The sequence below is a fragment of the Martes martes genome, assembly GCF_963455335.1.
Source record: "Martes martes genome assembly, chromosome: 6".
NCBI classification, from domain to species: Eukaryota; Metazoa; Chordata; class Mammalia; order Carnivora; family Mustelidae; genus Martes; species Martes martes.
Window position 1 is genome coordinate 46,896,551 of NC_137893.1, and position 144,179 is coordinate 47,040,729.

At 35.6% G+C, this 144,179-nt stretch overlaps 1 protein-coding gene across 2 annotated transcripts; it reads left to right on the forward strand.

The window, feature by feature from the left end:
• The first annotated feature begins 11,001 nt into the window (after positions 1–11,001).
• Positions 11,002–107,137, forward strand: IBTK (inhibitor of Bruton tyrosine kinase). 2 transcript variants are annotated; one of them, XM_080806284.1, is made up of 29 exons: positions 11,002–11,173; positions 26,352–27,057; positions 32,450–32,546; positions 33,732–33,856; positions 37,900–38,010; positions 40,132–40,302; positions 43,347–43,464; positions 43,545–43,725; positions 45,927–46,050; positions 48,264–48,441; positions 51,597–51,774; positions 52,984–53,583; positions 54,700–54,786; positions 55,269–55,351; positions 55,431–55,468; positions 55,910–56,006; positions 63,938–64,039; positions 66,277–66,394; positions 69,728–69,788; positions 70,339–70,460; positions 72,128–72,240; positions 76,469–76,617; positions 78,163–78,326; positions 79,847–79,939; positions 80,404–80,547; positions 93,105–93,251; positions 104,039–104,110; positions 104,517–104,649; positions 105,650–107,137. In XM_080806284.1, the coding sequence occupies exons 2-29, from the start codon at positions 26,737–26,739 to the stop codon at positions 105,779–105,781; spliced, it is 4,059 nt and encodes a 1,352-aa protein (XP_080662410.1). In that variant the 5' UTR covers positions 11,002–11,173; positions 26,352–26,736; the 3' UTR covers positions 105,782–107,137. The 2 variants fall into 2 exon arrangements, with proteins under 2 accessions (XP_080662410.1, XP_080662411.1); XM_080806285.1 differs by having other exon boundaries at positions 51,600–51,774.
• The last annotated feature ends 37,042 nt before the right edge of the window (positions 107,138–144,179 follow it).

Here is a 144,179-nt window from a genome sequence, read left to right on the forward strand (position 1 = left end):
TTTCCTTTTAGTTTTGTTGGTTGTTTCCTTCACTGTGCAGAAGTGTGTTATTTTGATGTAGTGGCAATTGTATATTTTTGCTTTTATTTCCCTTGCCCCAAGAGACATATCTAAAAGAAGCTGCTATAGCCGATGTAAAAAATTACTGCCTGTGTCCTCTTCTAAGATTTGTATGGTTTCAGGTCTCACATTTTGTTCGTTAATCCACTTTGAATTTATTTTTGTGTATGGTAAGAGAAGATAGTCCAGTTTCATTCTTTTGTGTGTTGCTGTCCAGTTTGCCAACAACTTTCATTGAAGAGACTTCTTCCCATTTTATATTCATTTCTCTTTTGCTGAAGATTAATTGACTGTATAATTGTGGGTTTATTTTGTGGATTTTCTATTCTGTTCCACTGATCTATATGTCTATTTTTGTGCCAATACCATACTGTTTTGCCATATACCATATGCCATATGCCATATATTTGCCATATACCATTACTATAGCTTTGTAATATAACTTGAATTCTGGAATTGTGATGCCTCCAGCTTTGCTTTTCTTTTTCAATGTGATCACTTTTTTTTTTTTTTTAATTCCTGATACTAGTAATTGAAGTTCTTTTTGAGAGACAACTACCTATGGGTCTCTTCACATTTCTGCACATTTTGTGAGCTCAATCACTGACAACTTTGTCCTCAACTGTCTCTTTAAGGACACTGTCCCAGCAGAGAGCCTTGGTGTATCGTGATAGTGCCTCCCTTCAGAGCAGAGGATAGGTTTATTCATTGTCCAGTGTAATAAAGATAATTTTTACCTCAGGGGTAAAGACAGGCAGGATTGTTTGCAGTCTATTTTAAAATGTTAAGTTTCCATGTTTGGAGTTCCTTTGTTGGTGTGCCAACCCACTACATTTGCAACATCTACCCAGGCCACTGTGTGTCATTCTTGAGGGCCTTTGGGGCCAAAAGGAAGTGATGAAAATATAAGCTTATGCTGCTTGCTGCACCATGAGTAATAAAGTCCTATCTCTGATCCAGGAATCTCTTGGTTGACCAGCATCCATGAAACTGGCAGGCTAACTTGTTAGCTTTGCAAATAGGGTACAATCTCAAACCCTCAAAATTCTTGACAGTTCCCAATTTTCATTTTTTTCTTGACAACTAACTCTAGCAAGGAGTTTATGAATCTTGTTGATCTTTCCAAAGAACAACTTTCAGCTTTGTTGATCTTTCCAAAGAACAACTTTCAGCTTTGTTGATCTTTCCAAAGAACAACTTCAGCTTTCTTTCCAAAGAACAACTAAGCTGATTTTCTCTATTGTTTTTTTATATTCAATTGGATTCATTTTTGCTCTTTATTTATTTCCTCCTTCTGCTTACTTTGAATTTACTTTGCTCTTTTTCTAGATGCTCAGTGGAAGCTTAGGTCATTGAGGTTTTTTTTTCTCTCTCCTTCTTTACTAATGTAAGTATTTAAAGCCATAAATTTCTGTATATAAGTGCTGCTTTAGCTTCATCATAAAGATGTTGATATCTTAAATTTTATTTTCACTCAGCATGAAATGCTATCTAACTCCCTTTGTGACTCCAGTCCTTTTAAATTTACCAAGGCTTGTTTTAAGATCTACTATATAGTCTATCTTGTTAAATGGACCATGTACACTTGGAAAGAATGTGTATTCTCCAGTCATTGGATATAGGGACCTATAAACATCAGTGAGGTATTTGTCAGTGTTCTGTAGAGAAACGGAGCCTACATATATATGTGTATATATATACACATATATATATATATACACACACACACATATACACACACACGTATATGTATATATATATATAATACACACACATATGTGTGTATATATATTGTAAGGACCTATTTAACCAGAGGCTTCCATTAAAGTTAAACAACAACCTTGTTGTTGCTTAACCCTTAAACTGTCCCTGCTCCCCTTCCCCCATGGGACTGACTTAAATACAAGTCCCAGAAACCAGGCCCAGGTAACAAAGTCCAGATACAAGAGTGGGTCAGGCCAGGTGGAGACATCTGATCAGTGGGGGTTTGCATACTGTCTCCCTGGCTACCGAGTAGTATGGGCCCCACCCTTCGGGAATCTTTTGGGCACAAATTATAACCAAGGTGTAATAGGCTAGGTCAAATGTCTACTATAGGGTAAATTGTAATTGAATTGGCCACCTAGCATCACTGTGCAGCTTTCTCTGTGTGTTACAATCTCATTGGCCACCTGTGCATGGCCAGGCCCCACTGCATGGCCTTTGCCCTTAAAAGCTAGTCTGTGAAACAGAGAAGGGTCGCCCTCTCTTGTAAGAGGTGCGTCCCCGAACGTTCGGTTTGATTCTTGATGCTTGGCGTGAAATAAAGCTTTGCTTGACCTTTGCTTTATATCAGTCTCGTTCCTTTAATCACAGACCCATTATTGGGGGACCTAACATACATAATTTATATATATTATTTATTACATTTTATTTTTATTATATATGTAAATATATATTATATACATAATACAATATATATTATTTCTATATTATTATTGTATATATGTCCTTATTATTATAAGAAATTGGCCAGCATGATTACTGAGGATGATAACTCCCAGCATCTGCAACTGGCAAGATAGAGACCCAGGAAAGTGAACGGTGATCAATACAAAACTTGTTTTATGTGTGTTTCTGTTTGAAGACACTTTCTTTAAGTATACTGTTGATTCATTAACATTGAACTTGTGGCTAATAACACCACTCATGTTTGAACAAAGGTTATGTAACAGATGCATTGTCTCCATAAAGTATATTACAGCAATGGGCTTAGGAACACTAGACTAAGTTTGAGGGCCATTTCCAAGAGTGAAATCATCAAGAAAACCATACAAATGCAAAAAACATGACACTAAATAGTCCAGGAAAAGGTACCTTTTTGCATGACAGCTGAAACAAGGAGGCAGAGCATTGTCTTATATGAACTCAGCTGGAAACATACTGGGAGTGTGTGCACTAGGCAACTTAAGTTTTTTATTGTTCTGCATATGTCCCTGAATGACTGTGAAAGCACCATGATTACTGATTTTGGAGTTACAAATGAATTTTAGGAAGGGGGAAAATTCACAAATATGGAATCTGTGAATATATGCATATATTATTTTATTGAACTTTTATTGCATTTTGCACACACTGTTTTTTACAAAATGAAGGTTTGTGGCAACCATGCTGGTCTATCGGCACCATTTTTTCCCCCAATAGCATTTGCTCACTTTGTGTCTCAGTGTCACATTTTGGTAATTCTTGTAATATTGCAAACTTTATTATTATTGTTGTTGTTATTATTATTACGCTTGTTATGGTGATATGTAATCAGTGATCTTTAATGTTATTCTGGTAGTTGTTTTGGGACACCATGAACTATACCCATAAATGGTGAAGTTAATTGGTAAATGTTGTATGCTCTGACTGTTCCACCACCTGGTTATTCCCTATAACCCCCTACTTCTCAGGCCTCCCTACTCCTGGAGACACAAATTATTGAAATGAAGCCTGTTAAGAACTTGGAAATGGCCTCTAAGTGTTTAAGTGAAAGGAAGAGTTGAATGTCTTCTCACTTTAAATCAAAAGTTAAAAATGATTAAGCTTAGTGAAGAAGGCAGAGATAGACCAAACACTAGGCTTTTTGAACCAACAAGTTAACCAAGTTGTGCATTCAAAGTAAAATTTCTTGAAGGAAATGAAAAGTGCTACTTCAGTGAACATACAAATGGTAAGAAGGTGAAACAGCCTTATTATTGGTATGGAGAAAGTTTTAGTGGTCTGGATAGAAGATCAAACCAGCCCTAACATTCCTTTCAGCCAAAACCTAATCCAGAGGAAGGTCCTAACTCTCTTCAATTCCATGAAGGCTGAGAGGTGAGGACGTTGAGAAGAAAAGTTTGAAACTAGCAGAGGCTGGTTGGTTCATGAAGTTTGAGGGAGGATGCTTTCTCTGTAACATCAGCGTGCAAGTGCTGATGTAGAAGCTGCAGCAAGTTATCCCAAAGATCTAGGTAAGATCATTAATGCAAATGGCTACACTAAACAAGATTTTCAATGTAGGCAATGAGCTTTCTTTTGGGAGAAGTCAGTGAGTGGCTTCAAAGTTCCAAAGGACAGGCTGACTGTCTTATTAGGGTCTAATGCAATTGGTAACTTGAAGCTGAAGCCAGGGTTCATTCTCTTAAGCATACTAAAAATCCTAGGGTTCTTAAGAATAATGCTAAATCTCTGCCTGTGCTCTAAAACTGGAACAAAACCTAGAAGACAGCACATCTGTTTACTGCATGGTTACTGAATATATGTTTTAAGCCCACTGTTGAGACCTAGTGCTCAGAAAAATAGATTCTTTCAAAATATTACTGCTCATTGATAATGCACCTGGTCAGCCAAGAGCTTTGATGGACATGTACAATGAGATTCATGTTTTCATGCCTGCTAAGACAGCATTCATTTTGTGGCCCATGGATCAAGGAGTCATTTTGACTTTCAAGTCTTATTATTTAAGAAATACATATCAAATGGTTATAGTTGCCATAGATAGTGATTCCACCTGTGGATCTGGGCAAAATAAATTGAAAATCTTCTGGAAAAGATTCACCATTTCATATGCCATGGACATTTATGATTCATGGAAAGAGGTTAAAATAGCAACACTAACAGGAATTTAGAAGTTAATCCAATCCCTCACGGATGACTATGAGGGGTTCAAGAGTTCATTGGGGAAAGCACATGCAGATGTGGTGGAAATAGACGTCAACTAGAATTAGAAGTGGAGCCTGAAGATGGGACTGATTTGCTACCATCTCATGGTCAGACTTGATGGGCTGAGGAGCTGCTTTTCATGGATGAGCAAAGAGTGGTGTCTTGAGATGGAATATACTCCTGGTGAAGATGCTATGGAGACTGTTCAAATGACAACAGAAGATTTAGAATATTTTATAAACTTAGTTGCTAAAGCAGTGGCTGGGTTTGAGAGGATTGACTTCAGTTTCTAAAGAGGTTCTACTGTGGTAAAATGCTTTCAAATAGCACTGCCTGCTACAAAGAAATCATTCAAGAAAGGATGAGTAAGTAGATTTGGCGAACTTCACTGTTGACTTGGTTTAAGAAATTGCCATAGATATCCTCACTTTCAGTAACCACCACCCTGATCAGTCAGCAGCCATCAAGACTGAGGCAAGACCATTAACCAGCAAAAAGATTGTGACTTGTTGAAAGATCAGATGAAGCTTAGCATTTTTTAGCAATAACATATTTAAATTTTCTATTTCATTTTATTTATTTTTATTTTTATTTTTTAAAGAACTACTTATTTATTTATTTGAGAGAAAGAGCAAGCACAAGCAGGCAGAGTAGCAGGAAGAAGGAGAGGGAGAAGCAGGTTCCCCTCTGAGCAAGGAGCCAGATGTGGGGCTTGATCCCAGGACCCTGGGATCATGACCTGAGCTGAAGGCAGTCACCCAACCTACTGAGCCACCCAGGCATCATTTTTATTTATTTATTTATTTATTTATTTAATCTTTTAAAGGAATTTCTATGCCCAACAAAGGGCTTCAACTCATGACCTTGAGATCAAGAATTGTATGCTTTGGGCGCCTGGGTGGCTCAGTGGGTTAAAGCCTCTGCCTTTGTCTCAGGTCATGATCTCAGGGTTCTGGGATCCAGCCCCATATTGGGCTCTCTGCTCAGCCGGGAGCCTGCTTACCCCCTCTCTCTGTCTGCCTCTCTGCCTACTTGTGATCTCTCCCTCTGTAAAAAAAAAAAAAAAAAAAAAAAAAAAAAGAATTGTATGCTTTACCACCCAAGCTACCCAGGTGCTCTAATAAAGTATTTTTTAAATTAAGGTATGTACATAATTTGGGGTTTTTTGGGTATAATTTCATACTTAATAGACTGCCATATAGTGTAAAAATAACTTTTATATGGTCTTGGAAACCAAAAAAATTTTTCGACTCACTGTATTGTGATATTTGCTTTACTACAATAACCAGGAAGTGCAGTATCTCTGAGGTATGCATGTAATGGAGATTGACTTTATTTCATCAAGTGTTGTTCATTTCTCATGTTCTTTCTGCCTTGAAATTGTGAGTTTCTGTCTGCAACATGCCCCTCAGGCTAAAGAACTTTCTTTAGAATTTCTGATGGGGGCAATTCTGATGGTTACTATTTCTTTTAATATTTGTTTCTCTGAAAATATCTTCATTTGCCTTCAATATTGTGGAAGATTTTCTGGGTTGACAGTTTATTTCTTTTGCTCTTTAAAGGTATTGATCTACGGTCATCTTCACAGTTCCTGTGTGAACTCCATAGTGTTTTAAATCATTCTTGTTTTATGTAGTATTCCATTTTTCTCTAAATACTTTCAGATTTCTCTTTATCTTTGGTTTTCAACAATTTGATTATGATGTTTCTAGGCAGTTATTTTTGTATTTATTCTTCCTGGGGTTTGCTCAGTTTCTTGGATTTGTAAATTCATGTCTCTCAGGATGTTGGTCTTCCTCAAATGTTTGTTGATTCTTGCTTTTGTGCTCATCTGTGTATTTGAGATTAATTTCTTTTTTTTCTTCTTTCTTTCTTTCTTTCCTTTGTCCTTTTTTTTTTTTTCTTCTTCTTATATTTGGGAGGAGACATGTTGCACACAATCTCTGGGGGAAGGATTAAGACACATGACCACTACCTGAATACCTGTCTTTTCTTTAGATGTATGAGTAAGGAGTGGGGCATGCAGCTGAACGGGAAGCACTAGAAGCTGGTGTTCTGGGTTTAAGAGCTTCCTGATTCTTCCAGGTTTCACCAGCTACCTGGATGCTGGCCTATTAAACTGAAGGTCCTGTATATTCTACTTATGGATAGATACCCCTGTTGCCATCATGGGATGGGGCATGGGGAACTTCATTGGCTCACCTGCTTCTGCTGTGAGACTCTAATTACTTTGTGGTTTAGTGTGGACTCCTTCCTGCTTCCCATGGTCACCTCTAGATGTGCAACACTTTTGGTACTGTTATTACCTTTTGTAATATTTCTCTCTTTTTTGGGGGGCTATTACTCCTTTTTTTAGTCCCATCCAGCTTCCTATCTCTTTTTCAGTGAATTCTCATAAGTTCTGTCCCATCCACAGTTAACCTTCTTGTTTTGCAATGCATTTATGAATTTGATTTTTAAAAATATGTGTTTTTTGCCAGGTTGAGGGGTTTGTGGCATCAAGAGAAGGTTGTATTATGCGCCCACTCTGCCATTTTAAATCAAACTTGTTTTTCTTCTCCTTTTTTAAAAAGGAAACAGTAGTGTTAACAGCTTGATTTAATTTTCTAGTTAGGTAAAGAAGGAACACAAGCAATTCCAACAAAGGAACACTACAAATTCTTAGTCATTGTAGAGGGGAGAGAGAGTTTAGGGAGTTCACATTGTCCTGGTTATGAAATGATGCTAAGCTTGCCAAATTCATAGGTTTACTTTCTCACGGATTTGCTTGTTACATGTAGGTTTTGAATTTGCCTTGAATTGCCTTAAAGTTTTAGATTCTTCAGTGGATCCTTTCAAGCCTATACAGTTCTAAAGTTATATTCAAACACTGCCATCTTGTGGGTCATTCCTTTTGTCTCCCCATCCCACACCTCAAATGCTCCCTCACACAAATACCACCAGAATGGTTGAGGTATGTCAACTTTTGTTAGTGCTACGAGCTCTCCTGGGAGCTTGAGAGCTATCTCATTTAAACTTCATAAGAACTTTATGCATCAACTATTAATAATTACATGGTAGAGCTGAGAAAACTGAGGTCTATGTGGGTTATGTAACTTGCCTAAGGTCTCACATAAGAAGAGGAGTAAAATTTTATATTCAGGTGGTATGCCTCTGGAGTCCCTGCTTTTACTGCATCCACATGTAAAATAATAAATGTAAGAATAATACAGTGTAACATAATAATATTAGTAAGTTACAGAAGTTAAAGATGAGGGGATAACTGTTAGGAAGGGGCATCAGGGAAGTCTTCACAGATTTTTAAGGAAGTAGCCTCCTTTATATGAGGAGTTGAAAGATAATCACTGCACAGGAAGAATGTAGCTAGGACCATATCCCCTGGATCTAATAGTAAAGAAATACCCAATTATCCATTATTTTGCCCGCCTTGGACCCTGCCTTCTTGGGGGAGCTACTCATTACTCTGCTTCAAGCATGACTCTCCTAGAAGCTGTCAAGCATTATACCCTTGACTCCCCACCTAATCTGAGCCAGTATGAACCCATCAGGGGCTCTGGAATTTTTGTGGTTAAGGCAAAGGGCATAGCGCCGTGTTTCCTAATGGAAAAGCTGAGGTGTGTGTCAGAAAGCTGCAGCCAGCCGAGAGTCCTCACATGGAAAATGGTCTGGAGCAGGAGAGAATAGGGCCAAACCATGAGGTTCCAGTCATCTCTAGGTCAGCTGCACTGCTGACCTTCTTATAGTAAAAACCATTCTTGCAGAACATCATTGGGCTTGGGTTTTGATCCATTGCAACCATACAAGTTCTAACATTCTTATTTTAGCAGCTGAAGTAGGGGCAGCACAGCCTATATACAACTTGAATGACAGCACAATATATCTTGATTATGAAGGATAGCACTGTTAATTTATTTCAGTAAAATGGCATGTAGGGTGTATTACAAATGCTGTGTTGCTTTAAAACATTTCTGCAGTGCTGTACTCTGGCTTCATCTCAAACTCCATTCCTGATGCCTGGACTATTCTCCTACTTCTCCACATTTCCAGCACTGCAGTCTTCTAAAGCCATCTCTGGATCTATTTCTTGCTTTAAGTCTACTTCAGAAATTCTAGTCAATTTTGGGGGTAAATTTTGATTTTTTAAATCAACATTTAATTATAATTATTGCAAAGAAAAATAAATCATAAAATCCAAAGAGATTGAAATTTAGAAACACCCCTAATTCTACCACACCAAGATGATCATTGCTATATGGCTATCTCTTCTTCTATGTGTAAACACAAAAATGTTTAAAAAGTCTCACAAAATGGTTAATTTTGGACTCTTCCTCCCTTAATAACACCTGCAATGCATTTTTCATTTAATTGTATTTCACTTGCATTAATCAATAATCATTTCAATAATTTTTACAAATAACCGATATATTTGCAGGCATTCTGTTTTCTAGGGAAATGAGGAGCAATTCCATTATCACTTGACTGGAATGTTCTTTCTTCCGTGCTTCATCTAGTTATCGCCTACTCATTCCTAGGATCATAGTTCAAGTGTCACTTCTTTGGGAAGTCAGATTACATTGATATTCTTTGTAGTACTTGTAAAGGTTGCAATTTATTCTTACGTTTGGGATTATCTGGGTTTGGCAATTGTTAAAATGAATGAGTGACTGCTTGGAATAATTCCGCTGCTATGGAAATACTTTTTTTTTTTCTTTTAAGATTTATTTTTAAGTAATCTCCATGCCCAGCATGGGGCTTGAACTCCTAACCCGTGGATCAAGAGTCACACACTTTTCTGACTCAGCCAGCCAGGTGCCCCTGGAAATACATTTTTATTTATAAAAGTAAGATTTATTATTTATGAAGTGCTAGGCACTCTATGAGCTGTATATCTGTACCTACGTAATTACATTTTTCACAAATACAAATGCATTTTCGCTTCTAAGATACATTATTGTTCCTATTTTACAAACGAGGAAAGTAAGTTTTCAGAAAAGCTACTTAACTTGCCAAATGAAAGCGATCAATAAAAGATTTGAACTTAGGCTATGCATTTATTTACATTATTTTCTTTACTTGCCATTATTGGTTTCTTTATTCCTTATTATAAAAGTCATCATATATGGTTTATTTTCAAAATCACTTAATTTTTACAGTACAAACTGGTTTTTGTTACATCAAAGTAGGAAATAGGGCACCTTGAATAAAGGGCAAAGAAACAGACCACTGTATTGGGAAGGGCAGCAGAGGGGCTATTCTCACCTTTCCCTTTCACCAACCAGCTGTCTGGTTTTGCGCTTCCACGAGGAAGGCTGCGAAAAGACGGTAAAGCTGAACTGGTGAACCTCAAGAAGACACGTAGTCCAACGCCTTCGTGTTATACGTGAGAGAGACTAAGAGGCTCGAGCTGTACTGCCAACTCCTAACTGCTAGTGTTGTTTGTTGTGAATCAAACTATCCCTCCTTGAACAAACATTTACTGAATGCCTACGGTATGAGGCATTTGGTTGCAGTGTTTCCCATTCGGTAAACTAGTACTAATTTCCTCTTCCTCCTCTTAATACTGCTACTTTCTTTCCTAGTCGTCTCCACCCCCCCAACGCCCCGGCTTTTTTTTTTTTTTTTTTCTTCACATCAGCACGTTTAAAACCGGCCTTGGATGTGGAGTTAAATGGGGGGGGAAAGCGGTAGTGCAAGTCTGGTGTCAGGCACTGACCCTGGTGCGCAGCAGGTCCCAGTAACAATCTAGGAAGGCAGTGACGCCTTCGGACCAAGGGAGTGACTCTCAGACAATCTGGGTGCTTGAGCGGGAAGGCAAGTGTGATGCTGCGTATCTGCGCTTTGGCTTTCCAGTGACCCCACTGGTAGGGCAACGCGAGAACTCTTCTGAGCAAGATGCCTACGCATTTGGCTTCTACTGCACGGTGACTGGCTGCACAAGGCATTTGGTCAGGTCTCCAGGACTCTCTCTCCACCCGGGTTTATCCGGAACTCCAAGTCCGCAGCTGACGTTTCAACCTAGGCCGCGGCTGACCCCAAAAGGCACATTTCCACCACCGTTTCCCCGCCCCTGGCTTGCGCCGGTAGTCCGAAGGCCGGCAGGGTCAAGTTCTCTCAGGGCTCCTGGGAAAGGCCACAGTTTAGGTGCTGCCACGCGAGGCCTTCTGGGCAGACTTCAGCCAGTCCTCATGAGGCATACACGAGCCTTGGCCAATCAACGCCTGTCTTATTCCTGGGTTCCGCCCGCACCGGCCTTTTCTCCCAACCCCCCTCCCCAGTGCCTGTAGTCGCGGCTGAAGCTGCAGCCACCTCCACAGCTGCGGGGCCTGGGGACCAGCCTCCCCCTGGCACTGTTCGGTTTCTCCAGTTGTCTTCACTGAGGATGAGTCCCCGCGCAGCTGTGTGCCCGTCTCGCGGAGTACACCGGCGCACTTTCATCTAGCGACTGGTGAGGGAGTGCTCTGCGCGGCCTCACCGTGCGGAGTAGGCTGAGGCGACCGCGTCTCTTAAGCGGGGGGGCGGGGGGGGGGTTTGAGGCGGGGGGGCGGGCAGTGGGACAGTATTCAGGTTCCGGAGGGTGCGGGTGACCGGGGACGCCGGTGGCACGGATGCCCCGCGGAGAGGGAGCCCAGTGGTTCCGAGGCTGCCGTGCTTCGAGCGAAACGGCGGGGAGCGGGCCCAGTGGTCGGGGTCCCGGCGTCCGCCTTCTTGCAACCTCGCTCAGCTTATGAATGGGCTGTTCTGCGACGCGCTACGTTGCTGTCCTGCCTGACACGCCCTCCAGCGTTGTTGCTTTGCTACTTTCAGTAGTTGTGTCACTTCCCTTCGAGCCTTAAATTTGAAGCCGTTCCTTGAAGCGTTATCCCTTCGTGGGGTCATATAGTTTTACTCCACTATGGGGATACTGACTCTGGAATTCTGTGTGAATTGACCATTGTGTGAGAAGGGATCGGTTCTTGGGATTGAGGAAGACAGGATAGAGGCTTTTTATTGTAACATGTTGCGTGGTTTTAAAAAGTTTTAGGTCAATAGCGAAATTGGTAAGCCCGGACATCCTTTACTACTGTTCTCCAACATAGTTAATAAAACTTAGGTTATTTTTTTCAGGAAGCAGAAATTGATGTAGCACTCCCCCTGCTCCCCTTCTCTCCATGCTTCGAAGTAGGGCGTTTGAAATTCGAAATCTATCAGAATTACTGAAAGAATGGAACTTTTATGAGTGATAGTGTTTCTCCACCCACAGTGTACCAATTCACATCCTTGCATAGATACTTCTTGATCTTTTTTTGTTTTGAATTCCTTGATTTTTACTGGTTTTAGAAACAGACATAGATGAGGGCAAAAAGGTGTTTTCTAAAAAGAATTTTTTTTACAGGTATTTGCAGAAGCTTTAGTTAGAGCAGAGTTTATCTCAAGAAAATTTTTAAAATGGTTGTTTCATTATTTAAATTAAAAAAAAACTTGAATTGAGGGTTCTTAGGATGCTAAATTCTGTGAAGGAACTTACTACATTCTTTTACTCTCATTATATTTTAGGACCGTATGTAGTTCAATAGACCATAAATGAATTTACCTATTACATAAAGGAGCTCATTATTACTTGGTTTATTATTATAAATGATATCAAAATCAGTTTACCGTTATTAATAGATCAGTAATTTTTTGCTACATGTAGAGATGTGCTTGACCCCTAAAATTTGTGGAATTTTTCTGTTGTGAAACTGGATATTGCACCGGTAAGGTATTGAAGTCTATCTTTAGTACCAAGAGAGTATTTGAGATAATGTTTGACTAAAATACAATATTGATGAAGGGAAATTACTAATCTCTTAAAGAAGCAAGTGCTTGTGTTTTAAAATTGTTATGTGAACTATTTTCAGGACTTACAGAAGGAATTAAAAAATTTTTAAATTCAATTTTGAGTTATAATTTGTAGCTTTGTAACAATTTAATATAGATGCAAGTTTAAAAGGAAGATATTTTGGTATTAGTGCTTTATAAATAAATCTGTTTATTAAATATATATATATATATATTTTTTTTTATGAGAAATAGGAAGAAATAATGACAACCCTGTCCCCAGTTCCCCCTTCCCCGAGAACTTAAAATCTTTGTGTAGTCAAGGTCCATCCTAACAGGACAAGTTATTATCACCAACTTTGCAGGTACTGAAATAGGATTAGGGAGATTAAGTTATTTGTCCAAGGTTTTAGGTAGTAGGAGCCCAATTCTTCTGACTACAAATAAGGGTAATTTTTTTGTAGTAGTGTTCTACTTCTCATTAAAAAAGATTTCCTAACTGCATTTTGAGAGAGTAATTTGGGTAGAGTAGAATAGATAGTATCTAGAGTATACTTTTCTATATTTGTAACTTAAACTTTTCTATATTTGTAATTTAAACTTTCATGTAAATTTCCTCATTGTAAAATGAAGGTGCTTGTATATAAAAAGGCAATATGAGGTTGAAATTTGTGTTGGTTATCCATATCAAAATTTAAAAGATAATAAATGCTCTGTAACTAACTCATAGACACATTGGCAGTCTTGTAAGGGTTTGGGTGAAAAGCATTCCAAGCAGAAAGGACTCTAATAAAGTTATGCCATTTTCTGACCTGTATATCAATATACCCCTTTCTCTCTCTCTCTCTCTTTTTTTTTTAAAAACATTTGTTGGGTGCTTACATATGAATTAACTGTTTCATTTGTTTTTCAGAACAACTCAAGTTATAAATATTTGTTGCCACTTTTTCTAAGTGAGAGAAATGAAACTTAGGAAATAGTGATGTGCCTAGGATCATTTAGTTAGTGGTCTACCTGGGTTCCTACCTCTGGTGTTCTGAATTTAGAGTCTAAATTTTATGGGCTATGTGGTCTCCAGGCTTAATTGATGTCCTCTTCCTGAAGTCCCAAGGCTAAACGTAACACGTGGAATGTAGATGTTAGGCTTGGGCTTGTCAGAATGGAATGATCAGATTTGTGTTTCAGGAAGATACCTAAACTCCTAACCAAGGATAAGTGGAACAGTTATGAGTCACTGTTGAGGGCTCAACCTCTACTGGCTAATGCCTTTGTGGTGGGCCAGTTCTCAAGGTTGAACAACTGCCTGTAGCTAGCTGTACTGTTACAACTCAGTTTCCCATCAACATTTTGTATTCGTCACATATAAACAACTTTTCCCCTTTAATTTTTATTTGTTGCATTTTCAAAAGTTTTTTCTTTTTCTAATTTCCAAAGTATTTACCCCCTACTCTACTTCTTGGCTGCCATTATATATAATCTGGCTAGAAATTTGGGAGACAACATCTTGTATATTCAAAATCTTAAATATCTAAATGTGTCTCTGAATTGCTCGCTTTCTTTATCCCTAAAGAAAGGCACAGAAAGCTGTCCATAATCTGTCCCATCCTGGTGTATATATTACGCCTTGCTGTTTTCTGTCTTCTGAATTACTTGGAATTTTCAAAATAGACTAAAATGATTCCAGTGCTTTTATTTATATTTATTCTCCCTGCCTTGAATGCCACTCACCCTGAATTTATCAGGCAAACATGTACTCATCCTAATGTGGGAAATCTTCCCTATCTTTCTCTTCTCAACTCCCTATTCCTATGAGTCACTTGTTTTATCTTTACCATAGGTTTATAATCATATGTTTTTATTATTTGCTTAAATACAAACAGTCTTCTCTATCAAACTGTGACCCTTTGATGGTAGAGACTATAATTGGTAATACATTTTGTTCATTGAATACAGATGTTAAATGAGCTCTACTTTCACTTAAGTATTATCCATGAACCTGTATTTTTATTATGTTATCTAAAATATTTGTACCATATTTATTTTGTATTCCCAGTACCTGTGACCTACTGTGGATGCACTGGAGAGGCAGTGTAGTATAGAAGAAATAGCTTGTACTTTGCTGTTAAACAGATCTGTGCTTGAATTCTAACTTCTCTTTTATTAGTGCTATGATTTGGGTGGCTTACTTAACCTCTCCGTGATGTAAAATATCCAAGATGTAGTAGGTGCTTAGTAAATATTTATTTCCTTTGCTTTCTTTGCCTTCAGTAAACATTTGTAGAATGCATAAATAACATTTACAGTGGTAATTGGAAATATGCGCCTGGAATTTAGGAAAGATGTGAGGATAGAAGACATATTTGGGGGTTATGAGCATATAGGTTATAGTTAAAAGGTAGAAAGAGATTGAAATTATTCAGGGAGAATATGAAGTAGAGAGGAAGATAAGGCTGACTATGGAACATTGAGAGAACTCCAAAATTTGAAGGTAAGGGGAAGAAATAATGTCTTTGGAAGAAGGGGTGAGAGAGAGCCCATGCTTAAATGCTTTAGTAGTTCCCTATGCTTTCAGTATCCCTTCCTAGATACTTAGGAGAATGTGGTGTTAATGACTAAAAGCAGCGAAGTAAATTAAGATAAGAACTGAAAGTATCTAAAAGTATTTGTAGGTTTGGAGGTCATTTTGGTAGCCTTAGTGTATATGGTTTAATTGGAGAAATATGCATGGAAACCAGGTAGCAGAGGCAATGAAACTCAAACATGAATTTTGAGATTAAATTTGTTACCCTTTTGTTACTGAAGAAATAATAGTAATAAAAGCTACCGTTTGTTGCATACCTATTTTGTGCCAGGTACCAGTCTAAGCAACTTCATTTGTCGTTACAGTAATGCTGTGAGGTTGGTGACATTGTTTCTGTTTTCAGATGAAGAAATAAGGGATTTATGTAATTTTTAGAGTTACATAACTAGTAACAGCTGGCATTGCTGTATTTGAATCCAAATATGTAAGGCTCTAAGAAACACTAGCTCTTAGTCACTTCCATATTTATGTTCATAGTATTCTGTATGTTTCTCTATATATTATAACATACTACCATTTTTACATTTAATATTCTCTTTTTTGTTCATTGTAATTGCTTATGTATAGTAACAACTAGAGAATTTTCTTTGGTTGTACTTTGATTCTTTCATGTAGTGTTGAGTTATTTGCCAGTAAGTAGTTCTTTTCAGGTATTATGAATACACTGAAAATACAAAGATGGAAATATTTTAGAGCCTCGAAAGAATGAAATTAACTATAATTGACTATTTTGCTATGTATATTTTTTTCCAGTTTTCACTTTTTAAACTACTTAAGGCTTTGTTACCTTTTTCTTCATGTCAACTAAGAAACACTTTGTTTTTTATACCAATCACCAGTTTAAGGTGGGGATAATGTTATAAGCCTTATATCAAATTATAAAACATACAGACTTGTAGAAACAACTGGAGCTAGAAAAGATTGGGAATCCTAATTCTATGCTGTCACCTCTGGGTGGGGAAGTCAGAATAGCAAAGAACTAGATAGATTTAGGACTTCTGACTCTGAGTGTGGTTTGAAATAGGAGTTGAAAGTGCACATTTGCAATGTTTCATATCTATCTATGGTGCACAGAAGTTTCCCCTACACTTCTAGTAAACTCATATATGTCCCTCCAAATAGCCGCCTCATAACTGTTTTTTTCTTTTGTCATTCAAAATATATATTTAAAAACTGAAATGAGAAAAGTGTTTTGGGGAATTTAAGTTTTATTTTTACAATTTATTCAGTTTATTTAGAACAAAAACAAACCAGTTCATCCAGTTCTGCCCTCCCATCCCCAATCTGATACAAGAGAGTCATATGCTATTTGCTTCCCTCTTACTTATTTCACTTAGCATAATGCCGTTGAGTTCCATCCAAGTTGTTGCAAATGGCAAGAGCTCATCCTTTTTAGTGGCTCGGTAATATTCCATTGTATGTGTGTATGTGTGTGTGTATGTGTGTATGTGTGTGTGTGTATATATATATATATATATATATATATATATATAAAACTCTTAAAAAAGTCATATATATATATATATATAAAACTTTTTTTAAAAATTATTTTTATTAACATACAGCGTATTATTTGCCCCAGGGGTACAAGTCTGTGAATCGTCAGGCTTACATACTTCACAGGACTCACCATAGCACATACCCTCCCCAGTGTCCATCCCTCCACTCCCCCCAGCAACCCTCAGTTTGTTTTGTGAGATTAAGAGTCTCTTATGGTTTGTCTCCCTCCCGATCCCATCTTGTTTTATTTTTTCCTTCCCTACCCCCCCCCCCCAAACCCCACTCTGCCTCTCAAGTTCCTCATATGAGGGAGATCATAGGATAATTGTCTTTCTCTGATTCACTTATTTCGCTCAGCGTAATACCCTCTGGTTCCATCCACGTCATCGCAAATGGCACGATTTCATTTCTTTTGTTGGCTGCATAGTATTCCATTGTATATAGCTACGACATCTTCTTTATCCATTCATCTGTTGATGGACATCTAGGTTCTTTCCATAGCTTGGCTATTGTGGACATTGCTGCTATAACATTTGGGTGCATGTGCCCCTTTGGGTCACCATGCTTGTATCTTTAGGGTAAATACCCAGTAGTGTGATTGCTGGGTCGTAGGGTAGCTCTATTATCAACTTTTTGAGGAACCTCCATACTGTTTTTCGGGGTGGCTGCACCAGCTTGCATTCCCACCAACAGTATAGGAGGGTTCCCCTTTCTCCGCATCCCCTCCGACATCTGTCGTTCCCTGACTTGTTAATTTTAGCCATTCTGACTGGTGTGAAGTGTTATCTCATTGTGGTTTTGATTTGTATTTCCCTGATGCCAAGTGATGTGGAGCACTTTTTCCTGTGTCTGTTTGCGATCTGGATGTCTTCTTTGCAGAAATGTCTGTTCATGTCCTCCACCCATTTCTTGATTGGATTATTTGTTCTTTGGGTATTGAGTTTTATATTCTTTATAGATTTTGGATACTAGCCCTTTATCTGATATTTGCAAATATCTTCTCTCATTCTGTTAGTTGTCTTTGGTTTTGTTGACTTTCTTTTGCTGTGCAAAAACTTTTGATCTTGATGAAGTCCCGATAGTTCATTTTTGCCCTTGCTTCCCTTGCCTTTGGCGATGTTCCTAGGAAGACGTTGCTGCGGCTGAGGTTGAAGAGGTTGCTGCGTGTGTTCTCCTCAAGGATTTTGATGGATTCCTGTCTCACATTGAGGTCTTTCATCCATTTTGAGTCTATTTTTGGGTGTGGTATAAGGAAATGGTCCAGTTTCATTCTGCACGTGGGCTGTCCAATTTTCCCAACACCATTTGTTGAAGAGACTGTCTTTTTTCCATTGGACAGTCTTTCCTGTTTGTCGAAGGTTAGTTGACCATAGAGTTGAGGGTCCATTTCTGAGCTCTCTATTCTTTTCCATTGATCTATGTGTCTGTTTTTGTGCCAGTACCATATTGTCTTGATGATGACAGCTTTGTAATAGAGCGTGAAGTCTGGAATTGTGATGCCACCAACTTTGGTTTCTTTTTAACATTCCTCTGGCTATTTGGGGTCTTTTCTGGTTCCATATATATTTTAGGATTTTTTTGTTCCATTTCTTTGAAAAAAGTTAATCGTATTTTGATAGGGATTGTGTGAAATGTGTAGATTACTTTAGGTAGCAAAGGCATTTTCACAGTATTTGTTCTTCCAATCCATGAGCATGGAATCTTTTTCCATTTCTTTGTGTCTTCCTCAATTTCTTTCATGAGTACTTTATAGTTTTCTGAGTACCGATTCTTTGCCTCTTTGGTTAGGTTTTTTCCTAGGTATCTTATAATTTTGGGTGCAATTGTAAATGGAATGACTCCTTAATTTCTCTTTCTTCCGTCTTGCTGTTGGTGTATAGAAATGCAACTGATTTCTGTGCATTGATTTTATATCCTGACACTTCACTGAATTCCTGCATGAGTTCTAGCAGTTTTGGAGTGGAGCCTTTTGGATTTTCCACATAAAGTATCATATCATCTGCGAAAAGTGAGAGTTTGACTTCTTTGCTGATTTGGATGCCTTTTGTTTCTTTGTGTTGTCTGATTGCTGAGGCTAGGACTTCTAGTAGGATGTTGAATGGCAGTGGTGATAGCGGACATCCCTGTCGTGTTCCTGACCTTAGCGGAAAAGCTCTTAGTTTTTCCCCATTGAGAATGATATTTGCTGTTGGTTTTTCAGAGATGGGTTTGATGATATTGAGGTATGTACTCTCTATCCCCACACTTTGAAGAGTTTTGATCAAGAAAGGATGCTGTACTTTGTCAAATGCTTTTTCAGCATCTATTGAGAGTATCATATGGTTCTTGTTCTTTCTTTTATTAATGTATTACATCACATTATTGATTTGCAGATGTTGAACCAACCTTGCAGCCCAGGAATAAATCCCACCTGGTCGTGGTGAATAATCCTTTTAATGTACTGTTGGATCCTGTTGGCTAGTATTTTCGTGAGAATTTTTGTATCTGTGTTCATCAAGAATATTGGTCTGTAATTCTCCTTTTTGGTGGGGTCTTTGGTTTTGGGATCAAGGTAATAAAATGAGTTTGGAAGTTTTCCTTCCATTTCTATTTTTGGAACAATTTCAGGAGAATAGGTATTCTTCTTTAACTGTTTGGTAGAATTTCCCTAGGAAGGGAAATTCTGGCCCTGGGCTCTTGTTTGTTGGGGTGATTTTTGATGACTGCTTCAATCTCTTTACTGGTCATGGGTCTGTTCAGGTTCTCTGTTTCTTCCTGGTTCAGTTTTGGTGGTTTATATATCTCTAGGAATACATCCATTTCTTCTAGATTGTCAGATTTGCTGGCATATAGTTGCTCATAATATGTTCTTATAATTGTTTGTATTTCTTTGGTGTTGGTTGTGATCTCTCCTCTTTCATTCATGATTTTATTTATTTGGGTCCTTTCTCTTTTTTTTCCCATAAGTTTGGCCAGGTGTTTATCAATCTTACTAATTCTTTTAAAGAACCAGCTCCTAGTTTCATTGATTTGTTCTGTTGTTTTTTTGGTTTCTATTTCATTATTTCTGCTCTGATCTTTATGATTTCTCTTCTCCTGTTGGGTTTCGGCTTTCTTTGTTATTCTTTCTCCAGCTCCTTTAGTGTAGGGTTAGATTGTGTGTTTGAGACCTTTCTTGTTTTTTGAGAAAGGCTCGTATCACTATATATTTTTCTCTCAGGACTGCCTTTGCTGTGTCCCACAGATTTTGAACCATTGTGTTTCCATTGTCATTTGTTTCCATGAATTTTTTCAATTCTTCTTTAATTTCCTGGTTGACCCATTCATTCTTTAGAAGGATGCTGTTTAGTCTCCATGTATTTGGATTCTTTCCAAATTTCCTCTTGTGATTGAGTTCTAGCTTCAGAGCATTGTGGTCTGAAAATGTGCAGGGAATGATCCCAATCTTTTGATACCGGTAGAGACCTGATTTGTGACCCAGGATGTGATCTATTCTGGAGAATGTTCCATGTGCACTAGAGAAGAATGTGTATTCTGTTGCTTTGGGATGGAATGTTCTGAATAGATCTGTGATATCCGTCTGGTCCAGTGTGTCATTTAAGGCCTTTCTTTCATTGTTGATCTTTTGCTTGGATGATCTGTCCATTTCAGTGAGGGGAGTGTTAAAGTCCCCTACTATTACTGTATTATTGTCGATGTGTTTCTTTGATTTTGTTATTAATTGGTTTATATAGTTGGCTGTTCCCATGTTAAGGGCATAGATATTTAAAATTGTTAGATCTTCTTGTTGGACAGACCCTTTGAGTATGATATAGTGTCCTTCCTCATGTCCTATATAGTCTTTGGCCTAAAATCTAATTTATCTGATAAAAGGATTGCCACCCCAGCTTTCTTTTGATGTCCATTAGCATAGTAAATTGTTTTCCATCCCCTCACTTTAAATCTGGAGTTGTCTTTGGGTCTAAAATGAGTTTCTTGTAGACAGCATATTGATGGATTTTGTTTTTTTATCCATTCTGATACCCTGTGTCTTTTGATTGGGGCATTTAGCCCATTTACATTCAGGGTAACTTTTTTTTTTTAAGATTTTATTTATTTATTTGACACAGAGAGAGAGATCACAAGTAGGCAGAGAGGCAGGCAGAGAGGGACGGGGAAGCAGGCTCCCTGCTGAGCAGAGAGCCTGATGCAGGGCTCGATCCCGGGACCCTGAGATCATGACCTGAGCTGAAGGCAGAGGGTTAACCCACTGAGCCACCCAGGTGCCCCATATATTCAGGGTAAATATTGAGAGATCTGAATTTAGTGCCATTGTATTTGCCTGTAAGGTGACTGTTACTGTATATTGTCTCTGTTCCTTTCTGGTCTACTACTTTTAGGCTTTCTCTTTGCTTAGAGGACCCCTTTCAATATTTCCTGTAGGACTGGCTTGGTGTTTGCAAATTCTTTTAATTTTTGTTTGTCCTGGAAACTTTTTATCTCTCCTATTTTCAATGGTAGCCTAGCTGGATATAGTATTCTTAGCTGCATATTTTTTTCATTTAGTGCTCTGGATATATCATGCCAGTTCTTTCTGGCCTGACAGGTCTCTGTCGATAAGTCTGCTGCCAGTCTAATATTTCCGCCATTGTATGTTACAGACTTCCTGTCCTGAGCTGCTTTCAGGATTTTTCTCTTTGTCACTGAGAATTGTAAGTTTTACTCTGAGATGACGGGGTGTGGACCTGTTTTTATTGATTCTGAGGGGGTTCTCTGTGCTTCCTGGATTTTGATGCTTGTTTCCTTTGCCATATTAGGGAAATTCTCTAGTATAATTCGCTCTGATATACCTTCTGCCACTTTTTGTTTTTCTTCTTCTGGAATCCCAATTATTCTAATATTATTTCGTCTTATGATATCACTTATCTCTGGAATTCTCCCCTTGTGGTCCAGTAGTTCTTGTCTCTCTTTTGCTCAGCTTCTTTATTCTCTGTCATTTGGTCTTCTCTATCACTGATTCTCTCTTCTGCCTCATTAATCCTAGCAGTAAGAGCCTCCATTTTTTGATTGCACCTCGTTAATAGCTTCTTTTATTCCAACTTGATTAGATTTTAGTTCTCTTATTTCTCCAGAAAGGGATTTTATTTCTCCAGGAAGTGTTTCTCTAATATCTTCCATGCCTTTTTCAAGCCCAGCTAGCACCTTGATAATCATCATTCTGAACTGTAGTTCTGACATATTACCATTGTCTGTATTGATGAGGTCCCTAGCTATTGGTACTGCCTCTTGTTTTTTTGTGTGGTTTTTTGGCCTTGTCATTTTATCCAGATAAGAATATGTGAAGGAGAGAATAAAATGCTAAAAGGGTGGCAAAGAGCTCAGAAAAATGTACGCTAACCAAATCAGAAGAGACTCAAAACTGGGGAGAGAAGCAAGGGGGAAAAAAGCAAAAAGCAAAATAAATAAATATGAATATGAATATGAATATAAATATATATATATATATATATGTGTGTGTGTGTATGAACGGTGGATAGAACAGAGCCACCCATTTGATTTTGGGTGTATTTTGGTCTCTTAGAAGAAACTACCTCCCAAAATTTTAAAGAAGAACATATATATATATATATATACACAAAGATGAAGGTAAATACAAGGAAGGGATGGAATATGACTGTAAAGATGAAAATTTTTAAAAAATTCTAAAAAAAGGAATTGATAAGATAAACTGAACTCCTGGGACCTGATGTCATACCAATCTGCTACTCCTCCACCATCTTGCCTCTCTCTCCTTGTATATAACTTTTTTATCCATTTATCCATTGATGGACACTTAGGTTGTTTCCATATTTTGGCTATTGTAAATAATGCTGCAGTGAACATGGAGTTAGTGTTTTGTTTTCTTTGGATAAATACCTGGAAGTGGACTTGCTGGATCATAGGTTAGTTCTATTTTTTTTTTTTTTTTTTTTTTAAAGATTTTATTTATTTATTTGACAGACAGAGATCGCAAGTAGGCAGAGAGGCAGGCAGAGAGAGAGAGAGAGAGGAGGAAGCAGGCTCTCTGCTGAGCAGAGAGCCCGATGTGGGGCTCGATCCCAGGACCCTGGGATCATGACCTGAGCTGAAGGCAGAGGCTTTAACCCACTGAGCCACCCAGGCGCCCCAGGTTAGTTCTATTTTTAATTTTTGGGGAAACCTCCACACTATTTTCCATAGTGGTTATATCAGTTTGCATTCCCACCAGTAGTGTATAGGGTTCCTTTTTCTTTATGTCCTTGGCAACACTAATTATTTCTTATTTTTTTGATAATAGGCATTCTAAAGGAGAAAGGTGATATCTCCTTTTGGTTTTAATTTACATTTCCCTGATGATTAGTGATGTTCATCATTTTTTATGTACCTGTGGGGTGTTTGTATGTCTTCTTTGGAAAATCTATGTAAATCTTTTGGCCATTTTAAAAATTAGATGGTTTAGTTTTTTGCTCTTAATTGTATAAATTCTTTGGGTACTTTATATAGATTAGCCCTTTATCAGAGGTATGATTTGCAAAAATTTTTCTCCCATTCAGTAGGTTACTTTTTCATTTTGTTGATGGTTTCCTTTGCTGTGCAGAAACTTTAATTTGGTGTGGTGCTACTTGTTTATTTTTGCTTTTGTTGCTTTTGCTATTGCTGTCAGATTAAAAAAATCATCTTCAAGACTTATGTTAAGGAGGTTACTGCCTGTGTTTTCTTCTAAGAGTTTTATGGTTTCAGGTCTTAAATTTAAGTCTTTAAACCATTTGAGTTAATTTTTGGGTATGGTGGAAGATAGGGGTCCAGTTTCATGCTTTTGCATGTGGCTGTCCAATTTTCCCAACACCCTTTATTAAGGAGATTGTCCCCTTGCTATTGTATATTCTTGGTCCCTTTGTTGTAAATCATATATACATGGGTTTATGTCTGGGCTCTCTATTCTGTCCCATTGATCTATGTGTTTCTTTGTATGCCAATATCATACTGTTTTAATTACTACAGTTTTGTAACATAGTTTGAAATTGGGGTGTGATGCTTTCACCTTCTACTTTCTCAAGATTGCTTTGGCTGTTTGGGTTTTTTTGGTGGTTTTAGGATGGTTGGTTCTATTAAGTATTTATGATCAGTAACTTGGAGAAGAGAATTAACATAGAATTTCTATTGTATCTAACCATTATGAAATGGATTCACTAATTTAAAATCCAGAGGACTAAAATAAAAGAGAATGAACTCGAGAGTACAAAAATATTGAAAGAAAAATATTTAGAAGATGATAAATAAAAAGATGAAGAAATGTTGAATGTCAAGTCATCCACTCTAGTTATAAAATTTCTGGTATATGGGTGGTTAGTTTTCTTTCAGGTAGTTAAAAACCTGAGGCATAGTAGTTTATCAAATAGTTGACAAATTGTATTTCATTTCTCCAGATCCGAACAGGGCAAAGCAGACAGGGTAGCATATTGGAAAAAAACTAGAGGCTCTTTATTTGGTGGCTGAGTTTTCTGTATTTTCCTACAGCCTCTCTAATCAATATATTAGCATTTCTTTATATTTTTTAGGTATTTATTTCTGAATAGGTATCATGCTTATGGTGAAGCATTCAGAAGTGGTTTGTAGTAAAATACAAGTAAGATTACCTTCCATTTCTGTCTCCAGCTATTGGTGTTCTTCTCCAGAGGAACCACTCTTAACCATTTTGTTGTGTCTTCTTTTAGACATCTTTCATGCATGTTCAAGCATAAACATGTAAATGCATATACAATTTTTCCATAAATGGTGTTGATATACATCTCATTTTCAAGGACATTGTACAATGTATCTTGCAGATTATTTCATATCTGAAAATATATAGTGGCTTCATTTGATACATGAGTAATATTCTGTTTTATGGACATAATTACTTCTAACTATTTAGGTTTTTTCCATGCTTTACTATTTCAAACAATGACTCAGTGGATATTCTTATACTAATGCCATTTCACACATAGATATAGCTTTCCAAGATAAATTCCTGGAAGTAAAATTGCTTGGGTCAGAAAAAAGGTGTATTTTACATTTTCATAACTATATTAAATTGCCCTCCAGACTGTATGAGTTTATATGCTTACTGGCAATGGAGTAGAGTACGTATTTTCTTACAGTCTTATCAGTACATAGTAATATCAGACTTTTTGATCTTTTCCTATTTTGATGGATAAAAAATAGTATCTCATTATAGTTTTTTAAAAGTTTTTAATTCCAGGGGCACCTGGGTGGCTCAGTGGGTTAAAGCCTCTGCCTCTGGCTCAGGTCATGATCTCAGGGTCCTAGGATCAAGCCCCGTATCAGGCTCTCTGCTCAGCAGGGAGCCTGCTCCCCCCTCTCTCTCTGCCTGCTTCTCTGCCTACTTGTGATCTCTCTGTCAAATAAAAAAATAAAATAAAATCTTTAAAAAAAAAGTTTTTAATTCCAATTAGTTAACATACAGTGTTATATTAATTTCTCATGTACAGTGTAGTGATTCAGTAATTTCATGAATCACCCTTTGTTCATCACTGACAAGTATACTCCTTAATCCCCATCACCTATTTAACCCATCCCCCCCACCTCCTCTCTGGTAACTGGCAGTTTTTTCTCTATAATTAGAGTCTGTTTCTTGATTTGTTTTTCTCTCTCTTTTTTCCCTTTGCTCATTTGTTTTTTTCTTAAATTCCACATATGAGTGAAATCATATAGAATGTCTTTCTCTGACTGACTGGCTTCACTTAGCATTATACTCTCTTGCTCCATTCATGTTGTTGCATGGTATCTCATTATAGTTTTAATTTATATTTCTTTTGAGTGAGGTGAGTCTCTTTTTAAAAATTTGTTTAAATTTCCTCTTTTTTTTTAAGAAATGTCATATTCTTTGAGTTTTATTTATTTGGTCTCTTATTTGTAGAGACTATATGTTAAAGAAGCTTTTTCTCTTTCTTTGTCTTAAAATTTTTTAATGTAGGCTTTAAACTGATTAAATGTATTAATCAAGAGTTATTCATAACTCTTGAATTTCAGATCATACTTATTAGAAAGGCCTTTTGTACTTGGAAATTATAAAAAAGAGTCTTCCATGCTCTCTTCTGGTGCTTTTATGGTATTATTTTTATGTTTGTCATTGATCCATCTGGAATTTATATTGGTGTAAGGTATAAAGTGAATATCTAAAGTTCTTTTTTTTTCAGGTTGATACCTAGTTGTTTTGCTACCTGATATTTAATTATCATCTCCTCCTATGGTCCTATGGTGAAGGACTTTCCAGGCACAGAGAACATTATCATAGTGCCTGGCCCTTAGTAAAAAGTGAATGATGAGAGGGTTGGTTATTGTGATGGTGATGGGTGGTGGCTGCAATGAGACAATTTTAGGGGGTAAATTACAGTTTGAGATGCGATTGTTATAAAGATGGTGGATTTAAGTGTGCTTATATCTTGTGGGGACGTAGCTAGTAGTATGTAAAAATAGAAGGGAGAAGAAACGAAGCTTTTGAAAAGAAAGAGGTGAACTCCAGAGATACAGAGGTTAACCTTAAGCAGAATGGGAAAAAAGGAGGTGAAGATGATTAATGTAGTTCTAGAAAACTATGGATGTGAAGGTGAAAAGTTGGTATACTTTTATTTTTTTGAAATAGGAATTAGGGACACTTATTTATTTATTTTTAGGGGCACTTATATATAGAGGTGGTTGTAAAGTATCTGAGAGCAAGAGGCTGATTTTGTACTTTTTTTTACTTTCTCTCTCTTTCTTTTTATAGGTCACTCTTGCAATTATGGATATTTAAAAGGATCAGACAGTGTGGAGGGGGAGTTCCCCTCCTCACTCCCCCTTGGTGCTTGACTCCAGGAGTAATTTATAAACTGTGGAAAGTGTTTTTTTTTTTTTAAATAAAGGACTTGTATTTGATATAAACTTTATAGAACTGTTTATAATTTTTTGATTTAAGTGCCAAAGTAAATTGTACAAAGATATCTAGTTTTATACTGTTGCCATTGAGGATTTAAATTATAATCCTAAACAGGTCATTTATTCTCTATAAATCTTTCTGAATAGTACCTTTTGTCCTAGCTTTTTAATTTTTAAAAATTAGTCTTAACTGACTACTCTAAAGAACTAAACGAAGCAGTATAAAAACAATTAGGATGAATTCTTCCATCCCTGACTGCACATCAAAGTGTCGATCCCTGAAACATGCTTTGGATGTCCTTTCTGTGGTAACAAAGGGGAATGAAAATCAGATTAAGGCCTTTCTCTCCAGTTATTGTTACAATGCTGCAACTATCAAAGATGCTTTTGGCAGAAATGCCCTCCACCTTGTTTCCTCTTGTGGAAAGAAAGGAGTGTTAGATTGGCTTATTGAGAAAGGAGTGGATCTTTCGGTGAAAGACAAGGAATCAGGATGGACAGCTTTGCACAGAAGCATTTTTTATGGACATATTGATTGTGTTTGGTCTCTATTGAAGGTAAGTGTCATTGTTTATTTAAAACTATTTGGTCTCGCATGTGTTTTTCTTAGTGTTTTTCAAACACCTCATTTATTTTCCAGAGATTTGAGTTTGTTCTTTTTAGTCGTTTGATGTCTTTTACTGTTGTAACTGACTAATCTTTAGAATTCAAATCCCATATATATATATTTTTTTTTTTTTTAAAGATTTTATTTATTTATTTGACAGACAGAGATCACAAGTAGGCAGCGAGGCAGGCAGAGAGAGGAGGAAGCAGGCTCCCTGCTGAGCAGAGAGCCCGACGCGGGGCTCGATCCCAGGAACCTGAGATCATGACCTGAGCCGAAAGCAGAGGCTTTAACCCACTGAGCCACCCAGGCGCCCCTCAAATCCCATATATATTTTTATTTAGACTTTTTATGATGTAGAATTTTAAACATATACCAAAGTTTATAATACATAATGCACTGTTGGCTAATTGTGTCTTATATATGTCTCCACCACCTTTGTTTATCTCACATTATTTTGAAGTGAATCCCATACCTTTTATCATTTAACTCATATTATGTATCTTTTAGCATTCTTAAGAAAAATGGTTTACTTTTCTGTAACTTTCATTAGCTACTTTAAAAGGGCACTAGTTATTGAAATACAACATTTGGGACTGTTTTTTTGGATAGTATGCTTATTTCTTGTTTGGCTAGAATAAAGTTTATCGTTGTAAAAAACCAATAATTAGAATCAGTTTAATTTATTTGAAATTTCCCATCAAGTAGATTCAATCTAGGTTTGTTGTACTGTATAGTCAAATAATGAAGTGTTTTGAGATGTACCCCAACGTCATTTCACTAATGAGCGCACATTAAAAAGTCAGAAGTCATGAGTTTTAAATTGACTGTTTTTTTTGGGGGGGGGGGAGGTAACAGGCATTTTATCATGCTTGTAGAGGACACAGAGAAAAACAAAACACTTCCTGTCCTCAAGGAACTTTTGGTCACTTTAGGGAGCTTATCTTCAGTGTCTTCATCTATTTTTGATTTTAAAAAAGTTTACCAGTAGTTATGTTAATTCCTCTTACATCTAAAACATTTGATTTAGATGGTTTAATTCTTTTACTTTATTTTATATAGAAAGCTAGGTTGGGGAAAAAAAAAAAGAAAGCTAGGTTGGTAAGAGTTAAAACATCTTATCAGCCCTACTCTTACCCTTTCCCACTTCTACAGTCTCAGCTTTTTTCCAGTTTCTGCTAGAAATTTGGATGATTGCCAGTCCTGTAAAGCTTGAGAGTATCCTTGGATTTTCTGTTGTCACAGGAGTTGCCAATTCAGGTGTCAGGGTTTGGGGCTTCATTTTGAAATAGGGTCTGGTCTGAATTTTGGACCTTCCTTCTCTTTGGGATTTCATATCCCTTTAGAAATCCTCAGTCATTCTTTCCTCCTTGGCTAAGAGAACCCAGGAAATTTTTGCCTTCGGCCACCTTGTGCTTATCTTGACTGTCTTTTATTATCATCAGAGGCCTACTGCTCAGTGATAGATACCTAATAGTGGATACATTACACTGATAAAATTTTCCCACACAGAAACCTTTTCCTATCCATTTAGTAGTCAAATCTCAACATAGCATATCATTTTTCCCTTTGACCTTTCAACGTCATTAAATTGGAAGAGCTGCAATGATTGGAGTGTGCATGTCAGTTCCACTTCTGGACACCTGTAGCATATAAGGTATTATGACAACTATAGCCCTTATTATGACAACTAAGCCCTTACTATGGTTGGCAGAGAGAGACCATACACAAATACATTTTAAATATATTGAATTTGATAATAACTTTATAGCTATAAGACTTTTTAATCGCCAAAACAAATTGTACAATAAATATACTCCCATACTGTCAGTTTCTGATTGCCAAAGTTAAAAAAAAAAACAAAAAACAAAAACCTCAGCAGAAACTATTTGTCTACCAAAAGCTGGAGGAAAGACAGCCTATCTTATGCATATCTTCTTTGACTCTTTGATTCCATGACAAGATGAGTGGCTGGCAAAGACTGTTAATGCTTGTAGGGTCCTGCTGTATCTGTTTGCTATACTATTGTTTTTTCATACTGGTGGTTTACTTACTATTCTGGAAAAACTTGCTTTAATTTTCTTCATTTGGAAATAGAACCATCTTATTCATAAGGTTGTGTGGGTTAAATGCTATACTATTTGTACAGTGTTTGGAACAATTTTTTTTTTTGGGGGGGTACCTGATGTGTGCCAGGCAATAATCTAGGTCCTAGGGATATGTAATGAACATGACAGACGGAATTCTTTTTTTTTTTTTTTTTGTTTGAGTTTTTATTTTCGTAGCAGGAGATAGACCAAAACCAAGTAATTAAATAAATAAATAGAGTTCTTATTTTATAGAAACACAAGCTAACTAAGGTTCCCTAAGCAAAAGCTATTTTATTAGAGGGATATCAGATACCTCACAAAATAGAACAGGTCATGAGCCAGAGCAATACAATTGTCATATTATAAACAAGATAAATCTCCTCAAACTAAAATAGAATAGTTACTAAGTAGAACTGATCTGAAGGGCCCTCCCACCTCCCTGCCCTAGGATAATTAGACAACAAGGGCCAGTTTATTAAAACTATTCCTAATTTATGATTTTAAAGCTGTCATTTGAATATAAGAGAATGCTTATTTTTCTGTTTTCTTTAGTATGAGGGCATCTAGCCAGTGTATCCAAAAGTACTATCAAAGCTTTAAAGAATAGGCTTGAAAGGGGGAGAGTAGAATACATCCCACCTTTCCCCACTGGAAATTATAGTCTCAAGGTAGTCTTTTGATTCTGACTTTTTTGGCAGTGTATGGGCAGCAATAATGAGAGAGCCATATTAAACTCATTCAGTTTAGCTCATAACCAATTTGGAAAAATTAGTGTGTATCAAATACTTCTCCTGAACACTTCATCTAGTTTTGGCTTCATCTCTTTCTCTAGCCAGTTGTGCACAGGCATCTAGCATTTTGTATAGGTATAAATCTGTACCTTGTTTCTAGCATCTACTGCTTGCCTCTTATTTTATGTGCCAGAGCTTGGCATTCATGCATGACCAACCAAAAGTACAGGAGAGTTAAATCCCTTTTAGAGCAACTCTTTGCTAATGAAGAATGGAAACTGGAGGTAAATCCTTACCCCTTTTATTCCTCGACTGGGGAATTATTCTGTGATATATCGTATAAGGTTCCCATAATTTCCTGGCAGGATCATGCACAAACAAGCCTTAGCAGTGGCCTACTTGATAACACATCCTTGTACTGATTTTTCCACCTTTTATTTACTCTTCTGGTCCTCATTTTCTAGGATCTCTTCCCAAGAAAATTACCTGCATGCTGTCTTTATCTTATGCTTTGCTTTTGAGGAAGACAGTCAAAGTAAACAAAAACAGTTCTCTGTATTTGCAGAAAGACCTATCCAGTAATGTTACTTGTGGTTCGTAGTGGAATAGCTGTGTCTAAAGTGCATCTCCTCCTTGTAGAGCGTTCCCATGAAATGCTCAGGCTTATAAGCCTGGTATATACTTGATGCTATTTAACAAGGTAATGAATTTACATACTGTTTTGGGGATATGTAAAGAGTTGATCTTTAAATAAATAGGATAGATTACACACTAGTCCTTCAACCTTTGAAGTTTAAGATGAGTATATTAGAAAATGTCAAAATCTACCATATCTAAGGAGCTCTAATGGTCAAACAAATGTAGTCTTATGCAGCTGGGGCTCCTTAGGATGATGCAAATATACGTAGTCTTACTAGTGTCCAGTTGATTGTATGAAGTTTAGGAAAATTTATAAAACTGGCAAAATAAACTCTCTAGGGATCTAAGTTTCTGGGATCCCATGTGTTACCTTCATAGCTTGGAGCACTTTGTCTTGGAATCTACCTTCTTTTCTCTTAAAAGATTAAAGAAACTCATGGCTTCTCACGTGATTTATTATATCTAATTTTTTTAAAATAGTAGGTAACATATGATTTTAAATTCATTAAAATCTTAGATCACTTCTTTTTTTTTTTTAACTGGTTAGCTCATTTTAGTATTTTTTGCTCGTTGACAATCCTTGTGAAATCAAGTATTATAACTGTCTAGAACATAATGGATTTTGAATTGGTTTTAGTTTATTAGGAATCCATTGTTACAAGATAAGAGGAGATTCTTCTTTCCTAAGTAACCTAAAACAAAGGATTCCAACGCGTCACAGAGTTTAATAACTTTATAGTTCTCTGTCTGTAACTACCCAAATGAACTGTGTACAGACAGGGAGTGATGCCTTGCACAGGTTAAAATAGAGATAAGTCTAATTATTGGGTGTCTTATTAAAGTATCAACAAATACCAAAAATTATTCTTGAAAAGAACATTTTATGTTTAAAAACTAGTCAGATAATAACAATAGGGAATTGAACATTGCTCTCTGTCCCTCCTGCCCCCCCCCATCATATTTTAAAAGATAGAAAAGTATGGTGATAGGGATAGGGTGTGCTAACTGCCTTAAATAAGTGGGATAGAAAATGTTCTATTTCATGTTTGATTCTGAACTGTGAAGATACAAAGATTACTTTAAATTCATCCTTAAAACACATACACACAGTCTCTGATTTTTTAAGGATACTGTTATATATGATTTATAAGAAGTCACAATTAAACAATGCTATAAAAAATTTAAATACAAAGATGAAAACCTGTATCACACAAATAGAAATAAAGGAATATAGTTGTCTTAAATGTAAATACTGGATATAACAAAGTTTAAGGCAAGAAGAGAGGTGGCCTGGGGGCACCTGGGTGGCTCAGTGGGTTAAGCCTCTGCCTTCGGCTCAGGTCATGATCTCAGGGTCCTGGGATCAAGTCCCGCATCGGGCTTTCTGCTCAGCAGGGAGCCTGCTTCCTCCTCTCTCTCTCTCTCTGCCTGCCTCTCTGCCTACTTGTGATCTCTCTCTGTCAAATAAATAAATAAATAAAATCTTTAAAAAAAAAAAAAAGAGAGAGGTGGCCTGTGTGATCACATTATATTTATAAACAGCAAATTCCAATATTAGTGTTGTGTTTACCTTGATGTCTTTATAGCCCTTAACTGAACTAGACATGGAGCATGGCTCTTAAAATACATAAAATGTAGTACATGCACAAGCACAGAGAAACCCAGAGCTAAGGCCTTCTAGGCAGCCAGACTTGCCTTACCGTAGAAAATTTTCATATCTAGTTCATTTTGATTTTGCATGTTACTTATTTTATTTCTTCAGGTTTTCTGGTTCTTGAGAATTAGATACTTGATTTTTCTTAGTTCTCTTCTGTGTGTGAATAAATGTGGGCGAGCATTGGAGGTAACATATTTTTTTTCCTCTTTTTTTCTTAAATTTTAGCATGGTGTTAGTTTGTATATTCAAGACAAAGAAGGCTTATCAGCTTTGGATCTTGTAATGAAGGATAGACCAACTCATGTAGTATTCAAACCTACCGGTAAGAAAATTCCACAGATATATTCCATTATGGTACAACTTAGAAAATTTTAATGAAACTTTGTTCCTATTAAAATACCTGAGAAAATTTATTTGTGTGTGGATATCTGCAAAGAACTTTTACCTTGGTGTATGTTAGCTGATAATTTTGGGCTTTTATTCAGAACATTGATTTATTTTGCATTTTCAGTTTCAATCTATATAATGTCAGTTTCAACCTATATTATGTCTGTAAGAGTAAAAACACACCCTAAGTGGGAAGACAGAATTGTAACTACTGTTACATCCAGAAAGTGCATCCATCCAGAAAGTAACATTAGTACTTGCGGTAGAGGGAAAAAGGAAGTGATTCTTCTGTCTTCACATCCTTCTGATTTTACTTATTTCTCAAATTTGTTTGCCTTTGAATTTTGGAAATGGAAATTGGTGGAGAAGAAGAGTTTTAAATGGGGCCACTCTATACAGTTTGCATTTAAGTAGTAAGCAAGCTAAGTAAGGACACATTTTTCATTTTTATTTCTACCTTGGGTACTATATTGCAAGTTATAGTTATAATTCCATTCAAGAAATTTATATGCCTTCCAAAGTAAAAATGGAAACTTGGATCATAAACTTAGCTGTGACTAAGTTTTATCCCACTTTAAAATAGTCATTACCCTGATTACAAGTGTGATTTTTGCATCTATCAAGAGCATACTATTAAAGTTAATGTTCCTGTAGGAACAGTAACTGATACCACATTTGCTTCATCTAGAACCCTTACATGTATGTATATAATACATGAATAATATTACTGTATATTCTGTATCTGTTGGTAACATTCTGTATTAAAATAACTATAATTATTATTTTCATAGAAACTAAGTGGCTATAGCAGGTGGTATTTTACTCCTTTGGCAGTTAAATTAGCTGCTAATGAAACAAGGAACAAATCTTAGATTTCTAACATTGAGATAGCCCTGTGCTGATTTGGATTTTCTTATTTCTATTCCTAGAATTAGGTAATATGTTAATAGTTTCATAATGTAAAAAATAATGTTGGCAGTGTCTTTCTAAATATGCTGGTTGAATTAGTTCTTATAGAGTCTCTGTTTGAGGTAAACTGATTAGTAGAGTGTATATATAATTGAACTCAACTGATACTTGTTTTATAATATAAAAGTATAAAAATTAATTTACATTTTAGATCCTACAGATGTCTACACTTGGGGAGATAATACAAATTTCACCCTGGGGCATGGAAGCCAGAATAGCAAACATCATCCAGAGTTGGTGGATCTGTTCTCCAGGAGTGGGGTTTATATCAAGCAGGTATTTTGAAGTACGGTCTGAGTACTTTCAGAGGTTAAAGAGAACTTTTGTGTTTGATAGTTTATCTTTTCATTTGGATTATGTTAACTTGGTTGAAGGGATGATAACATTTTAATGAAGAAATCCAACGAACTTCACAAATTCTATTTTAGATTTTGTGTTAGCTTTAATCATATTTAGATTGTGTTAAATACCATAAAACTATGAGATGTTTGTGCAAGCAGTGTTAGAAATTAGAAGGCACTATAGAGATACTACTTTTAAAGGTTGAGCTTCTACTGATTCTCTAGCATTTGTTTTCATTTCACAAAAATTAGAGTTCTTCATATTGTTTCTCAAGTGAATTTGTTGTTGAAACTCAGTGTTACTAGTTTTAGGTGAATGAACTTGAGTTCTTAAATATAAGTAATTATAAAATTTGAGTTGATATATTGGAAAGTTTTGGTCTTTGGTCTTAGTTCATTTTGCTGGATGATGTCTTCCACTTCCATGGATTTTGCTACTGTTGACATACTCATCTTTTTCCATAATGCAGCATCTGTGTGTGTATGTGTGTTCATCTGAGCTTAACTAGGTCATCAGAATCCTTAAAATGCTCTTCCACCCATTAGCAGCCACTAACAATTGATCACAGTTGGGGCACTTAAAAAATTTCCTGTTTTCCTTTTCTGACTTAATACATGATCTAGTCACCTTTCATGAGCTGAGCTTTTTCAGGAGCAAGGATTTTTAAATAAGAGTGAAGGAATAAATGATAGCATTAGGAAGCCAGAAACTGATTATATCTTCTGGTCCTAGGATATATGTGCTATGGAGGAAATGAGCATATTCAGGAGAAAGCTACACTTAAGGCAAGATTGAGGATATAAGGAATTTTATATCCTTATATGAGGATTGAATGAGAGTTGAAGCAAGCACTATGGATAGGTTAGGAAGGAAAACAGTATAAATAACAAAAGAGAAGGCAAGTTTTATGGAAATATTTATTGAGCACCAGTTATGTAGAGAGCCCCCATTGGTCACTGAAATGAGCTAATGCTATACTACCATGGAGCAGAGATTATTAATCTCAGCATAATATATTCCAGAGAATTAAGCTAATCCCTTATCTCCTTAAAAAATTCAGAGGTTTTAAGGTTGGAACACTTAAACTCTGGTATTGGTTGCTGAATGTAAGTCAGAAATTATAGAATGGCATTCTAATATTAACTATAAAATTGAACAAAATGTATTATTTCTGGCTTCAAAAAATGATTTTTTCTTTTACACATTCTAAGTTTATACTACAAATACAAATATAATTTTGGGTTTTATTTTAAAAGTATTTGTGTTATAGTTAAATGAGATAATGACTTTTTACATTACTTATGATAAGTATATGTATTCACAGAACTTACCAAGTAGTTAAAGGATATGTGTAAGTAGAGCTTGTTATTCAGCTTCTAATTTTCTTGTTTTCCATAAGAACTGGACTTTCTGGAAAATAATTTTAAGATTTATTTCATAATCACTTTGTGTGTCCAAAGTTAGAAATATTTATAGATGACATAAGAAATGTGTATGTACGTACTTTTTAAAAGTAAGAAAAAAGGATTTTTAAATAATATTAAAGTAAAATTTAATATACTCAATATTAGATGCTTTGAAAAATAGCAGTGTGGTGTAGAGGTTATATGTGTATGTACATGCAAACAGGCATACTTTGTTTTATTGCACTTCACTTTATTGGACTTTAAAGACACTGGATTTTTTACAAATTGAAGGTCTATGTGAGTCCTACATTGAGTAAGTCTTTCATTGCCATTTTTCTAATAGCATTTTCTTACTTCGTATCTCTATAATTCTCTGAATTTTTCAAACTTTTTCATTAGTATTATACAGTTGACCCTTGAAGAAATTGGGGGTTGGGACACTTGACCTCCCCATGCAGTCAAAAATCCATGCATGACTTCTTACTCTCCAAAAACTTAACTTCTCTGACTGGAAGTCTTACTGAGAACATAGTCAATTAGCACATACTTCTATGCATTATATACTGTATTCTTAGAATAAGGTAAGCTGGAGAAAAGAAAATGTTATTAAAGTCATAGGGAGAAGAGAATACACTTAAAGTACTGTACTGTATTTCCTGGAAAAAAATCTGCATATAAGTGGATGCATACTGAAGTTCAAACACATGTTGTTTAGGAGTTAACTGTATTTCTTCTGGTGGTCTGTTATCAGTGATCTTTGATATTACTATTGTAATAGTTTTTGGGTACCACAAACTGCATCCATATAAGATGGTGAACTTAATAATTGTGTGTGTTCTCACTGCTCCAGTGGCCATTGTTCCCCTATCTCTCTACCTCTTCTTGGGCTTCCTTAATTCCCTGAGATACAAATTATTGAAATTAAGCCTGTTAAGAACTTGGCAATGGCCTCTAAGTGTTTAAGTGAAAGGAAGAGTTGAATGTCTTCTCACCTTAAATCAAAAGCTAAAAATGATTAAGCTTAGTGAGAAAAGTGTCAAAAGCTGATAGACTGAAAGGTGGGTCTTTTGAACCAACAAGTTAGCCAAGTTGTGAATTCAAAGGAAAATTTCTTGAAGGAAATGAAAAGTGCTACTCAATGAACACACAAGTGGTAAGAAGGTGAAACAGCCTTATTACTGGTATGGAGAAAGTTTTAGTGGTCTGGATAGAAGATCAAACCAGCCCTAACATTCCTTTCAGCCAAAACCTAATCCAGAGGAAGGTCCTAACTCTTCAATTCCGTGAAGGCTGAGAGAGGTGAGGAAGTTGAGAAGAAAAGTTTGAAACTAGCAGAGGCTGGTTGGTTCATGAAGTTTGAGGGAGGATGCTTTCTCTGTAACATTAGCGTGCAAGGTGAAGTAACAGGTGCTGATGTAGAAGCTGCAGCAAGTTATCCCAAAGATCTAGGTAAGATCATTAATGCAAACGGCTACACTAAACAAGATACACAAAGTAGGCAATGAGCTTTCTTTTGGGAGAAGTCAAGTGAGTGGCTTCAAAGTTTCAAAGGACAGGCTCACTGTCTTGTTAGGGCCTAATGCAGTTGGTGACTTGAAGCTGAAGCCAGGGTTCATTCTCTTAAGCATACTAAAAATCCTAGGGTTCTTAAGAATAATGCTAAATCTCTGCCTGTGCTCTAAAACTGGAACAAAACCTAGAAGACAGCACATCTGTTTACTGCATGGTTTACTGAATATGTGTTTTAAGCCCACTGTTGAGACCTAGTGCTCAGAAAAATAGATTCTTTCAAAATATTACTGCTCATTGATAATGCACCTGGTCAGCCAAGAGCTTTGATGGACATGTACAATGAGATTCATGTTTTCATGCCTGCTAAGACAGCATTCATTTTGTGGCCCATGGATCAAGGAGTCATTTTGACTTTCAAGTCTTATTATTTAAGAAATACATATCAAATGGTTATAGTTACCATAGATAGTGATTCCACCTGTGGATCTGGGCAAAATAAATTGAAAATCTTCTGGAAAGGATTCACTATAATGATATTAAAGATGTATTCGACAAAATCAGAAATATTAAAAGGATAAACTGTCTAACTACCAATACCTATATAGGTGATGTTGTTTTTTAAAAAATGTGCTTAAGCCATTGCCATTATTTTATTTAATAACATATATCCATATTTGTTGATCTTCATGCTTCCTGTTGCACTGCCCAGTTCTCATTGTTTGCGATTCCATAAAGTTGGGAAACAGCTGGCTACTGCTTTTTGTAGTTGAGCATTTGAGATTTGCCTTTCCTTTGTTTAGTCTCTTTTGTAGGTAACATATGCTAATTTATTTTTTGTTCTTTTTCCCATTTGTCAGTGTTTGTAGACATGGTTTTAAAATAGAGTGTATACATTTTTAATTTTTATTATAGAACATATTCAAAGTAGAGAGAACATACAATCCCCATGTACCCATCATTCTGCTTCAACAGTTAGCTGTATTCTGTAATTTATTTTTTTATAAAATAAAGGATATTTTATTCAGAGAAATTTAATAATAGTCTTTTGTTTTCTCTTAGGTGGTGCTTTGTAAATTTCATTCAGTGTTTCTGTCTCAGAAAGGGCAGGTTTATACCTGTGGTCATGGTCCTGGAGGACGTTTAGGCCATGGAGATGAACAGACATGCTTGGTAATTGAAATGTCATTACACATTTTAGGTAACTTCAGTAAAATTTCCATAAAATGGAGACTTCAGTTAACTTAAAAAAATTTCTAATTACTATAAGCAGAGAGTAATACAGCAACTGATAGTAGAATTTTAAAAAAATCAGTTATTTGGGTCACTTTGGTGGTGCAGTCAGTTAAACCTCTCTTTCTTTTAGCTCAGGTCCTGCTTTCCAGGTCAGGGAACAGACCCCTGATACGGGCTCACTGCTCAGCAGAGAGTCTGCTTCTCGCACCCCACCCCCCCAACTTGTGCACTCTCTCTCTCTCTGAAATAAATAAAATCTCTTAAAAAAATCAATTAGTTTCTTGTTCTATCATGTTCAAATTAAAGGATTTAGATATGCCAAATTCTAAAGCTTCAAAGGAAAATTATATTTTGCCTTTGGCAAATACTGGGACAGGAGAGCATATAAATAAGCTTTAAAATGTTTCCATAGTTGAAATTTTAAAAGTCAGACTAATTTTTTTTAAAGATTTATTTATGGGGCACCTGGGTGGCTCAGTGGGTTAAGCCTCTGCCTTGGGCTCAGGTCATGATCTCAGGGTCCTGGGATCGAGCCCCACATTGGGCTCTCTGCTCAGCAGGGAGCCTGCTTCCCCCTCTCTCTGCCTGCCTCTCTGCCTACTTGTGATCTCTCTCTGTCAAGTAAATAAATAAAATAAAAATAAAAAGATTTGTTTATTTGACAGAGAGTGCGAAAGAACACACTCATGTGCACGAGCAAGGGGACTGGCAGAGGGAGAGGCAGCTTCCCTATGTAGGGACCTTAGCACAGCTCTATCCCAGGACCCCAAGATCATGACCTGAGCTGAAGGCAGACAGATAACTGACTGAGCCACCCAGGTGCCCCATAAGTCAGACTAATTGCAAAACCTTGGTGTTTTAAATTTTTTTAACTTCTCATCAAAGTATTGTGGTCTAAAAGTTGAGTCGGGGGTACCTGGATGGCTCAGTTGGTTAAGCCTCTGAATCTTGGTTTCAGCCCAGGTCATGAGCTCATGGATTATGAGATTTATCCCTGCCTAAGGCTCTGCATTCAGGGGAGAGTCTACTTGAAGATTCTTTCCCTCTGCACCCCCCCGCAACTTGCATGCAGACACACGCATGTTCTCTAAATAAATAAATCTTAAAAATGTAAAAGTTGAGCCCATATTTTCTTTGTATAATCACAAAATTGAGTCTTAAGGTACAGAAACTTAGTGTTAATTGGAAGCCTAATAATTATTGCATTCAATAATGTTGCCTCAGTAGGTTATTTATTTTTTTAAGATTTTATTTATTTATTTGGCAGACAGAGATCACAAATAGGCAGAGAAGCAGGCAGAGAGAGAGAGGGGGAGGCAGGCTCCCTGCTGAGCAGAAAGCCCGATGCAGGGCTCGATCCCAGGACCCTGGGATCATGACCTGAGCTGAAGGTAGAGGCTTTAACCCACTGAGCCACCCAGGTGCCCCTCAGTAGGTTACTTTTAAGGTAAATTTTTTTGACGGGATTACTGGTATATTTATCTATTAAAGGGTACTTTAAAAAGAAGAGAGCTATGATAACAGCTTTCATTTTTCATGGGTTTATTATGTTCTAAATATCAGCGATGCTTTTCATGCAGTATCATTACCTTGACTTAAGCCTCACAGCAACACTATGAGATTATAGGCATTATTATCTTCATTCTGTGCAGTGTCAGAGACTGTTGTTTTTTATACTTACCAACTCATTTACTCCTCACACCTGTATTTTCCTGTTTTTTTATTTATTTTTTTTTCAATACATCAGTGAGTACTTCAGCTGAAGAGCTCTCTTTATTTATACCAACCAAATTTGCACTTGGTGTATGATAAGGGCTCAAAAATCATTTGTTGGACTGAATTATTTTACTGAAATGTCATACTGGGGTTTTGTATTTTACTCATAAATCAATGTCCATATCCTATTAAACTCACCTATCTTTACTAAATTGTAGAGTTTACCTATGATAGATCAGCCATTTATTAGTCATATCATTTTGGATATAGAATCACTAAATTTTCTTTGTATTTTTGTATAAATGGTTAATATATTATACTAAAGTTAATTTTATTTTGTAGATCCCTAGGCTTGTGGAAGGACTGAGTGGTCATAATTGTTCCCAAGTGGCAGCTGCTAAGGATCATACTGTGGTACTGACTGAAGATGGATGTGTTTATACATTTGGTCTGAATATTTTTCATCAGTTAGGAATTATTCCTCCACCCTCCAGTTGTAACGTACCGAGACAGGTAAGCTTCCTTTTTTAAAACAAGGTGAATTTTTGCTATAAAACCTGTATGACAAAAGGTGGAAGGTATTGATAGGCAATTTATTTTACTTGTATTTGTGGTATATACTTTATTTTTCACAGGAGACATTAAGCATAGTACAAATTAGCATTTGTTTGGAGTAAGGGAGAAGGCAATTGGGAAATTAGGCCCCTAAGTGCTTTGGTTTCAGCTTTTAAAGTATTTATAAGCAGAGGGGGATCCACATTTTTGGGTTTTGAAACAAATAATTTTCAGGCCCTCCTTAAGAAAAAATACGAAGTTTTAAAATGCAAAATGGCCATATAAGTGAGTTACCCAGAGGACTAAGCTTATTGGCCTCATGGAAAATGTGCCTCTGCACCGAAAACATACATGGCAAGTTTATGTGAGGTGTGGACAGTGTCCAAAAGCCACTCTTCTTTGTTCTGATTTCCCCCTCCCATTTGCACAACCACTACCAGAAGGTACCCTTTACTCAGCTTCACAGACTTAGTTCAAAAAACTAGGACTGGTAGTCTAATAATATGTTGCTAGAATCCTCACTCAATAACAAGGGAGATTTCAGATAATAAAATTTTGTATTTTCAGAGGTGAAGTTTCTTTATTGATTTAATCCTCTGTATTTACAGTTATTATTAGGTATATATTTTTAATTAATAAGCTTTTAAATCTAATGCTTTTCCATCCTGGATGACTAATGAATCAATAGGAATTACTGAGAAGTTGTTAGAGGTAGTCTCCAATCTGTGGTACTTTCTGGTTGGAAAATCCATTTTCTGTAGTCGTGGACTTTATGGATATTTAACCATTTTGTAGATTTCTTTATAAATAGTAGATTTCTTTCCTGTTTTTATTCTTATTGTGTGGCTGTCTTGGAGCTTTAGGTTGGTATGGACATATGCAGTATTCTCAGTTACTTTTGCAACCCCAGGAGCCATTTGACAATGTGCAGAGACCTTTTTAGTTGTAAAAACTGGAGTGGGGGTGCTACTGACATCCAGTAGGTAGAGTCCAGGGATATTGCTAAACCTACAGTTTAAAAGGTAGTCCCTTACAACAAAGATTCATCTGGCTGAAAATGTTAGTAGTGCCACTGTTGGGAGACTCTGAATATGTCCAGCATTTTTTCTCTTATTTTTTTTTTTTTCATTTTCTTTTTTATTTCCCTGACGTAGTAAGTGTACTCTTTAATCCTACTACTCACTTGTTTCATTCATTCCCCAATCTACCTCCCATGTGATGACCATTAGTTTGGTCTCTGTAGTTAAGGGTCTCTTTCTTGATTTGTCTTTGTCTCTCACCTTTTTTCCTTTGCTTATTTTTTTTTCTTAAATTCCACATATGAGTGAGATCATATGGTATTTGTCTTTCTCTAACTGACTTATTTCCCTCAGCATTGTATTCTCTAGCTGTATCCATGTTGTTGCAAATAACAAGATTTAATTCTTTTTTATGACTGAATATTCCTTTGTGTGCACGCGCGTGTGTGTGTATGTGTGTGTACCTCTTTATCCATTCATTTTTTGATGAGTACTTGGCTGTTTCCATAGTTTGGTTATTGTAAATAATACTGCAGTAAACATAGGGGTGCATGTATCCCTTTAAACTAGTGTTTTTGTATTTTCTCGGTAAATACCCAATAGTATGATTCCTAGATCATAGGGTAGTTCTATTTTTAATTTTTTGAGGAACCTCCATACAGTTTTCCACAATGGCTGTAATAGTTTGCATTCCCACCAACAGTGCAAGACAGTTTCCCTTTCTCCACATCTTTGTTACCACATATTATTTGTGTTTTTTATTTTAGCCATTCTGACAGGTGTGAGGTGGTATCTCACTGTAGTTTTGAATTCTGTTTCCCTGTTCTTGAGCATCTTTTTATGGATCTTTTGGTTGTCTGTATTTCTTCTTTGGAGAAATGTCTGTTCATGTCTTATGCCTATTTTTTAATTGGATTATTTGTTTTTTGGGTATTGAGTTGTATGAATTCTTTATATATTTTGGATACTACACCTTTATTAAATATGCCATTTGCAGATATCTTCTCCCATTCCACAGGTTGCCTTTTAGTTTTGTTGGTCGTTTCCCTTGCTGTGTACAAACTTTTTGTTTTGATGTGGTCTCAGTAGTTTATTTCTGCTTTTGTTTCCCTTGCCTCAGGAGACATGCCAAGAAAAAAGTTTCTATGGTCAGTGTCAGAGACCTTACTGCCTGTGTTCTCTTCAAGAATCTTTGTGGTTTCAGGTCTCACATTTAGATCTTTCATCCAATTTGAGTTTATTTTTGTGTATGGTGAGAGAAAGCGGTCCAGTTTATTTTTTGCATGTTGCTGTTCAGTTTTCCCAATACCAAGAGACTTTTTCCCATTGTAAACATTCATTCCTCTGTTGTAGATTAATTGACCATATAATTGTTTTATTTCTGGGTTTTCAGTTCTATTCCATTGATCTATGTATCTTTTTTTGTGCTAATACCATACTGTTCTCATTACTGCTGTTTTGTAATGTAACTTGTAATCTGGAATTATGATATCTCCAGTTTTGGTTTTCTCTTTTGAGATTGCTTTGGCTATTCTTGGGATGTAGGGGTGGTTCAATATTCATACAAGAATCAGTGTAATACATTGCATCAATAAGAGTCATCTGGCTGAAAATGTCATTAGTGCCACTGTTGAGAGACCCTGAATATGTCAAATTTAAAAGTACTTTATTTTCTGATAGAATGCCTGTTTTACATATTGCTTGGTGACAGGTTGGATGATTTGGCTTTTCTACTGTGTTAATTTTTTATATGTTAAAACTGCTGACTTGAAGTGGCTACATCAGAATATCTTGTGTTCTGAGAAGAAGAGTTGGAGTCTCAGTGTTAGTGCTAAGATCTGTTAATGAATTCTGCCCTTAGAACTTAAGGGAGCACTGGTAGTTAGTGTGCCATATATTTGCTACTCTCGTCTACTGGATCTTTGAAATATTGTATTCGTTCTTAATAATATAATCTGTTGTCTTAATTGTCTTTTTGAGTAGATGCAGGCAAAATATCTAAAAGGAAGGACAATCATTGGAGTAGCAGCAGGCAGGTTTCATACAGTGCTGTGGACTAGAGAAGCTGTTTACACTATGGGGCTAAATGGTGGACAACTGGGTAAGAAATCCTGATGACATTATCTGAAAAATAAATTGAATTTTTTGGATATTTTGTGACTTATTTGTGTAATTTTTTAGGTTATTTGCCAGATCCCAATGGAGAAAAGTATGTAACTGCTCCTCGTCAAGTCTCTGCCCTTCATCATAAGGATATCACTTTGTCTTTGGTTGCTGCAAGTGATGGGGCCACAGTCTGTGTTACTACAAGAGGAGATATTTACTTACTTGCAGACTATCAGTGCAAGAAGATGGCGTCTAAGTATGTGTATTTTTATTAAGAAATGTAACTTTAATAATAATTCAGTTCTTCCAGCAAAACTCTGAGGATTCACTTTATGCTATGCTCTGGAGTATGAGATGAAGAAAACTGAACAAAGAGAATTTAAAGCTGAAAGGAAAAGTTAAGAGTTTTTGCCTTTGATGAGCTTAGTCTTTGACATGCATCCAGGAAATATATGTAGAAGTTCTCTGCAAATCATAAAAAAGTATTTCTGAATTATATTTACCGTGTGGTTAAATGTGACCTATAAATTTTCCTTCTTTTTTTTTATGCTTCAGGTACATAGAACTAGATTAATCATAGTTCTTGGTTTGTGACACAATCATCATTGGTTCATATGTAGCCTTTTTTTGTTATGTACCTATTTATTTTGAAAAAAATAGTTACATATCATGGGTTCTCAATCCCTGTGTTTGTAACTGACTGGTATATTTTTTATCTTTAAGTTTGTGTAGCCTTTTGTTACCTGAAAGTAGGTTATAGTAGCATGCAGTAGATTAGCAGTGATTGGCTCATTGAAAAGTTCAGGTAATGCTGGGAACCGTAAAACCTAAGTTTAAGTATGGATGGGTCTGCCAATTGGAGTTCCCTAGCTTTTGTGCATAAACCATACCTGTAATGTGTCATCTGTGATTTCATTTGAACAGTTTAAGGAGCAAGCTCTTAAAATCAATTGTGAGGAATTAATATGGTAAGAGTCCTTTACTTCTCATGTATTTCAGCCTTATATAGTTGATTAATTTATTTCTGGTTTGACAGCAGTTTTTTGCTATGCATTTTTTAAAAAAAGATTTTATTTATTTATTTAACAGAGAGAGCACAAGTAGACAGAGAGGCAGGCACAGAGAGAGGGGGAAGCAGACTCCCTGCTGAGCAGAGAGCCCAATGGGGCTCGTTCCCTGAGATCATGACCTGAGTGGAAGGCAGAGACTTAACCCACCAAGCCACCCAGGCACCCCTTGCTATGCATTTTTATTGTGTCATTCCAAAGTATTCAACTTAAAAAAAAATAGGCCTTTAAGACTAATATTTTATTAGTTTATTTAATATTTCATTCTGTGGTTACAGTAATAAATACAAGTAGAGAAATAGATCTTGGAACAAATAAGATGAAATTCAAATACCTGGAAGAGTATAGCTCAATTAGTGGAAGCAGTAGTGTGCAGGAATTCTAGAGATTACTCATGTGAATTTTTAAATAAGCAGTCAGGTTTTTAAATTGATACTGAAATGCAACAGAATCTGCTTTTGCTATTATAAATGAGATAGTACTTCATAGACATATAACATCCATGAAATAAGCTCACGAACAGAGAATGTCAGCCATCAGTTTGTCACAATTCAGCTTCTATGTGTAATAATTGGAAGGGTATCAGTTGTAGGTCATAGTTTAGTTTTAGAAACATGAAAATGTGAACATAAGTGTTTCTTAGAACTGACTGACTAGGTTTTTCTTTTGAGCATGAGGTGATTTGTGGGATGTTAGGTTTTGTTACTGATTAACATTTATAAAACTTGCCCTGATAGCATTAAATTACATAAACATAAGTTATATCCAGGTTTTAAATAAGAAAATTTTTTGTTGTAGATTGTTATTTTGGAAAGTAAAAATCTTTTAATGCAGGCAAAATATCTGAAAGGGAGGACAATGATTAGAGTAGTAATGGGCAAGTTTCACACAGTGGTATAGGAATATCACATGTATAGGTGTAATGAAATGGCTAGTGGATGAGTTATTAAATTAGCAACATTACTGATGATTTTCCTGGTAGCTGTAGCTATTTAGGCTTGTCCATATTTGAAGTTAAGGATTTCTATTTCATTTTCAGGTTTAAAGTTTTTCTTGTCTGTTAAAATGCAAATACTCTTAGGAGCTTTTAATTTTAGCAGTTATATCTAGTAGAGTAAATGTGTGTGTTCTAAAGTGGGGTTTTAGGTGTCAAAAGTGTGTATATGTATGGGTAGAGGCATTTGGGAGGGAAGTACTTGCTATGAAAAGAAACGGCCATTACATAGGGGACACATACAGAATGGAGAGACTTAGGTTACCAAAGGCCAAATCATCTTACTTCACCTTTCATAGTAATCACCCTAGATTATTGTTTGATTAGTAATTTATTTAAAATTGAGTGTGTCTATTTTAAAGAACATATTAATGAAGAACTTTCTTTTTCACCTAGACAACTAAACTTGAAAAAAGTTCTTGTTTCTGGGGGGCGTATGGAATACAAGGTTGATCCTGAAAATTTGAAAGAAAATGGAGGTCAAAAAATTTGCATTCTTGCAATGGATGGAGCTGGAAGGGTGAGTGTATATTTATGCAAAAGTATTTTAAAGTAATTTTATTCTGAGTTTATAGCTATAAGGGACCTGATAATGTGAACATGTATTACTAGATAATGATGATTCCTGTTGACTTTGTTTCTCTACCCATTTTTTATGTCCAGCACTAATTAGTATGGACCTGGTATTTTAAAGAAAGTTTGATGACATTTAACTAATGTTGCACAGTATAGCTTTGTTAAACTGTAGCTTAAAATTTCATTTACTGTGCTTGAAATGGAAATCAGTAGGGGATTTTGATGGATTATTTGATATGCATATTGAGTACTGATGAAGATAGCAAATTACATATATAGGAGATATTTTATGTAACTGCTTAAATTAAAAGCTAAACAGGTGATATTAAAAATTTGTTTCATAATTTGAAAATTTTTCCCAGATTTAGTTTTTTTTTTTTTTAAGATTTTTAAAACATTTTTTTTATTTATTTGACAGAGAGCGAGAGATCACAAGTAGGCATAGCAGGCAGAGAGAGAGAGAAGCAGGCTCCCCGCTGAGCAGAGAGCTTGATGCGGGGCTCGATCCCAGGGCTCAATCCCAGGACTCTGAGATCATTACCTGAGCTGAAGGCAGAGGCTTAACCCACTGAGCCACCCAGGCGCCCCCCCAGATTTAGTTTTAAGTAAATATACACATAATGTATATTTTTAGAGATTATAGCTGTCATATATAAGATAATGCCTTCCTAGATCACTATAGAAAGAATCGCTAACCTCTTTCTGTTTAAGTACAGTTCAATTTTAATTCCCTATGCAAATATATCACATTTTTCTAATGAAATTGTTAAATTAAAATTATATTATACATTAATAACAAAGAGTTTTACACTGTAGCTAGAAAAACACAGACTGCCTTCTGCTTTTTGCTTATCAAATAGAAAAACAATGTTTTCTGAGGTTTATAAAGTGCTATAAAATATATTTTGGAAATTGAAGAATTTATCGTAAAGCTCCATCTACTGGTATAAATCTGTGGTCTATCATTTTAACATAGGGAACTATATTAGAATTAGAACTCTGATTTTATACTAATAGGAGGAAGCGGTGGCATGGGATTACGTAAAATAGTGAGTGTAAAAAACATTTGACTCTAGCATGTGTTTCATTTATATTAATAGGGATCTAGTCTATACCTTTCGTTGTTACTTTCCAGAAAATTAGAATCTTACTATGAAAACCAATCTCTGAAGGAATCAATCAGTATAGTCTTTTTTTAAAAAAACTTTTAACGTAACTTTTGAGTGACCTTGGCAGGTACCATTTTGTGTTTTACTTTTCTTAAATATGAGGGGAATTGAACTTTTAAAAATCAGCAGTATTAATTTTTCAAATAAAATCTTTCTTGGAATGCAAATATATGAAGCAGATAAGAGTTACTGTTCTGGATAAAGCTGAATTGGGAAACTCAAGACCATACCTCTCATTGTTCTCTCCATCCCTGTGCAGCAGATTCTAAGTCATTTTTCAGGAATGCTAAGGTTTGTAGAACTATTTGGAAGCCATTGAACTCTGTTTTAATTTTTCTATCTCTAAAATTTTGTTTTAGTTATAAAATAGGGTTATTCATACCACTGCTTTTTTTCTTGAGAGCTAAAGTTTGGATTTTTAGTAGGCTGATTTTTATTCTTGCAAACAGATGGTACTACAACAAGTGTGATATCTAAATTTTAGCTTTCATATTTTTGTTTTCCTTTATCATTGTAGTAGATTGATTTGTGAAAAATAAGTGATACTGAATGATACTTCTTAAGAGGACTGTCTTTTAAATATTTTTAATGTTTCATATTTGCTTAATGTACTTTTTCTGAAAGATCCAGTTCTTTAAAAATAAATTGATTTTTTTTTTTTTTGACAGAGAGAGAGAGAGAGATCACAAGCAGGCAGAGAGGCAGGCAGAGAGAGGGGGAAGCAGGCTCCCCGCTGAGCAGAGAGCCCGATGCAGGGCTCGATCCCAGGACCCTGAGATCATGACCTGAGCCGAAGGCAGAGGCTTAACCCACTGAGCCACCCAGGCGCCCCTAAATTGATTTTTATAGTATCTTTTTCTGTGAAAGAATGAACATGAAACATTAATCAGAGCTTTTGTTTTAGAGATATTGTTTCTAGATTTCAGTTTTTGGTTGTTCAGGTGATGTACGGGAATATATATTCCAATGTAATTTGGGTTTATTTTAGGTATTTTGCTGGAGATCAGTCAGCAGTTCTCTGAAGCAGTGTCGATGGGCCTATCCACGCCAGGTCTTCATTTCTGACATTGCTTTAAATAGAAAAGACATTTTATTTGTCACACAGGATGGAGAAGGATTTAGAGGAAAATGGTTTGAAGAAAAAAAAAAGAATTCTGAAAAGAAAGGTCAGTTCATATATGTGAATAGTGAGTAAATTATCTTTCAGTTAACCTTTAATTTCAGAAGTGTTTTTTATTAGGTTTGACAAATGTCACTAGGTTTTACCTTTAAGTCTCCTCTTTTGATTTTTGATGCGTGTGTGTGTGTGTGTGTGTGTGCAGATAAGCTGAATTCAGTTCACTTAAATCTGGTTTTCAACTGTTTATCTGTCTCAGTATATCCTGAGGTCTTGGTTATAGGGCCAGGGAAGCGTAAAGTTTAAAGCAAAAACTTCCCAGATGCTTTTTTTTTTAAAGATTTTATTTATTTATTTAACAGAGAGAGGGAGAGAGATCACAAGTAGGCAGAGAGATAGGCAGAGAGAGGGCGAAGCAGGCTCCCTGCTGAGCAGAGAGCCCGATGCGGGGCTCGATCCCAGGACTACTGGGATCATGACCTGAGCTGAAGGCAGAGGCTTAACCCACTGAGCCACCCAGGCGCCCCCCCAGATGCTTTTTAATCATCTTCCAAGCTCCATTTTTTCTCTTCTTCTCTAAATTGGGAATTGAGTGGCTTATACATATATATGTGTGTGTGTGTATATATGTGTGTGTGTGTGTGTGTGTGTGTGTGTGTATATTTATATATATATATTTTATACCCACTTGTGTATATAAAATTAAAGTTTTTAAAATGTACATTTCATGGCTTAAAGGGAAATTATGGGAAGAACGAAGTCTGTATTAATGAGAATTAAATAAAAGTAGTTGTATGAAACAGTTGCTGAATAGAGAATAGTTTTATTTCATTACTTAGTGAATATAAAGGATAGGTTTAATTAAGATGCCACCACTGAAAATAGAAGTTATTCATTATGTAGTTCATTCTTTCTTTCTTTCTTTCTTTCTTTTTAAGATTCTATTCATTCATGAGAGAGAGAGAGAGCACAAGCAGGGGGAGAGGCAGAGGGAGAAGCAGGCTCCCCAAGGAGCAGGCAGCCCAATGTGGGACTCGATCCCAGGAGCCGGGATCATGACCTGAGCTGAAGGCAGACGCTTAACCTTCTGAGCCACTCAGGCGCCCTCCTCTGTAGTTCATTCTTAATTTTATCTGATTATGAATTTATAAATTGTTGGATTACTTGCATTGTTCTTTTAACTTAGGTTACCAACTTTTTTCTTTCATCCATAATTACTAATCTGTTGATTTTTCTGCTGGAAAAACTAGAATTCATTTACCACTTCACAGTTCGTTGGTCCCACCCTGTCCTTTCTCACATGGACTACTGTAAAAAATAGGTTTTCCTTAATCATACTCTTATTTCTTCTTATTTCTTCTTAATTGATTATCAGAATCAATTAAGATCTGATTCTAATATTCCTGTGTTCAGAACTCTTTAATGGTTTCCCCACTTCCTAAACATTATTCTGAAAGCTCCTGCTCTGACTGTTGTTTTTGTCTCTGAACTCCCTTTCATTTACCACTCTCCGGTTAGATTGACCTTCAGGTTTTCAATTTTTTTCAGTAGTCCCAGGGCTTTTTCTAATTTTTCACATCTCAGCTTTATTTATACTTCATCAGAGATATTTTCACAGATCTCTCAATCTAAATTGAAGTACCCTGTTTCACTTTTCATATTCCTTTTGTATTTTCAGGATACAGGTCATTTTTCCTTGCTATGTATTTATCTTTGTGATTAATTTTTCTAATGCTTGCCTCCTATGAGACTGCAAGATGGCAAGGACCTTGACTATTTCACTGTATCCTTAGCATTCAGCATATTTCCTGACACATAGTAGTCACTTATTAAGTCATCTGTTAAATGAATAAATTCGTTATTGTATGGTAAAACATATATAAGGAACATTTAAAATTATTCAGAAAATTATAAACCTATTCTTTAAAATCGTAAAGCCACAGTGAAGTGATTACTGATTTGTTGTATTTCTTTTTTTTCTTACAGATTATATAAGTGTATAAACTTTTAAAGTAGATTTACTATATGTCAGATATAGGGCTATGCTTTATTGATAACAAAATATATGTAAGATAGGCCCCTGTTTTCAGACATTCATAAGTTTGTAGTGACAATAGACATATACATAACTATTTACAGTTTACAAATACTAATATGTATATGTTAGGTTTGAGAGTATAGAAATTGCAATAACTGAGTGTTTGGGAAAGATTAGTGAAGCCCCATAAAACTGAAGTAGAGTTAATTTGATGGAGTAAATGCAGGTTTGACTTGTAAATGTTGAAAGTCTTGGGATTGTATCTTAGTCATATTTAGTTATCTAGAACTGAATTCATGATCTCATGCTCCCACATTTGCTTTTCAACGTTTTCTAAGTAAATGGTTATCTTTGACACCTCACATCCCCCCACCCCAGTATCTGATCAGTCATCCAGTTTTTGTCACTTCTGTCTCAAATATTTCTGAAATCTTTCCACTTTTCTCTGCTTTTATTGCTACAACTTCAGTGTATGTTATTTATTCTTTTTTGGACTCTTATAGTTTCCTAGGTGATCTCTTTGTCTTTATTTTTAATTTCTTTCAGCATTCTTCCTATTGCAGCCAGAATCATTTTTTGCATGCAAATTTCATACTTTTTTTCATAGTCTTAATCTGACTTGTAATGAAACAATCATTCGTTTAAATGTCTGTCTTCTCTGCTGGATCGTGTATTCTGAGATGGTAGGGATGTCTGTCTTGTTCACTACTGTATCATTAGGGACAGACTGATGATTGCTGTATCACAGTAGCACAGTATGGTCACTCAGATATTTGGAAACAAATAAACATGCAAACAAATTATGAAAAGGCTAAGTTTACTTATTTTTAATGCAAGCTGAGGAATTTTAGAAGCCAGTATAATACTAGATTTGCTTTTTAGAAAGACAACTTTGGTTGCAGTATGGAAAATGTTTTTGTTGAAAGAGATAAAGTCATGGATAATTGAGAATTGACTAACCAAAATTTCCTGTGTAATACCTGTACATAGGTATAAGAAAGAGAGGATAATTGTGTTTAAGAGAGAGAGGATATAATTCTTCAAAAAGACATATATGAAAGATATTTCTATATTTTAATTGTTTTTCTATTTTCTTTACTCCTAAACCATTTTAAGAGTTTCAGTAAAGCCTCCATTAATGGAAGTTTGTTTGTTTTTCTTTTTAGCAGAGATTTTATCAAATCTCCATAATTCCTCATCAGATGTGTCTTGTGTCTCTGATATAAATAGTGTGTATGAAAGAATTCGGCTTGAGAAACTTACTTTTGCCCATAGAGCTGTTAGTGTCAGCACAGACCCAAGTGGATGCAACTTTGCAGTCTTGCAGTCAGATCCTAAAACAAGGTACACTTGTATATATTAAATTTCATTTTTAGAAGGAATAATCACTGGGTTTTGTTTTGATTTTAGTAGCTCCTGGAGTAAATTTAATTGAAATGTTTTTGCCAAGACTTGTAGAGGCTTTAGACATAAAATCATGTTACCTGGATATCTCAAAGGTAGAATTTGTTAGAGTGGGAATGATAAGTGTTTCTCTTAGTTTGTAAACTATTATTTATCGAAAGTATTAAAGGTATATATGTATATACACAAAGTTTATATCTTAGTACTTTATGATGTACTCTAGGTTCTCAGATTCTGAGAAATGTATAAAAACATTAAATAGTTTGCAAAAATTTCTAACACTTGAATATGATAATTAACAAAAGAAGAGGTAGTATAGAGTGGTTTGTAGGGGAGTGTGAATCTCAGTGCAAATCTTCTCTAAGTCACATTAGTAGGGAGATGACAGGTTAAAATAAATATCAAGGGTACTCTTGGAAAGAAGTCCTAGAAGTAGGGTAACCATCCATACTGGTTTGCCCAGGTCTATCCCATATTTAGCACCAAAACTCTCATCTCCTGAGAAAGCTCTCAATCCAGGGCAAACCAGAAGGTTTGTTTCCCCTACCTGGAAGGGTGAAATGTGGATTGGGAAGGTGTGATAATCATCTTACAATACTGAAAGAATATACTGTATGTCTGTATGTGTATTTATCTTTATATTTAGTTTCTGAGTTTCTATCCTATTCTGGGATTTGATTGAAGTATTTGCTCAGTTCTTTGTAGATTTAGTTTTCTTCACTTAAAATAAAAGGATAAAGGATAAAATAAGAGGATATAAAAGGTTGAGGACTGTATTCTTTTTTGGATGTTTTTAGTTTTAAAGTCATTTGTGTTTAGTTACAGTCATTTAAAAAATTTCTGTGAAATGGTCATTTGAATTTATATCCTGGTAATTTCCTTGTAGAAATAGAAAACACTGCTTTAGAAGGAAAACTTAAATCTTGTCATTTTAGTGTAGCAGAAAAATATAAAAAGGAATAAAAACATTTTAAAGTGTGATATGGTGTATAAGACTTTGCAATATTCTTATATTTTAAGAAATGCCAGATTTAAAATCTTGTAAGTTTAATAACGAAAAAAGAAATTGTACTTTAAAACGAGAATTGATTAGGGATGCTTTTTTTTTTCATTTCTTGAAAGTAAAAATGATTTTCGTTTCATTTCTAGCCTTTATGAAATTCCAGCTGTATCCTCATCATCCTTTTTTGAAGAGTTTGGCAAACTCTTAAGGGAAACTGATGAAACGGACAACATACATGATGTGACATTTCAAGTTGGCAATAGAATCTTCCCTGCACATAAATATATTTTGGCAGCGCATTCTGACTTTTTTCAGAAATTGTTTCTTTCAGATGGGACCTCTTTAGACTTTACAGATATTTACCGGAAAGATGAAGATTCTGCAGGATGCCATCTCTTTGTGGTAGAGAAGGTTCATCCTGACTTGTTTGAGTACCTTTTACAATTTATATACACAGATACTTGTGACTTTTTAATTCATGGCTTCACACCAAGAATAAACTTAAACAAAAAGCCAGAAGAATATCAGGGCACTATGAATTCTCTTTCAAATAAAATGAATTGCCATGAAGATAATCAGAAGTCGGCATTTGAAGTTTACAGAAGTAATCAAGCTCATATGGTTAATGAAAAGCAGAAAAGCAAACCAAAATCTTCCAATAAAGGGAAAAGTGTTGGGGAAGATGATCCTGTAAGAATGTTGCAAAATGTTGCAAGGAAATTTGGTTTCAGTAATTTGAGTAGTAGGTATGGCTCCTCCTTAATATCTATTCTTGAACCTCATTATGTCCTTTTAAAAATTCTTCTCTTTTTCTTTACTACCCCTCTTCCCTCCCTCAACTCCTTCCCTTTTGGATGTGTTTTTTCTCCCATTTTTTGCTAAAACTATCTCTGTAGGACTCTCTGGATTAAAACTGTGGAGGCTGTTAGTGGGTTTGAACTCTCCATGGTGTATGTGTAACAGGGATCTGGAATGGTAGGCAGTGTGGTATACTGGAAAAAGTACTATCTTTGGAGTTAGACCTATATATGCCTCTTAGCTCCTCTATGGCTGGGGTAGATTTCTTAGTTTCTTTGAACTTCAGTTTCTCAATATATAAAAGGGAGGGATAATAGTGATCTCAAATTGTTGGTATAGTTCTGTCATGTAGCATGTGTAAAGTACCTAAGACAGATTTGTCATTTAAGCCAGATTCTTTGGAATTTTCTTTTTTTAAGGTTATGTATGTTGCTTGTGGCAGTATAACCTAATGTGTGGGGTAGAGGAGAGAATCATATATCAGGTTTCCTGTTTAAAAACACTGAAGGACTTTGTGCTATGGCTTTGATATGTTTTATTGTCAGTAACTATATTTAATATGCATTTGACCTTTGAAAATCATGGGTTTGAACTGTGCAGATCCACTTGTATTAAGATTTTTTATGATAAATTCAGTATGGTACTGTAAATATATACTCTCTATGATTTTCTTAACATTTTCTTCAGCTTCTTTTATTGTAAAAACACAATATGTAATGCGTGTAACATACAAAGTATAAACATACAAATCTGTTTATGTTATTGGGAAGGCTTCCAGTCAACAGTGGGGTATTAGTATTTAAGTTATGGGGGAGTCAAAATTATATGCAGATTTCAACTCTATAAGAGGGGGGTACATAGTGGTGACTAACTGCTGCATTGTTCAACAATCAACTGTACTTTGAAGTAAAATTGAAGAATATATGGTACTCTTATCACAGAGTAGAGTTTGTTGAGATCCTTTTCTGGGTGATATAAATTATATGATTATATATAAGGTAATTTGTTGGATTTCTTTTCTTTGTTTTGGTCCATCAACTGTTAATTTTATCTATTCCTGATAGGTTAGATGGAGTCAAATTTGAAAATGGAAAAATTAATGTTATTGAGAAGAAACCTGGTAATAAATTGAAGCTAAATCAGAAAAAGTGGTAAGTTAGGAAATGGAGATAAACTTTTCATCCTAGATTTTTAAACCTAATTGTGAAAACAGAGCTCTTCTAACTGACATATGAAGCAAAATATATGAGTAGATACCATTTTATCTTTACTAGTCTTCATTTCTAGGAATGTTGGAGAGATGTTGAGGTAAATGGATAAAATATTAACTATTAACACCTGGTCTGTAATGCAAAAGGAAAATTAGAAGGAATTAGAAGGAAGACTTTTTTTTGAATATTTATCTGTATCTGGTTCCCTTTAAATATTATCTTTATTGTAAGGCCATTATTATCTTTCCTCAAATGGAAGGAGATGAAATACTTTATTTGTATGTATATCCTCAAGTTGTTCGTTCTCTGCTGTCTTTAATTAAAAGAAAATCAACTTAAGCCAAATCCTATAATAAATTTCCTATTTGCTAAAGGTGAAAAGAAATCATTCTCATTTCAATTTAAAAAAATTTATTTTTCAGCTCATTTCTGTGTGATGTGACCATGAAATCAGTGGATGGAAAGGAATTTACTTGCCATAAGTGTGTTCTTTGTGCTAGACTTGGTAGGTATACTTTTTAATTAGTTGCTGATTTATTAGTATTGTTTAACTGTTCTAATGAATTGTACCTTTTCTTTCCCAGAATATTTTCATAGTATGCTGAGTAGCTCATGGATTGAGGTAAGTTTTAAGTTGAAGCCACATGGCTGGTAATCACACTTCTTTTTGTTTTTGGGAAATTATGTACTAAAGAAATGCAGAATGGGAACCTCATATTTTAAGTCAGTTTCACTTTTGTTTTAAACTTCATTTATGCTCTGACCTGCTGGAAAATAGAAACATTTAGAATTAAATATTGTTACAGAAAAACTTCTTAGGTCAGAATTTCCCCTTTATTATTTGGACATGTGTTTGGAATACCGGTGTGATTGGTTTTTGTTTCAATTTTTCTTGATTCCCCATGTTACAAGGCATTTTAAAATTAAATGTGTGTCATTTTAGATTTGTGTTCTATAAATGTTCTTTTGCATTTGATGTTATTCCTATTCAGATTTTCTCTTCTAGTCAGAATGAGGTAGTTTTTTTAGTTTAAAATTAATTATTTTACTTTATTTTATTTAGGCTTCCACTTGTACAGCTTTGGAAATGCCAATACATTCTGACATACTAAAAGTTATTTTGGACTACCTCTATACTGATGAAGCTGTGGTGATAAAAGGTACTAATAAGAGGATGTTTGAGATATTTAAGATATAATTGAATAATGGCAAAATCAACATGAATCTTAATTTCTACTCTAATTGAAATAAGCCATCAACAGGGGCTAAATTTAGAATCAGCAATAGGGATACTTAACTAATATTAAAGGAGTGGAAAAAGAAAATTTTCAGTACTTACGTGAAAATGAACTCTATAAGGATTATATATAATGGTTGAGGTTAGGTTTAACAGTTTCATACCCAGCTACTTCTGTGATTGAGATCAGGAACAGACAATAGGGAATAGTTTTTGACAAATACTTTACAAGTTTGTCTTGTTTGTTTTCCTCCTTGTGATAATATCTCTGAAGTAAAAGAAACAGACTAAGAATTGAAGCAAAATTTATGGAGAGATTGCATTTATATACTTTTTCAAATAATACACCAATCTTTTAGTTAAAGAGGGTTTTCAGTCACCCTTGGTGTACTACTGTGTTTAATTATATGTGTATACCACATTTTTTTAATCCTTTCTTTTTTCAGTGGACATTTAGGCTGTTCTATATCCTCACTGTTGTTAATTGTGCTTCAGTGAACATGGGAGTGCAGATATATCTTCAAGATCCTGATTTCAATTCCTTTGGCTAAAAATCTAGAAGTGGGATTGCTATATCATAAGGTAGTTCTATTTTAATTTTTGGAGGAGCCTCCATGCTGTTTTCCATAAGGGCTATATCATTTTACACTCCCACCAATAGCGCACACAAGTGTTCCCTTTTCTGCACATCCTTGCCAACACTTGTTATCTTCTGTTTTATTAGTAATAGCCATTCTGACAGGTGTAAGGTGACATCGCTTGTGGTATTGATTTGCATTTTCCAGATAATTAGTGACATCGAACACCCTTTTCATGTACCTGTTGGCCAATTGTATGTTTTTCTGTAGAAATGTCTATTTACCTCTTTTCCCATTTTTTAGTTATTTGTTTTGTTACTGAGTTGTATGAATTCCTTATATATTTTGGATATTAATCCCTTATCAAATGTAGTTTGCAAATATTTTCTTCCATTCCAAAGGTTGCCCTTTTTTTTAATTTAATTTTTTTATTTTATTGTTTCTCTTTGCTTTGCAGAAACTTTATAGTTTCATGTAATTCCACTTGCTTATTTTTGCTTTTGTTGCATGTGATTTTTGATGTCATATTCAAAAGATCACTGGCAAGACTAGAATCTTTTACCCTGTTTTCTTCTAAGGGTTTTACAGTTTCAGGTCTTTTGTTTAAGTCTTTAATCCATTCTGAGTTGACTATAGTGTATAGTGTAGGTCCAGTTTCATTTTTTTGCATGTGAATGTTCAGTTTTCCTAGCACTCTTTATTGCAAAGGTCATCCTTTCCCTATTTTGTATTCTTTATACCCTTGTTGAAGATTAATTGACTGTAAAGTGAGGGTTTATTTCTGACTCTTTTCTGTTCCATTGGTATATATGTCTGCTTTTTATGGCAGTACCTTAAGATTTGATTACTGCAGCTTTGTTACATATTTTGAAGTCAGGAAGTGTGATGTTTCCAGCCTTGTTCTTTCTCAAGATTACTGAGGCTATTCAGGGTTTTTGTGGTTCCGTATAAATTTTAGGATTACTTTTTCTGTTTCTGTGTAAAATACCATTGGAATTTTGATAGGATTTTATTGAATCTATAGATTGTTTTGGGTAGAGTGGATGTTTTAATAGTATTCCTTCAGTCCCTGTACATGGAATATCGTTCTGTTTATTTTTGTCTTCAATTTCTTTCATCAGTATTTTATAGTTTTAGAGTACAGATCTTTTATCTCTTTGGTTAAATTTATTCCTGAGTGTTTTATTCTTGATATAATTGTGAAAGAAATTGTTTTCTTACTTTTTTGGATAGTTCATTATGCATAGAAAAGCAACTGATTTTTGTGTTGATTTTTGTATCCTGCAATTTTACTGTATTTGTTTATTACTTCTGATAGATTTTTGATGGTGCATTTAGGGGTTTCTAGATACAAGATCTGTCACCTGCAGAGACTGTTTTATTTCTTCCTTTTCTGTTTGGATGACATTTATTTTATTTATTTATTTATTTATTTTCCTCATTACTCTTGCTAGGACTTCCAGTACTATATTGAATAGGAATGGCATGAGTGAATATCCTTATGTTGTTCCTGGTCTTAGACAATCAGCTTTTAGGTATTTACTGTTGAATATGGTGTTAGTTTTGGAGTTGTTGTAGATGGCCTTTATTCTCTTGAGGAACATTCCTTCTCTACCTAATTTGTTGAAAGTTTTTATCATGAATGGATGTTGAGTTTTGTCTTATGCATTTTCTGCCTGTACCGAAATGATCATATGATATTTGTTCTTTATTTTGTTAAGATAGTATTAACATTCATTGATTTGTATGTACTGAGCCATCCTTGCATCCAGGCATAAATCCCACTTGATCATGGTGTATGATCTTTTTAACATGCTACTGAATTTGTTTTCTTACTATTTTATTAAGGATTTTTGCAGGTATGTTCATCAGGCATATGGTACTGTGATTTTCATTTCGGGTCGTGTCCTTGACTCCTTTTGGTAACAGGATGATCTGGCCTCATAAAATAAGTTTGGAAGTTTTCCCTCTTCTTCAGGGTTTTTTTTTTTCTGTTTTTTTTTTGTTTTTTTTTTGGACAAATTAGAGAAGGATTAGTTTTAATTCTTATTTAAATGTTTGGTAGAATTCATCCATGAAGCCATCTGGTCTAGGGTTTTTCTTTTTTGGGAGATTTTTGATTAATAGATTCAGTCTCCTTACTCTGTTATTGGTCTATTCAGATTTTCTGTTTCCTCATTCAGTCTTGTTAGATCATGTTTCTAGGAATTCATCTGTTTCTTCTAGGTTATCCGATTTGTCTGCTTATGATTGTTGAGAGTAGTCTCTCATAATTTACATTTCTGTTATATCACTTGTAATGTCTCCTCTTTCATTTAGAATTTTATTTTTGAGGGGAATCTTTTTTTAGTCTACTTAAGGGTTTGTTAATTATATCTTTTCAAACAACCAACTCTTAGTTTTGTTGATCTTTTTTGTTCTTGTAGTGTCTAGCTCATACATTTCTGCTCAATTTTTTTTTTTAAGATTTTATTTATTTGAGAGAAAGAGAGCATGAGTGGGGAGAGGAGGAGCGGAGGGAGAGGGACAAGCAGACTCCCTGCTGAGCACAGAGCCCAGTGCGGACTTCAGTCCCAGGACCCTGAGATCATTACCTGAGCCTATGTCAGATGCTTAACCTACTGAGCCACACAGGCACCCCTCTGCTCAATCTTTGTTATTTTCTTCCCCCTGCTGACTTTGGGCTTTGTTTTTTCTTTTTGTAGTTCCTTTGTTGCATAAAATCCCTCAGTTCTTTCTTTCTTTCTTTTTTTTTTTTTTAAGATTTTATTTATTTATTTGATAGAGAGAGACACAGCGAAAAGAGGGAAAAGCAAGGGGAGTGGGAGAGGGAGAAGCAGGCTTCCTGCTGAGCAGGGAGCCCGATGGAGATCTCAATCCCAGGACCAGGGATCATGACCTGAGCGGAAGGTAGACGCTTAATGACTGAGCCACCCAGGCGCCCCTTATTTCTTTCAAGATCTTCCTTTTTTGTTATGGTATTTATCAGTATGAACTTCCTTATTAGACGTTCTTTTGCTGTATCCCGTAAGTTTTGGTCTGTTTTATTTCCATTTGCATTTGTCTCAAGGTATTTTTTGCTTTCTCTTTGATTTCTTCTTTGAATTACCGTGTTAATTTACACATATTTACTCATTTCTCTATTTTCGTCCTGTTATTCTGGTTTTATGCCACTGTAGTTGGAGAATATACTTGGTATCATTCAGTCTTCTTAAATTGTTAAGACTTGCTCTGTGGCCTCATATATGATCTATCCTGAAGAATGTTTTATGTGTGCTGAGAATATATATTTTGCTGTTGTGAATGGAATGTTCTGTGTATATGTGTTAGGTTCTTTTGGTCTCTAGTGTTGTTCAAGTCTGATGTTTCCTGGTTGATTTTCTGTCTCCATGGTCTGTCCATATTAGAACTTGAATATTGATATTCAAGTTCTCTTATTACTGTACTGATGACTATTTTGCCTTCAGCTTATATATTTTATGTATTTAGGTGCTTCACTGTTATATGTTTGTTGCATGTATCTGTATAGCTGTTAATATCCTATTGATGTATTGACCCCTTTATTATAATGACCTCTTTGTCTTTTGTTTCTTACTTGAAGCCTATTTGTCTCATAGAAGTATAGCCACTCCAGCTCTCCTTCAGTTACCATTTGCATGGAATATTTTTTTCCATCCTTTCACTTTCAGACTATGTGTGTTCTTAAAGGTAAAATGAGTCTCTTGTAGGCAGTATACAGTTGAATCTTGTTTTTCATTCAGCCACTTTGTCTTCTGATTAATGAATTTAATCCTTTTAAAGTAATTCTTGAAAGGGATTTAATAATGCCATTTTGTCAGTTTTCTGACTTCTACAGTTCCTTCTTTCTTATTGTCTTCCTTTGTGATTGAATGATGTTTTGGTAGTGATGTGCTTTGATTCCTTTCTGTGTATCTTTTGTGTATCTACTGTAGGTTTTTCCTTTGTGGTTACCATTAGGCTTACATATAACAGTCTATTTTAAATGAATCATGACTGAATTTCCATTGCATACAAAACCTCTACATTGTACTTCTCCCCACTCTGCCATTCTTTCTTTTTTTTTTTTTTTAAGATTTTATTTATTTATTTGACAGAGATCACAAGTAGGCAGAGAGGCAGGCAGAGAGAGAGAGGGGAAGCAGGCTCCCCGCTGAGCAGAGCCTGATGTGGGATGCAGGGCTTGATCCCAGGACCCTGGGATCATGACCTGAGCTGAAGGCAGAGTCTTTAACCCACTGAGCCACCCAGGCACCCCTGCCATTATTTCTTAAAAGATTCTTTATGCCTTTTTTTTTTTCTTTTCTCTTGCAACTTCCATATGTATCTTGATATGCTAGATAGTGTTCTATAGGTCTCTTATGCCATGTTAATTTGTATTCATTGTTTTTTCTTTCTGTTCTGTTCTTCAGATTGGATAGTTTCAATTGACCTATAATTTCTACCTTTTCATTGATGTTCTTAATTTGAAGAGACATTGCTCTCATACTTTAATTTTTTAGACATGATTTCCTTTAATTCTTTAATTCCTTTAATTTTTAAAGGAATTAAAATAATTTTTTCTTTTAATTATAATTAAATAATTAAAATAGCTGATTTTTAAATTTTATTTATTTATTTTTTTAAGATTTTATTTATTTGACAGAGATCACAAGTAGGCAGAAAGGCAGGCAGAGAGAGAGGAAGGGAAGCAGGCTCCCTGCTGAGCAGAGCCTGATGTGGGATGCAGGGCTTGATCCCAGGACCCTGGGATCATGACCTGAGCCGAAGGCAGAGGCTTTAACCCACTAAGCCACCCAGGCACCCCTAAAATAGCTGATTTAAACCCTAATAGTTCAGCATCTTGGCTTCCTCAGGGACAGTTTCTCTTTACTTTTTTTCCTATATATGAGCCATACTTATATGTTTTTTGCATCTTTCATAATTTTTAATGTATTTTAAATAATATAACGTGGTAACTCTTGAAATCAGATTCTCTTCCCTCCCCAAGGTGTATTGTTTGTGCTATTTGTTTATTTTTCTGAACTGATTAATTCTGTAAAATTTCTATTCTTTGTCTTGTGTGACCACTGAAGTTTCTGCTGGGTTAGCTTAGTGGTCAGCTAATAATTAGAAATTTTCTTAAATGCCTAAAACAAATAAATTCCCAATCTTTACCATGGATTCTTTGTGTATTTTGGGGCATGCTTTCATTTCTCAGGCAGGCAATTTATGACTCTACTTTAGCTCTTACTTCCTGCTTTAGCAGAGCCTCATGTCCAGCCAAAGGTAAAAATTTAGGGCCTAAGTTTTTCCTTGGCCTGTATATAATAGTCTATATGTGTGTGGCCTTCTAGATTCACAGCAGTGTTGAAACTTTTCAAAACCCCCTATGGACATCTGCATTAGTCAGCTGGAACTGCTATAACAAAATACCATAGGTTATATTAGGTGGCTTAAAGAATAGAAATTAATTTTTTCATAGTTCTGGAGGTTAGAAGTCCCAGATTAGGGTTTGGCAAGGTTGGTTTCTGTTGAGGACTTTCTTCTTGGCTTGTACACGGATCCCCATATGGCCTTTCCTCTGTGTGTGTGTGTGTGTGTGTGTTTGGGGGTGGGGGGAACAGAGAGGGAAATAGACACCTCTTTGATACCTCTTCTCTTAGAAGGACCCTAATACTATTGGACCAGAGCTCTACCCTTATATCTTCATTTTTCCTTAATTACTTCCTGAGAGGCTCCATCTCCAAATACAGCCACACTGGAAATTAGGGCTTCAACTGTGAATTTTCAGGGAACACAAACATCCAGTCATAACACCTTCTCTTTCCCTACCTTTTTTTTATTTTTATTTTTTATTTTTTAAGATTTTATTTATTGAGAGAGAGAGAGAGAGAGCACAAGCAGGGGAAGGGAGAGAGAGAGAGAAGCAGGCAGGCACCCTGCTGAGCAGGGAACCTGATAGAGGCTTGATCTCAGGACCCCCAGGATCATGATCTGAGCCAGAGGCAGAGGCTTAACTGACTGAGCCACCCTCCCTTTTTTAAAAAAAAACAAAACTTTCTTGATCTGCTTCTTGTTTCTACCATCTGTTATCATTGTCTCAGTCAGCTTCAGTGTTAAACAATTGCTACTGATTGTTTTTGATAGATGCCTGGAAGGAAGTGCCTCTTAACACCAGTAAAGCTTTGAGTTAGGTCAAAATAAAGACAAGCCCTGCTAGTAGGATTTCCAGGAAACTGCCAGGCATGTCAAATAATGACAGTTCTCTGATAATGTAACTTCATAACTCTTCTGCCTCCTTTAATGGCTGTAGTTGTTTGTTTCCACTGTGATTGCAAGGTTATTGGTTTTTAAGACTACTGTGGAGGAGGGGAGAAGAGGATTTAAATAGAAAAAGCTACAGTGTCCCATCGCTCCCTTTTCCTACCAGGATTCAGCCATTTTTCTTGAGTCAACACTCCCCAGATTATTGTAAGCCTTTGGCTAATTTCTCGAATTTTGAAAAAGTTGATTTTGACAGTTTTCACAGTATCTTCATTGCTTTTGTGGAGGAGTTCTAGAAGTAGTCCTTAGTTTGCCATTCAGTGACTTCACCTCTTCCTTCTTTGTTAAAAATGGCTTTTCTATGTTTTTTTTCTTTGTAGTCTTTTTTTCCCCCTTTCCTATTGTGGTTTTGTTTTGTTTTGTTTTGTTTTTGTATTTATGTTTTTATCCTGGCAGTGTGTCAGGGTGATTGCTCAAGGCCATTAATAGTACTCAGGACTGAGGTTATTTTAAATTAAGGAACTCCTATAGTTTAAAAAGAAAATGTACTCTTAGGCTGCTTTATTTAAAACAAAAATGGTTATCTAAGAGCATTATTCACCGCTCTCTCTATATATGTATATATTTGTTCTTAACAAATGTAAATGTATTTAACATGTACCTACATAATTTTGATACTGAGATTTGGATTTTCCTCTATTTAGATTGAGAAATGTTTAACAATATGGGAGATTTTAAATAGGTCATGCATTCTTGTAGCCTTCTAGACTAAAAGATCAAGTTGCCCATTTTATGTCCTAGTGTGAACCAGGGCATTTTGGTGTGTTTCTTTCCAGCTTTCTACTTAAAAGGTAGAAAATTCTCACATTATTACTATTTATTAGAGTTGCCATTGCAACATTTAGAAAATAGCCATAATCTTCTTTCTTTGTGTCTTAATTACTTGGAGAGCTTTTTTCATAGGTATAATGTTTACAAAGTAATAGTTTTGCTTGTTTTCTTTTTTTTTTAGAATCTCAAAATGTGGATTTTGTTTGTAGTGTTCTTGTGGTGGCTGATCAGCTTCTTATAACTCGATTGAAAGGGATGTGTGAAGTAGCATTAACTGAGAAACGTGAGTACTTTTGAATTTGAGTATTACTATGTTTTCAGGTTGGTATAGGATTATTCATTGATTTTATGATTCCATTTGTGGTAAAATACACCATTATTTTTTTGGATCATGAAAAGTATTAAAACATTTAAGCTATTTTGTGTCATTCTAAGCACATTCTTATTTCAGATGTGTTAATATGTGAAAATAAATACATCTTATAATGAAATAAGTTTTTTGAAACATTGTAAAACCTTGAATTATGAAGATGTTAGGAAATTTATTTTGAAATTTCAAAGGTGAGTGTTTGAAAGAAATTTTTTCCTTTTGCCCTGGTCTTGGCTGTAAGTCTGTGTTTAGCTACCTGTTACTATTTGCTGCAATTTTTATATAATTGTTTCATTTATGTATTTGATCAAAACACATCTCTTTTCTCTTAAGCTCTTATTTCTTTCTCTGTTCATTATTTCATTTAATGAATACTTCATTTTTTAAAAAGTGTTATTTATTTGTCAGAGAGTGTGCACACGCACAAGCAGGGGGAACAACAGGCAGAGGGAGAACCAGGCTCCCTGCTAAGCAAGGAGCCTGATGCAGGACTTGATCCCAGGACCCTAGGATCATGACCTGAGTGGAAGGCAGATGCTTAATCAACTGAGCCATCCAGGCATCCCTGAATACTTCATTATTTCAGTTAATTGTATTGCTGTCTTTTTGAACATTCAACTTTTGAAACCCAAAGCTGTTTTTTATGTTATTTTGTTCTTTGCATCCAAATTCTTTCAGTTGCCAGAACTGATGCATCTTTAACTATATTTATTGACCACTTTTCCCCCACCTTTTTATTCTGTCACTCTGCTAGTTGAGTTCACTGATATCTATCCCTTCTTGATCATCCTAGAACTTAGCAAAAGAAAGGTTCAGCAGAAGTCTGGTCTCTTAGTATAGGGCAGTCCTTGTTTCCAGCTCTAAAATTTTTGTATGATCCATTTTCGTGAAATGGGATACTTTGGGTTCATAATTAGTTGAAACTTTAGGTTTGGTTAGGAGTGGGACAAAGACCATTATTGACTGCAGTTGTACCTTTTGATGGAGTTACAAGGAAGAAAGAAAAACAAATGTGGAATATTCCAGGTATAGAAAACAGTTGTGTTCCTCTGTTGGTTAGAACTCACAGTAAATAAAGAATGGAGGGGTTTGGGAAGCCAAAGTTACATGCTAGGTAGGTAGAGTATTCTGAGATGGTCTCTAGCAAATTAGGATACTTCATATGTAAAGTTACTGGGATTGTAATAAAATCCAGAGTCTTTTGTATAGTATGCCAGATTCTGCACTGGCATAAATAATAATACAGTGATATTTAAATGCAGTTGTTTTCCAAATATATAGAGTATGTATTTATATAAATATACCCCCATAAATTCTGATGGATTACTCAATATAAATATGTTTTATAGACTGATTTCATTAGTTTCTCTTAGTCTTTTTTTAAAAATTACCCTTAACGTTACCTTGACTTTTTAAAATTTATTTTTTTTAAAGAGTTTATTTATTTAACAGAGAGAGATCACAAGTAGGCAGAGAGGCAGGTAGAGAGAGGGGGAAGCAGGCTCCCTGCCAAGCAGAGAGCCCGATGTGGGGCTCAATCCCAGGACCCTGAGATCATGACCTGAGCCGAAGGCAGAGGCTTAACCCACTGAGCCACCCAGGTGCCCTTAAATTTATTTTTTTAAGCATATTCTATTTTTTAATTTTTTAAAGTCATCTCTGTGCCCAACATAGGCTCAGACCCATCCCCAGATAATAGTTGCAGGCCCTACTGACTGAGCCAGCCAGGTGCCTCTAGTTCATCTTAGTCTTAAGATCTTTTTAGTTTTATAGGAGAGAGAATAACAATTCTGTGTTATGTAAATGAAAAGGAAAGTTATTTATCAATGGAAGTTGAAACTATTCTAAAAATGTTAGGTGGAAGTTTGTCAGTTATTATGTGTTTGTTTTCAGATGACACTGTAACACGTCATCTGGATTTTCTTTTGGTGTGCTTATTTCTCCTCATAACCAGTCATTTAAAATTACTTTGGCACACTGGGATGGAAAGTCGCATTCTAAATTTGCCTTAGTATAAGTTATTTTGATAAGAAATTACTTTCAGTTTTTCTTGTTCTTAATGTTCAAAGCTGACAATTTTAAAAATAAGTATATTGTATTTGCTGTAGTAACATGGCTTTCATCTCATTTTGAGTATCTTTTCTTTGTAGTTACCCTAAAGAATGCTGCTATGATACTGGAATTTGCAGCAATGTATAATGCTGAACAACTGAAACTGTCTTGTTTACAGTTTATAGGACTGAATATGGCTGCTTTACTTGAAGCAAGGTAGGTTGGGTGCATACATTATATGACTACTGCAAAAGCAATTATTTATATATGATAGCAGATATATTAGTAATTTAAAAAGGCATAATGATAAATTACAGCTTTGTAGAAAATAAAATGTAAGGGATTTCAGTCATTCCATCAATGTTTGAGTGCCTAATATATGCCAGCCACTGCTAAGATAGATCAGTGAGCAAAACAGACAAAATCCTTGCCCTCAATGGAGAGCTTCCATTCTTGTTGGAAATTTGTAGGAAAATATTATTACAGGTATATTCTTTATACCTATGCATATCTCTTTGCTTATCTAGGCTGATTTACAGCTATGTAATTGTTACCTAGGTTTTTGGAAACTATATATAATACTAATTAAGACAGCACGTAATTATTTCACATGTAAACGTGAAAAATTTGTTACTGGTTGATTTCCTTTTCTCTTTGCATGTTTCTCTTTGGATATTTCTTATATTACATATTGCTTCTTTAGTCAAACTTAGGCTGCAGCAGATGGCCTGGAAAATTTAGTTGGTTTAGTTTGTTGGAAGCTGGTATGAGTATTTAAATCATTTTGTTGAAATCAATGAGTAATGAAATAATTCTTTGAAAAATGACACATTTTATATAAAACAATTGGCTGAATATATACACCCTATTTTATAAGCTAGTATTTCATATTACTGATGTTTACTTGGATTGAAAAGATTTGTTAATGCTAGTAATTTAGGAGTCATAGGTATTTTAGAATTAGAGGGATCTTAGAAACTTAATCCCATTGTTTTCAATTATCTTTAGTGGAGTTGTTTAATGAAATAAATTTACAGATCTCATTTTTAATATAAGATCAAATTTTTACTACTGTAAAGTCAGTGGTGAGAAGAATGAATGTTCTGGGGAAGTTTTAGATGAGAGTTCTTCATGCACTTAGCATTTTTCAAGCTCCAGTATCATTTATTTGTGTATTTTATTTTAGCCATAAAATGATAACTAATACTATGTGCCAGGAAGCATCCTAAAAGTGCTGTGCAGATCTCAGTTGATTTTCATGGAAACTGATGAAGTAGATTCTGTTTATATCCTCATATTACAGATGGGAAAACCCAGAAACCCTTCTTTTGCAGGGAATCAAAATCTTGATCTATATAATTTAATATAAATGAAAACAGATTTTTAAAAAAGAATTTATTTATTTATTTAACAGAAAGACACAGCGAGAGAGGGAACATAAGCTGGGGGGAGTAGGAGAGGGAGAAGCAGGCTTCCTGCCAAGCAGGGAGCCCGATGCGCAGGGAGCCCAGTGTGGGACTGGATTCCAGGACGCTGGGATCATGACCTGATCCAAAGGCAGACATTTAATGACTGAGCCACTCAGGCACCCCTGGAAACAGATTTTTGATATCTCACCTTTCAGAGTCAGGATAATCTTAATGAAACTGATTCTAAAATATGATTGAAATAAGAGTGTTCTGATTTTTAGAGGTGAATCACTAATAGATTCTTAATAATTGCTATTTAGGGTTAAATTCAGAGGAAAGTCTTTTGGCAATGTAATGCTTTGTTATTTTGTGAAAATGCTTTTCAAATGTAAATTAATGTTATGGGATATTAGACAATACGATTTTATTTTCAGTTTTTAAAAGATTTTATTTATTAGAGAGTGAGTGAGAGAGCACATACAAGTGGGGGGAGGAGCAGAGGGAGAGGGAGAAGCAGACTCCCCGCTGATCAGGGAACCTGACATGGGTCTTGGTCCCAGGACTCTAAGATCCTGACCTGAGCCAGAAGCAGATGTTTAACCAACTGAGCCACCCAGGTACCCCTTCGCAATGTGATTTAAAATATTTGCCTCTGGTGTTTTAGTATCAGAAACTGGCTAGGTTTCAGAATAAATTTCTTTGCTGACATTACACTAATAATTGTAATCAAAGCAGTTTTTTTTTTTAACTTTGCCTTGCCAAATTAAGCTCATCCAGTTTCAGACAAGGAATCAACCAAAATACAAAACAAGCACCAAATGTATCTAAGATATGATATTGGAAAATGATGTCTCAGTACCATTGTTCAGTTGTTATGTTGTAACAAGTGTGTTAGGTGAACCATTAAGAATGGCACTTAGTAGATATCACTTGTATAATTTTACATGAGTAGATGTGCATAACTTGCCATAAAACAAAGATTTGTACAAATAACCATTCCTAATCAAATATGTGTTTCCTAGGAGTGTAAATAAATATTTACAGAGATGTTAAAAAGGAGAACTGTACCAAAACAGGTTAATTATCATCAAAATGTTAAGAACTGGTATGGTACAGATTTGAATAGGCAAGTTGTTTTGCATTTGTAAAGATAATTTAAAATATATTTTAGAATGTAAGTTTTGATTTAAGTTTTTACTGATGCTTTAGAAGTATCTCTCTGGAACTTGGGAGTTCCTTGAAATTTACTTTGAATACAGCTGATCTAGTCCAAACATTATTTTATGCATCATGAACATACTAAAGTCTAAACGGGTAAATTGAGTTGCTCAAAGTCATGCAGTGATAGTTCTAGATAGAATTAAGGTATCATGTTAGGCCATTGTTCTGTCAGTATAATGTTCCTATTGTAGCTAAAGATTGGAAAGTTGGAGAATGAATACACATGGTCCCTGATTTACCATGGTTTGACTTAGGATTTTTCAGCTTTACGGTGGTGTGGAAGTGAAACATGTTCAGTAGAAACTGTCCTTCGAATTTTGAATTTTGATCTTTTCCTCGTGTTAGTGATAAGTAGTACAGTACTCTCTGGTGATCCTGGGCCGTGGCAGTGAGCCACAGTTGCCAGTGACATACAGGAACACAAGGGTGTAAACAACTGACATGCTTGTTTTTTACTTTCAATATAGTAATTAATAAATTCATAGGATATTCAACACTTTAATATAGGCTCTGTAGGCTAACGTATGTGTTATGAGCATGTGTAAGGTAGTTTAGGCTAAGCTGTGATGTTCAGTAAGTGGTATATTAAGTGTATTTTTGACTTAAGAGATTTTTAACTTTTGATGTATTTATTGGGATGTCAAGGAAGAATTGTAGTTGCTGTTTTGCTACAATATAAATGATAGAAAAATCTTTTCGAAGAGTTGAGTTTTATTGAAGATGTTTGAAGATTGCTGTTCATTTGAAATATGTAACTATACATACTTCCAAAAAGAATTTATAGCAGCTGGCATACTAATGATTTAAAAAATAACTGTTACTTATTCAGAAATATAAAATGTCTCTACATATTTGAAAAATCTTGATAAATATTAGGTTACGTAAGTCTTAAGATAGAATTTTGTATCTTGTTTTTTAGGTCTCTTGATGTTTTAAGTGAAGCTGTTTTGAAGGATCTTTCTGTCTTTTATAGAAAAATGGTAAGGTTTATGTTTTTTTCAATAATATGATCAAACTAAAGTAGTATTATTAGGTCAGACTTCTCAGTGGAGTAATTTCCTAATGAATTCTAACATATTAGGATCTTTTAAAAATGAGGATGTAAATTTTTTTACAGATCCCACAGATTAGTATGATAATTTTATCCTTAAATATTTTTAATTTTGATTATTTTAATTGCTTTATAAATGAAAGTTCTTGAAAGCTTTTCTTTAGTTATTAATTTACCAAATGTCAGGGCAGTACAAAAACGTGGATTCACATGATCCCTAAGAAATAGATTAATTTGTATTTGATAAAAAGTAGAGCTTTTTTGAAAAGGTGACAGTTTTTTAGAGTAAAAATGAATGAACCTAATTAGCTTTTTCCCATTATCGTGAATGTAGGAAGTTATTAAGCATTCTAGACTTTTCCTTGTTAATGTCATCACATATCAGTATGAACAAGTGGGATATACCTATTTTTTTTTAAAGTCTATATACATTTTGTATTTAACAAGGGACACCTTTTTTTTTTTTTTTTTTTAAATAGATTCCAGCAATGGATAGAAGAGTCATTACACCATATCAAGATGGACCAGATATTAGCTATTTGGAAGTAGAAGATGGAGATATCTTTTTGAAAGAAGAAATAAATTTGGAACAGAATTATTCGTAAGCTCTGTTGCTCTTTTTTTCTTTTCCTTCTTTTCTTCCCTCCTCCTCCTTTGTCCACCCCCAATCTTTTACACTAGTAACACTTCCATGCTTAAAAAGAAAAATTGGCGAATCCTGACATAAGTATGTATTTATGTTTATTCTTAGCCTTATTATAAGAGAATAAGGGGCGCCTGGGTGGCTCAATGGGTTAAGCCTCTGCCTTCGGCTCAGGTCATGATCCCAGGGTCCTGTGATCGAGCCCCGCATCGGGCTCTCTGCTCAGCGGGGAGCCTGCTTCCCCCTCTCTCTGCCTGCCTCTCTGCCTACTTGTGATCTCTCTCTCTGTAAAAAAAAAGAAAAAAAAAAAAGAATAAGTGCATAATTGTTTACAGATGTAATAGAATTAACTGTAAATGTAAAAGGAATACAACCTTCAAGTTAACAATCTGGTTGAATAAGTGCATTTATCTTAGTTACCTTCCCAAACCCTGCTGAAATTATAATAAATAAGAAAGGCATATTGCACTAGAGAGAACAGGAAAGGAGAAAATAGCAGTTAGAAGATTTATGGTTTTTGAAGTTGGAAAGGGGTTGCTGAGAGTAATGACTTAGAACAGAAAAAAGACTAAAACAGAATTCCAGAAAGGCTTAAGAATTAGAGGTAGCAGATTTATGAAGATTAGGGTAAGTCGTTAGATTCAGAAAAGAACATTTTTAGAAATTCTTATATAGAGCATTGACCTCTTCCTGAATCCCATTTACCCAAGTGATTGCCTCTCCCATCCATCTTGACAGAAAGATTTGCCCTCTAGAGAGTTTGAATCTAAGAGGAGCATCGCACTATGGATTTTTTTCTATGAGAACTTGACTAGTTCAAGAGATAGGGCCTATAGTGACTGACGTTTGGGAATCTTCCAACAAAATCTCGCAGGTTCTACATTATCTCCCTATAGTGTGGCCAACCATTTAACAAGCCCTGTTTAGAATTTCCAGTCTTCGTCTTAGACTCACTTATCAACTGGTTACAGAATTACTTTCCTTCTACTTGATAGATGACTTGTTAAAATCTGTGGGCATTCAAGTCATTTACTATATATATACTATGTATACTAAGTATGTAGCTTACTGAGAAACTGGTCTTGGGTTCCAGAGGTTTTTTTTAACCCCTTTAGCATCTTTCTGATACCTGATTATTTTACTTTTCAAAGTATTTTCCTATATACTATCTTCTTTTTTTTTTTTTTTTGGAAGATTTTATTTATTTATTTTGAGAGAGAGCAAGCAAGAGCATAAGCAGGCCGAGAGGCAGGCAGAGGAAGAGGGGGAAGTAGGCTCCCCAGTGAGCAGACAGACTGGTGTGGGACTCGATCCTAGGACCCTGGGATCATGACTTGAGCCAAAGGCAGATACTTAACTGACTGAACCACTCAGTGCCCTATACCATCTTATTTCTAACTTTCACAGAAATAGTAGAGCCAGAACAAGTAAGATTATCACACTGAATTTCACTAAAACATGTAATTTGCTCTGGGCCACATAGATAAATGCAACTAGAGCATGTATATTTTTTGTGTTCTTTGACTAAAATGCTGTATGTATTCATTTGCTCAAAATACATAGTTCTGTTGTTAATCTGTAACTTAACTTCTAAAAAATGAGTTTCATATTTGCTTTTTTCCTAGGGAAAGTTTGTTCAAGAAGGCAAAAACAAAAGCAAAAAAGAAGCCACGTAAGCGTTCAGATAGTTCTGGAGGTTATAACCTTTCAGATGTTATTCAGAGTCCACCATCCACAGGTTAGTGAAAGTATCTTAGGATATATTTCCTGATCTAATCTTTCATGTCTCTGTTCCGTAATTCATTTAACATGTATTAAATACTATTGTATGCCACTTGCCAGGGTTAGGGTTAGCCTATTGTAATAGAAAATAGTCTTTGTCTTAGGGAGGCTACAGAAAATGATAGTATATTGTAATAAATATTCTGATTGAAGTTTGCTTCGGGAGCACAAAAGAAGAGCCCATATTAGTCTGAGAAAATCAGGGAAGACCTCTTAGAGGAAAATAACACGTGAGTTGCATCTTCAAGAATGGGGAGTTGGCCAAGAAAAGGAGGCAGGCTAATAGACATACTAAGCAAAGGTGGCAATATGCTCCCAAGACTAGAGGCACTAGAGAGAACTGCACATTTCTTATGCTTGTGGATCAGCATGAGTCAGCCATATGGGATATGTGCATATAGGTGGAGTTGAAAACTGGTCAGATTTTAGAGGCATTTTATGCTAACCTAAGGAATTTTAATTTTATTCTGAAGGCTGTGAGTAGTTAGTTGATGGAGGTCTATCTATCTATATATATTTTTTTTTGGAGAGGGAGAGATGGGGGAGGGGCAGCAGGAGAGGGAGAGAGAGAATACCAGGCCGACTCCATGCCCAGTGAGAACCCCGACACCGTTTGCTATCACACCCTGACATCATGACCTGAGCTGAAATCAAGAGTCAGACACTCCACCAGTTGAGCCTCCCAGGTTACCCCTAGTTGATGGATTTTTAAGGCATCTGATGTGAATGGATAAAGTTTATGTTTTTAGAAAGGCCACTCTGTCTAGTGGTATAGAGGGTTAGAAATATACAAAACATGGCACAGATATTATTATCACATGGATTAATTTCATTTATATCAGTAATGTCATTGCATTAGGAGGTTATAATCTAGTAATATAATACAACACATTTCATATCTATGCATTATGTGAGCTGTTTGAAAGTGAAGGTTATGTAGTTTTTCTAAAATTTTTGTTTATTTTGGAAATCTTACATTAAAAAGATGAAGAAAAATGGAAATCTGTATACCCTTCATTCAGATGTATCATTAACCTCTTACCACATTTACTTTTTCTTACAGACTTTCTATTGCTATTTTCCCTCATCCTCCAAACCTTCTATACATTTGTTTATAGATTCACTTGGAAGTTGTAGGCGTGATATCTTAATGTGAATTAATATTAATATGACCCTCCTAAGAATAAGGATGTTCTTCTACTTAACCACAATATCATTATCACATCTATAGTATTATCTCATCTAAGACAACTGGCATTAATTTACTAATATGTAGTATTATAGTCTCTGTCCAGATTTCTCTAATTGTCCAAGAGTGTTTTTATAGCTTTTTATGTTTTAACCTTAAAAAAAACTAGTATTCTATGAAGATAGACATTGTCTTTGCTTATAAATGTCTCTTTAGTCTCTTTTAACTAGAGCAGCAGCTCTCACATCTTTTTGTTTTCAAAAGTTCAGGCCAGTGATATACTAGATTCATTTGATTAGATCCAGATTAAACCATCTAAATTTTAGTAGTTTCTTTAGATAAAAATACAGAAGTATGACCATAAAATACTGAGACTGCAGTATGGCTTTAAGAAATGATATGGATGTCTATAGCAGTAAGATATAAACAGGTACAATTTCTGTAAGCAGTATTTTCATAGTCAATCAGCCTGATAAAGTAAGTTTGAAAAATTCAAGTGCACAGTTTTTGTCCCTGTGGAGGGAGGGGAGGAGTTGTCATTCAGAGTAAAGAAAGAATGTCTTTTTATGTTTATTTAACATGATGTACAAATGAGGTACTTGATGTGTTCGGTATTGCTCAAAGGATAAATCATGTCAAGAATAGTTGTTTTAGATAACACAAAAAGATATACAAAGGATAATATACCTAAATATAAAAAAGATCATATACCTAAATTGATTGATGAAGCACTGAAGATAGATCTTTCACATTTACTACATCTCCTGATTCCTATTTTAGGACCTTTCAAAATGTAAAATTCTGTGATTTTGTGTTCTCTGTGTTACATGAGTTACCTCTAGTCCTTAGAAGGACACATGGGTGGATTGATGGAAAGATGGAATAAATGGAAAGCAGTCATGAAACTAGTGATTTTTCCAGTCACCTAAAAGATTTAGGGAAAAAGAAGATATTTGGTTTTGTTTATTTATTTATTTGTGAGACCATGAGTGGGGGGTGAGGGGAGGGTGGAGCAAAGGGAGAGGGAGGAGGAGAAATAGACTCTATACTGACCATGGAGCCCACTGTGGGGTTAGATATCAGAACTCTGAGATCCTGACTTCGCTGAAACTGAGTGTCTTACAGCTTGACCGACTGAGCCACCCAAGCACCCCATTTGGTTTGCTTTAAGTAGTGATATTATTAGCACATGTGTTAGAATCTTAGCATTTCATAGCTGGAAGAGACATTAATAATGACCTAGTTTATGTTCCTTCCTTTAAACCTGAGGAAACAAACTCAGAAAACTTGAGTGATTTGAGGCAGTGACAGACAGAAATAGAATTTATTTTTTCAATTCCAGTTCTGTGTTCTTTGTGCTGTACTATTTTTGTGGCCAAAGGAGATGATGATATAGAGGTCAAATTTATTTATATTTTTAAGCTTTTATTTATTTGAGAGAGAGAAAGAGTGAGAGAGAGAGCACATGCCAAGGAAAAAGGCAGAGGGAGAAGCAGGCTCCTCACTGAGCAGGGAGCCCCATGTGGGACTCAATCCCAGAGCCCTGGGATCATGACTTGAGCAGAAGGCAGATGCTCAACTGACTGAGCCACCCAGGTGCCCCTTAAAGGTAAAATTTAAACTGGGGACCAAAAAGACTTTTGGAAGTAAATTTATTTTTATTGGTCCTTAACATTAGACAAAAGACATTCTGTGAAAATGTTTTATACTTAAATTAATTGTTGGCCACTTTAAACCTCATCTTTATTCATTAGATTTATTTCTCACTGACCTTTGGGAGCATTTTGGCATTAAATATACTCTCTTTAGAGAAAAATTTGCTGCTGGGGTGCCTGGGTGGCAGAGTTGGTTAAACAACCGTTCTTGGTTTCAGCTCTGGTTATTGATCTTGGGGTCATGAGATCTAGCCTTGTGTCCCGCTCCATGCTCAGTGTGGAGTCTGCTTGGGATTCTCTCTCCCTCTGCCCTCCCTGCTTATGCTCTTGCTCTCATTGAAATGAACAAATAAGTCTTTAAAAAAAAAATTGGTGCTCTTAAAAACGTTTAAAAGATTGCGGGGGTGCTGAATGTTGATTCCAAACTATTTTAGCAGTGACAGCAATGAAAGAGGCATTGTCAAAGTGATTTACTTTAAAGAAAACACACTTATTTGAATGTATGAGAGATATATTTTATTTTGAAGTCATTTGTAAAACTTAGTTACTTGTGGTTATAGCTCATATATGCATTAATGTTTTTTTGCTACCTCATGTAGATTCTACTAAAATTGAAATATGTGGAAATAAACACATGAGCTTAAACAAAAGTTTGTTGTTTCCCCTATTTATATCTGAAATGACTGATGTACGAATGAATACGGATACCAGATATATCAGGGAGACAGGTATTTAGGTTGCCTAGGAGAATTAATGGTATGTACATTTCATAACAACCCTTTTGCTTTAGGTGATAAACTAATTAAAATAGCTTTCAATCCACAGATTTTTTTTTTCCCCCCAGAAGTAAAAATCCTCCAATAGGCCCCAGTTTGCTTCAGCATAGACTCTGCTACTGGGCTAGTCTGTTAACTAGAATAGAAAGGCTACAATGTTCCTCCCACACAGAATGGGGCCAGTACCTCTCTGCATGGGTACAGAGAACTTGGTACAGAGAGATGAGAAAGAGGAAGGTCTGAAGTTTATTAATTCCTTCTTTTTTAGGGAGAAGTTCTGAATCACTTCTTAAAGAAGTGCCTTCCTTCGGTTCATTTCATAATTGCTGTGTAATTGAAATGGCTGAAGCTGTTCTTTAAAGTTTTCTCCATTTCAGTTTTTTACTTTAACTGATTTTTTCATCAGTTAGCTTGAATTGTCAAGATTTGATACAGTGAATATAATATAAATGTTATTAAATCTCTGGATAAATGGAAATTTTTAGCTCTATTTAGTTCCCTGAATGTAATATACATGTTTAATGTATATGTGTTTGAATATTTTTTAAAAATTTTACCTTTCAGGATTATTAAAGTCTGGTAAGACCAATTCTGCAGAATCTCTTCCAGAACTGTTGACATCAGACTCTGAAGGAAGCTATACTGGAGTGGGTAGTCCTAGAGATTTACAGTCCCCTGATTTCACAGCAGGATTTCAGTCAGAAAAACTCGAGGTTTGCTTTAATTTATTAATGTACTGTTTTCTTCAAATTTTAGATCTACAGACAATTTATCTTTAGTTTTTTATTATTTTTTGCTCTAACTTTAAAATACTCTCCTGGCTGGTTTATAAAAAAAATATAATATGTATAGTATTAGTTTTCTCAAATTTGCATTATGTTTCTTGTTTTAAAGATTCTAATGGCAGTTTGAGCCTTTTATGACATTATATTTCTAATCCTCTTTCTGCAATTAAAGTATAATGTTGATGTAAAATATAGCAACACTGTATAGACCTATGGAAGAATATATTTATAGCTAAATTACTTGTCAAAAAAACTGTCAAGGGGCACCTGGGTGGCTCAGTCGGTTAAACTGCTGCCTTCGGCTCAGGTCAATGATCCCAGAGTCCTGGGATCAAGTCCCGCATTGGGCTCCTTGCTCAGCAGGGAGCCTGCTTCTCTCTCCGCCTCTGCCTGCTACTCTGCCTGCTTGTGTGCTCTCTCTCTCTGACAAATAAATAAATAAAATCTTTAAAAAAAAAACCAAAACTGTCAAAACAATTTTGAAAGTGGGCCTAACTTCAAATTCCACATAGTCTCTTTCCTCTATCATGTTGTTAGGAGCAATACAATCTGGAATGGATTTCTCCTATTCTAGTACAACTGACATTATGCTGCAGAATTTTAGTTTGGTTAAGCTCTGGGGATGCCATTTTTTAGATATATCTTAACCTTTTATTCCATAACCGCTAATCTACAGGAAAGGAAAGTGTCTAACTTATTAGATACAGTCATTTTTCTCTAAACCCTAGACCTCCACAGAACTATTAGGACTTTGAGAAATTCATGAGACAATGGAAAATTTACCCATTTTTCTTGGTATTCTAGGCCTCAAGGGTTGGTTTTTGTTTTTTTTTTAACGTGGTTTTTAAAATTTTATTTTTATGTTTTGTGTGTGTGTAGTATAGAAGTTTGGAGGCAATTCATATTAACCTCAAGGTGGTGTAGAAGACAGTTGAGGTTTACAAGGAAGATTAAAGGCATGCTGTCAAGGTCTGGCAATAATCATTTGTCCTGGCAATGGAAATAGCCATTTTAATAACTGAACTACTGTAATGGCAGTTCTTTCAGGGTTTCTTTTGAGCTGTCAATATTATTTAACTTTAATTTTACTCAGAGTGAATTATATGACATTAATATGAAACAAAATGAAAGTTCGGCATAAAAGTCATGGACATTAATTTTAAAGTTATTGATTTATACCTTATTTGGACAACTTCATTAACATTTTTCTTTAATACTAATGTTAGTAGGGATTTAATGTGCAAACTTACTCCCCAAAAATTATTCCCAAAGCTCATGATAATTGGGTTATAGTCACTGATAAGTTTTGAGAATTGGTTAAGGTACTAAACTAGAAGAATGCTGGATGATTATTGTTATATTATGCTTTAATATAATTTAACCAATATTTATTAAGTACCAACTATATGTTAGCTACTATACTAGGTGTCTGCTTTTACTCATTTTTTAAATTTTTCTTTTTTTTATCTCCAGGGAAAAATTAAACCATATGTTAATGGTACACCTCCTACATATTCTAGAGAAGATTTAAAACCATGGGAAAAATCACCAGTACTTAATGTATCTGCTCCACAGACCATTCCAAGTAACAGAATTGATACTACAAGCTCTTTAAGTTGGGTTGCTGGGTCTTTCAGGTAGGATTTTCATTTTGTTGTGTGCCTATTTGAGAAATACTCATTTTTAGTCCAGTGGAAATTTTAATGAAGCACATTTTACAAGTATTAATATAAATTTCTAGTACGCAGAAAATTACCTAAATGCATACAAATTAGTAGGCAGCTAAAATAAGCACTTTTTTCCCCAGACAGAATTTAGTTCCCTTTGTACTATCATTTGTGAAAACTGATAAATACTACATGACACAGAGATATCTATATCTAGATGTATTGATTTAATAGCTGTTTTTTTTATAGTCTTCCTGAATGGGAGTTTTAACTAATATATACTATTTTGTCATTTGTAGGCTTAATTTATCTCTTTTTTTTTAGCACATTAAAGGGTATTTAAGTTCTCACAAAATGTATTGTTATTCAGTTATTTTTCAGAAGACATTCATTTAATATTACACTGTGCTTTGACTTGCCTATATTAAATCCATGTTTTTCTTTTGTTTGGAAAAGTCAGTTTTTTAAATTGGAGTAGATATAATTAGAATGCAGTATTCTTTTGAAGTGTTTATTGAGTTGTGCTTCATCTTTATATTACCTACTATGGTTTATCATAGGCTAAAACTGTTAACTGACTCACAATTATATATTATATAATTATATATATATGACTCACAATTATTTGTATTTATGTAATTATTTTGAAATGTATTGTATTTTACAAAGTTGGAAGACCAGAACTAGACTATTTTATTAAATATGTTTTAAGACTAAATCGCTTGGGGTAATGTCAGCAAAATAGATTGGCTATTTCTTTTTTTTTTTTTTTTTTTTTTAAAGATTTTATTTATTTATTTGACAGAGAGAGATCACAAGTAGACAGAGAGGCAGGCAGAGGGCGGGGGGAGGGGGGAAGCAGGCTCCCTGCTGAGCAGAGAGCCCGATGCGGGACTCGATCCCAGGACCCTGAGATCATGACCTGAGCCGAAGGCAGCGGCTTAACCCACTGAGCCACCCAGGTGCCCCTAGATTGGCTATTTCTAAAGGTCGTAGAATTTTTTTTTTCTCATTATAGTATTAACTCCCTCAGCTGGGTTTCTAATATTATTGAGCACTCCTAAGCTTCACTGTTAAATTTTTTGCAGTTAACATTAGACAGTAGTAAGACTTTTGTTAAAAATAGAATATAATTTGCAAAAAAAAGAAAAGTAGAATACAATTTACAAGTTCTATTCATCTTAAAGGATAAGAATTTATGCATAACTTTGATTATTTCTGCGTGAGTTGGATAAGAATCATTCTATCACTCTATTGCTTGGCTTTTTTTTCTTTTTAAGAGTTTCAGTTAGATTTCAGATGCATTTTAGTTTTATGTATACATAAAAGTAGCTTTCATTCAGAGTATCCCTTTTGAATTTGGCCATAGCTGACAATCGTAATCATCTCATTATCAGTCTTATTTATAGTTTACAGTTTCAGTGAAGTTTGGGGGTTGGACTTTATGGATCAAGAACTGTGTTGTAAAGTACCTTTTATATGTATTTTAGTCCTGTCAGCCCTCCTGTCATGGATCTCAGAACCATCATGCAGATTGAAGAAAGTAGACAAAAATGTGGAGCTACACCAAAGACAAATTTGGGGTTGGTTAAAAAAATCATAAAAAAGGAAAGACTGTGTTGTTTCATAGTTCTGTTCTAAAGAATTGGAAAGACCTACTGGACTTTTTTTGTTTTTCTATATTTGATATTTAACTCACATTATAAGCTCTTTCCTAGGCATTCTTAACATTTCTTAAATATATGCTGTAGATTGAGTTGGATTGATAGTCCAGCTCTTGTGGAATATGGTGTTGATTGTCAAAAATAGGCCTCTAAAATGATCATTGTGGACATTTTTGATGCAAGTGTAATATAAATATGTTAGTAGGAAGGCTCATTTGTAGCTATTATTTGATCATTGATAGCGTAAATTGTTAATGTCTCTGTTGAATCTTGTGGCCATTTTGATCCAATAATAGTAAAATCATATCAGATAAACAGAAAGCAGTATAATTACCTGTAACCTTCATTAAGTAGAAATTAATGCTAATTCATTTAATTTCTAGCAAAGTGATTTCTCATGGAGTTAAACTTTCTCAGAAGCAACGAAAAATGATTGCAATGACTACCAAAGAAAACAATTCAGGAATGAATAGCATGGAAACAGCTTCACCTGCTCCTTTAAAAACTCCAAAACCAGCGAATGCATGGTATGCTTTAAATTCTATTAAAATAAACAGAGATCTGTGCATTAGCTTGCAAGGTAGTTCTTGGCTTCTCAGTCTCTCCCTCCCATCTTTCCAAATATGTCATTCCTTTCTTTGCTTTTAAGTTAAAATTAAACCTTGTGTAGTAATTTTTTTGTTTTGACATTTACATTATGGTTTCCAAAATTTTTTGTACATTTTGTATGAAATTTTTGTACATAGATACAATTTCTTCTTAGTATTCTTTCTTTCTTTCTTGTATTTGAGATAGAGCAAGAGAGAGAGCAGGAGCTGGGGGAGGAGCACAGGGAGAGGGAGAAGCAGGCTCTCCACTGTACAGGGAGCCTGATGTGGGGCTCATTCATACCAGAGCCAAAGGTAGATACTTAAACTACTGAACCACCCAGGTGCCCCACTTCTTGGTATTCTAATTAGTGTGTATAGCTAAAGTAATTTAAGGAAGCAGTTTTATTTTTTTCATTTGTTTTAAGAAACAATATATATCATAGAAAAATTAGATAAACACATTTTTTTTTAACCACCTTAATTTCTTTGTCCTTCTGGATACATGATGAATATCTTTATGTTGTTATAATTAAGGCTTTCATCATCACTTTTAAGCAGGGGTATTTACTTGCTCTAAGTTTACTTCATTAGAGTTTACCTGAAATGGCAGAATTAATAGGAATAATTTCCAAAAAGGTCAGCTAGCAATTTGAGGTATATAAAATAGGTTGTACCTCTTGCTTCCCTTCCAGCCTCCCTTTTCTTTGTAGTTTATATCATTAAAAACTAAAAAGGAATTCTAGAGGGAAAGTATATGGATAGTGTGAAGGGCAAGAGATTCATTGAACTCCCATTTCCTCATAAGGACTGAAGAGGGTCCTGGAGTCTACCCTTTGTTGGAGGGAATCCTTTCTTTGCTTCTTTATTATTTTATTATTATTATTATTATTATTTATTTTTTTTTTTTTTTGAGAGAGAGAGAGAGAGAAAGTGAATGGGGTGGGGAAGCGGGGAAGGGCAGAAGGAGAAAGAGAATCTTAAGCTACAGACTCAGTGCAGAGCCGTACACGGGGCTCAGTGTCATGACCCTGAAATCATGACCTGAGCTGGAATCAAAAGTTGGGTGCATAACCCACTGAGCCACCCAGGTGCACCCCCTTCATTGCTTTTAATGCCACATTTTCCTACTTGTAAGAGAATAGTTTTCCTAATTAAAATGTAAGTTACTTTGAAGAGAGTAGCAGCTCATTGAGTGCTACCAAATGGACTAAATCAATGTCTGTCTGAGCTACTTGGCAGATCTAAAGCATGATCACAGAAAAGAAGGTAAAGAAAGAGGTGGGAAAACCCAAATAAAAAGGAGTAAAATTTGAGAGAACTAGTTTAGTAGAATGTTTTAATTCATCAGTATTTGTTGCATACTTCTATATATGAGACAATATATGGTAGACTGATTTGGTAATTGCCTCCGTAGGGTTTGTGGGAACACTGAGTTGTGTTTTCCCTAGAGAAAAGTATGGAAGAGCCCCCAAAAGTTCTTGGATCAGTTCTCAGGACACTAACTATACTGCAGTTTGAGAGAATGAACTACGCACATGAGGAAGCTTTGGGCTTAGTAATATAGTTTTAACCATGCTATTAATCAGTTTCATTATTTAAGAACAAAAAGTAGAAGAAGATCCTAGGGAAGATGGTTGATTAGGAGGACTAGAAGAAAACCTAGCTGGTAAGCTCTTGGATATCAGTCTGAGCAATATTTTTTAAAGATTTATTTGAGAAAGAATGTGTGTGCACAAGTCAGGGGAGGTGCAAAGGGACAGGGAGAGAATCTTAAGCAGACTCTGCTGTGCTGAGCAGAGAGCCTGACATGGGGCTCAATCTTAGGACCCTGAGATTATGACCTGAGCTGAAACCAAGAGTCGATGCTCAACCAACTGAGCCACCCAGGTACCCCTGAGTAACATATTTTTTTAATTGCCTCCTCTGACAAGGGCATCAAAAGCAAAAATAAACAAATGAGACTACATTAAACCAATAAGCCTTTGCAGAGTAAAGAAAACCAACAAAACGCAAAGGCAGCCTATTAACTGGGAAAAGATATTTGCAAATGATGTGATTGATAAGGATTTAATATCCAAATTATATAAAGAACTCCTGTAACTCAATATCAAAACAAAAAAACCCAACCAAATTTAAAAAAATGGTCTGAGGACCTGAATATACATTTTTCCGAAGAAAACCTAGAGATAGCCAACAGACACGTGAAGAGATGTTCAACATTACTAATCATCTAAGAAATGCAAATCAAAACCACAATGAGCTATCACCATACACTTGTCAGAATAGCGGTTGTCAAAAAGACAGTAACAAGTGCTGGTGAGGCTATAGAGGAAAAGGAATTTGTTGCTGGAATGAAAATGGTGCAGCCATTATGAAAAACGGTATGGAGGCTTTTTACAAAATTAGAAAGAGAGCTACCATATGATCCTGCAATTCCACTTCTTGTATTTATATGGAGAAAATGAAACACTAATTTGAAAAGATAAATACAGAATCCTGTGTTCATTGCAGCGTTATTTATAATAGCCAGGTTATGGATACAACTAAGTACCATTGATGGATGAAAGGATAAAGATGTGGTATATATACATAAAGTGGAGTAGGAGCCATTAAAAAGAATGAAATCTTAAAAAAAAAAAAAAAGTAAAAGAAGAGAATGAAAATTTGCCATTTGTGTAACATTAATGGATCTAGAAGGTATTATGCTAGGTGAAATAAGGAAGAGAAAGATAGATACTATGTGATTTTCCTTATATGTAGAATCTAAAAAACAAATGAACAAAACAGAAACAGACTCATACATACAAAGAACAGTCTGGTGGTTACCAGCTGAGAGAAGGGGAAGAGGATTAAACAGTCAAAATAACACACTTCTGGTCATAAAATAAGTAAGACACGTAGATACAATGTGTAGCATAGGGAATATAGTTAATAATGCGTAACTACTTTGGTGACAGATGGTGGATTTATGGTCGGTGATCACAATGTGTATAAATGTTGAAACACTATGTTGACTACCTGAAACTAATTAATATATGTCAGCTATACTTTAATAAAATTAAAAAATATAAACCAATCAATAGCAGTTTTATGTATCTTAGGATACCCAATAAATTTAATTATAATTTTATTCTGAATTATCAAAGTGAGTTATAAAATTAATCATTTATGTCCTTATGACTTCTTAAGACTATTTTTGGTATCTGAAGTATCTTTTAAAGTTCACTTCTGCTAAATTCTTTTGAATATATATACTTCTTTCATTTGTACTCATTAAACAGTGGCTGAGGTAACTTGATAAAATATATGTGTGTAAGTTATATGTGCCAGTATGTACATAAAAATAATTATATATGGGTGTCTGTGTGGCTTAGTCAGTTGAGCGTCTGCCCAGGTCATGATCTTGAAGTCCTGAGATCTGAGCCCTGCATTGGGCTCCCTGCTCAGTGGAGAGTCTGCTTATCCCTCTGCCTGCTGCTCCCCCAGCTTGTGCTCTCTGTCTCTCATGCTCCATCTCAAATAAATAGAACTTTAAAAAAAAATTGTATACATATAAAATAAGGATATAAAACATATATATATATATATACACTGGTTATGGACATTTTATAAGTTAATGGCACAAATCAAGGTATTTTTTTAGTAATCTTAAAAATGTTTAAATAAAATGATGTTTAGAATTCATGAATTTTGACCCATATTTGGTCTGAATGGAAAAAATTATTTGATTCTTGAATACTTTTTTTTTTGAGAATATATTTTATTTTTTATTTAAATTCAATTAATTAACATATAATTGATTAATTGATTTCGGAATAGAGATCAGTGAGTTATCAGCCTTATATAATTCTCAGAGCTCATTACATCATGTGCCATCCTGAATGTCCATCACCCAGTTACCCTATACCCCAATCCCTCCCCTCTAGCAACCCTGTTTGTTTTGTTTTTTTTTAAATTTTTTAATTTCTTTTCAGCGTAACAGTATTCATTGTTTTTTTCACCACACCCAGTGCTCCATGCAATCTGTGCCCTCCCTAATACCCACCACCTGGTTCCCCCAACCTCCCACCCCCCGCCCCTTCAAAACCCTCAGGTTGTTTTTCAGAGTCCATAGTCTCTCATGGTTCACCTCCCCTTCCAATTTCCCTCAACTCCCTTCTCCTCTCCATCTACCCTTGTCCTCTATATTATTTGTTATGCTCCACAAATAAGTGAAACCATATGATACTTTTTACACATAGGGCATAAATACATACAGTATATGCTTGAAGAAATTAAAAAATGGAATAAGTTTGCTTTCCTGGAAATATCCCATGTAAATGTTGGTCTAAAGAAAGTTGGTAGAATTTAAACTTTACTATACTGTGAATAAATTATAAAATTAAAATTAGCATTTTAATGTGATTTACAAATGGTGTATATAGAGAGTATATTCAATACTGCAGTGATACAAGTTTTTAAAGATATTTCTCAAAGGTGCATCTTCATCATCCTGTAGAATCCTCTAACCCAACTTTATTTTTGTATAAGATGTTTTTATGCTGTATTTATCTTAATATTAAGGTTAAGATACAGTTCATTAGCAAATCACAAATTAGTCCTGTAAATCTGCTTCTGATTGTGGGAGTGATTTTCACTAGTTTGTTCACAGATTCACTCATTTAGTTTATATGTCTGATAATATATAGTTGTACTCCTGCTGTCTACGGTTAGGTGTGGTAATATGTATTAAAGATAACTGGTTCTTGCATTAGAATGAAGTTCTGATCAGTTGAACTTAAATCTAATGTGAAAACACCAAGTGTAGGGGCATCTGGGTGGCTCAGTGGGTTAAAGCCTCTGCCTTCAGCTCAGGTCATGATCCCAGGGTGCTGGGATCGAGCCCCACATCGGGCTCTCTGCTCACCAGGGAGCCTGCCTCCCCCTCTCTCTCTCTGCCTGCCTCTCTGCCTACTTGTGATCTCTGTCTGTCAAATAAATAAATAAAATCTTTAAAAAAAAAAAAAAAGAAAACACCAAGTATATATGAGAGTTGGCCACTTTTATCACCTGTTTTACTTAGAGAAATAATACATTTCTTACCAGTTATCCTGAGTGAAAGAATGCATAATCTTTGTGGCCTGTCTTGATGTATGAATATAAATTCTTCTAAATTCCATGTAGAGGTAACCTATAAATTATAAATTAATTCAATTATTTAACTTTTAGAGCTAAAAATTTTGTTTATTAAAGCTAAAATTTCAGGGCTGCTTTAGCTGAGAAATAAAATCTCAATTTTTTATGTGGTTACAAATGTCTACAAATTCTTCTTCATAAAGCTATTGTGGTTGCTAAGATGGAAAATAGCCAGAGCCTGAGTTAAGAAAGCAGAATCATGGGAAATCAGACACTATATCAAATTATGGCATGATCAGTAGAAAGAATAGTAGAACTCATTTATAGAAATCTAGTAAGTTATTCTATAGATAATGACTGCATGATTAATGAACATTTGAGTTTAAGGTATTTTATAAGGACTGTTACTTACATGTATTCCTAAGGAGATACTACCAGTAGCTTTTTTAAAAAAGTTTTGAAAGTTTTTTTTTAAAGTATGTATCATCTACCACATATAGGAGTCCCTAAATTACCCCTAGGATGAATCTGACAACTTGTGCTTTATAGATCATTGTGAAATTTCTGTATTTAGAAACATGAATACTTAAGAGACATTGAATGGATTCTCAGTCAAGAACATTGGCCAGCAGTGTTCCCAAATTGCTAATGTTATACTGTACACCATAGTTACCTTGTTTGCTAATAGAAATCTTTAGGTATGTGTGCTTTGGGAGGAGGAAGGAGTTGTTAAGGAAATGGGGAATGATTCTTTTGTATATGTGTTCAGCTTTTTATGTTTTATGTATGTATGTGTTTAGGGAAAAATTTCATTTCCTTTTGAACAAATATTTTTAGCATGAATACCTAGGTAGGTCATGTTTCTCTGATGTGATTTAAGGTTTTACTTAGAGCAAATGACTTTTATATGTGGACACAGTATATACGGTGATTAACCTAGGGTTCTGGAGCGAGCCTTGTTTGAGTTTAAATATGGATCTGTTATTTGGTAGCAAAATAAACTTAGATCGGTTTTTTAATCTTTCTTTGTCTTACTTACGTTGTCCATAAATAGAGCTAAAAACAGTACTGATTTCACAGGGGTATTTAGAAGCTAAACTGAGTTAAAGTAGGAAACATTTAGCATAGCACCTTCAACATTGTCTAATCAAATATATAAATGTTAGCTATTTGTACTTTTAATAAATTATAACTTGATTTGTCATATGGCCACGTGATTAACTGATTTCCTTAACATGTATTAAGTTTTTGGTGAACTTTTCTTTTTTCTTAGAAAAATCTTAACGTGAGATGTTTTGTATTGATCTAATCTTTACTGAGCAATTTGGTAAAAGTTTACTGAGAAATTTGGTAAAAAGTTACTGTTTTGTTACATAGGATGCTTAGCTCATATGATAAAACAGTGTGAATCATCAGTATCTTCTTACTATTTGTGTTATCTTTGGCACTTCATAAGAAGTGTTGCCTTGATTTCTTACTGAAGGCAGTGGTAGAGTAGATAAAGGAGGAGTTCTCTCATCATTAAGAACTGGATTTGGATCCCAATTTTGCCTTCTCTCTGGTGATCCTTGAACTTTAGCTTCACTCCTCTTTGAAACACAGGATATGATAAAAATACTTGTCTTTTAGGATTGTTATTGGAAGAATTAAATGACGTGATGCATGTTAAAGTGTTTTGCAAATATGGTTTGGTAATTAGATCAGAGTTAGGTACAAATGAGCTATTCATACAAAATACAGGATTTTAGAAGGCCTTTGTCTTTTATGGGCTATCTCAAATAATTTATGAACTTAATCTAGTTATGGGACTTTATGATTTCTTGCCAGGATGAATTTAACTTTTTCGGGAATTAATCCAGTGATCATTTGTGTCCACTTAGTAACATGACCACTTTGTTCTCTGAGTAAAGAAAATACAAAAAAAAAATTAAAGTTAGGCATGGAAATTGTTTACATTATTATTGCTTATAATTTTGACTCTAATGTTAAGGATTCTGAAAATGATGCTAAGGATATGATGTAGATCTAGTGTATTAAATAACTAATAGCTAAAGGTTATCTTTTAAAAGTTATTTTTCTGAGACTTTAGAAAGAAAGAGATACTAAGCCTATTATAACTGATTATATGTCTTCATGTCAAAACTTCTTTGTTCTCATTGTCTCCTTTTTTAGATCACAGTAAGTTTTGTTAAATGCTCTGAAAATCATGGATAGTAAGACTTAACATTGCATTTCTCTGTATCAGCTACTGGTTTAAGTATTTTTTTTTAATAAATTAACAATTTGATCCTCATAACAACCATTATGATGATGGAGATGGTATTAGTAACCTCACGTTATTGATGAGGAAACAAAAAAGTTAACTTCCCAAGGTCAGAGCTAAAATTTGAACCCAGTCAGCCTAGCAACAGAGCTTATATGCCTAACTCTATTATCATGCAAATTGTTTTTGCATTGATTGTAAAATACAGCACTGATTGTTGAATTAAGAGATTGATATTATAAAAATCTGAGTAGCAAATCTTTGAAAGCTAAATTAGTCTGTATAGATTTTTAATTTTTGGCCTGTTTTTTGGTACTATTCTAAAATACATTTCACTTTCAACTAATTATCAAAGTATTACATCTCTGTGGGTGTGATTCATTTTGTGTATTTAGATCAACCTAATTTTTATTTCCTCTATTTTTTCAATGTAAAATTAGGTTTGCATTTTAAGTAACTTTTTATTCAAACAATATACCCTTAGAAGTACAGTTATCATAAGTGTATAGGTTGAATTTTCACAAACTGAACACATCCTGTGCAACCAGCACTCAAATCAAGAAGTAACATTACCACCATCTTCTGAGTCCCCTCCTGCCACCTTTCTACATCCCTTCCCCCTGCACAACTCACTATCTTTTTTATCATCCACTATCCTAACTTCTCTTTCCATAGATTTTTCTTTTAATGCATACCAATAGAATTATGTCTGGCTTCCTTTGTTCAACATATTTATGAAACTCATTCATATTTTGATGAGTACTAATTTCCACCGTGTAAATATACCGCAACTTACTTACTCATTCAGATTTTGTTTGCATTTGAATATCTTCTTATTTTACTATTAGGATTAGTGTTGCTATAGATGTTCTAGTTCCTGTCTTTGTTGAAGTACTTTTGCATTTCTTTTGGGTATATAACTAGGAATAACTGGATCATAGGATATGCATATATTCATTTTTAGTGGCTATCACAGAACAGTCTCATCAATGATATATGAGTTGTGCTTTCTCCACCTCTTTACCAAAACTTGGCATTTTTTAGCTTTATTTTAGTCATTTGGGAAGGAGTTCAGAATTCTTTTTCTATTTTTTTTAAAGTAACTTTATCAAGGAATAATTTACATGTAGTAAATGCACTAATTTTGTATATAGGAGTTTTGACAAATGTATGATCTGTGTATTTACCACCCCAATGAAAATAAAAAGAAATATTTCCATCATTCTAGTACCTTTTCTCAGTCTCTACCTATGCCATCATTGATGAAATTTGTCACTATAACTTAGTTTTTGCCTGCTCTCAAACTTTATATAAATGGCATATAAGTACAGTTATGTTCTGTATTATGTCTGGCTTTCTGTCATTCAGTTTAAAGTTTTGGAGCTTCATCCATGTCGTTGCATTTATCTGTAATTTCTTCCTTTTTTGTTGAGAAATATTGGGTTTCCAGTATATTTTTATGAAAAAAAGTGGTTATTTATGTATAACTCGTAATAGACATGTTTTTATTTCTCTTGGGTAAATAGGAGTGGAATTGCTGGATCATATGTTAAGTGAATGTTAGACTTTATAAGAAAAGCACTAAACAATGTTCCACAACGTTCATGTTTTATATTCTGCCAGCAGTGAGTCAGAGTTCCTGTTGTTACATATCCTTTCCAATACTTGGTACCCTTAATCCTTTTCATTTTAGCTACTAATAAGTGTGGTTTATTTCACATTTCTTGAGGGCTTATTGGCCATTTTCATATCTTTGGGATACATATTCAGATCTTTGCCTTTTGTTGGTCATATTTTGGATCATAGGCCTTTTCTATAAGATTTTTCTACTTTATCCTGTTAATGTATGTTTTATATTGATTTTAACTGTTAACACCTACTTTGCATTTCTTGGAAAAAACCTCACTTAGTCATTGTTTATTATCTTTTTAATAAATTGCTGAGCATTACCCTTATCCCAGGATAAGTTTTCTTCAGAAAGTTCTCTTTTATCCTGGCAGCCTCCTCCATACCAGTGTCAACCACTCTCGTGATTTTTCTTCTTGGACCACAGATTAGTTTCAAATCTTATAGAACTTTATATTATGAGAGTGAAACATAATGTACTTTTTTCTCTCTGGCTTCTTTCATTCAGCATGTTTTTCAGTTTCATCTGGCTTGTGTATACCAATGATTTATTCCTTTTTATTATTCAGTAGTCTTCCAAGGTATGAGTATACAATTTGTGTTTATTCTTGTTGAATAGTTTTTGGCAATTATGAATAAAGCTGCTGTTAACATTCTTGTTTGGGCCTTTTTACAGGCATATATTTTAATTTCTCTTGGATGAATACTAGAGACAATTGTTAGATTATACAGAAGATGTATGTTTACTTATTAAGAAACTGCCAGATCTTTTCCCATAGGATTAGTACCATTTTATCTTCCCACCAGCAAGAGCATTGGTTATTTTATATTCTTACCAACATGTGGTATTGTCAATTAATTTTACCCATTCTGGTGGGTGTGCAGCAGTCTCTCATTGTGGTTTTGTGTTTCCCTGATGAATAATGAGGACTGTTTTATGTGCTTATTGGTCATTAGCATATCTTTGTTTGTGAAGTGCCTAGTCGAATTGTTTTTGCTTGCTTTTTGAAATTGCCTTGTCTTTTATTACTTGTTTTTTAGTTCTGAGTTCTTAGGAGTACTTAAAAAAAAAAAAAAAGATTGTATTTATTTATTTGAGAGAGAGAGAGAATAAGCACTGGGGAGAGGGATAAACAGGCTCCCCACTGAGCTGGGAGTCCCATGCAGGGCTCAATCCCAGGACCCTGGGACCATGACCTGACCCAAAGGCAGATGCTTAACTAACTGAGCCACCCAGGCACCCCTCTAGGAGTTCTTTCTTTTTACAGTACAGATACAAGCCATTTGTCAACTATGTGTTTTGCAGATTCTTTTTTCTTTTTTCTTTCCCTTTTTCTAAAAAAATTATTTTATTTTCTATTTTCTTAATGTCTTGTGATCAGAAATTTTAATTTTGGTTAAGTCTGATTCACCATTTCTTTATTTGGTGTTTATTCCTGTATAAGTCCTAGAAACCTTTGCCTACTACCAAGTTATGAAGATAGTGTTTTGTTTTCTTCTAGGATATTTAGCTTTTACATTAGGTCTGTGATCCACCTTGAATTAATTTTGGGATATGGTGTGAGATAAAAGTAAAGGTGTTTTTCTTCTATCAACCATTTATTATAGATAAAATACTTTTACCACTGAATTGTTTGGGAATTTAATTAAGAAATTGAAATGATCTATATTTGAGCTCACTATTCTTTTCCACTGATCTGTTTGTTAATCCTTATGTCCGTACCCCTCTGTCTTGATTACTCTGACTTGTTCTGTATTCTTCCAACCTTGTATTTCTTTAAGAATACTTTGGCTAATTTAGGTTTTTTATATTCCCATATAAATTTTAGAATCAACTTGTTAATTTCTACAATTAAAAAAACTGGTGGGATTAATTCAGTTTTTAAAATAGAGATAGGTCTATATATATTTTTATTTCATATTTTTGTTACCTTTGGTAAATAATTTTTTTAAAGATTTATTTATTTCAGAGAGAAAGTGCCTGAGGGGGAGGGGCAGAGAGAGAGGGGAAGCAGACTGTACTAAGCACAGGGCTTTACCCCATAACTCCAGAGATCATGCCCTGAGCTGAAATCGGATGCTTAACCAACTGAGCCACCCAGGCACCCTAATAAATTGTTTTTTATCAGGGCACCTGGGTGGCTCAGTGGGTTAAAGCCTCTGCCTTTGGCTCAGGGCATGATCCCAGGGTCCTGGGATCGAGCCCCGCATCGGGCTCTCTGCTCAGCAGGGAGCCTGCTTCCTCCCCTCTCTCTGCCTGCCTCTCTGCCTACTTGTGATCTCTGTCTGTCAAATAAATAAAATCTTTAAAGAAAATTGTTTTTTATCAAATGTATTTAATAAAGTAAATATAAATACTTATAATCTTTATTTTTTTAATTCCAGTGGTATCTTATATTAATTAGATAACCCTAACTAATGTATTATTTAGATAATCCTTAGATTATCCCTAAACAATGGCTTAAAACAATTTATTGTCTTATAGTTCCTTTAGGTCAGGCTTCACTGAGTAATTGCTTATGGGTGTCCCTGGCTCAAGTATCCCACACTGCTGTAATCAAGGTTTAGCCAGGACTATCGTCATTTCTGATCCTAACTTGGAGAGGATCCTTGTCCAGGTTCACTCAGATGGGTATAGAATACTGGATTGATAGTATTTTTTCCTAGCTTTCATCAAATTAAAGATGTTGTTCCATTGTCTTTTGGCTTTCCTTGTTTCTAATAAGCTAAGAGTTTTCATACTGTGTTATATTTCTTTCAAGATTTTCTTTTGATCTTTGGTTTTTAGCAGCTTGCTTATTACATGTCTAAGTATGGTTTTCTTTAGATTGATCTTCTTTGGAGTTTGCTAAATTCTTGAATCTTTACATCTTCCACCAGATTTGGGAAATCCTTGGCTATTGTTTCATTAAATATTTTTGTCTGCCATATTTCTAACTTCTCCTTCTGGTGCTCCCAGTTACGCTTATGGTAGACCTATTGATATTATCTGATGAGTCCCCATGGCGTAATTTTTCTTCATTTTTTTCTTCCCTTTGTTTAGTTTTAAAAATTTCTGTTGATTTATCTTCAGTTTTACTGATTCTTTTCGAATTGGCTATTACATCCATCCAGTAAATTTTGTTTTTTAAATATTGTATTAAAAGTTCTTGAATTTCTGTGTTGTTCTTTCTTTTCCCTGAGCTTATTCTTCAGTTTATTCTGAGCATTTTTTATTGCTGCCTGAGACATAGTTATAACACTTGTTTTTAATATTATTGCTAATTTCAGCATCTGGGTTATCTTCAGTGTTGGTCTCCATTGTTTTTTATTACATCATTTTGATTAGTTCACAACTGACAACAAGAATCTAACATCACATTAAAAACTAATTTATATATCATCACTGTGAAATCTTTATATACATTCTCTCCCTTTTCTCCTGGTGATTTCTAACAATGACCTTTTAAAAAAATGGATGTTTTAACATGATTTCTGTTCTTTTTTGCAGGGCATCTTCTCTGCATTCAATTTCATCCAAGTCATTCCGGGATTTCTTAGAAGAAAAAAAATCTATTACTGGCCATAGTTCAGGAAATCATGTCAAAAAAGTTTGTTTTAAAGGAATAGAAAATTCCCAGGCTCCAAAAGTTGAAAGGTAATAAGTTAAAAATTTTTTACCTTAAAAAATTCTGTGGTGGTTTTACATTCTGAAATAATCTTTAAAAGTTTATCAGGCAGAGTTTTACACATTCTTTTACATTCAAATTTAACATGTCTACTTTTTTGAAGCTTTATTTTGGTATAATTTTCTTACAGTAAACTGTATATACCTTAAGTGTACAGTTTGATGTTTTGGCATATGTATGCATTTGTGAAACCATTACCAGCTATATCTAAGACAATGATGATACAAACCATCATTCTCAGAACTTTCCTCATGCCCCTTGGTGATCTCTTTCTCCCTTCCTCATTTTGCTCTCTATGCAGCTGCTAATCCTCTTGTGTCAGTAGAGACTCTGTTGTATATTCTAGTTTTATACCTGTAGGATCACATAATCTGTACTTTTAAAAATTCTCTTTTACTCAGTATATAGTTTTTGATTCATCCAAGTTGCTATGTGTATCATTAGTTCATTCCATTTTATTACTGAGTAGTATTTCATTGTCATAAAGCAACCTATATATCTGCATCTGTTGATGGACCTTTGGGTGTTTCCAGTTCTTTCTCTAGTTATTTTTTATACTAGTTTTTAAAGTTCAGTGTATTTTAAAAGATGTTTCATATTTAATTTATTTATTCTTTTAAAAAAGATTTTATTTATTTACTTGACAGAGAGAGATCACAAGTAGGCAGAGAGGCAGGCAGAGAGAGAGAGGGAAGCAGGCTTCCTGCTGAGCAGAGTCCGATGCGGGGCTCAATCCCCGTATCTTAAGATCATGACCTGAGCTGAAGGCAGAGGCTTAACCCACTGAGCCACCCAGGCGCCCCTAAAAGATGTTTCATATTTTAAATGACTACATGGAAAATGAAAATCTAATCATAATTTAAAAAGCAATTTTCTAATAAAAATAGCTTTCCTGCCATGGTATGTAAATTCTCTTAGTCATTGTACAAAAAAGAACATTCTTGGAGCATTAGATAGTCCAGTGTTGGAAGAAGAACCGTGTTTCAAGTTGGTTGACTAAATGGAATTTTTTTTTCTTCTTTCTGCTAATATGACGTCTCCCAAAGATATTAATCCTTGAAGTATTTTAGATAAAACAAAAATGTAATTAAAAATGTCATACTGTGACCAGATTAATATTTTACATAATGCTAAAGCTTTTTTTTTTTTTTTTTTCAAGATTCCATTTATTCATTTGACAGAGAGAGAGAGAGAGAGATCACAAGCAGGCAGAGAGGCAGGCAGAGAGAGAAGGGGAAGCAGGCTCTCCGCTGAGCAGAGAGCCCGATATGGGGCTCCATCCCAGGACCCTGAGACCATGACCTGAGCTGAAAGCAGAGGCTTTAACCTGAGCCACCCAGGTGCCCCTGATAAAGCTTTTTAAACACTATTTGTTAGGCCTTTTTCCTTTAAGCCATTTTTAGTGTGAAATCTTATGTCTAATTCCAGTATTATCAAATAGGTTAATATAAATTTCTCTGATTGAATTAATAAGAGGGGTCTGGGAACAATACTTTAGTTCAGCCTTACCATATCTGCCTTGTAAGCAACTCCGGAGGAACTGTCAAAGTCTTCTGACAACATTGGAAATTTCTGGTTTAGATTAACTCTTTAAACATTTTCGTTGTTGATATTGTGACTGCCTGCCTTATTATAATGTACATTTGGGACCAAAGATCTTGAGACATTTACTTAAACGATAAGGAAAATCAGAGATCAGAAAGAATCTGAAGAAATCATTTTGTCTATCTCCCTATGTTTATGAAACCTTTTATTAGTGGAACACTACAAAAATCTTAAATGTAATTCTAACATACAAAATAGATAAACTTTTTATATGTTTACTTATGAAAAAGTGAGAATATTAAGGCTGGTTTGTTAGGGTCATAAATACAGAATTGGTTGTGATTTAAGACATTTGTAGTTTTAAAGTTGACAAGTATTTAGAGTTACAGTGATAAAATTAATTTAGCCCCTGCCTGTAGAGAACACACAGTCCAAAAGAGAAGAGAAACCTTACACTTGTAATTAAGTGTATAAAATATAATGAAAAATTGTATCAACCTCAACTTTTATTTCAGCATTTAATTGTCTAATATTAAGAAAATTCTGACTGAAATTTATAAATGATTTAAGATTCTCTAAGAGCATACTTCATTTAAACAGAGATGGCAGAAGAAATTTTCTACTTGAATTGGTATAGAAATGAATTAACCTGGCAACAGAAGTTAACATGTCAGTGATCTTTAATGTATTAAAAGTATTTGGGGAAAAAAAAAGATTTGAGTACATATTATTTTATTAGTCTCAAAATGTATTTCAGAAAAATACTAACAAAGTTTGGTGAACATTTTATGATACACTGAAAATGACTGAACTAAACAATGTAAAGCTATTCAGTATTTTGTAAGTTGTATTCTTTTTTTTTTTTTTTAAGATTTTATTTATTTATTTGACAGATAGAGATCACAAGTAGGCAGAGAGGCAGGCAGAGAGAGAGAGGGGGAAGCAGGCTCCCCGCTGAGCAGAGAGCCTGATGCGGGGCTCAATCCCAGGACCCTGGGATCATGACCTGAGCCGAAGGAAGAGGCTTTAACCCACTGAGCCACCCAGGCGCCCCTGTAAGTTGTATTCTTAAAAGATGTTGAGTGAGGGGCATTTTATTCCATTCCTAAATGACAGGTAGGCTTTTAAGTGTTATTAAATTCTCAGAGTAAAAATGTTTATTTTCAACTACATTTGAGTGCCACTGTACCCATACACTTGGATTTATGTTTATATATTTATTTCATAAATGTGTCTATTAGGTACATAATTCTAAACAAATGTTTTAAAAAGTCATTATTTGTATATCTCATTACATATTTTGATTCCAAAATTTTTTAGAATTTTTTTAAAAAATTGGTTGTTACACTCTGTAATGATCCTGCATCTATCACAACATTTTTAAAAATTGAATACAGTATAGTCTTTTTATTGATATAAGAGAAACATAAGATTACTACTGGTTTTTGTAAGTTGTGTGATGAGTGGTGTAGACCAGGCATTTAAATAGAAGACATGTAACTTCCCTATTTTCTTACTGTGAAACACATTAAGTCTGCCTCTATTTTTATTCATTTTTTTCCCTTATTTTGCACTCAAAGAGTTATTTTTCCTATCTGTGGTTAATATTTGTACCTGTGCTTGTATCTTCACTCCTTTCCACTTTAAAAGCCTTAAGCTGTTAATTATCCCTCTCTTTTCTTGTGGATATTCAGCTTTGACCTTTTAGATAGATACCTCCCTCTGGTTGTATATATGCTTATTAGATCTCTCTCATGTGGGCTGGATGAGGTAATGAATCCCTCAGTCACCCCCCACACTTTCTTCTAACAGTTGTCCTATCATTACCAATCCCCTAATCCTTTCACAGCCAGATTTCTCAAAAGAGCTGTCAGCTCCCAATCACTTCTTAATCCAGCCTGGCTTCCAGTCCCATTACTAAACTGAAACAGTTCAGATTAAGTTCAGCAGTGACCTCCATATTGCCAAAAACATGAACTTTTTATATGACTCATTCTACTTGAAGTTCAATTACAGGTCATATTCTCATTTCATTCTCATTCTTTCTATAGCATTTCATGAGCTTCTATTTTCAGTTATCAGCTATACACTAAAGACTCAAAAATCATATTGCCTACCCACAACTATCATCTGAGCTTCAGACTTACTCAGGTTTCTTCTTCATAACTCCATCCTACTTGGATGTTCAGAAATATTTTAACTTTGTCTAAAGCCTGTGTTTTCCTCAAATGCCTTTTCATAAAATCAAACAAAATTACAAAGCAGCCCATTCTCCCTGATTTTTCTTCCAAAATTCTTCCTGATTTACCCAAAGAAAACAAAAACATGAATTCAAAAAGTTACATGCACCTCTGTATTTATTGCATTTTTTTTTTACAATAGCCAAGATATGGAAGCAACCTAAGTGTCCATCAATAGATAAATGGATAGAGAAGATTGTGTGTGTGTGTGTGTGTGAGTGTGATGGAATATTACTTAGTCATAAGAATTCAGATCTTGTCATTTGTGAGAGTGTGGATGGACCTAGAGGGTACTATGCTAAACGAAATAAGTCAGACAGAGAAAGACAAATACCATATAATTTCACTTCTAAGTTGAGTCTAACAAAACAAAAGAAATAAGTAAAACATTCATGTCTATAAATGGGTATGTTGGTGCCAGAAGGGAGGGGGTTGGGAGCATGGGTAAAATAGATGAAGGGGATTAAGAGATACAAACTTTCAGTTATAAATAAGCCATGGGGATGAAAAGTACACCATAGGAAATACAGTCAATAATATGTAATAATGTTGTATGGTGATAGATGGTGACTACACTTGTGATTAAGCATAGCATAATATATAGAATTGTTAATCACTCTTGTACATCTAAAACAAATATGACATTATATGTTAATTCTGCTTCAATTAAAAAATGCATATATGAAGTCCAGTTCTTCATGAGAGGAATGGAATATTTTATGGTTAGCTGGAAACAAAAAAGTATATTATAATGCTTAGTTTAAAATAAAGATAAAAGTTCTCTTTAAAAAAACCCATTCTTCATGAATTTTCTTCCTTGTTAAATGGCAAGTCTTTAATATTCCATCTTCCTTACCAATATTCAGTCTATCATCAGGACACTCCAGTTTTGGCTCTTAAATATTCCTTAAATCATATATTAAATTGTATCTCCACTGTTTTTATCTTCATTCAGATTACTATGATCTTTCACCTGAGTAGCCTCCTAACTGATCTTGCCATAACCTATCTTCCTCTCCTCCAGTATATTGAGGCAGTTATATTCTTTTTTGAAATGGCAGATCTTATTGCTCTTAGGGTAAAAGCTAGAATTCTTATCTGTGCTTTAAGGCCTTCATAGTCTGTTTTCTTCCAACCTCATCTTTCTCTTTTAACATCTCTGGATTTTCTTTATCTTGTTCTTCTCTCAGTTTCTCAAATACCATTTACTTCTTGCCACTACCCTTTAACTAGTTGACTCTGATTCTTTCAGTCTCTATTCAGTTATATTCTTTGGAGAAGTCAGACTTCCCTTACTGGGTCAGTATTTTATGATATGTTCCCATAGTACTTCTCACTCATCACACTTTTCACAGTTATTAGTGTGATTCTTTGTTTAATGTTTTCAATTACAAGTATTTTAATGTCTATATATCTAACTGTATGTTCAATGAAAGCATAGGAGAGTCATCTCAATGAGAGATTGATCTCTGCTCATCACTGAATTACCAATGCTTAGAATATTTTCTAGCATGTAATAGAGCTCAGTGAGAATAAGATGAATAAGTGAGGTAAAATTATAGCTGTTTCAGGTAACATTTGTTTTTAATGAGTAAGTTATACTGTATGCCTTTGGTGTGTAAATTGTAAGTTATGAGCATTAAGTTCACTTTAATATTTTTACATTTTAAATATTAACACTATAGATTGGATAAGTCTGTCTGAAAATATTGAAGATCTGTGGTTTCATAGTTGATCACTAGAGTGTGCTATAACATCAAGGCTCTTAATTGTGAAAAGTGGCTTCTGCTATTATATGGGTTTGGAAATTGTAAAGGAGTGTATAATAGTATACAGTATTCTACAGGAGTATTATAACAGTATATACTATAATACAAGAGTATTATATAGGAGTGTAGAATGATGTCATGCCATCCATAGCTTGTCTGTTTGGTAAGTGGAAGTTAATGTTTTAAATAGCTGTATATTATCACTGATCAGTGTATAATATATGATCACAGAGAAAGGAAATCGCTTGACTTTCATTTTTTAATTTCATTACAGAAAATGTGAAATCATAAGTGAGCTTTTTAAAAAAGAAATAATGAAACAAAGTAAAATATTAATTCACCAAATTATATATGAACAACATTCTGCTTGCCTCTATTAGATGTATACATAGGAAGTGTTAAATATAGGCCTAGTCCCTTAAGTATGTTTGAAATATCTAGTTGGTAAGTCTAAACGTGCACACATGAAAGGTAAATGAAAGGTCAAGAATGAAATTGGAATACAATATAACAGTATTAAGTCACAAGCAGTATATGATTTAAGTGTCAGGTGAGTGGTGAGAGGGGAAAAAATGACTATGGGTTGGAATTATCAAGAAAAACCCAACTGAAGAAGGGCTTGAGTAGTAGTTCATAAACACTTTTCTTATTCAGTGCCAAATATTTATTTGATCATTATATGTATGGCCATAATGAATAATGTCAAAAAAATATTGATCTATTGCCACAAGCTTTTGAACACAGAATGGGATTTTTAAGAGAGCAGAAGTGTAATAGAGATGGTGTAAATAGAGGTAATAGTGAGAATTATAGCTGGAAGACAAATGGTATGTTCCTTTAGGGAATTTGTGTGGCAGGTGTTATGGAGTTCATCTTAGGAAATTCCTCAAATCATGTATTCTTGTTTTAAATGTAGAAAATATGATTCCCTCCACCCCTCCACCCCCTGCCCCCACCCCCGCCAAGGCTGGGGAAATCCAGGAATGGCAGTGTTATTTGGGGATGTTAAAATGCAGAAAAGAGGAATTTGTGGAATTTATGTGTTTATTGTTACTTATATGTTCTTTTTCATTTTCATGTGTTTTCTTTCATTTTCCTTCCACTTAAGCATCCCTTTATGTAATTCTGGGCAGAAAATGATCTTGTGTTTCTTATTGGTAAGGAAAGCTACTTGTGAGGCAAAAATTATTCCATCAGCTCTAAACATAAAAATCTTTGTAATTAAGCTAATACAGAATTCCTTAAAAAAATTAAAAGTCAGTGGTATGAGTAAGAAGTAATTTAGTTATTCTCAAAGTCTAAATTTGGTAAGATTAATGTTGTTCAGTTTGAACAAAAATCCCTGAAAGTAGATTTTATTTTAGCCAGCCTTTTAATGTTGCTTTTATTTTCAGAAGGCTAAATTTTATACAGATTGTCTATTGAGATGTCTATTTCTGTGTTGCAAATACCTGCAGCTTAACAATGCTGTATTTATTATCTGAAAGCTTATCATGTTTTTGATATTTGTTTAATCATAGCTCTAATAGTTTAGCTTCATTCTAAGTTGAAATTTTCATGAACTTTCAGTTGTTTGGGTAAATTTATAGCCAATGACATTATCAACTGAAAAAATCAGTAATGGAAAGACTTCTGGGATTACAATCTTAGAAAACAGATTTGAGTTTCAGTCTAACACAGTAGCCCTCTGTGAACCTTTCTGAACAAGATTAAGTACATCTGAAATAAAAATAATATCGTACAGGGGCGCCTGGGTGGCTCAGTGGGTTAAGCCTCTGCCTTCAGCTTGGGTCATGATCCCAGGGTCCTGGGATCCAGCCCCACGTTGGGCTCTCTACTCAGCGGGGAGCCTGCTTCCCCCTCTCTCTCTGCCTGCCTCTCTGCCTACTTGTGATCTCTTTCTCTGTTGAATAAATAAATAAAATCTTAAAAAAAAAAAAGAATAATATCATACAAGTTTATTATAAGGCTTAACATCTGATGATGCATATGCAAGTACTTTATAAATTATAAAATGTTATACAGGTCAGTTGTTATACTTAAGCTCTGATTGCTTAAGTTTGATTTAACAAGGCCTAAATAAGATACTTTAGTCCCGATACTCAATTTGTTTTAGCCAGTATCATACCATTTTTCGCAGACAGCTTGTAGCTGCTCTTCTTAATTAAATAATAATGGATTCTACAATATTTTTTCATTTCATTAAAAGTGTCAAACACTTTTAGCCAATCCCAGACACTGGAGGGATTTTTGAATAGCACTCAAGTCATTATCTGTGTTTATTCCATGTTATGCTTTAGTGCCCTAGAAGGCCTCTAATCTCTAATCTCGGACTGACTTTAGGGCCTTTCTTTTCTTTCTTTTTTCCTTTCTTTCCTTCTTTCTGTCTCTCTTTCCTTCTTTCCTTCCTTCAAGGACTTTTTAAGGAACTTAACCATGGAATTTGCATTTAGTTACTAAAGTAGCACTCTATTCCATCAGAATGTAGAATTTTTTTCATTCATTCTGTAGCTATTCTAGTCTAGATACTCATCATCTTGTAACATTTATTCAGTAGCTTTCTAATTCATTTTCTTAGCTTCATTTTTCTCCTGGCTAGATGTTTTTTTACTTCATCCTGGAGATTTCTCTTATTTTGGATATCATAGGTCAAGTATCCTATAGATTTCAAGTCCTAGAGCTTAAAACTAAGAACCTATAACTATACCTATTTTCAGTTCACTCAGTACCTACCATCTAGAAGAAAAGAGTTATCCGTAATTCAAAGGAATTAGGAACTTTAAAAAAAAACAAACCTGTTTTCATTTCATACTTAAAATCCTCTGACTTTCTTACTCTGTTATTTATTCTTTAATTCTGTTTTTACAAACAACTGTGTTCCAGGTATTCTGTTGGACACACCAGTGAGTCACAGTGCTATACCTTGAGAGACTAATCTAGCAGTTAAGACAGATGTGAAAACAATAGCAACACAGTGTGGGAAGCTCTGTAATAGTAGTTGAAGTGCTGTAGGAGTAGAGAGAAGGTGTTATTTAAGCCAGTCCTTAAAGAATAAGAAGACATTTGTAGTGGAATGTATTCTGAACTAAGGGAAATTATAGAAATAAAGGCAGGTTTATGATAATGGAAAACATACTGTACTCTGAGTGAAAAAGATCTGCTTCGTGTTCTGTTTCTGTTACTTCCCAACCTGTGAATCAGGCAATTATATATAATACTCTTTGAGTTTGAATTCCCTAATCACTGTAATGGAAATAATACATGTTTTCTTTATAGAGTATTGCAAAGATTAAGTGAGATAAAATATTTGAAAAAACTCTCAGTGAATTTATTTGCCCATACATCAGGTCTAAATGTTTTAGCTTTCAGTGCATTTTGTACTCTGGCACTCATGGTTCATTTTAACTTTAGTTCTCTTTTAATCTCTTCCAAACTCTAATCCTGTCATTCTATTAATATCTTTACTTAAGTTACCAAAGTCTTTTACCATCCCATATATTTTACAGCCAAAAACCCTATTTCAGTGCCACTGTCCTCAGCTTTAATGCCATTTCTTCAGTGAAGCCCTCATGTCAGTTTCTCCTATGAATCCATACTACTTGTGCAAATTGGGACAAGTATCAGTTGTTTTATCTCATATTGTTTTATTGTTGTTTATAGATTTTTTAAAAGATTTTATTTATTTATTTGACAGTTCACAAGTAGGCAGAGAGGCAGGCAGAGAGAGAGAGAGGGGGAAGCAGGCTCCCCACCTAGCAGAGAGCTCAATGCTGGACTTGATCCCAGGACCCTGAGATCATGACCTGAGCCGAAGGCAGAGGCTTTAACCCACTGAGCCACCCAGGCGCCCCTATAAATAGATTTTTTAAATCTTTCCTCTCAGAGTTTTTGGAGGGGAAGGGACTGAGGTTTTTGTTTGTATCTTCAGTTAGCCACTAGATAGTATCAGTTTTTGATGTAGTGTTCAGTGATTCATTGTTTGCATATAACACCCAGTGCTCATCACAACATGTGCCCACCTCAGTACCCAGCATATGCCATTACCTGTTACCCCATCCCTCCCACCCCCCTCCTCTCTGAAACCCTCAGTTTGTTTCCTGGAGTCTGTAATAGTCTCTCATGGTTCATCTCTCTCTCTCTGATTTCTCCCCCTTCAGTTTTCCCTCCTGAAGGGACCGAGTTTTTGTCAGCCTGATTTTCAGCACCATAGTGCTACACATACATAACAACTGTACAAATGATCCATAAATAAATCAGGAAGTCAGTATTTTAGACCCTGTTTGTTCATTCTCTGACTTTGTATTAAACCTGCCTAGGCCTAAATTTGCTCATTCCTGAAAGAGGGCATTTGATTAATCCTGATAAACTCTAGGTACCTTTCTAGCTATAAAATTCCACAATTAGGCCAGTCTCTGTAGTAACTTTGTTCATTTTTTTTCCCTTACAAGAAAACTTCTATCGCCTCATCCTATACTTCTTTTATTGTCTTTTCCATGAGACCCTCTCAAATACCAAATCTTTTTTTTATTTTCATAGTCCTTGTTAGATAGAGTCTAAGTAATTTTCTGCTATGTATCATTTTATTTATTGTTTACTCATTTTGTGAGTTCATAGAACATAGAAATCATATCTGTTTCTATCCTATAATGCCTGGCTTATTGAAGTATTTACTGTATTAGTTCATACAATTTGGCTAATTATCTGGTGTGTATGTATTTTGAAACTTAGTGCTAATTTTTCATTTTTATTCATAAACTATTATTAATGTAAAACTTCATTTACAAAGTTTTCCATATTTCCTATTGTGTGTTTGATAATAGTAAATGGCTGTATGAATATTAGAAAAAGTAGACCATTTCTTACAACATCTTCCTCTCTGGTATTTTATACACAGGATTTTATAACTACCTGTAGATTCTTTTTTAACGGTTTTTATTTATTTGAGAGAGGGAGCCTGGATGCTTGATCCCAGAACACTTAGATCATGACCCGAGCTGAAGGCAAACACTTAATTGACTGAGCCACCCAGGCACCCCTGTAGATTTTTTTTTTTCTTATAATTTTAAAGGTAAGTCTGACTTCCACTCATTAACTTGAATCCTGAGTCAGGACTTATAATTATTCCTCTGTATTTCTATTAGTAAACAATTTTATTAATATTAGTAGAAGTTTTAACCTCCAGTTTTGGCATTTGTTTTGCAGATGCTCCACTCATGGTACCCCAGGACCAGAAGGCAACCATATTTCAGATTTACCACTTCTAGACAGTCACAAGTAAGGCTAATTGATTAGCTTTGGAGCCTCCACAGCTAAGCTATTGTTTAGTAGTGAAAGATAATACTAAAAATTGGGAGTAGTACATTGAATAGAATGAGTTTTCTGACTACTGTCTACTCCACAGTTTGAGTTACCTTTCTGTTTGGTTATATCATTTCTGTTCCATCCAGCGTTTTGGTGTTTTCTAAAGTTTTCTCTACAGCACTGATCCAAATAAAATATTAGTTCTCCTTGCTTCTCTTTCTCACCTCACCATTCTGTAAAGAGAATGCAAAAGCTTCCAAGTCCCTTCATATTGTAGGTCACTGGGAAAAAAATGTAACACTGTTGACTATTTCAGAGGAGAATTTATATGTAAAAATTTGCGATGATGAATGAGAACTCATTGTTACTATTCTTTTAGTCCCTGGCTGTCTTCTTCATTGACTGCTCCTTCCATGGTAGCCCCAGTCACTTTTGCATCTATTGTAGAAGAAGAACTACAGCAGGAAGCAGCTCTTATCAGAAGTCGAGAAAAACCCTTGGCTTTGATTCAGGTAGGTAATGTGCCTTTATGGACTTAATTTAGAGAAGGGCTACATTACATTTCATCTTGAGAAAATTATGTTTGTTTTCATCACAAAGGTACATATATTTATCATGTTAAAATGTAATATAAAACTAAGGGACTCAATAGTATTAATAGAAGGAATTCAGGATAATTAATTTAGAACAAATAAATTGTCACAAGAGTAACTTTTTATTTTAGCACTGGTGATGCTTTGGACTGTTTTAGTTTTTAAAAGTGATCAGTAGGGCACCTGGGTGGCTCAGTCTGTTAAGCATGTGACTCTTGATTCTGGCTCAAGTCATGATCTCAGGGTCATGAAATCAAACCCCTTTTTTGGCTCCACACTGGGCAGTGGAGCTTGCTTAAGATTCTCTCTGTCCCTCTCCCCCTCCTGCCACATTCATGCATGCTCTCTTAAAAAAAAAAAATTTTTTATATATATATATATATAGTGTGTATATATATATATATATATACACATGTATGAAAGTGATCAGTAATGAACTTGGCATTATCTAGTACTTATGGATCAGTAAGTGTTCTTAGGTTGTAAGCCACAGATACCAACTTTGGCTAACCTACGGAAAAGAGAAATTATTAGAGGGATATTAAAATTCCACAGATTTAGTTGAAAGACCAGGGAGCCAGGGTTGGAAACAGATAAGACCCATAGTTGTCCTGAAGAGTTAGGAGACTTGGAAGCAGAAAGTATCTCACTGAAATTATTGGAATGAATGGATTCCAACAACTATTTTCAGGGTTTTCTTTCTTTCTGCTCTAGATTAAAATTCAAGGGAGGGTGGGTATCTGATTATTCTTTTTCAGGCCTTTTTATGCCTTCTACTTGCAAAGGGAATAGCAGGATACCTAATTTAGTTCTGCTGCATTGTATTCATAGAAAGTGTACTTCCACAAAAGGAAATTTAAAAGCTAATATAATCCTGCTGAAAGATTAAAGCAAGTTTTTTTTTTCATCCTTTTTTCAGATTGAAGAGCGTGCGATACAAGATTTATTGGTTTTTTATGAGGCATTTGGCAACCCTGATGAGTTTGTCATTGTTGAAAGGACACCACAGGGACCACTAGCAGTACCTATGTGGAATAAGCATGGATGCTAATTTGCTCTGGAGATGAAATGCATTTTTCATCAGTCATGATTGTTACAAAGAAGAGCTATGGAAAAGAGTTCTTACAAATTTGGTAACATCATTCTAGATAGAATGAGAAAGAAAGAATCTAATTTCTTTAGTGCAGCTTAGGTATGTAATGTTTGTATGATAAAAACAAATGCCACAGAATTGTGATTTTAGTAACTTTATGTAAAAATGTGAGAGGAAAAATTTCTCTAGGTTAAAAGTTTAAGTAGAATTATTTCTTCTGAACAGTCTGAAAGGAAAACATGAGTGATTGAAGTATAAAATTTAAGAGTGAGGAATGAAAAATAACTATTTGAGAATTTGGGATAAATGATTTAGAAGATATTGCCAAATATCTGTTGTCACTTTTTTTTTTTTAATATATGATATTGATGAGCTTAAAGTAGGAGCATCAGCCATTACTTCTGATCCATTAATAACCAAATTTTGTGTTTGCAGTTGTAGTTTGTTTTCATTCTTGTCTTTTGATCAGGTCGTCAATGTTCCAGGTCTATTTTAAGTGTGGACTGCTCAAATGCTGTATTATTTCAATTTGTACAGCACATTTTGCATTAAAATATGGAATACAGTGAAAAGAGAATGTGAATACTATTCTGAAGCTTAGTCCAAGATAATGGTTCCTTTATTAAATTTGGAGTCATTGTGTGTGGTTTTTTGGTTGGGAGGGGAGACCATATAAAAACCTGATTATGAATCAGTTTCTCAAAATATTAGTTTTCCAAAATAAATGCTTAATTATACATACAAGAATTAATAGTTTTGAAGACTTTTTATAATATTATGTAATCAGAAGTTCTCTGAGCCTGAGTTAATGAATAGACATATGCATTGTTTTCTTTACAGTATGATGTTTGGTTTTGAGTGGCTAAATCTGTTAAATGTTAAATCTGTGCTCCAGTAAACTAGACAAATTGAGAAGGTTAATGTTCTCATTTCTGAAACATAATCCTAGAGGAACATATAGGCAATTCACTGCTGTAATTCAGGTGATGGAAATATGTCTGAAACTAACTTAATACTTGAGGTTTAGCTCTACCTAAAACAGCAAATTTGTAAGCATATGTGCAATAAAAAATAATCTTGATCCGTTTTAGTGTTAACATGTCTTTGATATCTACTATATTGACATCTACCATAGGAGGAATTACTAGCTGGTGTTGTTTGCATTGATGCTGTGTGTTCATTCCTTCAGTGCTTGAAAAAGGCAGTTTTCCTAAGATGCGTCTGTGATAAGTTTTATATTATGTTTAACTAAATTGAGAAGAAATGGATTTTGTAATGTTTTATTGAAGTTGCAGTAAAGAGGCCTTCTGAAGTAATTGCTTTATTTCATATGAGGCTTTGATTCTTAATGCATATTGGGATCGTTAACATTTAAAGATGCTATAAAGTGTTGGTTTTCACAGTGCACTCCATGTTGCCTAAAAAAGCCTTTGTTGGATGGGATTTGAAGGAGGGACAGGGCTAACTGAGTCTGTGGGGCTTTAGGCATTTACAAAGCTCCACTGGAGTGTTGTACTTTCTGGCCCATTTTATATAGTGAGATGTTATATAAAATTTCATTGGGGGGAAAAAGGAATTCTTTTGCTAGTAAAATGAAAGATAAGCATGCTATACACTGTAACTTCCATAAACAATTCCATGAAGATAGTAACCTAATACTTTGCCACCAAAAAGCCCAGGAAAGTGATGGTCCCCCTCCCCACCAACAACAATATTCTTCTGCCTGTAGTATTTAATTCATCTCTAATCTCCTTGATTTTAAGACTTAACAGAATTGAAGAAAATCTGGATATTGTCAGCTTAAAGGATCAGAGAGTCAAGAGGTTTTTAAGATTGACCAAAACAATCGTAGAACTCTTCAGCCTGGAAAGGTGATGGTTAAAGGAGGTAGAGTGGTAAAATAAGAATATTTTGAAAACTTGCAAAATTGCGAAGTCTGCCAGTCAAGTAAATTTTTTGACAAAATACTAGGATTTCGGACCTCTCTTAAAGTTCAAAAGAGGTAACTTTTAAAACAAAGTTAAGAGATTCCTACTTTATATTATATAGTAATGACAGAGACAGTTGAGAAATACTGCTAGTCAATATCTAGGTTTGTTCTATAGCTCTTGGAGATTGGGAGTATGTGTTTGCGCATGATAAGGGTGTTAATAGCTGTTTCATAAAATTTTAGATCTGAAGAATCCTAATACATTAAACTTGCATATTATCTTCATTTAAAAAAAAAAAAAAGCGAACTCCAGAGAAAGTGACTAAGAATGAAGTCTGTCTTTTCAGTCTGATTCCCCTAGAGCTGTGCCTCCTAAAATTAGCAATTTAACCAAGACTGAGAACGAATTTAAAAAGCACTTAGAAAAGATAAATGTAACCAGAAGCTTTCAGAATTGTCTAAGAGAGCTTTTCAGAAGAAACTAAAACAACCTTCTACCAAAGAATTGGGAACAAGTGATCCAGGATTTATGGTACTGCTTATGTGTATCTTTTTTGCTTGAAGTGATGCTCCATTATGTTCAGATACCAGAAAAACCTGGTCTTTCCTACGCACATAACCATCAAACTGTATCTTAGTCTTTATGGATTTTATTTAATTTTTTCAGTGTCTCTCTGCTTGGCTGTCTTTACTTTTCTCTCTGCTTGGCTGCCATTTCATCTGTGTCAAAACTGAATTCTTGATACCCCAAACTTCCTGATCTTTATTTCCTTACCTCTTATGTTGCCATTCTTAGAAGTCATTTGGGCTGAACTTTTGGATTCTACTTTATCTCTTTCCCCATTTGCCCCCCCCCCCCATTTATTGGTTGTCCAGCTCCTATCATTTATTTAATCTTTTTCCATTTCATTCTTCATTTCACTCATTTCCATTACTACTACTGTGTTTTATGCTCTTTTTTCTTTCCAAAAATTCTTAGACCTTTTGGTCTCAGTACAAAAGGTTTATACTGATAAAATATTATTGAGAACTCTAAAGAGCTTTTGTTTATATGTGTTACATCTATTTGTATTTCGTGTATTCAAAATTAGAAATGTAAAAATTTAGTTCCTTTAAAAATCATAACCATATGTTAAATAACATTTTTAATAAAAATATAACTATTTTACAAAACAAAATTAAGATTGGGATCATTTTATATTTTTATACATAAAAATACAAATACAAAATAAATTAAAAAATAAATACAAAATAAATATAAATATAAAAACATATGACTCAGTATTTCAGGTTTAGGTCTTTGCTGTCTGGGTTAATAGAGGACCTCCTGGATTCTCCTAGCTACTTCTACGAAATTCAGTCTGTTGCAGTGTCATTTGTCATACAGTATCTGGAAACTTGAGAGACTGAGATAAGACAAGTTATGAAAATGGTTTGAATCTGACTCCTGAAAGTTTGAAAACATGGTTAAGAACCACTTCTTTAGTCCCTTAGCTGCTAATAACCCTTTTTCCATCTGCCTGGTGCAGTCCATTAAACTTGTTAATTCCCAAACTAATAGCCCCAAAGCATATGTCTTGTCTATGCTTTGAAAACTTAAACTTAAGTTGCTCCCTCTACACTTTGAGTAAGTTCACATTTCCTCAGTTTGGCCTTCAAGTGATTTTTTCCATCCCATCTCTACATGTGGTGGTAGAGCCAAACCTGACCTGATATTTATCCCAAATAGATTTTGCTTTGTTCATGCAGATGTCTGCCTAAATTTTTCTTTCTCTTCTCCTACTGAAATTCCCTTCATCCATGATTAAGGCAACCCAAATTCTTCTTCCTTCATAAACTTCTTCCTGTTTTTTTCTCCCCATAGCTTCTCAAAAGAAAAAAAAAAAAAAAAAAAAAAACACAGTATACATGGATTGCCTGTGTTCCCATTTCCTTTCAGTACTTTATGCCTTACAGGGTACTTGTCAGATTCTTTCATTAGTTCTGTTTTCCTATTAGTCTTTAACTAAATTACTTGTACTTTGAAGGCACAGACTAAGCATTCCTTTCTTTATGTGTTTTATTTAAAATCTTGAACCATAACACAGTTAAGTGCAAAAGACAAAAATATTCAGCTAAGTGACTTACCAGTAAATCAAGAAATGGATCATTAATAGTACCTCAAAAGAGGTACTGGATTTGATTTGCTAATACTTAATTGAGAACTTTTACTTCTGTAACTCATGAGAGATAATGGTCTGTGGTTTTCTCTTCTGTTTTTTTCTGGCTTTAGAATCAGTGTAATAATGGCCTCATAGAATGAGTTCAGAAGTATTCCTCCTCTTTTCTGGAACTGTTTATAAATAGTTGGTATTATTTCTTATTTAAATGTTTGCCAGCATTAACAACTGAAGCCATCTGGGCTTTTTTTGGATGAAAAAATCTTTATTAATTCAGTTTCTATTTCTCTGTAGGTTGTAGGCTTACTGAGGTTTTTAAAAAATATCTTCATGAGTTAGTTACAATAATTTATGTGTCTAGGACTTTATCTAAATAGTTTGTTGGCAAAAAGTTTTTCACAGTATTTCTGATCCTTTTAATCTATGTAAGATTGGTGAGGTCTCCACTTTCATTCTTGATTTTGGGTCTGTGTTTTCTCTTTTTTCCTTGATCATATTACTTTTGTCTATCTATTCAAATAATAAATTTTGAGGTTCATTGATTTTTTTCCCATTTTTTTCCCATTGGTTTTAACCCTGATCTTCATTATTTCCTTTTTTCTGCTTGCTTTAGGTTTTACTGTTCTTTTTCCAGATGTTTAAACCTAGGTTATTAAGAGCTTTTTTCTAAATATAGTCATTTAAAGCTATAAATTTACCAGTTAGCACTGCTTTACCTGCATTCCATAAATTTTTGTTTTGTTTCTATTTTCATTCAGTTTAAAATATTTTTAAATTTCCTTTTGATTACTTTTTTGAACCATGGATTATTTAGAAGTATATTTAATTTCAAAATAGTTGGGAATTTCTCAATCCTTTTGTTGTTTATTTTTGTTTTAATTTTGTTAAGTTTGGAGAATCTATTTTGTATTGTTTCAGTCCTTTTAAATTTATTGAGACATATTTTATCATCTCATACATAGAATTTTAGAGATTCCATGTGTTTATAAGAAAAATATGACTGAGTTGACATCATCTTATGAAATGGCAGATTACAGAATTTTGTTTTCTGTGTTGAGAGCAGAAATTGTTGCCTAAATAAAGGACAGAAATAGAGGCTGAAGATCAAAAGGTATGGACTGTGCTGGATATCAATCTATTTGTACTTCAGATCCATTCTCTTTTCTTCTGTCCACTATCCTGTCTTGTGAGGCTGAACTCTAGAACTTTACCAACTAGCTCATTTTCCTTCTGGCTTCGGGTTACTTTAGCCAGTTTGGAGCAAATAGTATACTGTTGGCATATTGACGGGAAGAAAGAGACTGAACTTTTTTCTTTTTTGTCTTTTGTCTGGAGAGCTTTTTATTAATCAACAGCAAAAGGGAACTATTTATAAATTGCTTATAATTCCCTTTACATCTCAAATTTTAGTATGATCTTTTAAAGATTTTGAATTTCCTTAGGTGCCCTAAAATCCACTGGTCCTAATTCTAACTTGATATAAAGAAAATAATAGTTTTTCCAAAGATCATCCAGAGAGGAAGTCAACAACGAAATAATATACTTAAATGACATGTTAAACCAGAAGGACTTAACAGTTATATACTTAACATTCCATCCAGAAACAACAGAATACACATTCTTCTCAAGTGCACATGGAACATTCTCCAGGGTAGATCATAAGTTAGGCCACTAAACAAATCTTAATAAATTTAAGAAGACTAAAGTGATACCAAGCATCATTTCTGACCACAATGGTATAAACAAGAATCAATCAGAGGAAGAAAACTGGAAAATTCAGAAATAATGTGGGGATTAAAAAACATGCTACTGAGCAACCAATGGGCCAGAGAACAAATAAATAAATAAATTCCTTGGGAAAAATTATAATAGAAATACGACATAAAAGAGGATGCAGCAAAGATGTTTCTAAAAGGGCAATTCATAGCAGTAAATGCCTACATCAAGAAACAACAACAAAAAGTCTAACCTAACTTTATACCTTAAAAAAACAAAACAAACAAACAAAAAACAAAAAAACAAATGAAGTCCAAAATTAGTAGTAGGAAGGAAATAACAAAGATCACAATGTAAAGAAATGGAATAGAAACTAGAAAGACATGTGTATCAATGAAACTAAGAGCTGTTTTTGTTTGTTTGTTTGTTTGTTTGTTTTTTTAAGGTAAATAAAAAGACCCTGAATCGCTAAGGAAATGTTGAAAAAGAAAAACAAAGTAGGGGGCATCCCTTGCCTGATTTCAAGCTTCACTACAAAGTTGTGGTCACCAAGACAGCATGGTACTGGCACAGAAACAGACACATAGACCAGTGAAACAGAGTTCAAAGTCCAGAAATGGACCCTCAACTCTATGGTCAAATAATCTTTGACAAAGCAGGAAAAAAATATACAGTGGAAAAAAGACAGTCTCTTCAATAAATGGTGCTGGGAAAATTGGACAGCTATGTATAGAAGAATGAAACTTGACCATTCTCTTACACCATGCACAAGGGTAAAGTCCAAATGGATGAAAGACCTCAACATGAGGCAGGAATCTATCAAAATCCTAGAGGAGAGGGGCGCCTGGGTGGCTCAGTGGGTTAAAGCCTCTGCCTTCGGCTCAGGTCATGATTCCGGGGTCCTGGGATCGAGCCCCACATCGGGCTCTCTGCTCAGCGGGGAGCCTGCTTCCTCCTCTCTCTCTGCCTGCCTTTCTGCCTTCTTGTGATCTCTGTCTCTGTCGAATAAATAAATAAAATCTTTAAAAAAAAAAAAAAATCCTAGAGGAGAACATAGGCAGTAACCTCTTTGACATCGGCCACAGCAACTTCTTTCAACACATGTCTCCAAAGGCAAAGGAAACAAAAGTGAAAATGAACTTTTGGGACTTCATCAAGATCAAAAGCTTCTGCACAGCAAAGGAAATAGTCAACAAAACAAAGAGGCAACCCACAGAATGGGAGAAGATATTTGCAAATGACACTACGGACAAAGGGCTGATATCCAAGATCTATAAAGAACTTCTCAAACTCAACACCCAAAAAAACAGTCATGTCAGAAATTGGGCAGAACACCTGAACAGACACTTCTCCAAAGAAGACACGCAAATGGCTAACAGACACATGAAAAAATGTTCATCATCATTAGCCATCAAGAAAATCCAAATCAAAACTACATTGAGGGGCGCCTGGGTGGCTCAGTGGGTTAAAGCCTCTGCTTTCGGCTCAGGTCATGATCCCAGGGTCCTGGGATCGAGCCCCGCATCGGGCTCTCTGCTCCACAGGGAGCCTGCTTCCTCCTCTCTCTGCCTGCTTGTGATCTTTGTCTGTCGAATAAATAAATAAAATCTTAAAAAAAAAAAAAAAAACTACATTGAGATATCACCTTACACCAGTTAGAATGGCCAAAATTAATAGGAAACAAGTGTTGGAGAGAATATGGAAAGGGGAACCCTCTTTCACAATGTAAGGGAATGCAAGTTGGTGCAGCCTCTTTGGAAAACAGTGTGGAGGTTCCTCAAAAAATTAAGACTAGAGCTATATGACCCATCAATTGCACTACTAGGTATTTACCCAAAAGATACAGATGTAGTGAAAAGAAGGGCCATCTGTACCCCAATGTTCATAGCAGCAATGGCCACAACTGCCAAACTGTGGGAAGAGCCAAGATGCCCTTCAACAGACGAATAGATAAAGAAGATATGGTCCATATCTACTATGGAGTTTTATGCCTCCATCAGAAAGGATGTTGATACTTTTGTATCAACATGGACAGGACTAAAGGAGGTTATGCTAAGTGAAATAAGTCAAGCAGAGACAAGACAATCAATTATCATATGGTTTCACTTACTTGTGGAGCATAAAGAATAACATAGAGGACATTAAGAGAAGGAAAGGAAAAGTATATTGGGGTAAATTGGAGGGGGAGACGAAGCATGAGAGACTGAACTCTGAGAAACAGGTGGGGGGGGCGGGGGGATGGGTGAGCCTGGTGGTGGGTATTAAGGAGGGCACGTATTGCATGGGGTGCTGGGTGTGGTGCATAAACAATCTTGGGACACTGAAAAAATAAAATTTAAAAATAAAAATAAAAAATGAATTTTAAAAAATGATCATTAGCAAGACACCCCTTCCCCAAAGGGGGAAAAAAGAGAGGACACAAAATTAGAATGAGAGAGATGTTACAACTAAGACCACAGAAATAAAACGGATCCATAAGTTACTATGAACAATTATATACCAGTAAATTTGAAAACCTATAAAAATGGATAAATTCCTAGAAACACACAACCTACAAAGACTGAATCATAAATAGAAAACCTGAACAGACTAATAATTCCTATTCAGGACATTGAATTGGCAATCAAAAACCTCCCAACAAATAAAGGTGCAGGACCAGACAGCTTTAGTGATGATTCTACCAAATATTTAAAGGGGAATTAAGAACAATCCTTATCCAAGTCTTCCCAAAAAACAAGAAGAGAGAACACCTCCAAACTCATTTTACAAGACCAGGATCACCCTAATACTAAAGTCAGAAAAGGACACACACAAAAAACCTAAAATTACAATCCTATATCCCTAATGAACACTGATGCAAAATCTTCAACAAAATATTAGCAAATCACAATCAATAATACATTAAAAGGATCATATGTTATGATCAAGTGGCATTTATTTCAGGGATGGTTCAATATCGGTAAAACAGTGTGATTCACCACATTAACAAAATGAAGGACCATCTTTAATAGATGCAGAAAAAGCATTTGACAACATGCAGCACCAATTTATGATTAAAACTCAACAAAGTGGATATAGAGGAGATGTACCTCAATATAATGAAGGCCATATACAATAAGCCCACAACTAACATTGTATTCAGCAGTGAAAAGCTGAAAGATAAGAAGACAAGGATGCTCATTCTTGCCACTTTTTTTTAACATAATATTGGAAGTCCAAGCCAGAGCATTTTGGTAGGAAAAGAAGGAAAAGCCATCAAGATCAGAAAGAAATAAGTAAAACCATCACTACTTGCAGATAATATGATACTATGTTTCCCACTATAAACCTGGAAGATTTCACCCAAAAACTGTTAGAATAAATGAATTCAGTTAAAGTTTCAGGAATCAAAATAAACACACAAAAATCTTTTGTTTTTATATACTAATAATGAACTATCAGAGAAATTAAAATGATCCCATATACAGTTGCAGCAAAAAGAATAAAATACCTAGGAATAAATTCAACCAAGGAGGTGAAAGATCTGTAACACTGAGGACTATAAAATACTGATGAAAGAAGCTGAAGAAGACATAAATAGATGTTCTGTACTCATGGCTGGAAGAATTAATGTTAAAATGACCATACTACCAAAAGGAATCCCTATCAAAATTCCAATGTCATTTTTTTTCTCAGAAATAGAACAGTTCTGAAACTGTATGACTGAATATGACTGAAGGGCAAAAGCAGTTTTGAGGAGAAAACAAAAAAGCTGGAGGCATCACATTTCCTGATTTCAAACTGTAATACAAAGCTATAGTAATCAAAACAGCATGGTATTGCCATAAAAAAAAGACACATAGATCAATGGAACAGAATAGAGAGCCCAGAAATAAACCCATACATTTATGGTCAGTTAATTTACAACAAAGGCATCAAGAGCATACAATGGGGAAAGGAGAGTCTCTTCAACAAATGCTGTTGGAAAAACTATCATACATCATGTATAAAATTTAATTCAGACTGGATTAAAGACAGAATAAAGACCTGAAACCATAAAATTACTAAACCATAAAATTACTAAAAGAAAAATAGGTGATAAACTCTCTGACATCAGTCTTGGCAAGGATTTTTTGAATTTGACAACAGAAGGAAAGGCAACAAAAGAAACAAATGGGACTACTTCAAACCTAAAAAGCTTCTGCACAGTAAAGGAAGTCAATATAATGAAAAGGCAACCTACCAAATGGAGAAAATATTTGCAAGTGAGGGGCTAATATTTAAAATATATAAAGAACTCCTAAAACTCAACACACATGTGAAAAGATGCCCAAATTACTAATCAGGGAAATGCAAATCAAAATCACAATGAAACATCATGGCGAACCTGTCAGAATGGCTAAAATAAACAATATAAGAAATAACAAGTGTTGGTGAGGAAGTGGAGAAAAAAGAAACATTACACTGTTGGTGGAATGCAAGCTGGTACAGCTACTATGGAAAATAGTATGGATGTTCTTCAAAAAATGAAAAATAGAATTACCATTATGATCCAGTAATTCTACTATGGGGTATTTACCCAAAGAAAATGAAAACACTCATTCAAAAAGAGGTGTGCACCCCTATGTTTATTGCAGCATTATTTACAATAGCCAAGATAGGGAAGCAATCCAAGTGTCCATTAGATGGATAAAGATGAGGTAGTATACATGTGTGCTCACACACATACATACCATAGAATATTACACAGCCATAAAAAAGAATGAGATCTTGCTATTTGCAACAACATGGATGGCTCTAGAGGGCATAATGCTAAATGAAAAAAATTACAGAGAAAAATACTATATGATTTCACTCATGTGAAATTTAAGGAACAAAACAAAGAAGAAAAGATGAACAAAAAAACTTCTTAAATAAAGAGCACAAACCAGAGGCTGCCAGTGGGGAAGGTGGGTTGGGAGATAGGTGAAACAGGTGAAAGGATTAAGAGTACACTTAACTGTGATGAGCACCAAGTAATGTATAGAATTTTTAAATTATATTGTACATCTAAAACTAGTAAGCACTGTAGATTATACTTGAACTAAAAAAAAATAAAAATTTAAAAAACCCATACAGTAGCAAAAAACAAATTTAAAAATGGGCAGAAGAGCTGGATTGACATTTTTCCAAAGACATACAGATGACCACAAACATATGAGAGGTGCTTAACATCACTGATCATCAGGGGAACACAATCAAAGCTACAAGGATATACCACTTTAATCCGTTAGAATGGCTGTTAACAACAACAAAAAGGAGAGATGCCTGGGTGGCTCAGTTGGTTAAGCCTCTGCTTTTGGATCAGGTCATGATCCCTGGCTCCTAGGACTGAGTCCCACATCAAGCTCCTTGCTCAGAGGGAGCTCCTGCTTCTCCCTCTGCCTACCACTTACCCTGCTTGTGCTCCCTCTCTCTCTCTCAAATAAAATCTTTAAAAACAACAACAAAGAAATAACAATATTGGCATGGATGTGGAGAAAAGGGAACCCCTGTGCACTGTTGGTGGGAATATAAATTGGTACAGCCACTACGGAAAACAGTATGGAGTTTCCTCAAAAAATAAGAAATAGAACTACCATCTGATCCAGCAGTTATACATCTGGGTACTTTTCTAAAAAAAATCCCAAACACACTGGAAGATAGGCACCACCATGTTCATTGCAGCATTATTTTATAGTAGCCAAGATAAGGGAACAACCTAAGTATCCACTGGCGGATGAATGACTAAAAAATTGTGATACACACACGGAAAGAAGTGAGATCTTGCCTTTTGCTACATCATGGATGGATCTGGAGGGCATTATGCTAATGACATAAGTAAGACAGGAAAGGCAAATACCGTATGATCTCACGTGTGTATGAAATTTTATATATATGTGAAATCTTAAAATATATATATTTTATATAATTTATATAACATATTAGGTTTATTATATATTATGTATTATATACTATTATACTAATTATATATTATACTAGTATATACTGTATGCTATCATATATATGCTATATAATATTTATTATACTATATAATATACTATTAAATACTAATATTATACTAATATATATATTTATATATATATATATACACCCTAAGCCCTTAGATAGAACAGATTGTCAATTGCTAGAGGCAGGGAGTGAAGGGTGGACAAAATGAGTGAAGGAGTTCAAATGGTACAAACGTCCAGTTACAAGGGTGTCATGCAGATGTAATGGACAGCATGGGGACTATAGTTAATAATATTGTATTGCGAATTTAAACACTGCTAAGAGTGTAGATCTTAAAAGTTACCACAAGAAGAAAAAAATTTCCTAATGATATATGGTGATAGATGTTAACTAGACTTACTACAGTGATAATTTTGCAATATATACAAATAACAATTATGTTGTATGCCTGAAACTAATATGTCAATTATACCTGAATTAAAAATTTTTTCTAGTTACATTCTCTGTTAGAAAATAAAAGTTAAACTGTAGATTAAAACTGTGTGGGAAAAATTATAGGGCCAGACTCATTTTCAGATATCCAAGACAGATCATCATTTCCTAATAAGGTATTTTGTTTTACAAACTCTTTCTCTACCCATCTTTTATAAACTAATTATATACATATGAACTTTTAACTATAAATTTAATTTGAACAGAAAATGAACTGAATTACATTTAAAATTACAAATATGAATGTACAGTACAAATATTTTCCAAAATACTTATAAATTTCTTTAGTGTGGAGTTCAGTTTAGGATGTATTGGAGCTCCTAAAAAATAAAGTCCTATAAATAGACTTATTTTAAAATAGATGGCATTTGAAATTGATAGCAGTTATATGTAGTTTTCTTTTAAAGTTAGGCTAAAAATTAAGGGAACCTCTTAGTCTTTTCATGTGTACATGAGATGAAAAAGATTTGGAGGTGATCTAATTTTTTTTTTAACTTATAGAGACTTTGGAGGTACAATTTAGTGTGCAGTAGGACTTCCAGTTTTAAGATGATAAAGAAAAGTCATCTTCAGCCTCCTCTTGAAAATCACCTCTAAATAACAAGAAACACAAGAAGCAAATGCAAACTTCATCTTTGACCAAACCAGAAATTATCATTAAGACTGAATCTCAGTATGAGGTGACAGAATATGTACAGATCTCCTCAAACTTCAAGTGAAAGAATGGCTTCCACTTTTATTAATGATTATGACTACAGAAAAGCTTGGGTTCTTTGCATATTTTCCCCTTTAGCTGGTTCTGGTTTGACCTCTTAAGGTCCAATTCATATATCCTGAGTTGCTCAGAATTTTCTCATGTCTGAGTAGATGTGATTACCCACTTTGATGAGTTTAACTGATGACTTCAGCTTTCAGTAGACTTCAGCATGGTGCTTTGCTCTTACAGCCCAAGCCAATTCAATACCAGCAGGCTGACCTCACACCAGCATCTCAACAGCTCCTCAGTTCCCCTAGTCACCTCCACATTGTAACCTACAAAGCATGGCCTCACTTTTCCCGTGGTGATTTTGCGTGGTCGTGCTCCTTCACTAGTTGGCCCCAAATGGCCAGAACACTGTGTATAAACAAGTTCTGGAGGTCTACCACACTTCATACCACCTATAACTAACACTGCTGATTTTATACTTAAAATCTGCCAAGACAAATCCTGTGTTCTCTCTCTCTCTTACACACACACACACACACACACACACACACACACACACACACACATTACTACTACTAGTAAAGGGGGAAAGAGGAAACTTTGGGAGGTGATGGATATGTCTATGACCTTGATGGTGGTGAAGGTGATAATGGCTTCAGGGAAGTACACTTATTACCAAACTCACCAAGCTGTATACATTAAATATAGACAGCTTTTTACCTATCAGTCATACCTCAGTTAAGTGGTTTTAAGAAGTAGATTGAAATAAAGAAAAAAAGGGTGAAAGAGCTGAACGGGGATTGTGTTTGAGCTGGGTCAGAGAGCAGCTATTTTGGCACAAGTCTTTTTTTAGAAGGGCTTGAATTCTAAACTCTGTAAATATATAATACTTTAAAAATTGAGAAATTAACTATAAATTCCAAAATCTATTAGATAAATGGCTTTATAGAAAAGAAAACCAGACATATTTCTTGCTCAGTATAAATATTAATTTACCTGGTGTTAAATCTTAAAATTTGAGACTGTAAAGCAAGTACCCTGAACTTGGTTAACATGAAAGCTCCAATTATTCAGCTAAGTTTCCTTCATAAAATAAGCCCCAGTGTCAGAAAATATACACTGTAAAGCATCTATCTTAATTTGCTAAAGCTATCAAAAATTTTAAGGCAAAAACTATGGTGGAAGCATTTAGATTATTTACATCTATTAGATCTTGTTTCAGAGTATTTTTTTTAAACTTGTTAAAGCAAAAGACTTTTGAATCCTATTGTGATGTAAAAACAATACAAAGAGAAAAGTAAATTGTGTATTCTGATAAATTACCAAAATGTATCATAGAGCATAAGGAATAACACAGAGGACATGGGGAGATGGAGAGGAGAAGGGAGTTGGGGGAAATTGGAGGGGGAGATGAACCATGAGAGACTGTGGACTCTGAGAAACAAACAGGGTTTTGGAGGGGAGGAGGGTGGTGGTGGTTGGGTGAGCCTGGTGATGGGTATTATGGAGGGCACATATTGCATGGAGCACTGGGTGTGGTGCATAAACAATGAATTCTGGAACACTGAAAAGAAAAAATAAACAAAAAATTTTTAAGAAATGAACCAAAGGGCTGCAAAAAATTTAATAAATCCACCCAGTAATGGGAAAATATATATATACCATAGAGATAGAGCAGTAGATAAGCATATTTAAGTAAACCCTTTCCTGGGGCACCTGGGTGGCTCTGTGGGTTGAGCCTCTGCCTTCAGCTCAGGTCATGATGTCAGGGTCCTGGGATCGAGCCCTGCATCAGGCTCTCTGCTCAGCAGGGAGCCCACTTCCTCCTCTCTACTTGCCTCTCTGCCTACTTGTGATCTCTCTTTCTCTGCCAACAAACAAACAAACAAACCCTTTTCTAATAAACATATTAATTGCTGGACTATGAGTCAGTAAAGAAATATGGACTATGAGTCAGTAAAGAAAGTAACTCCAAAGCAGAAAGTTAACAAAATCAGTTAAAGTTTATCAATATTTGGGGTTGGTTTTTATTCAAGCTAAGCATTTTTTAAATTGGTCTTAATTTTGTGTTCCATTTCAGTCTTAGATTCTTCTTTGGAATCATCTGAGGTTTATGTTTTAAGAACATGTGAATCTTAATAGTATTCCAAAATTAGAAATTAGAGCTGTTTTACAGGTAACTATAAGTTCAAAATTCCAAATTTTTATGTTTAATGTAATAAAAGTCTCCAAATGAGGCACTATCTTTAAGATTCATGGAAACAGATGGCATATTAATTTAGAATTTTTAGTAGTGAATTGCATCAAAATCATAAGCTTAAGAATTGGAAGTGTGAGAGTTTTCTGTGTTCTGTATAAACACACAGTTGCTATATGGATAATATTTAAAGATGGATAAATGTTTAAATAGAATTACACAAAGTACATTCATCAATTTATTTTTCTGTCTTCATTTCATTGTGAGCCAAATAAGTGAGCTTAAAGGACAGAAGGTAAAATAAATTTTTTTAAAAAAATCAAGTCATAAACATCAAATCAAGCAAATTTTGCTCCATTACAGTTTATAGCTTACTTTAATGAATGAGTCTTAAAATTCTGTGGAACAATATATTCTGGAATTTTACAAAAGTGTATTTTGTATACTTTAGGATGAAGAGGAAATAGTAACGTCCACCCTCACTGAAAAAAAGTATTTGATAAGATAGAAAATAAAAGCATCATAATTAAGTTCAATTCATAACAACTTATGCCTGACACTATTAAATGGCTTAGTTTAGACTTCTGAAGTGTTCTCTTGATAGAAATTATAGATGATTCTATTAAAAATAATTAAAGTATTGTGTCATTGTAACTCAGTTCTTCACTTCTTGTGTAATATTTAGAAGAAATAAAATTTATTGTCATTTTAAATTAATTTTTAGGGAAAATGAATTTATTTTATCTCTAAAGTTCTATTTGTTACATATGTCACTGGTTTCAATTAAGTCACTTAAAGTTTCTAAAAAAATGTAAAGTTTCTGAAAAAACTACTAATTGCATTTATCAATAAAAAGTGAAATGGAAATAACAGTAGGCTGAAATGAAAAGATGAATTTTCTATTACCTTTCAAGAATAAGAGTGACCAGTCTAATAGGTAATAAAATAGTGTATTTGACTCATTTTGCCATCATGAGACATGGAAAACTTTTAGGAAAAAGAGACATTTAGTATGATTTTATATTAGATGCATGTCTATAACCACGTTATCTAAAACCATCACCATCAACATCATACTCATTACCAAGCAGCCTTGGAACATTTAATTTGTGATTATGCAATGAAGACTCTCAGGAAAGGACTTTTTCAACATGCTTTATTTTAAAATTTACACTAAATTTATTTAACCAATTATTTATTTATTTAAGCAGTATCCCTGAGGGATTGGAGTTCCATGGAAAATATTCTGGGTTATACTGGCATCAAAGTTAGATATTGTGCTGCTTTTTTTTTGTTGTTGTTGTTGTTTTTTTTTTTTTTTTTAAGTAGGGTCCATGCCCAGTGTGGAGTCCAATGTGGGGCTAAAATTCATGACCCTGAGATCAAGACCTGAGCTGAGATCAAGAGTGAGGATGCTTAACCGACTGAGTTGACCAGGTACCCCCAAATTAGTTATAAAGCTCTGGAATTAGACAAACTACCAAGTCACTTTACCTCTCTGAGCCCTGACTTCTCACCTATTCATTAAGAATAAAATTTTCTACTTAATGAGAGTATTAGAGATTGTTACTTCATATAAAGAACACAGCTTACTATAAGCATAAATTTAAAAAGTGCTTACTTATCAAAAAAGCATTAGTTGAAGAAGCAGAGTTCCCAAATGCAGATACTGTAATTCCTCTTCAGAATATACAAAGCCTAGGGGTAGGAAGCAAGATGGTGGAGGAGTAGGAGACCAAAATATCATTAGGTCCCAGGAGTTCAGCTAGATAGTTACCAAACCATTCTGAACACCTACAAACTCAACAGGAGATAGAAGAGATGAAGAGCAGCAATTCTAGGAACAGAAAATCACTTTGGGAAGGTAGGATGTGTGGAAAAGTGAATCCAAAGCGACTGGAAGAGTGACCACAGGGGGAGGGGCCAGCTCCCAGCAAGCAGTGGAGCAGTGCAGCACAAAATCGGAACTTTTAGAAATCTGCTCCACTGAGGGATGTTGCTCCCCAGGCTAAGTGGGGGTGGAGCCCTTGTGGGGACATGTGGTCTCAGGACCCGTAGGTTCACAGAAAGACTGCGGGTGTCTGAGTATGGCAGAGTTCCCAGGTATCAGAGCAGGGAAGCTGGCTACAGAGGCAGAGCCAAGGAGTGATCTCTCAGCTTGGGGTTACCTTAAACCATGATCCAAGGCACAGAAGGACCACTGCTCTTTGAGCAGGGACCTCACAAGTGTCAGATCCGGAGAGACCCCCTCCTTCCTCCTCCAGGAGTGGCAAGGGAGCACACAGCAGGAATCTGCTGGGTTTGGAGACTCCAAACAGGGCTGTATGCCAGAGATAGAAATGCTCATCACAGGCTGGGTGACCACGGAGTGTGCCCGGAGATGAGGGAGACAGAGGGATGGATTACTTTTCGCTGACAGTGCACTGAGGAATGGGGCCCCAAGCTCTCGGCTCCTACAGGCCAGAGATTAGGAGGCCACCATCTTCATTCTAGTCCTCCAAAGCTGCATGGAAAGTGTTCAGGGAACAAAAGGTCCCAAGAGCAAAACTGAGCAGATTACTTAGCCTGGCCCCTGGCAATGGCAGTGCAATTCTGCCTCAGGCAAAGACATTTGAGAATCACTGCAACAGGCCCCTCACCCAGAAGATTAGCAAAAACATCCAGCCAAGACTGAGTTCACTGATCAATGAGAACTGCGGAACTCCAGAGCTAGGGGAAAGCAACACATAGAAGTCATGGCTTTTTCCCCATGATCTTTTACAGTTCTTAATTTTATTTTTATCTTATTCTATTTTTAAACCTTTCCTCTTTCCTCTTTTAATGTTTTTAAACTATTTTATCTTAACAATACCTTTTTAAAAAATCTTTTTAAGTTTTCATTGTTATATTCATATTTTATCCCTTCATTATAGTTAAGCTTTTTAATATACATATAGGTTTTTTTCCTTTAAGATTCTGGGATACAATTTCTTCTAATATATCAAAATATACTCTAAATCTAGTGCATGGCTTTGTTCTAGTCTCCAGCCTGATCACATTCTCTCTTCTTTTTTTTTTTTTCTTTTTCCAACCAACTTATCAACTTATCAACTTACCACATCCTGGGTCATAAATCAGGTCTCAACCGGTATCAAAAGATTGGGATAATTCCCTGCATATTTTCAGACCACAAGGCTCTGAAACTAGAACTCAATCACAAGAGGAAAGTTGGAAAGAACTCAAATACAAGGAGGCTAAAGAGCATCCTACCAAAAAATGAACGGGTCAACCAGGAAATGAAAGAATTTAAAAAATTCATGGAAACAAATGAAGATGAAAACACAACTGTTCAAAAATCTTTGGGACACAGCAAAGACAGTCCTGAGAGGAAAGTATATAGTGATACAAGTCTTTCTCAAGAAACAAGAAAGGTCTTAAGTACACAACTTAAGACTAACAAACTAACACACAACACATAAGGAGCTGGAGAAAGAACAGCTAATAAAGCCAAACCCAGCAGAAGAGAAATAATCCAGATTAGAGGAGGAATCAATGAAATAGAAACCAAAAGTACAGTAGAAAAAGTCAATGAAACTAGGAGCTGGTTCATTAAAAGAATTAATAAGATTGATAAACCCCTGGCCAGACTTATCCAAAAGAAAAGAGAAAGGACCCAAATTAATAAAACCATGAATGAAAGAGGAGCGATCACAACCAACACCAAAAATTACAAACAATTATAAGAATATATTATGAGCAAGTACACACCAGCAAATTTGACAATCTGGAAGAAATGGACACATTCCTAGAGACATATAAATACCAAAATGGAATGAGGAAGAAATAGAAAACCCGAACAGACCCATAACCAGCAAAGAAATTGAAGCAGTTATCAAAAATATCCCAACAAACAAGAGCCCAGGGCTAGATGGCTTCCCAGGGGGAATTCTACCAAACATTTAAAGAAGAATTAATACCAATTCTCCTGAAAGTGTTCCAAAAAATAGAGATGGAAGGAAAACTTCCAAACTCATTTTATGAGGCTGGCATTACCTGATCCCAAAACCAGACAAAGACTCCATCAAAAAGGAGAGTAACAGACCAATATCCTTGATGAACACAGATACAAAAATTCTCACCAAAATACTAGCAACAGGATCCAACAGTATATTAAAAGGATTATTCGCCATGACCAAGTGGGATTTACTCCTAGGCTGCAAGTTTGGTTCAACATCCACAAATCAATCAATGTGATACAATACATTAATAAAAGAAAGAAACAAGAACCATATGATACTCTCAATAGATGCTGAAAAAGCATTTGACGAAGTACAGCATCCTTTCTTGATCAAAACTCATTACAGTGTAGGGACAGAGGGTACATACCTCAATATCATCAAAGCCATCTCTGAAAACCCACAGCAAATATCATTCTCAATGGGGGAAAACAGAGGTTTCCCCCTGAGCTCAGGAACATGGCAGGGATGCCCACTATCACCACTGCTATTCAACATAGCAATCAGACAACAAAAAGAAAGAAAACGCATCCGAATTGGCAAAGAAGTCAAACTCTCACTCTTTGCAGATGATAGGATACTTTATGTGGAAAACCCAAAAGATTCCACTCTAAAACTGCTAGAACTCCTATAGGAATTCAATAAAGTGTCAGGATATAAAGTCAATGCACAGAAATCAGTTGCATTTCTATACACCAGCAACAAGTCAGAAAAAAGAGAAATTAAGGAGTCGATCCCATTTACAATTGCACCCAAAACCATAAGATACCTAGGAATAAATCTAACCAAAGAGGCAAGGAATCTGTACTCAGAAAACTATAAAGTACTCATGAAAGAAATTGAGGAAGACACAAAGAAATAGAAAAAAGTTCCATGCTCATAGATTGGAAGAACAAATAATGTGAAAATGTCTATGCTACCTAGAGCAATCTACACATTTAATGCAATCCCCATCAAAATACCATCAACTTTTTTCGAAGAAATGGAACAAATAATCCTAAATGTATATGGAACCAGAAAAGACCTCAAAGAGCCAGACGAATGTTGAAAAAGAAAGCCAATGTTGGTGGCCTCACAATTCCAGACTTCAAACTCTATTACAAAGCTGTAATCTTCAAGACAGTATGGTACTGGCACAAAAACAGACACATTGATCAATGGAACAGAATAGAGAGCTCAGAAATAGACTGTCAACCCTATGGTCAACTAATCTTTGACAAAGCAGGAAAGAATGTCCAATGGAAAAAAGACAGTCTCTTCAACAAATGGTGTTGGGAAAATTGGACGGCCACGTGCAGAAGAATGAAACTGGACCATTTCCTTACACCACACACAAAAATAGATTCAAAATGGATGAAAGACCTCAATGTGAGACAGGAATCCATCACAATCCTTGAGGAGAACGCAGGCAGCAACCTCTTCGACTTCAGCTGCAGCAACTTCTTCCTAGAAACATCACCAAAGGCAAGGGAAGCAAGGGCAAAAATGAACTATTGGGGCTTCATCAAGATCAAAATCTTTTAAACAGCAAAGGAAACAGTCAACAAAACCAAAAGACAACTGACAGAATGAGAGAAGATATTCGCAAATGACATATCAGATAAAGGGCTATTATCCAAAATCTATAAAGAATTTATCAAAGTCAACACCCAAAGAACAAATAATCCAACCAAGAAATGGGCAAAGGACATGAACAGACATTTCTGCAAAGAAAAATCCAGATGGCCAACAGACACATGAAAAAGTGCTCCACATCACTTGTCATCAGGGAAATACAAATCAAAACCACAATGAGATACCACCTCACACCAGTCAGAATGGCTAAAATCAACAAGTCAGGAAACAACAGATGTTGGAGGGGATGCGGAGAAAGAGGAACCCTCCTGCACTGTTGGTGGGAATGCAAGCTGGTGCAGCCACTCTGGCAAACAGCATGGAAGTTCCTCAAAAAGTTGAAAATAGAGCTTCCCTATCACCCAGCAATTGCAGTACTGGGTATTTGCCCTAAAGATACAAATGTAGTGATCTGAAGGGGCACATGCACCTGAATGTTTATAGTAGCAATATCCACTATAGCCAAACTATGGAGAGAAACTAGATGTCCATCAACAGATGACTGGGTAAAGAAGATGTGGTATAATATAATGGATAAAGAAGATGTGGCAATGACATGGATGGATCTAGAGGATCCATCCTCTAGAGCAAAATAAGTAAATCAGATAAAGAAAATTATCATATGATCTCTCTGATATGAGGAATTTGACAGGCAGGGCCAGGGGTTGTGGGGGTTAGGGATGGAAAAAATGAGACAAGATGGGATTGGGAGGGAAACAAACCATAAGAGACTCTTAATCTCACAAAACAAACTGAGGGTTGCTGGGGGGTGGGAGGGTAGGTATAGGGTGGTTGGGTTATGGATATTGGGGAGGGTATGTGCTATGATAAGTGCTGTGAAATGTGTAAGCCTGATGATTCACAGACCTGTACCCTGGGGCAAATAATACAGTATATGTTAATAAAAATAATTAAAATAAATAATAAAATAATAAAAATAATTTAAAATATAATTTAAAAAAGTAAAAAAATATACAAAGCCTAGAAAATCTGAGCAATATGTCACCAAAGATATCTATGAAACAGTAGGAAAAAAATTGAACTATTTTATATTAAATATACATTTTACTTTGGTTTATGATTCATAATTTAATCTCATAGCTTTGAGATTAAACTATTAAGCTATTTTCACATAATCCTATTTAATCTTCATGAAAATGACTAATACTATGTTTATTTTTACATTTAATTTTACAGATGAGAAAACTAAAGTAAAAAATAACTTTCCAACTCTAACAGCTAATCTGTGGAGCCTGTATTGAAAATGATCTGATTCCAAAGGTCATGCTCCATTTTTAAAATTAATATCCTCATATAGTTAAAAACTTAAAAGATGAAAAGTCACATCTCCTATCCATGCCTATGTCCTCCAATACCCACTTTCAGATGCCCTACACTGTCATAAGATTAGGTGTTTTTCCAGTTCCTTTACGCAGATTCAAGCACATACAAATATATATTCTTGGTTTCTCCAAAAATATGTAGAGTTCTTAAGATATCAAAATCATGATTAGTCAAATCAACATATTTTAAAACATTTATGTTGTGAAAGACCCTGTTAAAAGGATGAAAGACAAAGTATAGACTCTATCTAGAATAAGGAATGACATCTGAAAAATGAATTACAAAATATGCACAAGAAATAAACAGATTTTTCACCATAGAGAAGATTCGGATGGCAAATAAACAAATGAAACCACATTCAATATCAAACATTAGAAAAATGTCAATTACAGAGACAGTGAGGGGTCATCATACACCTACTACAGTAGCTAAAATGAAAACTAGTGATAATGCCAATTGCCAGTGAGGGAAGATGTGTAGAAATTGGGTTTCATTAGCTGGTGGACATGTAAAATGGTACACCCATTCTGGAAGATAGTTTGGCAGTTTCTCAGAAAACTAAACCTGTAGTTAGTACATGATCCACCAGTTGCCCTCTTGGGCATTTATCCTAGAGAAATGAAAACTTAAGTTCACACAAAACCTGTATGCAAATATTCATAGTAACTTTAATTATAGCAGCAAAATACCAGAAGCAACTTAAATCTTCAACCTAAATCCACATTGTGGGTGAAGAGGTTTCAGTCTTTGTGCCAGTATTTTACTCAGTTACCTGTCAAACTGTGTAACTTGTCTCCAAGATAGCAACAATAATCCTTCCTTATCCTGCATTCAACTGAACAAACTGGTATACATCCATACAGTGCAATACTATAACAAGAAGGAATGAGCGATGCAAGCAACAGCCCAGATAGATCTTTAAGGTCTTAGGCTTAGCACAAAAATCAGTCTTGAAAGATTACACGTTGTAATATTTCATTTATGGAATAGTCTCCAAATGAGAAAAATATATAGATGGAGAACAAATCAGTGGTTGGCAAGGGACAGAGAGTAGATGTGAGGAGGGTGTGGCTGGGAGATGGTGGGCATGGATGCAATGAGACAGCATGAAGGAGTTCTTTTGTGGTGATGGAATAATTCTGTATCTTGACTGTGTTGGTTGTTACACAAATCTATACATGGTATAAAATTGCATAGAATTATAAGCACACAAATAAAGGTTTAAAAATGATGGAAATTTCTCTCATTAGCAATAATATACTAATGTCAATCTCCTGGTTTTGATGGTGTACAATATATTGTCCAATAATCATGACATCATACCATAGTTATACTTCTATATACCAGCATTTTATGAAGTTGGTTGAAGGGTATCTGGGACTCATTGTACTATTTTTGCAACTTCCTGTGAGTCTATCATTATTTCAAAATGCAAGTTAAAAAAAATGTGCCTGTGCAATGGGAGGGATCATTGCCCCGATCTTGGAGACAAGGTACCCCGTCCTTCAGGTAAGTACATAGTGACACAGAAACTGAGAACTTGGGCTCTAGGAGTCAGCAAACAAAAGTCATGATTTTGGATGATCTGTCCCTATTTGACTGAAAGGACAGGAAGCAGGAGCCACGGTTGATGAGAACCATCAGGGCTCAGTCTCCATTAATTTGGGTTCAGGATATAGCACCTGTCATTGAGGGTAAAAAGTCCACCAGACAGGGCAACTAATTGGCAACAATGAAAGAGAAACCTAGGCAGAGACCCGATTCTGAAAAGGAAGCCAAACTGGAGAAAGGAATGGGCAACCTGGGGATTAGGCAGACTTGCAGAGTTTTGGTAACGGGGGCATCTGTGCCAGTGGGTCTTGTACTGGCAGTGTGACTCATCACCAAATCCCAAAGTGCTGGGTTCAGAGGCAGGTGAAGTGCACAGACTGTTGAAAGACTTCTGGAACTGGAACAGGCCCAAGCTCACACAGGACATTATGGTGAAGAACTGAGAATGTGGACAGTGGAAATCAAGCAAAAGTCAAACATAAAGAGAAAATAGACACTTTCCTTTTCTAAGGAATGCTCTATTTTACCTCCTTTACTTCACTATTGCATTTCTTGCATGTGTTTTTAATTAGGAAATGACTGCAAAGTACGATACTTCCTTTTATAGAACTAAAATAGTGATTAGCAAGGATTGTTAAGGTTATACTTAGACAAAATCAAACCACATATGGTGACGGGAGTCATTCTATTTCTTTGTGGGGGGTGGTAGGGTGGTGGTGGTAGTTCTGAACGGCAGTGTGCTTTCTGCACACTGTCCTTGCTTTATTCTTTTTCTTTTTCTTTGAATAGAAGGAAGAGCTTTTAAAATAATCTCAGTGTAATATGCCTGTCCCAAAAGCTATATCAATACATTAAAATATTTGGGCTTAAAATTTTCCCTGACCAAATAGGTCTCCTGTTCTCTTTGCAAGACAGACAAAAAGGCAAGTTACTTTCTCTTTTTTTTCCGATCCCTGTACCCAGTATAATGGGAGTAGAGTGTTACACTGAGTTCTCTTTCCCATTGTGAATGGTCATGTGAGTAAATGGTGACTGTCTTATTCGGAGTCTGCCTTCCCACCCCATCCTTGAGAAGAAGAACCAACTCCATACATGCTATTTATGCCCATACACAGCTGTGACTCAATCCCCTAAATGAATGTTAGAATTATTGAGTACTGGGCACATACTTCAAGTGCTTTCTTAGGACCTAATTTGATTTCTAAAGATATTCACAATGCCTAGGATTTACAGAGTACATTTTAAAAAATCAATTTGACAGTCAATTATTTTACATTGGCTACTGAATAAACAATGCTTCAAAATCGTGGATTAGTGCAGGATACTATTTAAATGCATGCTTTCAATTAAACAAAATATAGGGAATAAAAAAAGTCTGAAGCAATTGTGAATAATAGTTTGGGTGATTAAAAATCACTTGCTTAATTGCCCTTATGACTTAAATTTGGCATTTATTTCATGCAGATTTTTCTATCAGAATATAATTCCACGTGGTACCGAACATCACAGTGGCTATATTTTAACAAAGACAGTAGTGGCTCTATGGCCAGGACGTCAATTATCAGAACTTTCAAATGCTAATGAGAAGATGACTCTGAATTTAGTTTCACATATTGAATAAATGTGTTTCATGAAAGCATGAAGTGACACTTCAGCAAGAAGCCAAGTGCAAAGATATTTAATCCCAATGTTTGATTGTACTACAGCCGGCTTACTGGCATACCATGCCCTTCCCTGCTCACGACTGCAATCTCCCAATAAGAATCTGGTTAACACCTGAGTCTTATCTCAATGGGTTGACATCAAAGTTAATTTTCTAAAAAACACAAAGCTCTTTGAGCTTCTCTAACAGAAGTGGGAATTATCTCTCATTTTCTGTTTATAAAATAGGTTATTCTTAGGAAAGCACAACATGGAATTCTGGGTCCAGGCCCTAGGGAATGGCTCACAGTCCCCCTTACACATTGTCAGTGACCATTAGGTTACCCTGATCACTCTGTAGTAAGCACAGCCCGACCCTGACCAGGAGCACTGGAAACCCTGAAGGGACAACCAGTATTAGATACTGCTATTAGAAGAACCAAAACTATTTCCGATGTCAATAGAGAGATCTGCAAATATTTTTTAGTAGAAAAGGAATATGCTTAAGAGCTGAATCTAGTTTTATATTTGACTCTGAGTCTTGGTAAGTCTTGCCTCTGAAGCATCTTGTGATACTTTCAAAAAAGATTTGTGTGACTGAATATGTATTACCAAGCTCTGCTAATCAGTGCATGTTTTAATCAAAAAGGAAATATGGATTTTGTGTGCATTCTGAAAGTCAATAGGGATTGGTCAAGCTTTGTTCTGAGAACTGAGTAAATATTTAAGTAAGAAGCAGGAGCGAGGGGTGCCTGGGTGGCTCAGTGGGTTAAAGCCTCTGCCTTCAGCTCAGGTCATGATCCCAGGGTCCTGGGATCGAGCCCCGAATCAGGGTCTCTGCTTGGTAGGGAAACTGCTTCCCCCTCTCTCTCTCTGCCTGCCTCTCTGCCTACTTGTGATCTCCATCTGTCAAATAAATAAATAAAATCTTAAAAAAAAAAAAAAGTAGTGAACTGGCCTTCGTTAACCTACCTTCATTGAGGTAGTTTTCCTTTGGGCTGACTCCACTCAGAAGGTATTATAACCACCAGTCCAATCTGTAGGACAAAGCCAGTTTAGGACACTTTGGCTTGATAATATAGCAATATCATCTTGTCACCATAGAGGTGGTTACATTCTGTAGATGACTGTAATTGATCTTGTGACTTCACAGATCTTTCATCACATAGTAATATGGTGACACAAAACAGTTATTTGCTTTCAACAGTATGTATTGACATCCACTAGGTTGTCAATAATGGATTGACTTTTTATACTCTTGATGGCAAGCCCCACATCAAGAAATGTGTGAGGGGACTGGGTGTTTCAGCAATACTTAATATGGATGAAAAACATGGTAGGACCCTAGGAAGGCTAAAGTTCTTAGCTGTGGTAGTGAGTACTGCAAGTGGTTTTCCTTGGGTTTTAAGGTTGGAAGCACCAATGATATGGCTTAAGAAAAGGACATTCTCACACTTGAAGTGATATATGACGTTGGACTTAAGCACTCCCCATGAAGAACCACTTTTTCCCCAGTGGATTTATGCACATTCCTTGAAATGTCAAGTGGAGGCTTTCAGCCACATTAACTATTTGAGCAATGTAATGTCACAATGCATGATGGCCACAAGATTTTTGGTCAAATGCCTTGACAGGAAACCCTGGAAACAAGAGACCCAGCAATGCAGGTAGTTTGGACTCTAAGGAAGCATTCAGAGGATCTACTGCCTTGGGCATCCTACAGTCAAAGACTTTTCCCAGTCCTTACTGAACCATTGTTGGTTCAGGGTGGCTGGTATCCTGCCTGTCTGCTCAGCATGAGAGAGGGCCACAGAAACGTGCTCTTTCTGAACCACACTGAGGGGAGGGAGGTTACTGAGACAAAATAAGGCTTGCCAACCCTTTCTTACACTTATAGACATTTATGAGCACTGCTACACATTGGGCAGGCTCCTAGGCATCTTTACTGGCCCCCTTGGCATAGCATCCAATTCCTCAGCTAACTCGTTCCAGATGAGATGAAGAACTACGGTAAGCAGTAGCAGCATCATCGTGCAAAACCAAGACATGTGGGAAAAGTTAAAGATGTGGTGTTCCTGTGACTGTGTTACAATCACCAGTGATGTGAGCAAGTCTCCTCTTTACCAACAGCAAAGAACATTCGTGTTTGGGCTTCAAACTGGAACTTTTCCTGAGTTCTTCTTAAAATGGGTTCTTAATTTCTTTTTTTTTTTTTTTAAGATTTTATTTATCCATTTGAGAGAGAGAGAGCATGAGAGAGGAGAAGGTCAGAGGGAGAAGCAGACTGCCCGTGATGCTGGGAGCCTGATGTGGGACCCCATCCTGGGACTCCTGGATCATGACCTGTGCTGAAGGCAATCGCCCAACCAACTGAGCCACCCAGGCGCCTGGGTTCTTAATTTCTTGAAAAAGTTTTGGAATCTATGGTTGAGAGAAGGATAGTAACATTCATATGTTGATTTTGCCTTTAAATTGCATCAAGAAATATTGGAAGATTTAAAAACGTGCTTCAGTATTCAAGCATGGAATAGGACAGACTCAGACGCTGTAAGGTTTCCCATTAGATACTAAATCACGTGTGTGTGCTGCGTGTCTTCTGTTGGGTTTCTAGGGTAGGGTCCATCAGCTTATTTGCATTAGAGCATAGCGAGCAGCAGGGTAAGCTTGCGGTTGCCTTAGATTCAGTAAAGCTGTGATTCTGTGGGAACATTTATGATACCACGTTTTTGGTCTCTCTTCTAAAGGGCGACTGAGGGAACCAAGGATCCCTCTGGGGCTCTTGCTTGAGTCATTCCATTTCGCTGTGAGCTATTGGCAAGCACCAGCCAACCCCTCCTACTCCTTCTGCCGTCCTGGGAAGCTCATCTTTATCACTTCCATGCACTCCTTCTTCCGTTCTGAAATTCTTGAGAGAGAGAGAGAGAGAGGGTTGTGCGTGTGTGGGTGGGGGAGGGAGCGCACGCATGCGCGAGAGGAAGGTAGAAGAACAGCTGATTTATAAGTTTCAAATTCTCTTCCATTTTATGGGGCTGAGGGTTGCATGCTATTTCCAAGACAGACATCCTAGAGAAACAGATTTCATTAGAGAGTCTGAAATGACAGGAATGGTTTAAATTTAGCATTGGGGCGGGAATGCTGAGTCTAGGTAATGTACATTTAAAATGATTCCAGTGTTTTATCTGATGCCAGCTGTGCAGCCTTCTGGATAAATCATTTCACATCATATAGTTCGCAGCCCTTAGTGCAGATGTATCGCTTAGCCACGAAGATGCTTAAATGAAGCTAGCAGCCGCTACAGGGCTCACTGCCTCAAAAGGAGCTCCCTGCCACCCACCCATCACATTCTCAGCACCAGCACCTCATCCCACCAGTTTTGGTGTCGGGGCTCAGAATGAGGCAGACCAATAAATTCTGCCCACGGAGAGACTGAGTTTCCCTGGGCACACTAGCCATTCACTCCGATTTATTTTCCTTGGGACCTGGTGAATCATCTTTTGTACCGTCTCTTACTTTGTGACTCATTTTAAGCTATTTTCTGCTCCGCCTGGGCTGAGAGGCTCATTTCTGGAGAGGGCCCTAACTCATCTGCTAAATGTCATGAATCATAACACTGCCCTTCATGGAAACGTCCACGCTTGCTTTGCCCGAGAATAAACAAAAAGAGCCATCTAGCGAAGAAGTCGCCTTCATGTGAGTGAAGCCCAGGCCTCTCCCAGGCTTATTTTAAGACCATAATTTGCATATTGCTTTTCAGCAATGATAATGTTGGCCTTTGTAATTTTGTTGCCTTTGCTTTTATCAGGAGGCATGTATGTATCAAATGCACTGTTGCAACCAACACCTGCTATGTTTTCAGAACAAAAGTGGCTGGGGGTCATTCCCACTTCCTAGTGGCCTCCTTCCCCGTCCCCTCTTCCGTATTCCTATTCTCCTTGTACATTTTGGAGCCCTTTCTAGTTGATGACAAAACAGTTTTTCCAAAGGAAGCATTACTAGTTTAATCAGAAAAATAAGTCTGTCCAGTATACCTATAATTGATGAACTTTATATTCTATGGAGATTCGAGAACCTTCCGGCATATCTCTTAATATTACAGAAGCTAAAAAAAAAAAAAAAAAAAAATTCAGTTTCCACCGAAGCACCAGGGAGAAGGTGCAGAATGTCTGGTGTCTGGTTCAGGTGCTTGGGGCAGGCTTGGCTGCCTTCACTCTGCTGAAATTCCTGATAGCCGGCTGTGGCCCCAGGGCAAGTGTTGAATTTTCTCCGCAGAACAAAGCAAATCTTTTCCCTATTGTTTTATTTAATTGTTTTCATTTTTTAGGACAAATTTTTGGTTTATGCAAGGGTAAGACTCAACTTTTCCAAGATTAGGAAACAGATTGTAAAATATTTTGCTGGGTCAGTACACAAAATACTTCACTCTGAGATGAGCTCGAGCTCAGGGTCTTGCCTGAGGCTCAAATGCCTCGAAAGTTTAGGTTCTGAAGAAAATGTTCCAGGAAATGGTTGCATCCATGCCAGACAGTTACCTAGTGAGCAAAGAGTTCCTGTGTAATCTATGCAAGGTCATGATGAATGGAGAGTGCCACTGCTGACACGGGGTCCCCACCGACCCAGCACCCCCCCTCCGGCTGAGAGGCGTGCAGCCGCTCCCACAGCTGCAGCCCAGAGAGCACAAGGCACAGCATGCTTTTGCTATGTGTTTTAAATTAGCTTAGTCAAGCTATAAATATTTTTGGTAATTTCTAAAAAAACGAAATGTTTCTGTCTAAGGCAGAAGACTGGGTTGTGCAATTCAAATTAACTTCTTATGGAGGTGGGGTCTGGAAAACAGAAGGGAAGTGTGCTTCTTACCATGGCTGTTCCACTGGGGTTATAGATAATTGGTCAAATTTGCTCTGAGGATTTCTTAGTTACCTTAGGCATGAAATTCAAATTCCTGCCCATGGCCTCTGCTAACATCCATTACACGCCAACACTGGCCTCCTGTATGTGTCCCCGTCTCTTGAGGCATACCTCCTCATGAACTGCCTCTAAATGGACTGGTTTTCCCTGATTTTCCCTAATTAGAATAATTTCTGCCTTCCTGTCTGTGGGGGAATCTCTGTTTCCCCTGTCAATACCAATGGAAACCCTCTTATCCCAGGAACTTTGTCTGAAGAAATTTCAACAGTTTTTAATCACTTAGGATCACCTCTTCTTTCTTAATTCTGTAAGCAACACTGATTATGTATAAGCAGACTCTGAGTTCACTGGACATTCTGATGGTCCTTGGAACAGGAAAATGATCCAAATAGCATACTGTAGTAAAATGATGATAATGTTTGAGAGGGTGGAAATGAGATGACATATACACAGATTTTTCTTCTCCTCCTCTATTTCTTCCTCTTTCCCTCTCCTCCTTCTACTGCTTCATAGCTTGAAAGAAACAAGGAAATGCTAGGTAAAGCTGGAGTTCTTAAGATGGATAAACTTAGGCTGGAAACTCTGGGTTGAATAGGGTGATGCTAAGATTTTTTCAGACTTTGGAACTGTCTGGATATCTTAACTGGAGCTCTGGTCAACCAGTCTGCTGCGGGAGCGCTCCAGAAAATAATACTGGAACTAGGGTGTGTGGGAAGGATACAAAAAGGAAAGACTTAAAAGAAACATAAAATGCACCATACTCCAGATCATCAAATCTTTATCGTGGGTTGGGTTGTGTCTTGTGCAGTGAGGGTTACCATCCAGCAATAGTTTCACACAATATTCTTTCAGTCCTAATGACTGGAGGAGACAGAGTAGCCAGAATTGGATCATAGAGATGGCACTGGGTATGAAAGTCAGATATAATAAGATGGTGAAATGGAGACAGTTTGAGCTGATGGCTGGTGGGGAAGGGGAAGGCCTGGTCTAGGATGACATTCAGGCTTTGCCTCTGAAAGACACGGTGGATGGGGGCATCGTTCCAGTGAATGAGGAATGTTGGTCTAAGTGCAGCAACAAAACCTCTGAGGTTTGCAATTCACTTGGACCACTGAAGATATTACAGAGTTAACATGGCCAAATTACAACTCTTAATTTCCAATCCTCATCCCCAACCCTATTTCTTAACCATCTTTCTGTTGAAGTCATTGGCATCCATCATCCACTCAGTTACTCAGAAGAAAAACCTCAGGGAAATTTTTGTGTTTTTTTTTTGCTATTACACCAACTGTTAATCTACTTCCAAAATGTATCCCAAAGGCCTTCCTTTCTTTGTATTACTTGACTACACAACATAGAAGGTTAACTCCATGAGTGTTTGAATGGCATAATTACAATTCCTTTTAAAATGAAAATGGAAACTAACATCAAAGTGTGGGATTACAAGGCCTTGGGGCTCCCAGAGCATCACGATGTCTGGTACCCTCTTCTTTTCCAATTCCACACCCTTGCTCAGTCACTAGTGGCCTGTCTTATGTATGTGAGATCTCTCCTTGACAGAGAGAAAGAAGACACAATGATATTGTGTAATTTTGGGCTAGGTGCCATTTTTTCCTGTCTATTATGATAGGGTGTAAGGTTTAATGTCTGTATTTTATGAGCTTCTAGAGGAGTCTCTCCTGCCCTCTTTTCCTCTCTCTACTACTGTCTCCACTGGACCCAAATTCTTCCCTTTGAGCCCTCTTGAGCCATCAGTAAGGAGACCCTCCACACACAAATCCTGCGGTACTTCTATTTGCCATGGGAGGATATGCATCTGGGGATAGTTCTGCCAGAAAGACAAGATTGATTAACTCTCCCATCTTAGGGGAATTCAGCATAGAGACAAACACAAAAGGCCAGAGCCATATTTTTATCCTATTCCCTTCTTGAGTATAGTAAAATTTTTGTTAAGTTTTTTTTTTTTTTAATTTCAAAGTACCTATAATTTTAAAAACTCTTTTGATAAGAACTGAATGCATTTTGTCTATTTAATTCTAATTCTAATTCTAATGAACATGAGGACTGTTTTTGAAGATGACCCTACCTCAGGTAAAGGAAGCCAAAATGATTTCTAGTTAGTTGTGCTATTAGCTTTTCACCAAGTAGGTTAGCCACTAAGAATTTTTAAATAATATGACTGTAAACTACTCCATTTCTGAGGAATCCAAGAGCTTTCAAATGACTGTGAAAAAATACACATTTTTAAAAAGGCATATTTTGTGAAGTATTGAAAAAATAATGTAGCTTTACAGAATTAACCTAGCTTCTGTGTAAATGCCCAGGATTCAACTCTTGCTCATTTATTCACTCCATTAATACATTCACACTTCCATTCTTTCTGAGTTCAAGATAATGTGAAGACACTCATTCTGTATTTATTTAAGGCTAAACTTAGTAACTATAATCTTTGATGTGTACTTTTTGAGAAAAATTATATTAAAAATCTATTCATCTCTTTATAGACAGTGTTGTCTTTGAGTTGTTATTAATGTGTATATACAAAAAGGATCCTAATTTTATAAAACTTGTTCAGCCTGAAATTCTTTGTAGGATGCAAAGAAACAAAGGAAGATATGTATGATAGAAGCACAAAGTTGCCTAAACCCAGTCATTCAAATCCTTTACTACAGCTAGTAACAAAAACTGGTAAAGATCCAGACCTATATCCAAAGGCCATCTGGACCAATCTCACCCTTGCATCTCAAACAAAACGCAGCCAAACAGAATTAATCACATTTCTTTCCAAACCTCCCCAATTGATATATTGTTATAAAAACCAAGGCACAATGATAAAGAATCAGTAGTCCCTTCATGATAGTTTAAAAATGTAGAATATGAATATTTAGAATAAGAAAGTTGCAGGGCTATATAAAGGATTAGGAATAAGGTCCCTAATATCTTGTATCTTAGTGTAATTGGCTTAAGTTCAACATAGATGGAAAGGAAATGGATTAATTAGCCTATAGAAATCTTTTGCATACCTCTCCTGCGTTGTTATTGATTCAGGAAACTTAGATTTAAGGCACTCTGTACATGGCATTTACCCTATCCAAAGGAATCAGATCAGAAGGTCTGTGAAAAATCTAGGCAAATGGCACATGCAGGGTTTCATGTTTCCTGTTTTTCTGAGACCCCCAAGAAACCTACTATAAACAATCCTGTTTCTCATTTCAGTTGACATGATTTGTGGATGTAAAGTCTGGAACCACTGCAGCCCTTTTGTCAACATGAGGGAGATATTGGCTTGAGGATAAAGCTAACATGGAGGGCAGGACAGAGAATTGGAAAGAGACTGGTTCCCTGGTGACATCATTAAGCCCTGAAGAATACTTGCCTCTGGACTTTTCATTCATGTGAGCCACCCTCTCCCCCCACACTTTTATTACTTTTAGGACAAGTTTGATTTTTGGTTATTTGAGGTATGTATCCTAACTGATGACCCCTGAGTCATTAGCACATAACTAGTATGTAAGACCAGGGAGAACATGTAGAGAAGAAAGCCTGAATCCTGGGACATTATAACCTTGGCGGATGGGCCAAGAAGAGGAACATAAAAGAGAGAGAGAAGAAACTGGCAGAAGGTAGAAAGAGAATGAGGAATGTGTGCGGGTCACTGAGAAAAGAAAAAGAAAAAGAAAGAAAAGTGCTTGACGGATGAGGAAGTAGTCACTTCTTTGAGAGTTCCTGGGAATCTGGGTAACACGAGGGCAGATGTATTACTCTTGGAAACGGCCTCACACAGCTTGTCAGCGGCCACATCAAGATGAAGTCAGTGGAGGGTAGAGCGACACCCCCAGAGGGAAAAGGGGTGAAGGCATGAAGACGGTGAATGGATTCATGCTTCACGAGGTTTTGCTATGAAGAGGAGCAGCAGAGAATCAGAACACAGAGTGCTCTGGGATTAGGACAGTTTGTCTTAGCTGCTATTGTCATTTGTTTTTTTGAGAATGTTAAACACCAGCTTGTCCATGTGCTGATGGACGCACCCAGAGGAGAAGAATAAAAGAGGCTGTGGGAAATAAGAGACTGGCAGAAGCGTTTCCTTGTAAAGGGGAAGGGCTGGGAGCCAGGAGGAAGGGGAGATGCTTCATAGGGGTGGCAACACCTGTTTCCTTGTCAAAGTGGGGGTTGCACAAGACATGAGTATGGGTAAAAGTAGATGTGTGGATTTGCAGTCAGAAGATGGAGAAGCCCCTGTTGGATTTTCTGAGTCAGGTATGAGTGAGCATCAGCTGTCAGGACACAGGGAAACAGAGTTCTTTGTTAGGCCCTTGGAAAGTGAGCTTTTACATTCTTAAAGTTGCAAAATTCTTTCTAGTGAATTTCTTATCTATCAACTTAAAAGATGTTTTATAATTGTCTTGAAAGCTTGCTGTGCATAGTGGGATCAGAGGGTATGATGGAGGGAGGTGTTTCTTTTACTATCAGTTTAAGGTTCAGGCAACTAGATTCAAATTCTCTTAAAGCTGGTTTTTATAAAAAGGAAATTTAAAATATTTACAAGGCAGTGACATATTATTTCCTTTCCAACATGGAGGACTTATTTGCTACAGTCAAGTTAGCTCACATCTGTGGTCTTTGTTGACATAGCCCTAGAATTTTCTTTTTTCTTTAAATTTCCTCTAGTTCTCTGGTATTGTGAAAATTTGGTAATATAATTTGTAACACTTGTCCAAAGCTATAACTAAAATGTATACCCTTAAGAGCCTAGGTGAAGAAGAAAATATCACATTCCATTTCTCTAGGCAGTTTTATAATAAGATCAAGTTGAGAAACTGTCTGATGTTTCAGGATGATTAGCTATGACTTCTAGTTATAAGTTAGTGAGAGGTTCTTATTACATCTTAGTTATAAGTTTAAGCTAACAAAATAATTTAAGCTAATTAGACTATTATAAAGACCATATGGAGGAGGAAAGAGTGTTGGTTATTGTTTTGTGAACACTTTGCTAGTCTTGTCCTATTTCAGGCAGTGTAAAAGGACTTGTTTTGCATAAAACCTCTTAGGGACTTGAAATCCAGCATCTTCTGTGTGGAGTCTCCCTACTATGTATTTCCCAAGAGCCAGCACACCCATCACATCCACCTGCGGATTTCTACTTCTGATGACACGTGACTGAGAACAAGCACGAGTTTCATTCAGGCACAGTCAAATACAAATCAATCTCACTGCCTATGTTTCAAAGACCTTTGGGGGCAGACTTAAAAATACAAGCCTTAGTAGTTAAGTTGTTCAAAACATGTGGCCCAGGAGAGAACAAACCCGCACAGTTCACAAAACACAGTCACTGGGCCAGTTCTAGGCTTGGTGAAAGGGCATCAGTTAAAACCACCATACAGGTATTTGGTTAGATTTCAGTCATGGTCTCTCTAGTTATCAATGTATAATGATTTGAATTTGAAACTATAGAAATGAGTTAAATATATGATTTTTAACTTAGATATATAAGAGCATGTATTTTGTGTGTGTGTGTGTGTGTGTGTGTATTAGAAGTTCTTTAGATGAAGGTACTTTAGTGACTGGTAGTGGGTGTGACAGGTGAGGTCCAATAGCTATGATCGCATTTTTAAAGATGATTCTGGGTGCTTCTCTTATTGCACTGAATGGATCAGCAGCTGCAGGTCATGAGTATAAAGGTGTTTCTGAAAGAAGTGGAGTTCACAGTCATCCTTCTTCCTTATATGTCAGCTACAGATTGTTGATATGGAACTGTTATTGGGGTGATCAGTAAAAAATTCAATGTGCTGTTTGTCTGCAGCCAGAATAAAGTTTTGGATCCGTAGTTAGCCAATCGGTAAGTGGTATCCCTATTGTTTTACATTTTTCTCAACTGGGGCAAGTTGTCTCTGTCCCTCGCCCAACTCTGAAGTAAAGGATAGAAGGGTGGGAAGTAAAGAAGAAAATAAAGTCTCAGTCCTTCACCTTGGCTTTGTGATTTTTCTCTTGAATCTTTTTTCTTGGTGAAAGAATGATGTGCTCTATCAGTGGGGGTCCAGAGTCCTTCACCAGTTTCATTATCGGTGCAGATTTAGCCCAGAGTCAAGTCGTTATTTGTAGAAAACTGTTCGCTTTTCATTCCCTCACCCAGACCGATCTGCACCCAGCCCCTGTCCGAAAAGGAGGGCCCAGGGCTCTGAAGTGAGCAGGACAGCCGGCCTGCGTTACCAAACAATGCTTGGAGCGCTGTCCCACTAAGAACTTAAGGAAGGAAACCAAATAACCTCTCCTCCCCTCCCAGAGAAGCCAATAGGCTTCCATTTTCTCTTGGACATACCCAAAAACAGAATTTTTAGGCAGAAGATAATGGAAGACAATGTTTTTCTTCTTTTGAAAATATTTAAACATATTAAACTTAAGGAGTGAAATTTTGGGTCATTATTTCATTCTCTTTTGGGTCATTATTTCATTCTCTTCTGTTCACAGTTTTCCTCAAATTGAAAGAAAAGCATAAACTAGAAGTGCAACTGATTTGGAATCAAATCCAAGATTTGCCTGTGAATTCTGCACTGCCATGTGGTTCCAATTTCTTCCTCTGCTGTACCTAATACAGGCTGCCCCAAGCCCAGGGGATTTTCAAGTGCTGTGTTCCTATGGTGGGGTTTTCAAAGTGGGTTCCACATGGAATCAGTGTCCCTAACGACTGCCATGTGCCACCAACAGCAAAAGCCTCAACACCTTAGCAATGTCCGAGCATCTTCCTTCTCTCTCCTCCATGGACCAGCAGTGACCCAGAGGGAGCTGCCCTTTCAGCCTTGAAGAGCAAGTTGAGAAGAGCCCCCTAGCAGCCATCATGGAAAGTGAACAAGAAACAACGCAGCGCTGGGTAGGCCGCTGAGATTTTGTTACTGCAGGTTCCGAGCCCAGCCTTCCTGATGCATTACCCGCACAAAAGGGTATTCTTTGTGTCAAGAACATTTTGAAAATGCTACATATGCTATCCCACTCAAAATAATACACACTGGCATTTTAAGGATGTTTAAAAAAAAGAAATCCTTCCAGAAAGAAATCAGTTTACCACTGTGATATAGCATTTTCCCAATCCAATTATCTTGATTAAAGGTTTTTTTTTTTTTTTTTTTTACATATAATACTCAATAACCTTTCTCCAAACAAACTTTTTAAAAGAGCTGCCCTGGTACCTTTTTCCTGTTACCTGAAAGAGAGATTTATTCAAGAAGCTGGTGGCCCTTGTGAACTTTTGCAAACTATTCGTTACTAGCTTCATTTTTGGTCATTCATTCATGAAACAATGAAAAAATATATCAGGAAATAAATCAAGGAAATTGTTCCTATGCTGTTAGTGTGGGAGACACCAAGGTGTCCAACTTCTATCTTTTGGCTGTGCAAGAAATATCACTGTCACTAACTTATATAACTCCATTTAAATTTTGACCACATGTCTGAGCCTTAACATGTACCTAGTTTTGAGATGTACCTAGTTTTGAGAGTATGATTACTACTGGTCACTTCTCAGGCATCCATTGCCCAGTTCCACGTGGTGGCTTCAGGACAGGGGAGCTGAGGTTTTCATACTAGTTTCATGGCCAAGCCTGGGTAGAACAAAGGTGAGAACCTTTGCAGGATTTCCTCTGATCTGTGCTCTTGGCCACCTCATCCAGCCATTCCCTTCATGGCCTTAACGGTGCTGCCGAGAAGCAAGGTTCCGTATTTGCTCTGGGACGACAGGAGGCAGAATTCTATGATGGCCTCCAGGATTCCTGGTCCCAGGGGTACACATACTTCTTAATTACTCAGAAAACCATAATCTAGGTATTGGTGTGAAAGGCTTTCGCAGATGTAGCTCAAATCCCAAATCAGTTGACCTTAAATTAGGGAGAATATTCAGGGGGACCTGATGTAATGACATAGGTCCTTAAGAGCAGTGTGTTTTTTCCTGCTGGTTGTAGAAGAGGAAATCTAGGATTCAAAGCACGAGAAGGATTCACACACCATCTCAGGCATGAAAGTAAAATGGAGAGCAGCCCTGACTGCCAGTCAGTGGCAAACATGGGCCTCCACCCAAAGACCGCAAGAAATGGAGTTCTGCCAACCTGAATAAGGCTGGAAGCAATTTCTCCCAGAGTCTCCAGACAA

Coding starts and splice junctions, on each gene's coding strand:
- IBTK (XM_080806284.1), top strand. CDS start 26,737: ATGAATTCTTCCATCCCTGACTGCACATCAAAGTGTCGATCCCTGAAA. Junction 55,469..55,909: donor TGAGTAGCTCATGGATTGAG/GTAAGTTTTAAG, acceptor TATTTTATTTAG/GCTTCCACTTGTACAGCTTT. Junction 76,618..78,162: donor TTCAGTCAGAAAAACTCGAG/GTTTGCTTTAAT, acceptor TTTTATCTCCAG/GGAAAAATTAAACCATATGT.